Genomic DNA, 121896 nt, shown 5'->3' with positions numbered 1-121896 from the left:
GTTGGTGGTGGAGAGAGGAGATTTTGATTCCGGAGTGGTTGGTGCATCATGCGTGCTTTTGGGAGATGGCTGGCTGGCTGGCTGGCTGGCTGGCTGCTGCTCCGTCGAGGCACTAAATGATGATGATGAAACTCCATTGCAACATCAATGACTAGGAAAAGCTATGTATGTTTTTTTGTCTCCGTGTTGGTTTAATCGAAGAATAGTTGATGTTGAGTATGTATCTTAATGCGTACGAATGAGATGTGTAAGGCTACAGAGAAGAAAGGAAATCGATAATAAGAGGAAGGAAGGAAAAGAAAAAACAAAGACGAAAGCAAAGCGACAGTAGAAAAAGAAAAAAAAAGGAAGCGTGAGAGAGAGAGATGAGAGCGTCTGACAGCCACGATAGAGAGAGGAGGAATAAAGATGACAACTGTGGGATTGGAGTCTTATCGCACAGGAAACAATGGCTCAGGTTGGGTCACTGAAAGCTAACAACATCAAAACAAAAGAACAGCAAGCACATCCCATCTTATCCGAGCACGGGAGACGTCACCCTCTCAAACGCCACAATACTGTATGAGTTACACATCTCTAAATAATATTCTTCAAGAAACTAATTTATGCTTTGGCCTCTCTCTAATTTAGTTTAGACAGTCACATTCTACCTGTTCTATTTGGCCTAAACAATAGATGGGGATGATGTTGTTTTACTAAGACTTAAATGTAGGTTTGTCAGTTGACTGGTGGAGTTTTGAACACTTGTATTATTACTAATTAAAGTCCATAAGTGCACCGTCGAAAGACTAAGAAATAAATGAAAATACGATCATGCCAAAGAACCTGAAGAAATCTAATGATGTAGAATTAGACAAACAATGCAAGAACCTAACCAGCTTATAAAAAGGAATCCTGATCCTTTTTGTGTACAATAAGGGAGGGTGGGCAAATGAATGTTGTGATCATCAATGATTAAAGAAAAATCGGAATACTAGCACAAAGAAAATGATAAGAATACAATACCAAAGGGGGAATTAAGAACCTAAACCAACAAATAAAACATAGTTTATTTATGTACAGGCAGGAGCAGAAGCATCTTTATTTAATTACAGCTCATAACCATACAGTATATGGTTTATCGAATATCTTCTCTTGTCCATCACGCTTTTGCTGTTTTCCTTCTAGTTCCCTAGGATTCTCAGTTTCTAGGAGGGCAATACAAAGAATAGGTCCAAGACACGGATCTAAATTCTCTATTTGTCTTTGGGTAGCCTCATAGGTCCTATCATCTGCTTCTTTTTCTCCTTGTAATTCTGTAGCACTTCAATCCTCTGTGAAGGTGATGCCGAGAGTAACCACTTGCTAAATTCTAGCTCTGCCATGCCCATGTTGTGGGCGATGCTTCTGAATTCATTCCTCTTCCGCTGTTCAGAAGAAAGTCTACCCATATTATAGATTCTTTCCAAGCTATTGCCTCGTGTCTTTGATAAAGTCTTCCCGGTAAAGTTTTCATGTGTACCTGCTTCTTTCTGTCCCAAATTTCCAGGCCCCATGTTGACAACATTCTCATTACGGTGAGCATATACGATACCTGAAAAGAGGGGAGTGAAGTTCACTCGACATTCATTTCTAACACTAGTCATACACTGAAGTTGAATTTGATAAAGAAACAGTGAATGCCAATAGGTCCCAACAAGCTTTTGCATAAGAACAGAAGTGATCGATAGTGTGGAATAGACAGTATGATAACTTGTGACTAGAATATGCAAGTTTTCAAGATTCACTTCTAACTGTACTTCAAAATATTTTCACAATAAATCAACTTCAACAACCATGAAACTATAAATCATTTAGATGACACAATGGCTTGCTTTCCTAAAGAAAGCCAGAGAAATCTACAATGCATGATGATAGTAATATGTACTCACATTTTTTCTTCCTAAATTAGTCTAGTTCATTGCAAGGGAAACCGAATAGACAAGAAAATGACTCTCATTTTTAGTCCTACAAAACACAAGACATACACTGAGTTCTCATACATAAAAGCAAATGGACATGAAGCCCTTAGGGGTCTTGGAAAAAGTTGTATATGATCAACCATTGAGCACAAATATGACAGGCTACAGGGGTAGCTTGTGCACCGAGCGAATGCTCAAAAGTAACAAGTCTAGAGAAGTATGGGATTTAGGATTCTATGTTTCCTCTTGAACTCCTAAGGGACTCGCCACCAATGTCAACTGCCAAGTCTTAAGGTGCTCATGTCCCTCAGACAGGTAACTGACTCGAGAACCTCATTTAACCTCAAAAGACACATAATGGCAAGCCTAATATTATCTTACTATATCTGCATAGAGAACTGTTGGACTTTCATAATGTAAATAACAATAGATGTGCCTCAGAAACAAGGCCAATATATATAAAGAAGAAATTATTTACAAGGTGCATGTGCATAAATCATGGCACAATAGCATGTGCATAATTAGGTAGTGAAGAGTTCAATGGAAGAAATTGAAAATATGCTATAAGTTTTCTTTTTCTTTTCAGGCTGCATGATCAGGAATAATTGGTAATTGTATATAACCTTACCTAGCTCCTGAAGCTTCTTTTCATCTTCAAAAATTGCCGCCTCATTAGATTTACCATGAAATGATATTTCACTTGCTTCCATAGGAGTAATATAATTTTCACTTTCTGGATTAAGTGGATTCATCTGAGTAGATAAATACTTTCCTTTCTTCTCGTGCATTTCAATTATCTCACTTGTGAAAAGCTTGTCAGATAGGTCACGGAAAAGGTTGCAGATTCCAAATAGCTCACCCTGAAATTCCTTGCAATCCTGTAAGATGGAGGACATATGGCGATAAACCAAATTTTGATCAAATATTAATACTGAATCTGGAAAGAAAAAAAGTGAGATCATCTCAAAATCAATACCTGGACACCTTGGAAATAACGTTTTTCCATTTTTCCAGAAACAGCAATATTCGAAAGCTGCTGTTTATAAATTTGCCGAGAATAAACAAGTTCCTCAAGAGAACCAGCAGCAAGAAGACGAAAAACTATAACATGTCGTTTCTGCCCATAACGAAATGATCTGTCCTGGGCCTGCAAGTCTTGTGCAGGATTCCAGTTTGGATCAAAAATTACAACCCGATTAGCACTGACCAGATTCAGACCCAAACCGCCAGCACGAGTGGATATCAGGAATACCTATGTGAGGAAGGAAATATAAATATAAGTTGAAAGTGCACGTTTACTTGAACTATTTTATTTAAGAATTACCTGTTTACTTGGACTTTTGTTGAAGTCATCAACAAGTGATTGACGTATGCTCATTGGAGTTGAACCATCAAGCCTGGAAAAGCAGTAGCCTTTCCTTATAAGAAACTTCTCCAGTATGTCCAGCATCCTGCTTTCAGTAAAAACATCAGGTGCAGAGTATCCCAGAATCACAACAGAAAATCCAGAATGCTGATGATATGGAATTCAAGAAAAGAACAAAGTTTACAAACATAAAATATGAAAATTACAAATATAAAACTGTGAATGATTTTATTCAGTATCGATGTAGACCAGTTGTTGAATTAACTAGAGAGCCTGAGATTGTGACAAATGTATGCAGCCACTCAACGATATTGAAAGCTAAAATGCCTGAGCAGGTTAGTCTTTAAAGTGTTCTGTTTTTCCCACCTTAATCACAACCCCTTTAACTCTCCAAAAGTTAAGTATGATAACACCAGATAGTTCTGATCGTGGCAACCGTGAATTTGTTTATGGGGTGAAGAACTTGGAGCATTAGATAAATGAAACAGTGAGTCAAAAAATTGTCAACCATCCTTTAGTTCCCTTGATGGTTTTAAACAATGGATTTGGATAAGAGTTGTCTGAACCATGAGACTCCTGCCAATGAGGATTACCGAAAATTAATATATGCAATTTTACTCCTATGAGCAGAGAGGCTAGCTATTTCCATAACTAGAATCCTTGTTATGTAGGTCATAAAGGACAGTGTTGCCATTTAGTTTCAACTTTTTTTTCCAGTTTGCAAATTGACCGATTAATCAAATTGACATGTTACCACCATATATTACTGTACCAATTGCCAAATAAACAAAGAGGATGATTGGTGCATGTCAAACGAAAAGGCCATATCATTGGATTCAGCGTGAATTTGCATTCAAATACAAAGATAAAAAAAATATGGACTGTTGGAAATTGCAAATATATGACTATCATAATTAACAAAAATTTAGTTTAAACATTTTATGTCAAGCATTTTATACTAACATCCAATTAAGGATCTCTCAGCTGCCAATGCTTCTGAGCATTTGTGTTTTGCTTTTTAATGTGACTCAACAATGAAGAAAAATCAATTAAACCAATATCTACCATTCTTTTTGGAGAACATAGCATATTTTGGTAGACATTTTAGAAATTCCTTAAACATCAAAAATCCTTCTCAAATCTTAGCAAGGGTTGTTTTCTAATGAGCTGATTTTGTAATCAATCAAGTACCACTAAATGATTCCAGGTAAGTGTGGCTACCAGATTCTTGAATTTAAAGTAATTTCTATATTTTCCTAGGTCATGATATTATGAAGCTAAAAAAGAAATATGAGTGAACATGTCAATTTGGTATCTGCATACTACAAATGCTAAAAATAAAGTCTTCAATAAAAAAAAAGATTTATGATGGTTATCTTCACCAAATCATGACTATAAGTTTCTTCCAGACTTATTAGATTGTGATTATTGTATTTTTTTCTCCCTTGGGTCCTGAATCAATCAGAAAGTTTATCTGTTGGATTTAGGGAAAACCAGAACTCTATTCGACATGGAGCATGCTATTCGAACTATTTTTTAAAATCCCTTTTGCATATATTTCAGTTTCAGGAAACAATTCTCTCAAAATAGAACTTAATTTTGCAAGTTTGAGAAGATCTAAATATACAATGATGTGCATATTTAAGAAATGTTGAGGAAAAGTAGTAGTAAAAATGTCTTTGTTTTACTTGAGCTCAAAATTCTTAAAGCTGTTGATAAGTTGATACCATACATTAATTGTCACTGAACAGCACAAATGGTTTATCACACTTAAAAAATTATCTATTATCTATTCATAACACAAGGAACCAAATGGTTCATCCACAAATCCAAACAAGGCATGTCAATACCTTTTTGGTACAGTGTTGTGTGTTGTATTGACATGGCATAGTACAGTTTGGCATGTCATGTGACAACTCATACCAACTAGCACAACTGAAATGTTGTCCAATTTTATCCTAGTGACATTTCACCATTTTTCAACTTTTAGTTAATATGATTAGATATTTTCTATCTAATTGAAAAATTGCCCAAATTTCCACAACTATTGAAAATAAATATGTAAGAAAGAATTTTCACTCATAGCTTCACATATATCTGCAAAAATATTCATCTAAAAAGAATTTTGGTAATCTTTTTAATCCTACAACTACAAGTGCCTAATTTTTACCACTCTCCACACAAAAATGTTATAATGATGAAAAGAACACATTTGTGATGCCAAGGAACCTCTATCGGCCTGTATCAGATACAGGAGAATTGGATTCTCACCCTACATGTCCTTAGTCTTAATCTTGCATTAATGCTCAAGAAAAAATATCAAATTTGTACCACACACACTCTTGCATTTTCTTTCATCGTTACACTATGTCTGTTCACTGAGCAAAATGGGCAAGCAGTAAGAACTTAAAATGTCAAGGATCATATTAAATGACCAAACCATTTTTTATTGGAATGTCACCTGACAGAGTAGCTGAAAAGAAGAATCTTGTCACCGCCTGTAGTCCATGACAATAATAGCTTCTCCAATGCCCGCATTTTTCCACAATGTTCAACATCACTAAGCCCCATGAAACTTTCAGTTTGAGCATTGCCACCGATCAAGTCAACATCGGCACCAAGAACAGCAGATACTAGCTCAGCATCCTTCTTTTGCTTCTCGAGATCATCCTTTGGATTGGGCTTTATCAGCTCCAAATGATTGCTTATCTGTAAGACTCACATTTAACATTCTAACACACATTAAGAAGAACATTTAGCATGAAAATATTGTATGCTCGAAGTACCTGCTGAAGCTTGATAAGGCAAGGAAGAACTAGGCAGAAGGGGCATGATTCACAGCCTTCAGGATTGTCCCTGTGCAAATACGTCCATATGATACCATTTGGAACTATCTTCTTGCAACACTCAACCTGAGCTAAAGGGCTGCCACAGCTACAAAGAAGATCCTTATTTATTAGACATTGGACATCAGGCTGTTCCAACATCCTCTTGTAAACTCGCTTTTGCAACTCACTCATTCCACAAAAGACAACATTATCTTCTTTCCCTAACATAAGATGTCCTATAGTCTCTTCCTTGGTCCTTCTTAACAAGTACTTCTGCAAAACTGCAACAAGATGTTGTTTCCGCTCATCGGCAATTTGGACATATCTTTCTGGCGCACTTAACCTCTGACCATGTTTCAAAGGTTCATCATAGAAATCCCGAAAATGTTCCCAAGTCCCTAAGGACCCAGGGGCAACCCAATCAAACAGATTAAAAAGCTCCAATATCCTGTTCTGCATAATAGTTCCAGTGAGACCAAATCTTTTTCTGGTTTTTATTCCTAAACATGCTTTATATAACCGTGATTTTTCATTCTTCAAGCGATGTGCTTCATCAACAATTACAATTTCCCATGGAATTTCACATAAAATTTTATCGTGAACCCTGAAAGTGTCAAAGCTAGTAATAAGTATCTCTATACCATGAGATTCGAGTTTCTCAATAATCAAAGCACGATTTGGTCCATGATAAACAACAACCCTAAAGTCTCCCCATTCAGAAAACTCATTTTCCCAGTTGTGAATAACTGAAGTTGGACAGATGATCAGCGTGGGGCCCTTCTTAATGACATGTTCCATCTCATGAACTCCATGTTCACCATCTTTTCCAATAACAGCAGCAAGAAAAGCTATGGTCTGGATGGTTTTCCCAAGCCCCCTAGTTTAAGATGAAATAGAATGTTCAGCACAGACATGAGAAAAAGCACATATGATAGTAATTTGGAAGACTATTTAAGAACCATGATAAGTTGGGAAGGAGTAAAAGAGGAGATATATGAAATAAAACAGACTTTAAAAATATTTATATGAGATATAATCAATTCAATATAATAATAATTCAGCTAAGGTATATATAAAAGCACAAATGAAAGTGAATTTTGTTCCATTCTACATCTCTAGATTCAAGAGGCTAACTACTTGGTTGCATTTTACAATCCAGCTAAAAACGTTTTGATGACCACTTCAAAATTTCAAGAGGGCTGTGATTTAGAAAATTATGGGGAAAAATAGATAATTAGTTACTACAATTGCTAATCATTTTTCCTACATTTTTACAAGTACCATCATATTGGTCATTCTTTAAAGCACATGCCAAAATTTTTGCATAATATGGAACGGTATACAACCGTTACTGATGCCTAGCATGTCTTTTATATGTTTCCTTCATAAATCTATCAAGACCAATTGTCAATAGCATGTAGCAATGTACTACCCAATACAATATAATCAACATGATAGTGGTAATGATATGCAAGAAATTGCAAATTTATTAAAACAAAATAGGGTATTACAATAACTTCTCAAAGAAACTCTACCTATGCAGAAGGAAATAACAAAAACAAGATTTCTAGAAACCAAAGAAGAATGATTACATGTCATCTCCAAGTACACCACCATGGTTGTTCTTGTACAAATTGTATAAAAATCTAACACCATCACTTTGATGCTCAAGAAGCCTTGAATTAATCGATGCAGGAACCTGCAACAATGCAACAACGTGTTAGGACTTGTAACAAATGGTCCTGCCTATATGTATATAATTTTTCTTATGAAATTGCATCTACAAGTTACAGTCAATAAAGATTAAGACTCTCAAATCGACTTGAGAAACATGTCACGGTTACAAACAAGGCATCTACTGTGGAGTTAAAGGCAGGTTTAGAGGCTCCTTATCAAGTACATGAATATGTTCCACAAAACCATGCAACATAAATGTTAAGGTAAAGAAAGGAATATACCAACTTGTCTTGGCTGATAAGCAAAACAACATCATATAATTCAGTTAAGTGGGTAGAGTGTTCCGATTTTTTTCTTTTTGTAACAACACACAAACATAGAGAAGTTTAGTTTTTAAATTCAAGAATCACATATTGAATTATTGAATAATTCAACATTCATAAAAAAAAATCCAGCTAAAGCACCAACCAAGAAGGATCGCTAAGAATTTGAAAATTACCAGAAAGCTCACTAAGTATGAAAGGCAGACAGTTTAAAAAATATTACAAAGTGTATTGGAGGATGCGTGCATTTATATGTGTTGGATTGGAAGGAAAACCATGCGAAGTGAATGTCATCAAAGTTGCAGTTGTACTTGACCATCCCTCTATGAGCGACAGGTAAGATACACACACGTAGTTATTGTGGATCTAACGACGAGTAAGAAAGATAAACTTTAACATGTACGTATATAGTGCAAACAACAAAGCAACTTACGGAAGCAACAAAATTTCATGCCTTCCTCAAGAGAGTAGCAAGAGTTCCCACTGATGGTTCATAAAAGTGGAACAAATCTATGAACAGAACTAGAAATGTCGAAACAAAGAGCTTATGATAGTCAGCTTAACAAAAAGGCTAACCATTTGTGACTATGTTATACATGTTCAAAAGTATTTTTTTTTTACTAAAATGTCGCCCTTTTCGAGACTCCACAAATCAGAATCATCAATCTCTTCTGCCTCAAATGGGAATGACATGAAGCTCGCACAGCTGTTCACCAAGAATATTAGCAATGAGGACTAAGCATCCAAAAGCAGTTATTAACCAACGCCTACATGAAAACCTACAGGAAATAGAGACTTCAAACAAACATGGAAAGAGTTATAATGGACTCCAGGATGATGCACGATGCAGTCTAAGAAAAATCTTCCTGCAAAGTTGCTTGCATTGATCTGAAAAATGAGGTTTCTATCGAGCTAAAATTAGTTCAAATGACAAGAAAGCATTAAATTAAAACGAAATCCTCCAGAAATCAAAGACAATGTCGAAAGGCACCACACGCTGCCGCTTGTCTGTATATTCAACATTCAGAATTCATTGCAAAACCGATCCATTCCACCTCTTAAAGAAGCAAAGAGAAAAATACCTGAACAACAGGCGTTTCTCCGGGAGAAGAAAGAACCAAGGGCTCGTAGGGCCCTCGAGCCTCAAAAGCGACCGACTGGGGAAGGAACGCGTCACTGTTGAAGCGAGCAGTAGCTGCGACACCTCTACCCTCCTCCTCCTCCTCCTCCTCCTCATCCACATCTTTGTCCTCTTCTACTCGTCGTATTCTTGCGAGGTCGGGCTCACGGAATAGGAGGCCATCGGAGAGGGACTGGGGGTCGAGGCGTTGGAGCTGCTGCGACAGGGACGATTTGGGCGGCTTCCTCGAAAGAGGGAATTGTGTATAGGAGGACGAGGCGTGGGAGGCGCCAGCGGCGGTAGTGGTGGAGGAAGAGGCGGAGAAGTTGGAGCAGGGGCGGAGGGTTTCCTTCAAGCGATTAAACGACATGGTAGTCTTGCAAGGGCGGTTTCTTCTGCCATTTATCGTGCGTGTACACACAGAAACACACTCGTTGCATACCGCCCTTTTCTTATTTATATATAATGTCAAATAAAATATATCGTGGCATTTTCGGATGAGTGATTTATCTTAATTTTTATTTTTATTAGGAAAAATACCATCTTATCATAAATCCGAATAATATCTACTCGCGAAGATTGATCCAACATCATGTAAATGTGTTACAGACTTTGCATACAAAACTATTGTTTCCTTAGTGTGACCCCGTCTAAGAAGGTTAAGCGGATCGCTTAGGTTTTCTTGAGTGTGATTCGTCCGGTAAAAAAAGTTTAGAATTGTTTGGTGATGCTTCGCGTTGCCTCGAGGTATTCTTTAGACTTATCGGGGGGGGTACTGTAGAAAATAAAAAAGATTTAGCACAGCCAATGAGAGTTTTGGTTGAGTCCTCCCTTCCATTTGGTTTCGGGAGCTAGTTTTTATACCTGATTTCGATGGAGGGTGATCGGTTGCTCATCCCCCTCTTTAGCTTCTTATACTTGTCAATGATTTATTTGTGTCGATGATTTAATGAACATGTTTTCCTGTTACGTTCTAGAAGGATGATTGGAGGCACACCGCCTGTCAAAGTAGAGTCATATTTGAAACGCATAGGTTATGAGGATTGACGTCAGGTGTATGAAGAATTGGACTATGTTGTTAAGAATTAATGTTCCATACGATTAAACATACCATCTCTTCTGAAATTATGGTTGTGAACGATAGATCTCTGATGATCGAGAAAAAAAATTAAGAGGACGAGTTTGGTTACCGTGTAGTGATGGTCGACTTATGCAGCTTCTTCGGAGTTTGTGTTTCGATTGGACGACCACGTGCAGGAACGATATGAGCTCTTATAAAAAATTAATATTATAATATTTTTTTTTTCTATTACTGATTAAAAAATATTATAATTTGATCGATTCGATCGATCCATAAGAGGTTAAAGAAAAAAGAATGTTGTTCGAGACTATTAAAAATGGGAGGCGTTGGTTAGAATAAAAAAAGCTAAAAACAATATTTTTCTTTGGGAAGTCATCATTTTTAAATATACTTTTCTTATATATTTTATCTAGTCCTATCTAGTAATAGTATATAAAATAAATTAAGAGCATGCAAAGCAGATGAGACTTAATTGGTTTTTCTTGGTAACCTGCATGAATCAACCAAGTTAAATTAATTGGATTTTAGTTTTGTAATATAATTAAGGTCACATCAATATTCTTAACTTAAATATTTCTTTTTATTTTTTTTAATATAATCGACATCCCAGACTTAGAAAATGGTATGAATAGATTATTCAACGTTTGAGAGGTTGTTTCAACCTCACTCACTTAATTACCAAAGATCAAATTAACGATAACATTTTGCAAAATTTATACATATATATATATAATTAATTATAATAACATGAGAAATGTTGACAAGAAATGTATATTTGAATGCCTAATAGTTAGTTAGTGAGTCCAACGTTTTTTTTTTCTTTGAGATTCGGGATTGGTGATTCTTGTATTTATATTTATTGTTTTGTTAGGATATAAAAAATGTGCATGGCTAATCAAAAGACCAATAGATTTAATACAGTATTATTCTTAAGAGTATTATTCAAACTCAATTGGCAGAACCAAACGAAGACGAAAGACGAATTAATTAGGTCAAACAAAAGCAATATAGAATACAAAAAGCAATATCTCACACAATTATAAAGTATTTATTATATGCAATAATAGAGTAGAAAATTAAGAAGATGTGTGTGATCATTTTCATACGCTTTTGTTATATTTGTAGGTAGAAAAAAAAAATCATTTAATTAAATTATCAAAATATTAAATTGGTCAAATTTGACCGGATTAGATCAAATCACCAGTCATTATTTTATTTTCAATGAGAACCTCATCAAAACTTGCAACCCATCGTTCGATTAAAATTAAATATGCGTGGTGGTAATAGCAAGTCTTCGTGGGCCCATGTTATACCCCAATCACAGGGAAGGTAATGACGGGTGAGATATTTGCGGGTAAAAAGATGTTTCTCCCACTAATAAAAAGAAAAGAAAACGAAAAAGAGGGTGTGGAGATGATCGATCGATCGATCAGCCCCGGTCGGTCGGACCGCGAGCAAACGCTGCGTCTCGCTCTCTCGCTCCCTTTTCCTCCTCCTCCTCCTCTAAAGAAAGAAGAGCCACAGCTCGCCCTCTCCTCCTCCTCCTCCTCCTCCCTCTCTCTCTCTCTCTCTCTCTCTCTCTCTCTCTCTCTCTCTTCGTCTTACACCTCAAGCCTCTCGTCTCTTCTCCGGGGACAAGCGAAAAAGGAAAATAATAAGAGTAAATGCCTGCCCAAAAGCGCCCGCTTCCTCCTCCTACTCCTCCACCGGATCACCAACTCCCCCCCTCCGATGAGTCTCCGCCTGCTGACCCACCCCCGCCTCCCTCGTCTCTGCCGACACCGGCCGTTCAGCATGAGCAGGAGCAGGGGCGGGAGGAGGATGGTGGCGATGGCGGCGAAGGGGACGCGGAGAAAGAGCCGCCAGAGGTCCCTCAAGAACAGGATGGTATGGCCTCCCGGCGAGGCTCTCTCTCTATCTCTCTCTCGTTCCTCCTACTGAGTCTCGATCTCACTGCCATCTGCCGCTGGTTGTGCTTGATCTTTTTGTTCACAGCAGATTCTGATGGCCGAAATGCTGGCGGCCAATCGTCCGATGAAGAAGACGAGGACGACGATGAAGCCGTGAAACTAGAGTACGTCGCCCTTCCCACCTTCTTTCCTTCTCTGTCTCTCTATCCCTGTCTCTCGCCCACCACGACAGAGTCTCTCAGTTTTGTGTCTGGATTTGCGACTGCCTCTGCACGGCGTTGGATTTCTTGTTTGCTACGATGCTCTGTCAGATGCAGGGAGTCGTCTTTCGTGTCTCATGCACGCGGGTAATATGTGCATTTGGCAGATCGGGTGTCTTGCGTACCCTCGTCCGTCCTCCTGATGGGTGGGTCTTCTTGGTGGTGAGTTGGATGAGCTTCTCCGCCGCCGCCTTCCTTCACGTATGCATGACTGCTTATGTCTGCGATCAGGTTGAGGTGGCGGCAGACGCTACTAATAAGTCATAGGCCATGGAAGAAGCTTATTGAGAAGATGAAATGATAAAATCAACCTTCGAACAGCAACTTTATACATGCCATGTTTGTCATGATTACTATTGCTTGCATGCTTGTTGCTTCTGTGCCGGTGATCCTGATCCTTTTAAGTCTTGTTGTGCTTCCACTAAGGTTTTGGAGGTCATGTTTGGCTTCATTTTCCCATGTGGCCAATTTCTAATCTAGTCATCTGTTAAATCTTCTGGCTACTTGATTATTTTTTAATGTTTTCTTTTAAGTATATATTACCAACCTTTGTTGTTGCCCAGTGGTTTTTTCTATAAAGTTTCTTAAAGGTGGTACCTTAATAGGTTAGACCTTCTAGTATAATTTTTTTATTTTCCAATCCAGGGATTTTCTCTGCTCTTTTGTTCCCTGTAGTTTCAGTGATAACACTCAACATCATTTATGGTGCTATGATCTAGCTCAAGTGTCTTAGATTAAGTTTTATAAAACAATTCTGGGAGTTCTGATTCGTTTCCATCGATGTCTTGTATGGTAGGGCTTTGAATGTCAGCAAATTGCTCTCATCCTTACATTCAAAACTAAAGGATTCCAGTTAATCGCACTCTAGCTTGTTCCTTCTAAGCATATCTTGTACTTTTTCCACCTATGCATTTGCAGCATGCCAAAATCTTGCCACAAATACTTTCTCAAATGTTCTGCATTGTCTTTTTAGGTGCGACATGTTGTTTTCTTGGTGTTGACAAACCTCTCATGTATTCTGCTATTATAGCTGGAAGATGATTAAAAAGTTTGTTATGTTCTAAAACTAAAAAACCTGTTGTGTTCTTAAAAGCTAAAAAATGGGTACTATTCCCAGCAGTTAAGGATAATGTAAAATAAACATGTGTGGAATGGGTCATTACCTACTAAATATGATATTTTAGGATTCAAAATAGTGGTATCTCAAGTTCTTAACTATACGTAGGCATTGCATACTTGCTAGCATCCTTTGTTTGGGTTTTTCAAAGTATCAAGGCCCTTCTCCAATAATTCATCACTTTCTGTGCTGTTATGTATATCATGTGATTCTCCTTCAACCCTTTTCTGAAGTTCATTATTTAGATTCTATCTGATAAGAGCTAGGAAGTTCCCTGTGATAAGAGGTGCTACTTTTAGCTGATCTATGAAGTGAAACTAAGCTTTTAGTATTTGTCATAAATCATTATGCTTATGGTTGCCACTTAATGCACATCGTTCTGTGCAAATCCCTCAGTTGCTTCTTTCTTAATCCACAACCAAATTGTTACTTGCATTTGAGAGTGTCAATTGTTCTCTTGAAGTTGAAGAATCATTAATGTTCTTGCCTTTTGTCTTTATGGAGAAAGAACAGCCTTGTTTTTTGTACATCTTTTTCTATTTGTTCCTCCAGTTATACTGAAAATTTTCATTAATCTGCCAAAGCCTTCTTCATGTATTCACAGTAAATTTTTGTTCTTTGTTCATGAACCATATGCAGATAAATTTCCTTTCATGAGTAGGCCTTAATTTATTTGATTTCTTTAGGCAGGTAACTTACCTTGATATTCTGTCTATGGAGCCTGCATAGGTCTTATTATACCATGTGGTTGCTCTTTGCCAGTGTGGCTTTAGTTTGGCATGAATAGTGAACGAAACCTTCACCTACTGTTTCCTTATTTGGTATGGACAGTGAATAATTATCCTATCTGTATCAAGTTTATTCATGCTTAAATCTTTTTTCGTGCTCTACTTGATGAGCGACTATTGTCCTGCATAAATTGATAGAAGCTGCTGCTAGAGACTGCTAATGCATGAACAATTTAATATTCTACTCGCCTGTGCAACTGTATAATCATTGAGCAAATACTTAATGGTTGTTCTCACATGTGACCCACAATATGTTTGAGATAGCTGTGTAGATAAATTTTTCTTCACCTTAATACTTTATTGTGGTTGCAAGAACTATGCTTGTATGCAGTGGCCTTATTTTATTTACAAACTTTATGGTTCTGCACACCTAAAATCTCATCTTACTCTGGCTCATTCTTCACATTTTTTCAAATAATAAAATTAGCATAGTGCATACTACACAGAACTGATATTGATTTTTTGCTGGTTCACAGATTTGTCCCCGTGAAGCTGGCGGACATTCGAAAAGAAGTGCAATGCCCTATATGCTTGGGTACAAACATTTAAGACCTCTCCGAACACATTTGAACATATGCCCATCCCCATAAATTGATTACTGATAAACTTATTTAGATTTATTCTGGTTGCTATCTGTATTATGCCGTGTAATTTTTTGTTCATATTTATCCTAAACGATGTTAATTTAAGACCATCATATTCAGTTTAATTTATCATACTGTAGTTGGACGAGTGCATGGTTTACAATTGTACCCACAAATCTGAAACACAGGATTATTTAGGTCAATGGATCCAGGGTCCTAGGAATATCAGTATAACTTGGTTCGGTTAATTGTTGGTCGCATCAGCCACGAGTTGGTCGACCAAACCAATCCTGAAGATGCTGACCATTCTGAACTAATCCTAGCCTGTGGAGTCAAGTGTGAATCTTTGCTGTACTAAGAAGACAAAAAGCATTAGTCAGGGTAAGATGAAAATTGGAAGAATTGCAAAATAAGGCAGAATAATATTAGCATTTATGTTATATTCATAGGCTGGACAAAGACATCTTCCATTCATGTTTTATTGGCTTTGTAACACTCTTTAGTCTAAAATATTTTTTGGTTTATATTATTTATTATTTTGTGGATTTCTGAATATTTTAATTTTTGTCCAAAACACAGATTACCTAATCAGATTCAAATAATCTTTATTTATAACAGAACCTGTATTCAACTATTGATCTTTAATCATCCAAACCTTGGTTTAATATGCATGTTTGACCCCTTCTAAGATGATGCATGTAAAAGTTTTCCTAGTGTGTCAATAAGGTCTACTGTCTTTCACTTTTTTTTACTTAGAGTTGTTACATAATAAATGCAGTATGAGAAAGCATGACTTCTTGACTTTTGATCTCTTATATCTCTAATAATTTTCTTCACATAGTTATGCTTGTCTTTCTGCCCGTCAGCAGATCTTGTGCTTTACTGTAGCTAATTTTTTTTGTTAAATGCATAGAGCATCTGTTTTTTACTGTATGATCTATTTTTCTTTGACAAAATAAGTCAATGCTAAAATTTAAGCTAGCTACAGTTTCCGATAGGTGTAGATGATCTCTATTTTGAGTCTGTTGCTGGTTGATTCTTTTTTGTTTTGTGCTTTCAGTGGATTCACTTACCTATATCCACACTTCATGACTAATATAATTGTGAAATTTGTGGAAGTTCCACGTCCTCTCCTTTGTGTGTGTATATTATGGAGTTAATAACTACTCTTATTGCAAGCAGGTACCCAGAAATTGATGTATAAGCCCAGTCAGGATGTATACAAATTCATTTGTCTCTTCCCCAAATATTTTCTTTTACCACACTATCATATCAGATATTTTTGTTGTATATTTCAGAATCTGCTTGTAAGATATCAGAGTCAAAGTGCTTTCTTACCATTGAATGTTTCTGTGGAGCAATTAGATGTGCTTGAACTGACTGCTTCACAAGTGGGTTGATTGCAACTGAATTACTGTTTTGAGTCAGCAATAAGTGTCTGATGGTGGCAGGCAAAGAACTAGGCCATGAAATCTATTTTATATCGAAAAAGTGTGCAGAGGATCTACAGGCCAAGGGACAGTCTTATTTCAAGTTATTCTGTAGCTTGATGCTTATGATGGAACTATTCCTTTTTCAGTCTTTTTCTGGCATCATTTGTGCCTAAGCAGCAATCTGTAAACTACAATGTTCTTGTCACTGTCCAGCCCATATACCTCATAGCCTTTGAAGCATTCGTATTTCTATGTGCTACCAGTTATTCTGAAACAAAATTTCATGATAACTTCATGCCAGGGATAATTCGGAAGACAAGGACAGTAATGGAATGCCTGCATCGCTTTTGCCGGGAATGTATTGACAAATCAATGAGACTTGGGTATGTTGCAGAAGTGTTGTGCATATGCAAAATATTGTGCCTTCTTTTTAATGAGATTATTGAAAAGGAATAAATAAGTTAGTTTTACTTTATCCTACTGGCAAGAAAATTCATCCTCGTTCTAATTTTCCTGCAGAAATAATGAATGTCCTGCATGCCGTACTCATTGTGCCAGTCGGCGTTCTTTGAGAGATGATCCTAACTATGATGCTCTTATAGCAGCCCTATACCCGGATATTGATAAATACGAGGAAGAGGTATATCGGATTTGGTATTCCTGATGAACTTGCTAAATCTATTAATTCAATATTTTCTACTCATTTGTTCACTATTATTGTTGAGTCATCAGTTCCTAATTTTATTGTGTGGCTGCAGGAACTGGCTTTCCATGAAGAGGACAAATTCCGCAATAAGAAGGTAGCATCATCTAACTGAACAAGTATTATTGGTAGATCAATGTGTATAATTGATTGTTATTTTCCTCCAATCTCCTATCCAAAATAGATACAAGCATACATAGCTGAGACATTTCGACGACAATCGGAAGCTCTTGGTAGGAGAAGGTCTACATCTAAAGCTGCTACACCATTTGGAAGAAGATCACAAGGAAGTTACCGAAATCATCTGCGTGGGAGAGGTAGAAATATTGGTCGTGACATGGCAGTTGCAGGCTCTGATGATGATGAAGAAGAAGAAGCAAATGGTAATGATGGCACTAAAGATTCCTCTTCTGCTGATGAGCCCTCTCCTGACCGAAGACCAAAGAGATGCAAGAGATGGGGAGCACCACGATCTTCACCAGCTAGAACAGTGGGCAGTGTTGATGTTGGATCTGAGGAGAATGATGACTTTGAAGTCAACAAAGAGCCTCTTGGGACATCACCTCTGCGAGCAGGAAACAGAGATATGCTTGCTTGGGGTAAGAATGGCACGCGTAGTCAGACTAGACATGGTAATACTAGCGGTGCAAATGGAAGGTTGGTCAAAGGTGGGCGCATGGCCAAATTGGTGGACTACCTACGCAGTTTAGATGATGCTGATGATGAGGTACAGTAAGAGGATAGGGGAACCTTTTTCTTCTACTTACCTCATAATAACTTCTGTTCATACTTAGTGCTTTGTGATTTTTTCTACTTTTTCAGTTTGATGTACATTTGACCCTGGTTCCTCTGGATGATGGAAGTATGCCAAATTTGGAACAACCATATCTTAGCTGCCGGCCAACCTTGTCAATCGGACATCTTTGCCAAGTGAATACATTTGAGCTACAACTGCTTCTGAATTATGTTGCTTAGTGTTTGAAAATCTTAAGGTTCTGTTCCTTATTCGGAGTTTGTGGATGTATGCAGTTTATTGCTCTTCAGACATCTGTACAAGCTGAAGAGTTGGAGATATATGCAAGGAAGCCTCGGAGTGGCACTCTCGGGGGCGGGTCTTCCAGCTCGATGGATGATGCCCCTACTGTCCCTTGCATAGGCCTACAGATACTGGAGGGACATGAATCTCTTGCAACACTTATTGCTTCTTTCACTAGTGAACGAGGGGAGCTGGTGAGATTTCTCAACCAGTATATAGTTATTCACTTGATGTTCTTCTCTATAAGCTTAAGCTTTAAAGCGACAGGCATCCTTTTTTGGTCCCCAGGTGTTGGTGTACCGTCGAAAGGCACAGTACGGTGCTAGAGAAGTGCTCAACATCACTTAATATGATGTTTCCGCATGAGAACCCCAACATAAACCAGACACCTTTTTTTTTGTCTGTGCTCTATATGTATATGATATACATACAATACATATATATACATAAATCCAAATAAAAGGCTGGTTGAGCGATGGAACGATAGTGATTGAAATCACAGAGCACCATGTCTGGACAAGAAGGTCGGACCAAGATGCAGAGCGGAGAGAACTTCCATGCTAACTTCATCCAGCAGTGAAATTAAATTTTAATATCTCTTTAATTATGTCCCAACAAAGTAGGAAGTGACATGTCTTTGGTTTCTTTCAGTTTATACTTGTGTGTTTACTGTTGTTCACTTGAATCTAATTTCCCTTTCAGCTGCTCGTCATATAATCTATTGAAATGCGCTACCTCTCGGTTTATGACTTGTACTATCTTTCTTTCATATGACAAAGTCTAGTTCTTTGAAACTATTCAATTTATGTCCTTCGTGCTGAGGAAGTCGATAATGATGTTGGACATTGTGAGGTTGCTCCATCTCCTCCTGACTCATGCAACATTGTTCCACAGGGAGGATGCTCCTGATGATGACAGGTTAGTGTAATCTCTTGAGACAAATCTCGTACTTGTCGTCAATAGAATGCTCGTGGCCGAGTTGTCTAGTGTTTCTGGCTTCGTGACAGGAGGGAGTCTCAAATTGCCTTTCTGACGTTCTATCATCGATTGCCTTTTTGGAACCTGAGTTCGAAAATTAAACAATCCACCAAATGGCTTCATTGTGTTTTCTAACCTTTGTGTGCAGGGAAGAATCGAGTGAGCAAATGCTGCTGCGTTCCACGACTTAATCTACGACTTCGTGCCTTCGATCGCCCGCACCCCTATAAATAGGTAACAGTCGTCCAGTCATTTGGTTGTGCCAACTTCCCCCTGCCTCTTGTGGCGACGGTCGACAACTTTGGAATTCGCTGCGGGCTTCGCCATCGTCATTACCTTTCCATGCCTTCGACACCGTCGAGGTCCGTCTTCGTCTTCATTTATCTCTCCCAGTCTTTAATCCATCGTACTAATTCTTTAGGGTTTCTTTCTTCTTTTGTTTTGGTCGGTGGCTCCGATTCTATCCTTCGAATAACTGATTGTGTTATTTGAGTTTATTGGAGTGCTTTTCGGGTCCTGTAAAAATCCTGGAAACGGAAGAAAGAAAAGGAATTTAGTTGTTTGGTTGGCTGTGTTTGGGGCTTTGAAATTGATGTTTCTGGACCAAAAACAAGAATTCCAAAGGGTCCGAGGTCAGAAATGGAATTGGGGGGTCATTAACCCATGCAACGCTTTGACATGCCTGAAATCAATCCTTCTGCTCTATTGGCTTCTTTTCTAGTTGATTTAGGAAAAATGTTTTCGAGATGCCAAGGATTGACTATTAATCCCTTGAAGTTTATAATATTCATATTTTCCGTTCTAAATCCTAGTTTAACACGCATATGTATAACCCCTGATTCTTAAGGGTTGAAAGTCCAATTATTATTGGTATCCTTCAAAAATATGAATATGCATATATATGTATCCCTTCTTGCAGTATTATTTTCATATTTACCCCTCTAAATTTAAGTTTTGGAAATGAGTAGTTGAGCAATTGGTAAAAGTGTCAGTGGAATTCAAGTTATTTAAAATTTTAATTATTTTTTCCAAACTCATGGTTACATACATGGTGGTAAACTTTAGTTTATTAGATTGATGATAATGGGGCTGATATGTATGAAAAATTTAAATATCTATCTTAAGGGAATTTGAAAAAGTTTTATAGCATCATTGCAGTGTATGCCATATTGGAATTTGGAAACGAAGTATTCTTTATCCTTCAAAGATTTCAGATGTTAGAAACTTCAGTTAAGAACGTCGGTGCCCACATTGATTTGAAAAAGGAGATCCTGTAAATTAAAGACCTTCATAGTTTGTTGCTAAAACATAGTCAGCATGTTGTGAGAATTTAATGTTTATAATTTGCTCATGAACAGTGGGGTCTGCAAACACTGTGCACACAAAGAGGTGATTAACAAGAGTATTCTCGTCGTGAAATGATGAATCATTGCTTGTGCACCATCGGTTATTTTAGTGGAAATGATGAATCCAATCAGATAGAATTGTTCTTGATGTGATATGGTTTGATGGAAGCTTTTGTCAGAACAAAAATTGTTCTGATTGAAAATGATGCAAAATTATTGAAGTTCTGATAGTTTGAGGGGCTGACAGATTGAAGAGTTCATGCAAGTCTGATTGGAGTAGAAGCTTATCTGAATTTTCTTGATGTTTTTTAGTCAACCTTGTCATTAGTGAAGAACATCCAAAGCAATAGGTGCGATCAACTTCAATAAGCTGTTTCACGTATGAGTTCCATTTAAAATCATACAAGCTTTGGAAATAACTAATACATTATGCTGATAGTTTTAGTTAAACAACTTTTAGTTGCACTTTTTCGAATATGAGGATTTATGTACACACATGTTGCGATTTTTAATGAAACACAAGGCACAAATTTAGTCAATTTGAGGGATGAATGAAACTTTCCTATTAAGTTGTATCAGTAAGAAATTTGAGTATCTCATTGTATCTGTGACCACTTCATGGCATGCCTGATAATTACCAATCTCTTTTACAATTTAATTGTTTTTTCTCATTTATAGTTGGAAATCATATTCAGAACTTTCATGCTTCAACATAAACAGGTAGATGATTATAATAATGATCATGTGACAGGTCAAGTTGCAAGGTCACCACGCAAAAACACAAAAGTCAAGGAATAGGAGGAGGCTTTACAATGCACTAGTCGGATCTTTGATTACTCAAGGAGCATACTTTTAAGGTTAGTCTTTTTTTTTTTTTTTTCTATGGGATATATTAAGATTTTAAGATTATATACATATTTTTTGGCACGCTAAAAATGGTCAATTTTAGTGAGCTTGAACTGCTCCTAATAAGCGCAAACTGATCTTTAGCTTTCATATAACATCACAGTGTGCTGCACACTACACTGCTTATAGAATTAGAACAGTCCATCCTGGCCTGACTTGACTCCTCCTGCCCATCCAGCCTTTTGGGTCCTTGAAGTTCTACCAACTGCAGATTTAGGTACATCCAAAGTTCCCAGGCAGATGAGTTTTCAGGCAGATAAGTTAAAGACGAGCTTTTATTATCATTCTGGAGGGATGGGAAATAATATGGTGACATTGTAGCAGATGATACTTAATTCACGGGAAAGGAACATAAAAGAGGAGGCTCCAAACACCTCTCTCATACGCACGCACACAGTAGCAAGCTAGCTTATTAGGTAGGTAGGTTACCACGAAAACCAGCAAATCCCAAAAGACATTACTCTCTGGGGGTAATTATCTGGTCTTTTTGACCTTCTTCACTTGTCTATCTGTGAACAGCCAAGCTCAGATCAGATCAGCGGTGGGTGCTCTTGGTTTCACCACTATAAAGCCTGCACAAGAGAAACAATGCACGAGGCAGAAGAAACCATGACATGAAAAGGGTGTAATATAATGATGGATATGTATAATGATACGATACAATCTGATACCAGTCATAGACGGTGGGGGAGTTGGGCTTAGGCTTGTCGAACAAGTCAGCGCCGAGGGTCTTGGTGGCGGCGTTGCTGCCGGGGTTGAAGACGCTCCGCCACACGTCGTGGCGCGGGGTGTGGGCGTTGGCGGACGTCGGCGTCACCGGCGTGGTTGGCGTCTGTGGCATCGACATGGACCGCTGGTACATGCCGCCGCTACTCTCCCCTTCTGCGTGGAAACCAAAACGATGTCTTTAGGGAATGCTGCTAACATGAGAGATGGAGATGAGTTCTAATGGGGGTGAACCAGAGAGACCTTTGACGTTCAAGGGCTTGGTGGAGACCTTCCTCAGCTTGCCGAGGCCCCTTTCAGGCGGAGGCCCCGCGAGGACGTCGTCCCACATCTTATCAAGAAGAACCATTGTAGTTCTACCTTCTTCTTTTTTTCGCTTCTTCTCCTCTCTCTCTCTCTCTCTCTCTCTCTCTTGCTTGATGGGGTGATGAAAGGGGTGGGTGCATATTTATAGTATAGACAATCCTCATATGTGCAAGCCACCACTGGGTGATTTCGCCCTTCGCACGTTCCAATAGTGTGAACGGTAGAGGGTGGAGGGATAGGACAGCCACCGCAAAGCGGTTACGAGGTGAAGCCGTCGTCCTAATCCTTAGGTCCGAAAGAGATGGGTTCGGAAGATGTGAGAAGAGCGGAGGTCCGTCAAAATCAACAACATAAAATGCCTTCGCTCCTCCCAACTGTGGCTACCGATGGCGTCGGCTTTTTTATTTCGCTGGTCGACGCGCGTCATGACATGGGGCGAAGAAGGCCGGTGTTTTTGAGTTGGAATGGTGAGACGAGGGTGGTTCCGCTTAAGTTTTGCTTTGCTTGGTCAATTAGAGTTTCGCAAGAGAAACAATCAAGCTCTCAGTTGCACCGGTTCTTGTTAAGGTTGGGCTTGGCCCGGCCCGGCCCGTCCGGGTCCGGGTCCGGGTCCGGCTCAAGAAGGTAAACTAAATTGAAGTCTCGCCACTCCATTTTATCATACCCCTTTTATCATCGGAAACACATCAGATTGTGGGAACAAAGCCCAACAACATTAACATACAAAAGAAAATAAATAAATACATGACACAAAAATAAAATACGATCCTGACGTAGCCCTGCAAAATATTCCTGGATGGGAGAACAAGTGCCTCCGTTCACACACACCACACCACTGCATGTCGGGGTGTTTTCACACTCGCGTTCCTCACCACGCCCGCCCCACTCGCTGCTTGCTTGTGGGCCCGCGCCGCTCGCCACGGCCATTCACTGCAGCTCGCGATCACATCGCGTTCCTCCTCATAGCTCATCATCGCCTGCTCATGGGCCTACATTGCTCGTCGTAGTCGCCTGCCACAACCCATGATCACATCGCTCACTACGGTCCTAGTCGCTCGCGATGGGATTTTTGTGGACGTAGGAACGACGTTTGTGTTGTAATCCGAATCACATTAAATCGTTTGTATTTGTTTTATATTTTTTATTGTCTGATTTTTTTTGTTGATTCGATCTATATCTCGAGACCTCTTAACCTACTAATCCTCCCAACAAAACCTAACCCTACCTCTATACCTAACTTTTTTTTAAAAGGTGATAGACTTTAAACATTCATTAAAAATAAAAATAAAAAGGAGAAAAAATAAAGAGTGAGTTAATAAATAAAATATGTATTGATTTATTTAATATCTTGATATCTCACTCTTGATATGCTTTTCTCTCTCAATATTAGAATTAATAGGGGTCAATCCAAAAGTGAGACTTTAACTGAAATAAAGAATTCTAACTTTAGTAATCTCTTAAATGATTCATTTATCTAAAACTAAATTTTAATCTAATGTCCAACATCCTCCCCTAAATTACCAAATTAATATCGTGAAAGATTTTAAAGCCTATTGAAAATTGTTACGATGGATGACATGCAGTGGTATCGGAAAGTCTGTCCCATACTGTTTAGAATAACCTATCTACGAGTAATTCTGAAACTCTAATTTATCTCAGATTAATTTTGAGCCAATTTCCAAACACAAAATATCAAAATAATTGCATGAAAAAATGTGATTCATTTTAAGATCGTGAAGACACTAAGAGGAGGGAGAGGATGAATTAGTACTTTCGAAAAATTTTGATTTAAAAGTTTTGATCGAAGATAGTGAGAATTAAATCAGTTAGTAATAGCAATGAAAAGCATAAGAAAAAATATAAATCGGATTTATACTAGTTCGGTGGTCCCAATTGAACATCCATTCTCAGTTCCTCTTCTCTCGAGGAACTTCTTTTTAATGGGCGAAGATCAACTATTATTGTTACAATCTTTTTTTCTTTTCACAAGTTTAGGAGAGAATCTATTTTTCTTTGCACGCCTCTTTTACAAAAGATCACATATATCCTTTAGAAAGACTTCTAAACTCAAGGAGAAAGAGACTCAATATTTTTATTCTCAAGAATTCTTATTTCTTTCTTGCTACAATAAGCAAGCATGAGTATGAGTGAGGTATTTATTGGCCTCAAATGGTTTAAAAAATATAACTAAAATTTTAAATCTTTGGGTTTTCGAGGTACTAGCGGCACCACCGCCTGCACTGGGTAGTACCACTACTTGACATAGTCTATGAGATTGTGTTTTAGCGATACCACCACCTGATATTGGGTGGTACCATCGTTGAGTTTTTTCGAAAAAAAATATATTTTGTACTTTCTAACTTACAAGCGGTACCATCGCTTGGCCTGGCGATGCCACCGCCTGGTCCAACCTTAGGTTATTGAATTGGCTTTATAATAGGCCCAATTCAACTTTGATTCAGGCCCAATGAGCTCCCAATCAAGTTGACATGGTTACACTCAAAGCTAACTCAATTAGACACTTAAATTGCTTCGATCAAGACAACGATTACAATCATGAATCCTAGCCCAAACTGCTTGACATAGTTTGGGTTGTGTTCTGGCGATACCATCACCTGACATTGAGTGGTACCACCGCTGACCCTGACGGTACCATCAACGAGTTTTTTCAAAATAGTATATTTTATACTTTTTAGCTTACAAAGCGGTATCATCGTTTGGCCTGGCGATGCTACCGCCTGGCCCAACCTTAGGTGTCTTCCAATAGGCCTAATTCAACTTTTATTCAGGCCAATGAGCTCCTAATTAAGTTAGCATTGTTACACTCGTAGCCAACTCAATTAGATACTTAAACTGCTTCAATCAAGATACAATGATTACAATCATGAATCCTATGTTTTTCGGCATGTCATTAGTTCATCCGGCACTTTGTCTGAACTTTCGACGCATTATCCTTTTATTCGACGTATTGCTTGATCCATTGATATGTTGACGTAACATCTGATTTTCTTGGTACAATAATCAATTCTTTTAATTCGATGCCCGTGACATGATCCACCTTGACCAACGTTTGATTCTCGTGCTTCAATCGATTTATCTTTTCATGATCGAAGTTTATTCTGCGTCATTTTTCTCAAACACTCATTAGAATTATAGAGCTTGTTGTATGGAGTCTCTATATAAAATTTGGATCAAAATAGACAAAATTTAATCGTTGGATCGTCTAATAAAAATCTCAAAACCCTAGCTTCCTCTCTGCTCTCTGCTCTCTCAAAATTTAATCGCTGGATCGTCTAATAAAAATCTTTTTTCACCGTTTGTTCCCACGCCTCTCACGCCACCCACAGCTCTAATAAGTTTTTTTTTAATAGATAAGATTTGGGCTCAACTCGTTCCGTCGAAACCCACCTATAGGCTGGACCAACAAGATGAACCATGGCATGGGCAAGAGCCACCGGACCGACATCATTGTTGCCGTTGTTGACGATGCATGTCATTCGTGGAGACGACGACGACGACGACACAGCAACAGTGTGAACAAGAAAGCCACACCGACAGGGTGTTAAGAGCTGAGCATTTGTTGTGGCTCGAAGCCTTCACGTGCATGCGATGCCATCCTTGCACGATGACGAATTGAATACTCCTTTCCGGCCTCGCTTTTTTTTTTTTTTTTATGGCTGCTGCACATCCCAAGACCCCTCCTCGTTCTTTGTGGCCCTAAAGATCAAAAAAAAAAAGAAAAAGATTAAAGTTGTTTAGCTTTGGGGATCATAGACAAAGAGACTTCAAGGAGAAAAAGGAAATTAGAGCAGTTCTTCTGAAATGAAATCACATGCTAACCGAAAGATTTCTTCGATGTAAGCTTTCGCATGCCGATTGGTAGTTGGCAATGAGACTCCTTGTGCGGTGGTTCACTTTGGACGCTGCTCGATCGCCTTACTGCGATGCCGCGGCACAAAAAGGGCAGCGTGATCACTGGGCATGCTTCTGCTAACTTCAAATCTGATGATGGTAAGAAACAGAAGACGGATGCACTTTTATTGTTTCGGATTCAATGGATTCAGAGACCGACTTAAATGCACTTATAAAACGCCACCGCTGTGTCGGCGTCCGCCGTAGTGCAGTGTAGTGTAGTGTTGAGAAACGAGCATGAAGAGAAATGGACATGGAAAGCGTCCGTCAGTGGCGGGAACCTCTGTCTATTCTATATATTGTGTTGTGCGTACGGCCATCACAAGGGCGTCTAAAATTAAAGCCGGCTGGTGGAGGCTGGGGGGAATCGTGGAGACTCGCCCGTGACACTGCGTCCTCGTGGTGGCGCCCGTCTTCGCTCACCTCACCATGCCTGCCTGCTGAACCCTAGCAACGAGCTAGCTAGCTAGTACATACATAGTATATATATATAGATATACTATAGTATTATCATCAAATTTCTTGAAGAAGAATCATATAGTCTAAACATGGAAAGAAACCTCGAATATTTTGGTTTAATTATTTTATAACTATTGAAATCGATCCTCAGGATTTATTTATATGAGATTCAGTTAAATAGAGAAAAAGAGGTTTTACGTATTATTATTTTTTATTTAATCAAAAATCATGTGTCAGTGAGTTGTTGGATGTATGTTTTAGTATTAGTAAAATGTCTACAGTTGATGATGTTCTCGGGAATTGGACTGGACTCGCTCGTATCCATATCGTCTTCCCGGAATATCCGAACCACTGATCCATTTCTACTCGATCGGTGTCACTTTTCTCCTCGGTTGGGATTTCCTTGGAGAGATGGACAGGCCATTGAGGTGGATGCTTCGACCAAGGAATGGGGCTGGCCGTCCTCAGTTCTGTTGTTGCCATCTCTGTCATCCGCACATGCATGCAAGCTTGTAGATCTGGTGAAGCAGCAGCACATCAATTCACTTGATGCGGACAGACACCCACCCTGCACATGCTCTGCTTCTTCTTCTTCTTCTTCTTCTTCTTCTTCTTCTTCTTTCTGGTCATAGCAGCAACACACGAGTCATTTTCTATTGTGGGTGTTTGGAGCAATGCTGCAAACATCTATCGATGATCACTATCGGTGGGAATCCAACACCGAGCTTAAGATGTGAACTTGGTGCGACTCACTGTCCATCGCAGCTCGGGCAGGAGCGTACACAATGAAGTATTTATTCTTTGAGAAGAAGGGGGACTTCACAAAGCAGACAGCTTATCCAGCATCCCTACGTCAATTTGTAAAGGTATTGTTTTCTCTTTGAATTTTGACTGAGATGGGTAGTTTTCAACTCCGAGAGCTGTCAAATCATACTGTCGATGAGAATTTACTGGACTCATGTTTGAGGTCAAACAAAATATTTTTTGGCACATCCACCAAAATCCTCAACCGGGATTATATGTAGACTAGTAGCAAAATGTCCCAAACTTGGATCTCACAAATTATTGTTAACTGCCTTAGGTATGTGCATAGGTTTTTGTTGAGAGGATGGCATGGGCCAATACATCTGTTAATTGAAGAATCTTTGCCCGATAACACAAACCAATGTATGGAGAAATTATATTTGTATGTTAAGACTTCCTTACCAATACATACTATTTTATGTGCGGGAGCTTTTGTTTTTTGTTCTAGTTCCAGTGATTCTCTCTCTCTCTCTCTCTCTCTCTCTCTCTCTCTCTCTCTCTCTTCAAGCACTAAACAAAAGGAGACACAAACCACTCTACTACTACTACTACTACTACAAGTGCAAGTGCACATTGAGTATCCTCTCTACTGCTCTTTTAGTCTGTCTCCCACTTCTGTAATGTGGCCATAGATAGATCTCCGTTTCTCTTGCTGCCTTTCTCTTTTTTGCCTCCAGGGTTCCCCCCCCCCCTACTTTTTCCTACTGCCACTTAAGCCAGTGTTGAAGGATCCCATTCTTAGGAGCCAACAAGTCTTGAGAATGGGAAGGGCTAGCTCCTTGATTACTTTGTTCTTCTTTCTACATGTTGCTGCTTCTGGTGTTCTTGGGGATAGCCCTTACAGGTTCTTCACTTGGAACATCACCTATGGAGACATCTGGCCCATGGGTGTCAAGCAACAGGTCAGGTCACTCTTCTCTTTAGCTTTTGTTTTCCTTGGCCTCCTTGTAGTTTTTGATCCGGTCTCATACTGATCTCTGTCTGTGGTGGGAACCATGGCGCAGGGAATTCTGATCAACGGACAGTTCCCAGGGCCGCAGATCGAAGCTGTCACCAACGACAATGTCATCGTCAATGTGTTCAACAGCTTGCCTGAACCATTCCTCATCTCCTGGTCACTACTGCTTTCCCTAGCTTCGCTTCCTTCTTCTCCCTTTGCCATGCCCTCCCTCCTCTGTTAGCATGGATTTCTTCTGTATTCGTCTCCTACATTTCGTGCTGCAATCACGCCGACATCCCTAAAAGGAATTCACATCTCAACTCTTTTTGTAGTAAATTAACGGTGTCATGGGAAAAATTAAACCTAAGATTTATCGCAGTAAAAAGGCAAACGGTAGGTGGGCTTTGATGGCGCAGCGCAGGGTGGTGAGGCGGTTGGGTTACGGTCATATTTCCTTGCAAGAGTAATTTTGGTGAAATCAATTAATTGCGTTTCATGCAGCATGAGGTTTGATGTTCGATCATGATTCATTCGTTTCTTTTGGTTGGCTCTACGTTGGTCTCACTGATCTGGTTGAAAACCTCGTCGGTGGAGAAGAGAGAATGGCATCATCATCATCCATGGCTGGTAAAAATTAGTACCCGAGGAGGTGGTGATCTGTGAACGTTACAAATAGTAAAAACAGGTCATTGTAAGTTCAAGAAAGGTTTTCTGATAGGAGGAATGTGAGAGAGAGAGAGAGACAAAGAGAGCTTTTATTAGGTGGATCGAAAGCTTTAGCCTCTTCTCTTGAGAAAGATGAAATGCACGCATCATGCGTGCTCTGATGCTTCGCTCGACAGGCATTTATCCATGAACTCTTTCTTCTTCTCAGGAACGGGATACAGCAGAGGAAGAGCTCATGGCAGGATGGTGTTTACGGCACCAACTGCCCCATCCCACCCGGGAGGAACTTCACGTATGTCATGCAGTTCAAGGACCAGATCGGTAGCTACTTCTACTTCCCCTCCCTTGCATTCCACAAGGCCGCCGGTGGATTCGGTGGCATCAGAGTCCTCAGCCGGCCGTTGATCCCCGTGCCATTCCCTCCTCCTGCCGGAGATTTCACCCTGTTAATTGGCGATTGGTTCAAGGCCAACCACAGTGTAAGCACTCAAACTGCAAACAGTGTTTCATTGCGGCATACTCTTGTGGTAGCAGTACTAACCACGGCATCTTTCTTGTTTGTAGACCCTTAAGTACGTATTAGACAGCGGCAGAGATCTCCCTTTCCCGGATGGGGTTCTGATCAATGGTCGCGGATGGAACGGGAACACCTTCACCGTTCAACAAGGCCGAACGTATCGGTTTCGGATATCGAATGTTGGATTGACGGCATCGTTGAACATAAGAATTCAAGGCCACGCCATGAAATTGGTGGAGGTCGAAGGTTCCCACACTCTACAGAACACCTATTCCTCGCTGGATCTTCATCTCGGCCAGTCCTGCTCGGTTCTGGTCACAGCGGATCAGCCCGCGATGGACTACTACATCGTGGCCTCCACTCGATTCACCAGCAAAGTGCTCAGCACCACGGCCATCCTTCGCTACAGCAACTCCGGCGGAACAACTGCTGGTCCGCCACCAGGAGGACCGACCATTCAGATCGACTGGTCTCTCAATCAGGCGAGATCGATTCGGTATCGTCCTTGCTCATCACCCTCACTTGATTGGTTGCTACTGCAAAATTAATGTATCTGCATATATATATTTTTTTTTGATTGCGGAACGCAGTTGGAATCTGACGGCCAGCGGGCCGAGGCCGAATCCGCAAGGTTCGTACCACTACGGTCTCGTCAACACGACGAGGACGATTAGGCTCGCGAACTCTGCGCCGTTCATCAATGGCAAGCAGCGATACGCTGTCAACAGCGTCTCCTTCATCCCAGCTGATACGCCGCTGAAGGTGGCCGATTTCTACAAGATCCCTGGAGTGTTTTCGCTTGGGAGCATTTCCGACAACCCGACCTTCGGAGGCGGATACCTCCAGACGTCGGTCATGGCGGCTAATTTCCGAGACTACGTCGAGATCGTCTTCGAGAACTACGAGAACACCATGCAGTCATGGCATATCGACGGATACTCCTTCTGGATCGTCGGGTGCGAGAATGTGCATCAAAAGAAGCTTTGCTCTTGCGATTCTTTTCCTCCATCTAATTAATTAATGCCAACAATTACAGAATGGATGGAGGACAATGGTCAGCAGCGAGCAGGAAAAGCTACAATCTGAGAGATGCTGTTGCTCGTTGCACTGTTCAGGTGCGTGTCTCATCTCCCACTCTCGCTCGTTTGCTTTCTCTCCACTGAATCATACAAGGCAGGAGGCAATCCATTAATTATCAAAGGCTTTTTAGGTGGTGGAAGAGGGCATGATTGGTTCACTGTCATCTTTTCTTGTATCCTACTCCACTGCTTCCTCTAAGATCCATCAAGAGCAGTGTAAACATCTAATAACCATAACCGATAGTATGATCTGTGAATCTATCCGAGCGAGCAATAGTAACCTGACCTCCCTTGCCTGAGAAGCATAGCTAACGGCTAAATCTGTCTCACTAGAGCTTTGTTATTTGCAACAGATGACACAGTAAAGCACATCTCTCTCACGTTGCTGCCTGCTTTTGATTGCTTTCAGGTCTACCCCAAGTCTTGGTCTGCCATTTACATGCCTTTGGACAACGTAGGAATGTGGAACGTGAGATCAGAGAACTGGGCTCGTCAATACCTGGGCCAGCAGTTGTATCTCCGTGTGTATTCCCCTGCTAACTCATGGAGGGATGAGAACCCGATTCCGAGGAACGCCCTTCTCTGCGGCCGAGCATCCGGCCGCCGGACCAGGCCGCTGTGATCTCAGTTATTGTCATCGTCACGAGGGGGTGACCCATAGGCCTTGCTAGGAATGAGATCCAGAACAAGCTCTGTTTTCTCCATGTCGCTGATACATTTTGCAGCATTCGTGTTGCTCCGTCCAAATTGCAATCGCTGCTTACCTTTGTATAACTCCCATTTATGATTTAAAACGCTATGTTCAGCTGCTTCGGTGAAATCCAATGTGATCGTCGATAGGTGGCTCGAGATTCAATAAAAGAGAGTTATGCTACCTCTTTTTATGTGCTTGAGATTCAATAAAATTGCTGTAAATGAGCAATTTTTCCTTGATCATACCTACCCAAGAATGAAGATCCCCCTTCTAATGATAACATGGTGATTACAACCTGAGAGTTAACAGAGTACAGTGAAAGAAAAGAACCGTAGAAACATCACTTGCTCTCCGACATAGCCAGCCACTTGATACAAGTTCATACACAGTATGAGAGTCCAGAGCATTTAGTTACAGGTCTCGAAACCCAGTTCCCCGGAAACCCATACAACAGCTTCAAGTAACCTCACTACGAACGCAGATGCTCGTAAGGTCTTCAACATATTCTTGGCAAGTTGTTCCACGGCCATGAACTGATACTCCGGTCATACTCTGCGGGGGCGTCGGAGAGGGATGAAGCCAACCGTTGTATGTCCGTTCCGTCGCTCACCGTCGCTGCCGACTGCCCATTGGAGATCTCTGCGGCGTCGATATTGCACCAGCCAGGGATTTTTGACACCATGGGCTCCGGGATGTTAAGGAGTCCGGGTGTATCGTCTTCCACCGGAATGGCATCGCCCGGAAGTTCACTCTTTATCTTGTTTCCTGCTAAAAGGGCTAGTGATTAGTAACATAAAGATTTTGAGTTTGACCAGCCTAATAGGTAATAAGCAGACCAAAGAGAAGAGCAGAAATTACAGAGAAAATGCAAAGTAAAATTCGAATCCTGTTTTAGCTTTTTGAAATCAGCGTTCGAGATGGAGGAAGAGTAGATATAAAATGAAGAACAAAAATCAGGCAAGCATGGTGAGATATGCTTTGATTGGCGAAAACAAATACAGATTGCATGAGGAAGACTTCATAAATGAGGTTAGAAGAAAAAGGTATCACGACGAGAGACAAGTCGAAGCATTACTCTTCGAGTTTCATTTTTCTTGCACTGCGATTACCACGACATGCATAGATCGTGTTGATTAAACCAAGTGAGGAGATATGATGAAAACATTAGAACTTAGACGGCTTCCGTCTCCATCAACTATTTTCTTTCACTGCCGGCAACCACATGCAACAGAAACAGGGAGATTACTTCGATGGAACTCACCCATGTCACAGTGCAAACCCTCCAGTTTAGTGGCTGATCCCAGAAAGTAGCCTTGAGAAGTCTCCTCGACCACTTGGCCTTCGCCGTCGCCAAAGATTTGTTCCCATAACGCGCCTTGCTCATCGATAGTCGGCAGCGCCAAGAGCTCCCCTATGTTTATATCCTGGGTGACACGCTCGTCCTGCAGCAACGCCTCCAGAAGCTCGCGGCCGGTGGGGTCGTCGTCGCCTCCGACGAGATCCGGGAACAGTTGGCATGAAGGGAGCTCCATTTTCCCCTGAGGCGGCCATGGCAGGGGCGACAGCAGCTGTGGCGGAGTCGCTTGGGAATGCCCCAGCCTAAGTTGTTGCTTCGGAAACAGAGAAGTCGGATTAGGCGGCGGCGAGGGCGGGAATTTAAAGCCGAGGTGACCAGCGAACTCATTCCGCCGGAGAGGGGACAGAGTGATCCCTGACGGAGGACGAAAACTGTCGTGATTCAGCAATGGAACTGGCCAAAGAGAGGGGAGCTGAGCTTTGTGTTCTGCTGCAAACGACGGAGAAGGCAGCGGCGGCGGCGTCCAGAGCGACGTCGGAGCCTCATGCTTCAGCTGGTAGTGGTCGAATCCGACGCCGTCTTGTAGCTCCGGCGGGTAGATGGGCAGGCCGGCTCGCTGCCGGCGCTTGAGACGGGTGTTCCAGTAGTTCTTGATCTCGTTGTCGGTCCTCCCGGGGAGCTGACGGGATGGAAGAAAAGAAAGAGAGTGAGAGAGACAGAGAGAGAAAGAGATCAAGTTCATGCAGGTGAAGGACAGAGAGGAGAACAGAGAGGAAGGGCGTAGTATCGGAAGAGCAGTACGTGGGCAGCCATGCGCGCCCATTTGTTGCCGAGCTGGGAGTGGAGGCGGAGGATGAGGAGCTCCTCTTCGGGGGAGAAGGAGCCCTTCTTGAGGTTAGGGCGGAGATGGTTGGCCCAGCGGAGTCGGCAGCTCTTGCCGCAGCGAGCCAGGCCGCTGTGCCGCTGCACCGAGTTCCAGTTCCCCTCCCCGTGCCGCCGCACGTGCTCCATCAGGATAGCGTCCTCCGCGGGCGTCCACGGCCCTTTCTTCAGCGCTCCTCTTCCTCCTGCTCCCCCCGCCTTCTTCCCTCCTCCATCTCCTTCTTCGCCCTTCATGGCTTCTTATTCCCCCGCTTAATTCTCTCTGTACTCTGTCAACCTCGGCCTTGTACTCGTTTACATACGGAAAATCAAATATAATAAACTAAGCTAAAAAAGCGAAAGGAGAAGCAAAGCTTTGTATGGATGGGAACTGTAGGATCTCTTTGCAGGCCAAGAATTGCAACTCGTGGGCAAAAAGAAATCTCCTCGTGGAGCTTCTCGATCAATGTGGTGGTTCGCACAATCGAAATATATGGCCTGCTGATCTCCGATCCTTGTCGCGGGTCGGCGATCAGAGAGGTCAGGGTGGTGGCGCGCGGGGTGAGATGGAACGCGTCGAGGAGGTGGCGAGATTAAAAGGAGAAAGAATTGGGAAAAGGAAATAGGGAGGAGGTGGGGGGGGACTGGGGAGGGTGGTGGTGGGGCCCAGGGGAGCGAGAGTGTGTGGGCCCTCAGTCGATACGATTGTGCAGGGGTTAGGGGGTAAGAGACTTGCAAGTGCCAAAAAAAGCAAAAAAGGGATAGATTTTTATGGCCAATGGAAAAAGACTGGAGTTGTGGCATTAACATATTAGTTTAATTAGGGGATTAATAAGGAGGGAAAGGTTGGGCAAGGAGATCGGTGTGCGTACGCCCGGGTGGCCTCACACGTGGTGCTCCGCCTCCGCCTCCGCCGCCGCCTCGCCGCTGCCAGATGACACGCCTTCCTTTGCATCCTCCCTTTCCCCTCTTCGAGGACACCGCCACCGTTCTGTCTCTCTCTGTCCGTCTCTTAGAGATCATACATACTACGAGGATACTATCGACGATCGGCATCGACCGTAAGCTTCGGAAGGAGCTGCTGCCACTCTTCTTCTTCTTCTTCTTCTCCTCCTCGATCGATTCCTTTCATTTCATGATGAAGCGTCCCGATACGCTGACAGATGATGTTGGAACTCCCTACATTATCGCAATGTCTCTAAAAATTTCCTCGTACGACGTGATCGATGTTGTCCACCGTAACCATCATTAGAGAGAGCCGCTTCTCTTCTCTAACATTGGACACGCTTCGTGAGCATTCCTCCGTATTTAGAATATGTCGAGGCATTACGTGGAAGAACATAGAATTGCATGGGCGATTATTTGCGACTTTGGAGGCGCTTCCATGGAACTTTATGCTTTCTTCCGAGAACAGACGGCTCCCTCACCGACTTCCGCCGCCGCCGCCCTCCGGTTCTTAAGCTTGATATATGGTGATGTGTCCCCTTTTCAATATAAAAAATATCTAATTTTGATAATTAATTATCATAAAATTTTAAAAATAAAAATATAATAATAATAATCCTATAATAATAACAATAATAATAATAATAATAATAATAATAACAATAACAATAATAATAATAATAATAATAATAATAATAAATAAATAAATAAATAAATAATAAATAAATAATAATAATAATAATAATAATAATAATAATAATAATACAAGGCATTTATAACATAGTGATTATAACGGCCGTTGTAACCATCGTAATGGTCATTATTTCATTAAATGGTCACGATAGAACTCGTCACACTGTTTTGGTAAGCCACGTACGTAACCACCACGAAACCCAGCGTGGCCTCCGAGCCGAGACTCGAGCACTACTGGTCTTCGGAGCACTTCCGTCCCTCGTCAAGACGCAATTTTTATTGCGCTCTTGTTTCTTCCCTCTGCTCCCCTCCCCACCCACCTCTCTTGATAACTACGGTCCGCCGTCGAGAAAAAGGTCCCGCTTTTTTTTCTTCATCCTATTGGATCGATAATGCGCTGTTCTGGGCTCCGAGGTTTCCAAGTTGAAGGAGCCGGACATGGCTTCCACGTCCCTGGGGCCGGCGTCGGCTGGTCATGCCGGCTCCCGCCGCCGCCACATGTGCCGTCGAGAGCTCTTCCGGCTGTGGCCGCTCCGGATTGGAGGCGGGAAGGGGTGAGGGGTGGGAGATTGGGTTCTGTCGTTGTCCGTGTGAAACCCGTGGAAGATGAGAACTTGTCGCCGGCGGCGCCTTTGCAGTTGTCGGCGGACCGGGCGGTGGAGGAATCGAGGAAGTCGGGTCGGAATTCGAGCTCGCTTCCTGGTAGGTTCTTCATTCTTTGTTCAGCTGGAAAAATGACCCTTTTCCTTGTGTATCTGCTCCGTTACGGTGTTATACTTCTTTCTTTGTGTTGGTTTCCGCAATCACTGTTTTGCTTTAGTCATGAATTATAAGTCGTTGTGCTTACTAATTAATTTTTCATTGGCTAGTTTAATATGATCAAAGGTTACCATTTTTGGTGAGCCATGTAATTTTTCTGAAGCAGAATATTAATGAACTGATTAGATAGATACTTATAAGAACTTGGATTGATCTCTTGTACCGATACAAAGTTTTGATTTTATATTGCACCGTTGTCTTTCCCTGTATCTGAAAGAATTAGGGGAAAAAAGCACAACCTTTGATGTATGAATTCAGCTGCCAGTAAATTCAGATTAGTCATTTTGCAATATTCTACCACTGTAATACATGAACTTGATTTCTTTTGTTCTTCTCTTGAATCGACTTGTGGAGGATAGGTAGGGCTATGGGTTTTGTGTTTTATAGTCTTAGAATATCTCTAGGAAACAGTTTTCGTGTAGTAACTGGTTAACACAGAATGAAACGCTTTTATCTCTAATTTGTCGAACAAAGATGAGAGATTTTATTCTTTATATTGTCTTTCTTTGTCATAAGATCTCCATTCGTCCACATAAAAAATTGTGGAGGAGTAAACATAGTGCCACTTCTATTTGACCTTTTGGCATTAATGAGCAAGTTAGTAAGAGGTAGGGGAATCAGTTCATGGCCATATGAGATGGTCTTTTGCTCTTAACAAAGGAATTAATGATCCTACAAACACTTAATATGGATTCTGCAAGTGCTGTATATGTTTCCTTTAAGTATATATAATGACTAGATTTATAAGTAGAACTATGAAGAAGTAATAGTAACAATAGATATATATGTCTCTCATACATGCCTTCCCTAACTAGAAAAAGTCTCATAAGTGCTATTTTTCTTGGAAATCTCACATTCTGAAGAGAGTCAACAAGATTAGTATCCAGGATCTAGTTTCATGGTGACCTGAGCATTGGGCGGGCATGAGATGATGAGAATGTCTTTGATCTTGGATTAGCTAGCTGTTATTCAAATGTAATTCTTGCACCACTACCTGCAACTACATGCACAGAGAAGGAAAGAGGAAAAGAAAACATTGCATGACGGATGTTTGGTCTCTTGAAAGGAAAAAGCTATATGAAGGCATGACAGGCGACGTAGGTTAAATTTCCAAGCAATCTCTGCGTGCCAGCAAAGGTGCCACACAAGACAGAATTTTAAGTGGAGTTCGACGGAGATGAAAATGCTACAATTAGCTCGCTTTTGTGACAATGTCATATCACCCATGAGTGCAAAGAGATTGTTTTGGTGACTTGAACCACTGACATTTAGATTGGAGCAACCTCACCATGGTGCCAGAGCTCACCCTCTAACCTGGATAAAATGTCGTATGAGCTTTAATATGGTCTAAATTTATGGCAGTGTATTCTTGGTAGTAAACGATACCTTTTCAATATGCAGAACCATTGTCATTAACTGATCTCTCTGTTTCTGAGCATGGATCTAAAGTACGTGTAGGATATCAGGTATACCCCTTTGGATATAGAATTATATTCTGTTTTCATTCTGAGAATTACGGCTGCTATGATCATGCACAAAATTTATTGCTTTTTGTTTTTCTGAATAGGGTTCACCTGGTGTCTTCAGTGAGGACTCTGTCCTGAAAGCATACCCACAGGGTGAAGCTGTTCCATGTGAACAGTTTGAGGTTGCATTCAAGGTCAATGAGATATCATCTTAGTTGAGCCAAATCAGCCTAAACACCAAAGCATATGATTTTTGAGCATTTACAGGCAGTTGTACTTTCATTAGTTGATAAAGCAGTTCTGCCAATTGAGAATTCAATGGACGGAAGCTATCATCAGAATTATGACTTGCTTCTCTGCCATAATTTGCGCCTTGTTGGTGAGGTGCAGTTGTCCATTAACCACCGTCTTGTAGCTCTGCCAGGCGTGCACAAGCAGCAGTTGAGGCGTGTTTTAAGCCACCCACAGGTCGATTCACATTTCTGTATCCATCTAATTATGGACATTTTATTCTTTTGATTTTTTATCAGTAAGTTCACCTTCAGGCACTTAGCCAATGTGAGATTGCATCGAGCACGTTGGCTGTTGTTCGAGAAAGTGTCGATGACTCTGCTGGTGCCACTCAGGTAGTTCACAAAATTTGCATATCTTCCTTGCAAGCCTTAAAAGTCGATCTTTGACCTTTCAGAGCCTTTTCCACAGTTGATAGGGTTTAAGGGATGCAGGAGCAATTGCAAGTGCCCGGGCTGCAGATATCTATGGGCATAATGTGCTCGAGGAAACTATGCAGGCAATGAACTTTCTCCTATCACTGTTGGTGTGGTAGATCTTGTTTTCATGTGAAGGATGATTTTCTCTAAATTGCAATGCGGTTGTAGTCAGAATAGATTTTTTAATATCTTAATTATATCATTATCACATGAATTCTTTTTTATCCTTGTGTTTGATTGTGAGATTGGGAACATAATGAACCTTTTTTTTTTCCCATTTTGAGTTCCATTGTCACTGGAGCTGCATGCCCTTAGTAAATCATCAGATACCATTATTAAATGCATTAACAATATCTGTTATGTTATTTGCCCCGCTTGATTTGTTTAATGTCTTTTCTATCAAACAACTGCTCCAGTTAGTAATGGCTTCCATTTTCGACAGGATTCTCACGGGTCAGAAAACATGGTGGCTAATCAAATTATAAATAGTTCTGCACTGTGACATTGTTTACATTGATTAAAATGTGCAATGAATGTTTTTAGTAAAAATTACTGCCATATTGTTGAAAACTAGAACATATTTATTCTAATATTTGATGAAATATTTTCTGTAGTTTGCCAAAATACATAACTAAGATATCGTGGTAACTGACTGAATAGGAAGGAATCTCATAGCTTAATTTGGTTCATCTGACATGGTTATATTCCTTGGTAAGGCCTTCAGGTATATTGAATGGTGTACAAATTTTGAGGAAGATGGTGTGCGCATTCATATCAAGGCACACTACTTGTCCAACATATTTCTGTTTTTGACATGCATTGTATGTTCCAGCTCTTGTCGTTGTATCTTTGTAGTTTTTGTACTTTAGTGGAAGTTTAGAATTTTACTTCTTTTTTCTACCTCTTTTCAATACTATGTATTCAGATGTTATCATCTATTAATGACAGGATGTCCCCAAAAATGTTTTGAGATTTCTTGTCCTTGCTCGGGAACCTATAATTCCAAGGATCGATAGAGCCTTCAAGGTATTAAACTGACATGCTACTTTTATTTGGACTCAGTTCTATCAAGAAATGTAAAGGGATTATTGTCACTAATTGTTTCAGACTAGCATAGTATTCACTCTTGAAGAAGGTCCTTGGAGTATTATTCAAAGCACTGGGACTTCTTTCTCTGGGGAAGATAAAATTCACAAAGGTATCTAAATAAAGTTTTTCAGTGTTCAGCCTTTAGCTTAGCAACCATATCATTTCATCAAAATAATATATTTTTTTTTGTTGATGTACTGTAGATCGAGAGCAGGCCCCAAAGGAGTCGCCCTCTTAGGGTTGTTGAGACTCAGCAGACGCATTGCTATTCCTTCGACTATGGTCATAGAGAGAGAGAGAGAGGTTATTAGAACATCTCGGGGCTTTACATTCGTCAGTGTCAACCAATACCAAAATGTTTGTGTTCTTCGGATAGAGAGTGGAAGTGCAATAACTCGTTGATGTAGGACTTGCAAACTTTGATACGTTACTCGCTCTGTTCATCGTGCTCATGTTGAGTCATTATTTTTCAACTATAAACTTTGATACGTTGTTTACTCTCTAACCACTTCGGATAGAGAGAGGCAACCCGCTGTGCATCACCAAACCAAGAAAAAATTCACTTCGAATGCATTATTAGCACTCAGAAACTGTTCAGAGAGAGAGAGAGAGAGAGAGAGAGAGAGAGACTCTGTTGTGCTGCTATCATTCATCAGACTGATTTGAAGATCTCTATCTAATAATTAATTATCTGATCCGCTAACTGGATTGCCTATTTAATGCTTATCATGAATGGGAATCAGTTACATCTGTTTTGTTTTTGTTTTTGCATGTAAATCCTCCACGGCTAAATGTACCAGAAAAAATATTCATTTCATATATATACACAAAAAGAAAGAAAATTCTTGGATCAAGAACAGTTCATTCTTTGGAATACATATTTTCTTTTACAGCTAAAATGACGACTAGATCCTCCGGACAACTTGCTCCAACCCATACGTCACAAGATGCTCAATCAAATCTAAGATTTTTAGGTGGAGACAGCTTAGAAGGTGGCAACTAAAATAACAGAGGCCATGGAAGTCTCACAGCAACCAAAAGCAGAGAGGATGCAAGAGATAAGGACGAAGACACCCCATGTGGTGCCTCTCTCCCCTCCCACGCACGTGGAGGTGCAGGTCCTCTCTCTCTCTCTGTCTCTCTCTCTCTCAGACACACACTCGGCTATGGCTTGAAAGTAGTTTCCAAGGCAAGCAGATAAGTAACTCGTCGCGAGCCCGAGCACACAGAAAAAGAAGAGAAACTACTGTGCAAGTCTATCTATCAATGTTGACCTCCTTGGGATCGGCATCCACAGCTTCATTCACTGCACTCTGGAAGAGCATATCAGATTCGTTTGTTTCATCAAACTCGGAAGGTCTTTTGTTCCTCTGATCGCCAGTTCATGGTGAGCATGGAAGAAAGGCTGGTTCTTCTTCTTCTTCTTCTTCTTCTTCATGGGTGAGGTGGTTGAGAGGTCATCATCGGAAACATGGTCTTTTTGTTCTCGTCGGCAATATTATTTTGCCCTTCCATCACATCATCACATGATGAATCCCTGTTGGCTGGTGAATGATGTTGATGGGGTAACTGCCATGTGGTCGAAGGGCATTGCCAGGACCATGTCGGCTGGTGCTCAGTTGGTCTTGCATCATTAGAAATGGAGGCAACTTTGCTATTCAACACTTGGTTTCAACCACTCGTTGAACAAGAAGCATTAAGGTTTCCATGTTTGAACACTTTCTCTGTCCTTCTTTGCTGATGTATTCCTTAGAAAGAACACTTTTTAACTGTCATGGAGTAAAAGAAGTTGTATCTGATGGATGCTTTAGGCACGCATCATTGCTGTTGCTTCCAAGAAAACATCTGCCTTTGCTGTTGCACTTGCTGTATGTAGTTTACTCCACATGCAGATGAAGAAGAAGAAGAAGAACAAAAGTGAAGAACTAGACATGCATATGTTTGCCTGAATCAGCAATTCATGCTTCATTAATTCTGCACAACGATTACTTTAGGTGTAGGAAATGTGAAGCAAAATGGTTGACCCCAAAAGGTCATCGCATGTAAACATCCCAGAATTCACATGATCTTACTTTTTTCTTCATGTGACCGTCATGACCCTCTCTTCCTTTGCGTCACCCGGATGATCTCTGCCCCACCTGGGGGACAATTAGGCCAATCTGCACCAGTTCTTCCAAAAGCAATCCACCGAATAGCAATCTCATCAGGTTATTCTTTCTTCCTATGTTCTCTTTTCCCCTCACCTCTTCGGTTGGTGCGTCTCTTTTCCTTCCCCGACGGTGCACCACTAAGAGATACAGACTAAGAGTAGAGAGGAAGAGACTCTGCTGATAAAGAGCCAATTTTTTATCTCTTGTTTCCCTTGTGAAGCAAATTCGATCGCCTCCCCTGCCGAAGGCGTCCGTTGGCTGTTGTGATTTCCCCGATTCCTTCTGTTTCGTTCATATGCATCGTCCGCTGAGAAAGGTGGCATCTTTATCGTAATTCGAGATGGGCGGTGGTGATCGGAGGGATTTAGCAGCGCAATAAACAGGGGAGAAGAAGAGGCGAGCAGCCATGAGTTTCAAGAGAGGAAGTGGTGGGGGAGGAGAGTTGTGGGCAAGGGGAAAGGTGCCCAAAAAATGGACCTTTTTGCTTTGCCTTGGAAGCTTTTGTGCTGGTCTGCTCTTCGCTAACAGGTGCCGATTTCCTCTGTTTAGTTGCTTCACTCGGAGCCCTTTGCTTCCTGAATTCTGTATTCCTTGTTGTGACCTTTAAATTCCTTTATTTCATGAATCCTTATAATTTCATATTTTCGTTGTAAAAGCCGGATCGAGTCTGTATCGTGCTGCACTAGGTCCAATTAGTATTCAATCTCGATTAGATTCATACATCGAAGCAGATTAGAAAATTCGGTTCTGTCGATCGTTGTAGGAGGAGATGAGGGACTGCTGGAAAATATGGTGGTACAGAAAGTTGCTAAAATGAATTCTTTGACATCATTATAAGTTTTTTATATCAGTTCTGTAAGGATGGATGAGATGAAGAAGAATACGAGGCCAAGCATTCATAAGAAAATTGCAGAGTATCATGTCTTAGCTTCTGCAAAGTAGGGTAATTTTATGTTTTTTCTTTGTTAGATACTGAATGGTACTGAACAGATTTTCTTACATTTATATGTTTATTAGTATTACTATTACTATTATATATACAGCGGTTTAAGTTGTAGTATTTCTCAACATCATATTCTGTGCATCACCAAGTTCCAATCCTTTTGTTGTGCTTTGGATTTTTCAATGAACCTACCTGATTAAAATATGTTGATATAGAAGATAACTCTACTCTTTGGTCTCATTAGTTGATAGATAGCATCATCACATGCTTTCCTTTGAAAAACTTGTAGTTTTGAGTACGATCATGGTTTGGTACCAACTTTGATCATTTTAGACAATTAACTTGGTGCTTCGATCGTGATACTGAACAATGGTGACTGACAGTTGGAAGATGCCTGAAGCGAAGGACATCATCAGGACATCAGGAACAGAAGATAAACTGAATCTAGTTGCCAACGACTGTAATCCGAGAATAGTGAGTGCATTAACCTTACACCCAACTTTCCTTCATTTATCATTTCAATTTAATTTTTAGCAATGACAATTTGGTTAGGCACAAATTTGTTGCATTCTTTTGTACGAGGAAAGATGTTGTGTTCCATTTCTTTTCTTTTTTTTTTTTGTATCAGATTAATGAAAAACCAGAGCCAAAAGATATCCTCAACGGAGTTTCAAATGCACAGGAAGTTATACAGTAAGTCTGGGCATTGTTTTGGTGCAATCAGAAGAATTCTGGATGAGTTTCGATCGATAACCTCTAATCTGCTCGGTGATAAAAACCTTTTTTATGCAGGACACTGGATAAGACAATATCAGACTTAGAAATGGAATTAGCAGCTGCTAGAGCTACACAGGAGTCGATACTCAATGGTGCTCCATTGTCGGAGACTCTGAAGGCTGTCGAAGCCACTGGTCGAAGAAAATATCTGATGGTTGTAGGAATTAATACTGCATTCAGCAGTCGTAGGAGAAGAGACTCAGTTCGTGCTACTTGGATGCCTCAAGGTTTCATTGTTTTACTTACATTTGCTTCTTGTCGAATGATAGATTTCTTGGATCCGATGATCGATCAAATTATTTCTAAATAAAAATTAATAGGCGAAAAAAGAAAGAAATTGGAGGAAGAGAGAGGGATCATCATTCGCTTTGTCATTGGTCACAGGTGCGTAACTGCGGTACTATCATTGCAAAACAATTCTTGTAGATTCTTTCCTTTTTTACTCTTTCTGTGTTAGACTGTTTAGTGAGCATGTGTGTGTACATATGCAAGTTTATCAAGCAATGAAGTGAGATAAAGATTGTGTGCATTTTCTAGATTTTGCACATGACTATTGCATATAAACTTAATTTCCTCCTAGGCAAAGCTGTAGAATCTTTCAGGAGAATTAGAGATCTTCTTGATATATGGCAGACAACAAATTTTACCTCTACATCTTTAAACATTATTAGGTCGCAAATGTTACTACCGGGCGATCAAAGTGAAGAGAAATGACAATGTTACAAATAAGGGATTTAAGAGATAGTATTACAACTCTATTTGGTTTTCGAAGACATTCTCTGATAAGGTGTTCTATACTATAGTATATAGTATAGTATAGTATAGCATCAAAAAGAAAAGTTGACACTGAAACTAAACTGCCTTGAGATACTCTCACAGCGCTACATCTGGTGGAATTTTGGACAAGGCAATCGAAGCCGAACATAGAAAGCACGGGGACTTGATGAGGCTGGTTGGTTCGGTTTACTCTTTCTAATTTTCTTAGCACAATATGTGTTTTCTTTGTTGTATGTATGTAATCTTGATCTGATGTTTACAAATAAATGTTTTCAGGATCACATCGAAGGCTATCTCGAGTTATCAGCCAAAACAAAAAGTTATTTTGCAACTGCTGTCTCTATGTGGGATGCAGATTTCTACATCAAAGTAGATGATGATGTTCATGTAAATATTGGTACGTTAAGCGATTGTTCTTATTGCCTACATATTATGTCTTTTGTTCAGCAATATGAGGTTTTGGATCGAATCATCATCATCATCATCATCATCATCATCATCATCATCATCATCATCATCATCATCTACTTTTGAACATCACGTAGCAACTCTTGGAACGACTCTTGCTAAGCACCGGTCGAAGCCTCGGGTGTATATTGGATGTATGAAATCTGGTCCAGTCCTAGCTCAAAAGTAAGCATTTGTTTTACTGGATAATATGTATGTTTTAACGCTAGTCTTGATCTCAAACTGTTGTTACCGGACAGGGGGGTGAGATATCACGAGCCCGAGTATTGGAAGTTTGGAGAAGATGGAAATAAGTATTTCCGACATGCTACCGGTCAGCTATATGCAATTTCCAACGACTTGGCTGCTTACATATCCATGAATCAGTAAGCTACATCTTTTACATCCGTTTCTTCTACTGGATGATGATGATGATGATGATGCTTTTTTTTGCTGTCTACTTTTACTCTGAAAGCTGAATTATACTTTGCTTCTCTTGAAATCAGGCATGTGCTTCACAAGTATGCAAATGAGGATGTTTCACTGGGATCATGGTTTATCGGACTAGACGTCGAACACATCGATGACCGCAGACTATGTTGTGGTACCCCACCTGGTAAAGCTACTGATTCCAGCGTTTTTTGTTTGAATAGAGTCCACAGTCAGTCATGGCCGCTACTTTGTTTGCAGACTGCGAGTGGAAAGCACAGGCCGGCAACATCTGTGTTGCCTCGTTTGATTGGACCTGCAGTGGCATTTGCAATTCAGCTGAAAGGATCAATGAGGTTCATCGGCGATGCGGAGAAGGCGAAAAGATGGTGTGGGATGCAGTCTTCTGAAATAAGCAGAATCCCTTCCGATCTCCCATGGCAGCAAAAATGTGTCGTATCAATTCATATGTTTATTGATGTAGTGCGTATGTGCAGTGCATTTTTTTTGTTATGAGAGAAGATCCTCAAAGCAGTAAGGGGTATACAGAGAGAGAGAGAGAGAGAGAGAGAGAGATGCTTGATGGGCATGTAAAGAACACCATCTTCAGCTTTGAGTTCCTCAGAGATGGATGGCAGACATCGTCGCGGATGCAATGGCAAATTATGGGTGTAAAACGTAGCTCATTTGACCTGTGGGTGGAAGTGTGTTGTCGACAACAAATCAAATGAAAGATGGCCTTCTCTGCACTCAGTGTTTTTTTCCTCTTCCGAATAACAAACACATGCAAAATTGTCAGACTGTTGGATCTGCAAGCAAGTAAAGTAAAGTAAACTAAAATGTGTTCCACGTGTACGATAATATAGTCAAAATCAAGTCACAAGGAAATACAAATGATACTGATCATCACTCTAACCCAAAATAAAATTCTTCTCATGTATAATAACTGTGTATTCATGGTTGCTATGCTCTGCTGGACCAAACTTGGTTGTCGTGTGCAAAACAAGTCACAGGCTTACCTATATTATGCTGTGAATTCTATAACTTTAACGAGTGATACATATTGATTCGATGAAAGATTAATAAGTAGATAATCATATATCGGATAATTAATATTATATGATTTTATATCTCTCGATACGAGATATATTGAAATAAGTCTTTTAATCAAAACATTTTTCTTCGTTGTCTATATCTAGTTTGGTAGAAATGCTCATTGGTGTTTCAATGGCGTTAGCGCGATTCAAGTGAAACCATTTTAGTAGATTCAAAGTATATTTGACTAAAAAAATTATCAATTCACTCATTAAACTTATTTTAAATTATTAACTCATACTTTTGATAAATAATTAAATATTCATTCGTAGAATAAAAAATAATATCATCAACATAAATTTGAATGATAAAAAATTATTTTAAAATAATTTAATAAATAATATGGTATCGACCTTACCTTTCAAAAAATTATTTTGAATAAGAAAAGAACTAAACCTCTCATGCCAAACATCAGGGGCTTACTTCAACCCATATAGAACTTTAGATAACTTATAAACATGGTTTGGAAAAAGAACACTTTGAAAGTAGTTATTTAATATAAACTTCTTTGAAAATAAAACCACTAAGAAAAATACTTTTGACATCTATTTAAAATAACTTAAATTTTTTAAAACATGCGTAGGCAATGAATAACATCCTTATGACTTCAAGTCTTATCACAAGAGTGAAAGTTTCTTCATAATCTATATCTTCTTCTTGGTTGAAATCTTGGGCCACTGATCTAGCATTGTTTCGAACCACGATACCTTGTTCATCTTGCTTATTCCTAAAAACTCATTTAGTGTCAATCATAAGATGATCACTAGGTCTAGAAACAAGCATCCAAACCTTATTTCTTTCAAATTAATTTAATTCTTCCAAAAACTCATGAGTCATCTTTGAGAGCATCGTTAATGCATTTAGATATAATTTGAGACAAAAAAAATAGCATTTACATAAAAATTTTTAAACGAAGAATGAGTTTGAATACCTTTCCATGTATCTCCAATAATAAGCTTCTTATGATGTACATCTATATACTTCCATTCTTTCGGTAAGATTTCTGTGGAATAGATGTATCGAAGTTACTTTGAGAGGAGAATTCTTGTTTTAATTCAATTTATCAAATCCAAAAATTTTATCAAAATTATTTTCTTAGTTTAAAAAAATATATAAAAAATAACATAAATAGATTAATCAATGACTAAGGATCTCTTATTGAAAACTTGATAAGCTTTAGAGATAGAGTAATTTTCAAGAAAAATATATTTTTCTTACAAGTTCTTTAGTTTTAATTTGTGTGCTTGATTTCATACTAACATGTCCTAGCCTTCTATGCCAAAGTCATACATCATTGTTTAAAATCAAAAAATAAGTTTCATCATGACAATCATGAAGATTAATAATATAACTATTATTGCTCCTTAAAGCGATCTTAGATTTGTTTTTATGTGATATCTCTATGATGTAAGCATTATTATCACTTATCACATAATTGACTAATACTTAATAAGTTATATTTTAAATCATTTACTAATAAAATATCTTCGATCAAAAGATTTGATTTGTTGCTAATAATTCCAATGCTAATGATATTTCCTTTATTATTGTTGTTTCGGTTAGTGAGATTTGAAAAGTGTGTTGGAACTCCGGTCATATTCCTTGAGCATCCACTATCAAAAGATCATCTTTTGCTCCTAGCTCTTATTCGAAGACATTCTTATTATTGAAGGGTTATCAGAGATATTCTTATTATCAACAGTTATATAACTCATTAGTGTTTTAGTCTTTGTTAATATATATTGTTTCTATTTTCATCTTTAATCCATCTAGTTTTAGTCTTATCCTACCATTTAAGATATATATTTGTGTGTTCAAAATCTAAATATTTTATAAAAGGTAACTCAAGGTTTGAAATTACTTGACATAATAGTATCATCCACCGGGATTTCAATATCCTCTTCAAATCTCTTTTCCTATCACTAAACTTTGATAATATATATTGTTTCTATCTTCTTCTTTAGTCCATCTAATTTTAGTCTTATCCTACTATTTAAGAGATATTTGTCCATTCAACATCTGATTTTTTTTAAAAGGTAACTCAAGATTTGAAATTGCTCGACATAATATCATCCATGGAAACTTTTTTTTTTCTCTCTCTCTTAAAAGAATTTCATTATAGATGACCTAAATATTATTCTCTTCAAATCTCTTCATTATTCTGTTTCAATACCAAAATTCTTTCCTAACACTCTAAAAGATTAGTTTATGAAAGAGTGGAGGTTTATCCTCGCTCGGGTTGATACCTGATATCCTTAATAATATTTTTAATCTTAAAATATTTATTTCAAAAATTTGGAATAGATAAAAAGTGGAAATATTAAAGATAAAAGGGGAAGTATTAAAGGAGAATAGATAAAAAGAGAAGGCAAGTTCCAAAAGGGGGGGATGAATGAGCTGCAGGAGAAGAGGAGGGAGGGAGGCAAGTTCCAAGAACATCACTCCTACACATGTTGCTCGATGCCAAGACGTGACGTCGCCGCCTTTGAAATGGGAATGGGACCGCCGCCACCACCACCACCACCACCACCACCTGGTCCTTTTCCCATGAAATATGAGCTATGCGACCAATTACTATTGTCTCCCGACGTCCGCCATACCTCGCTGCCAACACTTCAATTATTCCCACCTCCCCTTGTCAAAGTCCACACACCCCCCCCACAGTAGTAACCCAATGAGGCAGTAGCAGTGTGCCACTTTGCCACGCCTCTTCCTCCCATTTCCGATCACGCTTTGTCTCTGTTATTGTCCTCGAATCATCAAACATGTGCTCTCCTGTTACTATTATCATGATTATTGAACGTCAAGCTCATTGCCAAACAAGCAGTGCTTCCCAATTTTTACACGGCCAAATCACACACACACACAAAGAATCTTCTTTTCCTTTTTTTTTTTTTTTACTTTTACATGGAGAGGGACGGAAACAGTCCTGTAAGATTCGGGCGCCGCCGTGGGTACGACCTTCAACCGAAGAAGCCCGTCTGGCTCCAGACCGCGTCGCGAACTCGGCTCATGTCTCGGCCCTTTAGCGTCCTCCCCGCGCCCTCCAGCACCGACGTCGCCATGCTCCTCCCGTGCGCCCTCGCCACGTACTCGTGCGGCGGCAGCCACTCGTCAGCGTCCTCCCCCTCCCCCGCCCCCTCCCCCTCCCGCTCCGGCGCCGGCCCGCCCGAGCCGGCACGAAGCGACCGAGGCCAGGCCGGCACGTCCACGGGCGCCGACGCTGCCAACGCCGGGTGCCTCACCTGCGGCCGTTGGGAGGGCGCCGCCCCCCGGTACGCGCCCTCGAAGGCCAGGGAGAGGCCGCCCACCTGTCGGTGCCCCCAGGGACGGGTGCTGGCGTGATCCGGGTCGTGGCGGCCGTCGGCGTCCTCCGCCTCGTGGGCGGGCGCGAGGAAGGAGGACCAGACCTCGGCTTCGGCGAGGTCAGGGAGGTCGTCGGCGCAGGCCACGTGGCCTTGGTCGCCGAAACGGGCGGGCGCAGCGAGGAGCCGCTCCGCCCAGTGCCTGCGTCCCGTGGCCATGATCACACGCTGACACAGAGCGATCGCGGGAGGGCGGGCGGTTCTTGTATTTATAGGGCAAGCGCTTCATTTCGCCGTATGTTTCATTTGGGGGTTAGTTTCATTTCGTCCACTATCTCATTTGACGCTGGGCCCCGCGCCGCTGCTACCGTGTCATAGCTGAGACCTGTGGGCCCACACGGCGTGGGTAGGAAGAGCGATTGATTGGTGGGACCGGGGTTTAACCCTATGCATGCATGGATGCATGCATGCCATGAGACAAAGGCTCCCGTTTCCTTGCACAAAGGATTCCAACTAAAATCATGTATCATATCATCATAAACCATCAAAACAGTTCATTACTATCGAGTACAATTTTGTATGGTAATGGGAGGTTGTGAAACAGTGAAGATTCCTGGGAGGCGGAGCAGAGACTCTTTTCTTTTATTATCAATTTTAGTGTTAATTTCTGAATCATAGGAATACTCTATGCCTATAGTTTATTCATGATATATATATATATATATATATATATATATATATATATATATATATATATATATATATATATATATATATATATATATATATATATATATATATATATATACAATGTATTGGATGGGACAAGAAAAAGTGACGGCTGTCGCGGCACATTGGATGGCTGAGGATGATGGAAGGAGGAGGCTTTCTTCAGGTAAACAAAACACTCCCTCCACCAAAACGAAAACACATACATACCCAGCGAGCGACGAGGATGGATGTGAGAAAGGATCGGTGGCTCAAACTTACTCCACTTTAATGTGTCTCCGTCAATGTGGCCTATAGGAAAAGGAGACCACTTCATGAACTTGCATTCTGATTTAGATGACTTAAGAAGCTAAACCTCTAATTCGTTTTTTTAATGAAAAAGATAAGATAGTAGTCAAAGAATAATTCCTCAAAATTAACATGTTAAGTGCATGGGTTGGTGAAGGACATCAATTATTTTTATATACCGGTGACACCCAACCGGAAGAGGAAGAAGAGAGTGAGTCTCTCTTTATCGGAAAAGAGGGACAATAATATATATATATATATATATATATGTATGAGAAATAATTTCACCATATATTGGAGGAATAGTGTACAGTGTGTCCGTCGCTGCGAGGGAGTGTAACAGTCTTTTTGGTGATTACGACCATTCAGGGATTCCACCGACGCACACCAGACTGCTCCCTCGTCTCGATGGAGCCATCGAACACAGGGAAAACTCATCTCATTGGTTGCAGGCCGTGGACCCCACTGATCGCTTCGTTTCCATCAGAGACTCGTGCGTCTGGTTGCTGGACCGATACATGAAGGATCTGCAAACCCATCAGGCCCTCACGATGTTTGGGGACGTCCATCGACGCCACCGGTCCTGAAAGAGGGGGCCCGCTCCCCGAATACCGTCAAGTTCTGAGCCCCACCTCACCTGGGTAGGGGCCAGCAGGAAGAAGCAGAGAGAGAAAACACACCTACCAACTCTCTCTCTCTTGGTGATACTGGAATCAACAACCTTGTTCCAGACACTAACAATTTGAACTTGTCAAAAAGGCTCTGCTCCTTGGAAGCATTACCCAAGAAGTGTCCCCCCAGCGGTGGCCTTTGGAACCTCTTCCATTCCTTGGGAGAAGGTGAGGGAGGTAGGGAGGGGAGGAGAGGTTGTGTACTCACAAAATGTGTTCGCGTTATCCTTCCATGTGGCGGTGAGACCGCTGAAATGGACATATGATTGGAAGTAGGAGTGTGCCCAAGTCTCCTTTCGCTGTAGCTGCTAAACATGGGGGAGTGGGGAAGAGAAGCAACAAGTGCAGTGAAGTGAAGTGAAGCTCCGGCAGTACAGCATAGCATTTCATCTTCCTCTTGGGGGGGTGGAAGGGCCTCGGAGTTTGTGACATGATTGTGCCTTGAAAGGTGAGCCTGTCATGTCCTCACGGGAGTCCCCATAATTTGCTCTCTCGCATAAAACTCAAGTTTGATTCGTTCAATTTCTGTTAAAATGGGACTATTTCTTAACTCATCATCATTTTAACTTACAGATGAGTATGATCACAGATAATACAAGGATTGTTCTGAGCTTATATGAATACGAGAGTACATGATGATCTTTGTCAGAGTCCATATCTTGTATCCAGTTTAATAATAATAATAATAATAATAATAATAATAATAATAATAATAATAATAATAATAATAGAAAGGGGGTGTTGACCAAACAGAGTGTCTGTACAGAAGCCTTTCACCTAAATCCAATCATTCGCCAAACAGAGTGTATGTACTCTGCAAGGAGGTGTTGCCCGTTGGTATCTGTGTGTTGCATCACTAGATGGCAATCGCACGATAATAGATACCCTACTAACCTTTGATGTTTGGACGTACGCACGTGTGAAGGCAAGGCATGTGAGGCCCGGTTTGGCAGCGTTGGGACTCGCCACCACCCCGTTTCGAAGGACACTCACCATGGCTTGTAATGGTCCTCCTCACTGCTCCAAGCACAACACAGGCAAGCAACTTGCAGGATCTGCAATCAAAACACACACACAAAAGCCACTTGATATGGGTTCTTTTGTTATGCAAGCTTTAACTGAAACAATGTCTGGAGCCATGACTCACTAGTCAAGTGAAGCTGCCAAATTATTCAGTTCATAACAAATTACACACATAAAAAGGAAAACAAAAAACCCCCTAAAAACTAGAGATACATGACTTATACTTGGCAAAATCACAAGTACAGTCTGTATGCATGAACAAATTTGACATGGCTACCGTCTGCAATAACTAAAATTGCTACTATAGAGCAGGTTTTCAGGAGACCAATCACCATCAGCACCAACTCCTTCAAATCGAAGATCCAAATGTCTTAATGCTCAAACACTTTGAAGGGTAACTCCATTATTATAGAATCTAGAAAATGTTATAGAAAAATTAAGAATGGTAAACGATGATGACAACAAGAGGCAAACGTGAAGCAACTACAGATTTGAGGAAATCAATCCATGTAAAGTTTTCTTTAAAAGCACTACAGAAAAAAAGAAAAGAAAAAGATCCAACATATTTCGCTTGTTGCTTGCTTCAAAGAATGATACGTGTATCATAAGGTAACAAAATATATACGATTACGAGAAAGATTATGATCATACAAAGAGAAGTCTCGTACAATATGCTCTAGGTTCTCGCTGTAGCTTGAAGGAGGCATCAAGGTACAAGTAGTTTCAACAACAGCAACTAATGCATTAAATGGCCCAAATGCATGCCCAATTCTTACCGACCCAGCTGCGTTCCGCCTTGGCGATAGTGATCATATAATAAATACATAGTCATGCTTTAGATCTGGCACCAGCACTACCATGAAACCAAAAAAACAGCCAGCTTGGTCGAATGGCACACATCTCTGATAGCAAAAAAAAATGTTCATGCTAAGACTTATGTTCAAGAACATGGCGCAACTGTACTTTCTGGTTCTCCATTCTCATCCCCAGGAGCTTTGTCTTCAAACTATGGTTCTTTGTGTCCCTTGACCATTCAACATATCCTTTTGTTCCTCTACCTACATGTGGGTTAATTGAATTAGAGGAGCTCCCCTGCTCCACGCTCGGTGAGCTTAGACCAGCTTCACTTGAAATCATATCAGGGGATAGAGCAGCATTCAACAACCCACCATTCAGTAGCTTTCCATTTGATATATCTAGTGGGGTTTTCTTGTTATAGCTGTTGCTTGTACAAGATGATCTCCAAAATTTACCTATATAAGGCACCTTCTTCCTAGATTGTTTAGTGGTTCCTGAACAAATTTCACTAGTTTCACTTTTTAAATTGCTAGCATCACTTTTCAGATTCCAATCAGTTCTGCTAACTGATGCATGGCTTTCTTCATGGATGCCATTTGCGGATGGATCACTCCCTTTTGGAGAATTGCAAGAACCCTGACCCTCGGTATGGCTCACGCAACTTTCCAGAAAGATATCAGTCTCAGGGCTAACAGTGTGTATCCTAGAGGCATGACTTTTGGGACTGTAGCCATAGCATTTTTCGATCCCCCTTTCATTAGCCTCGTCTCTTGACTTGAGTTCATCAGAGACAAGGAAATCCCCTGAAGCAGGAGGCTGATAAAGAAATTCAACATCCTGGAACTTCATCGAGCTGGCATCCACATTAAGCACCTCAGCTTCCTTCAGCGATGATGCATTTGCATTAGTGATGTCACAACTTTTGAGAAAAGAATCTAAATCAGATTGAAGTTTGATCAACTCTGCATATTTCTCTTCGAGCATGAGTTTTGCATCGACCAGCTTCATCTGTACCCTCTCTTCACGCCAAACCTCTGCCATCTGCAGCATCTTTCTCTCTTCATCCACTTCCTCCCGGATTTTTGTTGATTCCCTCTTCAAAGATTCTACTTTGGCCTTGTCGTCTCCAATCTCCTTTGCAAGTTCATCGCATACCTCCTCGATAAGCTCACGTGCCTTCCTCTCCTTCTCGTAGTTTTGCAAGTACTGCTTTGCTGATAACTTGGCCTCAGCAAGCTCATTTACCAGTTTGGAATTCAAAATCTCCATCCTCTTCCGGCTTTTTCTCTCTCTATTGAGGTCATCCTTGATGGATGTTATAATGTTCCGAACCTTCTCATGCTCATTGATCTGCCATGAAGCTTTTTCCTCTCCGAGTTTCTTCAAGAAGTGATCGAGCTTTTCCTTGGCAGACTCTCTCTCTTTTTCGAGCTCATTAATGTGGCAATGAGCCTGCTCGAGCTCTGCTTGGAGAACAGAAACGACAGAGGCAGTATTCAACCAATCTTTGAGAAGCTTCTGGTGACCAAAAGTATGGTAGATCCCTTCCGCAGATCCTGAGCACCCAGCCTCCCATTTTGTTGTCCTCTCCAATGCGAAATTGGTAAACATGCTAGAAAATTCATGCTGCTTTTTGGATAAAATCAATTAAAAGGATGCCGTATCAGATTGAATAATCAATACTCCTAATAGCATACCGACCGCAAAGATAAGATTACCTTCTTTATGGTAGTTTTGGACCTGCTGGTTGAACTAGGACTAGCAAACTCATTACTAATGCTAGTATGGAGGGCCGTCCTATCATGATCACAGACATTCGGGAAATTCACATGCCTTGGATCAGGCTGCAAATTTGCACAGATATGGTAAGATAATAAGCAAGAAGAAGAAGAAGGAAAAAAAAAGTACACAATGGGCATAAATACAGACACGATTTGCCACATGAAAGAAGCACCATATTAGGACCACTTCTTAGAGCTGATACAGGACCACAACAGAGGAATCTAATCTAACACAATGATGCCAACTAAAGAGATGAGAAATCTCATTAATATTAAGAATCAGTATCCCGATCAAATACAATGAGCAAAACGAATTCCTCTCTCTGAGTTGGTTTTTGTGATACTAAGAATCATAATCACTTGGAATTTCCAAAGATGTCCTCCGATTGAGGCGAGAGATAGATTGACACTTGACAACACACAACAACAACAACAACGACAACAACAACAAAGCCGAAAGATTTACACTTCAACAATTTTGAACAATCAATCTACTATGGATACAGGAGAACCTTCTTTCTGCATGGAAAAAAAAAAAAATACAACATTCGATCGCTTCCTCATTTCTTTCGATGGGAACTGTAGGGAAAAGAAAAAAGCCATATTTGGGACGATCAACCAAACCTTGCAACAAATTCGAGCAAAACTCCTCCATATAGTCCAAGAAGGAAAAAAAACAACGGGGCAAAAGATAAACAAATTGCCATTTCCATGACAACCGAGGTATCGTTCTTCCCAGTGCAAGGGTTCTTGAACGACGAGATCAAAGCATTCACCCACTATGGGGTATCATTACACGGAAATCACGGGTAAAGCAGCGAATTTTAGTCTAAGAACCGAATCAAAATTCAAGGTTTGCCATATATGTTACCCTAGAAAGCTTATAGTACGGTCCTACCTCGAATCCAAGCCGACCGCCGCTGCCTACTTCCACCACCTGCGAATGCCACAACGCCGCCGCGAGCGTCCTGGCAGAGAACGCGGCCGCCGACCCTCGGACGTCTTCGTCCTCCTCCTGGCGCCTCGAGAGGTCCGCATCTCCGAGCTTCCACGTCGGGAGGGGAGTGGCGGGGCGACTCCGCCTTCCGCCGGGGAAAGACGGGTTCTTGATGCGGCGTCGGCGGTGGACCCGTCGAGGGGTGGTGGTGGTTTTGGAGGGGCGGATGGCCCGAGCGGTGCTCTCCGGGAATTGCGTCCGGGCGGCGGATCGCCCCATTACGGTGTGGCAGAGAGAAAGGGATGACGCAAAGGAGATGGATCGTACCAGCAAGTAAAAGGGGGAGAATGACACTTGAGAAATAGAAAAAGTAGTGCGATTCACCCAAAATGATAGAGATTTCTGGCACACCAAATGTCAATGTTAACAGTAACGTACAGTTGATTGTAATCATTAACCATACTACCGGAATCAATCTAGCTGCTAAATCACAAGCTCGAATCCCAATCAGCGACTAGATTCCATCATGGTAGAAATAGCGCACAGCATCTGTATGTGTGTGTCAGCTTCCCAGCAAAGATAAAACTCGAGTGTCCTGTTCTGTTCCTGACCGCCAATACCACGCACACTGCCGCAGGCAGAGGTGAATTAGGAAGATGGTTGCAGTGGAGAGGGCAGGAGAGGGCCACACCCCCCCCTCTTCTTGCTTGAAATCTAGCGAAGACTGTGACGCTGACAACACATGGCAAGGCCAGTAACAAAAGACAAGATTCAATGGGACTCCAACCCCATCACCCGTATTAGGGAACAAAACGCTTCCGATAATGGATGAGCCCCCCATACTTCTGATGGTCGCCTCCTTTCTCTGGCGCTTCCACTGTGCTGCTGATTTAATTATACTTGCAACTTCCTGCACGATGTGATCGAAGAAACCAATTTGACTTGATGTTAAGCCATGACTGGATCCAGCTCAGCTCTTTGTGATCCTCGATCATCTGTGTACATCCATCCAGGACAGAGATTGGTAGATTCGAGGGTGTCAAATAGCAGGAATTCCGATGGGAAGGATCCTCGGTAGAATATGATCTCCGAGTACTGAAAGCACGGAGTATGTGGATTGAGACTTGGAGCATGCGCCATGAGATATGGGAGGAAGAACTCGAGGTGGAATTCTCATCCTAAACTGGTTGGTACATGCCATACACCAACAACAGTAAAGAATGTCGAGGGGACATGATCATATATATATATATATATATTCAATAATATCAATATAATTAGTGGATATTTTTTTTTTAAATCTACCAAAATAAATCTCTAGGAACCCAGGCTTTTTCTAAGTCAATAAAAGCAATATAAAAATATTTCTTTCTCCCTATATTTTTTTATTAATTATCTTAATAAATTAATTATCTTCCAAATATAAAACTAAATTAATTTTCATGTTTGTTTCAAGTATTATCCTACTTTAAGTAACTTTTTACTAAAGTTTTATAGTACGAATCATGATTTTAATTTCTTTATAATTTAAACAATTTTATGTATCATCCTTATTTTTTAAAAATTTATACTAAAAAACTCTTTCTCCATTCATCGTACATCCCTTCGAATCTCATGATTTTATTAAATAAATTAATTAACTAAGCTACTCTTTTGTCCCCTAAACTTTTTTAGATCTCAACGAGGATACCATCAAACTTAACTATTTTCATCTTCTTTAATGCGTCTTTAATTTCATTAACAAAAAATTTATAAACAAATCTATAATTATTAAATCCATCACTATTGTTCATCATTAAATCTAAATCATATGTGAAATATTTATTAAATAATTTATAAAAATAATTTTTTTTCATCTTTCCTTAATCTCGTTATCACAAGTATTACAAAAAAATTTATAATACTTGCATGTGAATGATAAATTCCAATATCATTCAGCAAATTTACAAACAATGATTACAAAAAACTTTTTAATAAAATGAGCATATAATGGCAAATCTTACAAATTCTTAAAATAAGGAAAGCAAAGATATCTTTAGCATTCAATTTCTTTGGGAAACTTTATCCGCAGATTTAGTGAAGCCAATAAGCAGTAAAGAAATATCATGTCTTTGGACCTCAACAAAGGAACACAAATTTATGTCAACTTAGAAAAAGAGAATATGTTTATTCTAATAGTGTTGCACCCTCATTACATTAGGGATTATTCAATTACATACATAAACAATCCATACAAGCATTCATCTAGATCAGCCAGTTTACATTCTTCATCTGCACTCTGTCCCTGCACAATTCTATCCAAGCGATAGCTATCATACAAGGATCATGCATAATGATGTGAATTTTACGCCTGATCTATCTAAGCTTCAGAGGAATTTCAAATGGGTTAAAATTTAACTAATTACAAGCACATTCTCTTCTTGAACTCATTTTTTACTGTACAAATATTTATTACATTGATTACAAGAATCAATCACGGAACCAAAAAGTATGGTCACTAAAATTCCTAACAGATGCAGAATATCGTTAAAGCTACAGGGATAGTGCCACCACTAAATGCTAACCTTTACTGATAAGAGGACCAGGATGAACATGCCTGGTGGCAGCATTCTTGATACATCATTACACTGGGAGCCCAAGTTGATTACAGTAGCATTATAAGTAGTAGTGATAAAGAAAAGACCATCGCAAGTTTCATATCAGCTCCAATTAGACCTGAAAAACAAAAAAACAGTATATAGGAACATATTAATGATTTCATATTTGAAAATCAAAGGGTGCTAATACCACGATCAGAGCTATTCAAAAACGAAGATCCTAAGAAACAGCTCGAACAAGAACTTGGACAAAAGCACAAAAGATAACCTCAAAAGTAGTGTGAACCATTGAGTTTAACTTCATGAGTATATCATTTGGGCATGTCTAAGCAAAGCTATGCTAACAAATTAACAGCTGTTAATTATATCATTTGTGCACGTAAGGATCATCATGATTATATGTACTGATCTTACCTAACTGTGAAGATGTTGCAGCGGGCAGTGATGGATAATTAACAGCTGCAAAAATCAAAAGACCATGTCAAATACATATTTCTAACAGAAGGGAAACGACAGAAGAGAACAGGATGGGGAGTGCGGTTTGAATTGATCAAAATCAGGAGAACAGCAGAACCAAATCTACATGAACAAAAATCTTCCAATTTCATTTACTGAACAAGATAAGAACACTGCTGGTTCAAATATTAGAAATTGCCTTTTTCAAATCAAGATAAACATGGGATATGCAAGTCAGAATGTGTCTGTTACTGCAAAATCTTCTGAATAGATGCAGTAATATATTGAAGACAGAAATATCATCTAAATAGACCTTTTAAAGTTGAGGTTGAACCACTGGAATATTCTCACAGACAAAGTGTATACCACTGTGTAATGAATAAGAACAAAGATTGTAAAGGAAAGAGACCACAAATAGTGGACAGATGGTATATTAAGTTACATACACTTATTGCAGGAAGAAGATGATGCTTGAGATGCAGATGGCCAAGGAGCTGCTATATTGTCATTCAGATCACATGTGAAGCTAATCCCTGAAGAAGGGTCAAAAGTCGCATCTGATGGCAAGCTTGGAAGAAGGCATCCAGACTCTGGAACAAAATCCATCTGCTTTCAACACAATATACTAATAGCAACTTAAATGCTGAAACAATATTCATTTCTGTGTTTGCACCCATTAATAGGACAAAATATAAACATGGAATCAATACATAGCTACTATATTAAACAACTTTGAAACATAAAGCATTAAAAGCAAAGAAAGCCAACTGGGATGATTCATCTCACCATTAACTAAATAAATGAATTTATAAAATCAGCTATTATCCACAATGACATAATGGAAGGCTATTGGCATCTGTTGCATGTGCTAGTGCCTGCTTTAGATCACTGTCTCCAATTTTAAACTGCTACAAGTTCCTAGGATGTCTTCTCAAGAATTTCAGATTTATATTGGGCACGAGCTTTGGACAATGGTGTTAAACAAGCATCAGCTTTGATACAGACAAGATAGGGATAAGCCTCAGACATATCATACATAAGGAACTGCTGACGAGTAAACAATGCATGCCTATTTACTCCTAGACCAAATTTAACAGGGTATCATTAGATGTTGGAAAGGTGAATCATCTAAAGAAAGTTTCGCTTTCAAACGCTACAAAAATCAAGAATAAAATTACCACACCTGAAGCTCATCAATCCAATCATCTAAACAAATTATAGCATCAAAAATAAATCAGCATGTCAACAACACAACTAGGACATTATCACTGAACAATAGATTTTACCTTGAGTTCCAACTGTTTTGCAATTCCAAAATTTGAACACAGCCCATACAAAGGTAAAAAAAAGAAAAAAAATTAGTGTCAGTATGATATTTAGCAATTGAAAAAATCAACAAAAAATGCTAAAAAAGTTTCAGATATTGGCCACCTCTCATACCAGTCGGAGTGTGAAAGATAATAGATTCTGATGTTATAGCTCAAAGCTATATACTACTAACCTTGGAGTGAAAAATCCTTGAGAGATATCTGGCACAAACTATAAATATTTGTGCTAACATTCATTTCTTGCAATTTCAGACCAAGCAAGGAGGCACAACCCAAGGATTGCAAATTGGTTATGAAGCTTTGTTTTTGCAAGTGAGATACATAATTTTCCATAGCATGGCAGCAGACAGTATCATTCTTGATCTCATTTCCACAATTTTTAGCGACACCCTTTGTATCCGGAAAATCTAGTGGACAAACTGTGCAAACAGAAGCGCAGGGGAAGTAAGAGGAAATCAACAGAGCGTTCACTTTGAAGTTAGGAAACAGCAGAAGCAATCAAGTATATAGAACAGACAATATATCATCTGGTTGAGAAGATATCTACTAATTGAGAGCATACACATCTGCAGAATCTTGGGAGATATAAAAGGAACAAACAAGGACACTGGATATCCCAGCCAAGCTTTTTGTAGGACCTGATGGTACATGCTGATGCCAAATCCTGAAGAAGCAGTTCATCAATGATGCAGTGTTTCTACTTCTACAACTAATTTTCATGCGTCTTGATGGTCCAGAAGCTTAATAGTTATAGTAGGAACTCAAACAGTATCATGAAGAGGTTCACGATGTACAGTTCTACTTTAGACATTTCTAGTTCAAGACTGAACATTTGTGTTCATGGTCTCTCCTCATTTAGCAAATTCTGAAATATTGATTGGTGGAGTATCAAGCAATTCAGTAGTTGCCACTCAACCTAGAATGACTCTTTGAGCAAGTTCTTGAACCAAAACACGTCAAAGATACATTTGATTGTTAAAGGTAAATTCTAATGTGACAGCAAAATAGTATATCTATATAGTCATAAAATCTCTTTGTTAGCTGGGGAAAGTAACAGCATAAGTTGTCTCTATATCATTTCTTTAAATCCTTAGTGATCCACTTTGATGATAAAACTTCAAGAACACTTGTTCCTCAAGTGTTTTTTTAAGTCAACTTCATTCTTCAAAGGTTTCATCTATAGGATCTTATCCTCATCTATTGGACAATCAATGTTCATGTTTCAGTCTCTCATCTATTGGGAATAAATTTAACAGTGGATTTGTTTCACTGGATCATATACTTCTCTCATTCTCAACTTGATGGCAACCTTAAACCTCTACTACTTCAGGAAAAGCTCTTAGATATCCTTTCAGTTGCTACAGATAATTTTGATAATTCTATAAATTGTCATTAAAAATACTGATTGGACAGTATGTACTAACCAGTGCCTAACAAGGTCAAACCAAGCACTGGCAGTGAAACATATAGCTCAGTATCACTTGGTATACCATTCATTATTATTATTATATTCCTTTGCTATGCCGGGAAGTCCAGATTGGTATAATGCTTAGTAATATCAGAAGCATACCAGTTCGAGAAAACTGATATTGGAACAGTACTCAAAATGAAGCTACATACGAATATTTTTTCAATCAAGCTTGCACCACTTCAGCAAAGAATTGGCTAGCTACCATTCTACTGTTTTTTTTTAATTGATGGTGGGTAATAGTAATGGGCCGAATCAGACTTGTAAAGAAAGAGAGACTTTGAAAGAAGTCTCATGCTACGAACAACTTTGAGGATCTTTACGGGTCATTTTACACCAGTCCAGGGGATCTCATAACCTTACACGAATTCCTCCATAATATGATAAACAAGCTGCTAGCTCCAAGTTGCATATTTTGTTTTATTTTTCTTTGACCAAAGTGAGTAACCCATTCTATGGGTTAGATCCAGGGGAAAAGGTAATCTGAAAAGGTAAAGCAGTTAACAAGAGAAGCATCTAACCATAGTTGGACAACAATAGAAATATAACAATTAAGCTATACAAAAACAACAAAAAAAGCAGTAAACCACAATATTCCAACATGATTGATAACCAAAATCATTAAAAAAAAAAATCACTTTAGATATGTATATACAAATTGGAGGTTAAAACAAAAGTCTCTAATGATGAATTTTATATATCAATTATAGTGGGATCCATGACATGAAGGAGAACTACAAATTTATGACATGAAATGTCACATAAAATAACAAAAATGGAGGTGTTTCCGATTCCTGCTTTACCATGTGATGGGAAAGGTTTCAAAATAAGGTGAAATACAGATTCGAAGATGCCTGAAAGGGCAAATGGCAGTGCCAAAAAACAATTCAAACAGTTGAACATATTTTTGTCATAAATATATCAAACAATAATTTTCCTTGGTATCAAGTGTAGTTTAAAATAATGATGAGGTAAAAGTCATTCACTAATCGTGTTTGATCTGTGATTAGTGCATTATCAGTTGGAGAACTTCGAGAAATCTAAAAACAACTTGACATCAATTGATCCATATTGTATTACCTTTCTAGCAGTAGTTTTATCTTAATCAACTAGGTCAAATCAACAAATCATTTCAGAAAAAATAAATTAATTTGGAAGGAATCGTAAATAAGCCAGCATATTGTGCATGCACATCAAGTGTCAACCCAAAAGAAAACAAATCAAGTGATTACTAATGAAGAATTTTGAAGCAGCATATTTAAAAGAGAAGAAAATGAAACTTGAAACTACCTCCATTGACATTGCAGTTGGACAGCCGTCTCAGCACTTGCTTTGCAGATGATGGATCGAGTCTACTAGACAGCCATCTAAGGACAATGTTTCTGCAACTATCAATTTTAGATGAGTGCTGAATCAAAGTATTATTTATAGCCATGCTTGTCGTCAATCCACCATCTCTCAAGGCAAGCTTCCTTGCAGCTTCAAGTATGGCATTCTGACAGATTTTACTGCAACATTCATTCACAGGATCCACCTTCCCACATGCAGTAAGGAGTTGAGAAGAGTCAACAACACTCTCAAACCCATCGATATCACTTACAGGGCAGGAGCCTTCAGAGAGGTTAGATGGGTGGACTGAGCAAATTTCTTGAAGGTCACTATTGGCACCTTGACTTCCAAGAATTTGTTGAATATCTGATAGGCAATAGTTTGCATGAGTGGAATCTAAAGCAAGCAACCCTGTTTCTTTACTTGATTGCCCTATTAGAATGATAAGGGTGGCCTGAAACTGGGGACAACAAATTACGTTGGCCAAGAAAGGAGCAAAAGAGGTCCAGCAATCAACAGCAGTTGTACTTATTAAACTGTCAACTGCAGAAAAGTTTAATATGCACTGCCCTACAAAAGCAAAGTAACAATAAGTGCAACTCATATGGCTTATAGTTACTCCTGAGCTTCATTATAGTCAATTTATCATAAAGCTATCAGGACCTGATAGTTTTGGAATACTGCTGTTGAAAAATGGTGTTGCCATTGGGGAAGGAGCCAGAACAGGAAGAAAAGGTTGTGGTGCACTACTTGGAGAAATGTCAGGCATTAGGGCGTTCTCCTTTTCTTCTGTTATCTGATCCACCATTGCAAAGCTATGGACAATTATATTGTCGAACTTGTAGAAGTCTTGCAGACCTGAACATCAGTTACGTAGTAAGGTTGGTCATAAGTCACAACACGACATGATTTACAATAACAATGAAGTGCCTAGCCTGAATAAGAAAAAGGTCTGCTCTAAAAGCATAGTGAAAAATTCTTGGGATTTCAAATGAAGTGAAGTTATATAAACAATCCATGGCATGAGATTTTTTTGTGGCTAGCCTGAACAGGAAAAAGTCTGCTAGAATAAAGCACAGTAAAAATTCTTGGGATTTCATATGAAAGTGAAATTATATAAACAATCCTTTGTCTGTGATACTTTTGAGGTTCATTGTTGTTGCATCTGTTACCAATGAAACAAAGCCAAATCGTAAATGTGTGCACTGTAGAGATAAGTACAAGTTCTCATGAGATTTAATAAGAGTGTCAAAGAAAATCCACAATTCTATGGAAGAAAGAACTAGCATTAAAAGGACAATAACAATCAATATACCTTGACCAACGTAATTATTATCGGTCAAGTTACAAGACCAAATTATGCGTTGGAAACTTATCAATCTAGAGTAGAATGAAGGCTTTTGGTGCTTTATTTTTTCAGTAATTTCACCAACTAAAGAAAATTAAAGGCAGCAGAACAGTTTGTGGCATGTGTTAGATGTTTGCCTAAATAAGATGATAGATAAAAAAAATTAGAGGTTCAATATACAAGTTCATCTAACAGACAAAATTCTTTTTTGTTAAGTGTTTTTCTTGTTTATAACTAGTAAATGAAATAGGTGTTCTTTCTCTATTCAATACATATACACAATTGTCTGAAGTATTATGAAAATAGATATGACCAAAAGTTGGTAAAAATATCAAAGAGTGAGAAATGAGCATACTAGGAAAAGAATTAGGATCCAATCACCAACCTGACTTGAACTCTGTAAAGCTAGTGAAAATCACATCCGAAAGCAAATTCAAGAAAAACAAGTACTGTCAGTAACCTATTTTCTTAGTTGCAGCTTGATCTCTTGATGCCAAGTGGCCACCACTATAATTCCTCTAGAAGTGAAATATTCTAAACTAATGGGAAATTGATCAGTCCACTGGAGCAACCTTCGTCACAAGCCTATCGAAATGTAGTTCCAAGTGATGCTATCCCAGAGAGTTAGCCAACGGCATATGTCTAGAGGCCATGAAGAACTATAAAACTAATGCGGAACTTGAAATTCAATTTTGATGAGCCGTTTATCACTTTAATCGAAGTGAATTTCCAATTTCTTTCATCAACTAGGCATACCCTTTCGGTCACCTAAAAGATGGTGAAACCAGTAAGCAATGCCGTCAGAGTAGAGGGTACTCCATCCTTGACTGTTTCTTTTCCTAGTAGGTAAATAAATTTGCAATTGGCCAGATGCAATAGGCAAAATCATATCTTGTCTCTGGAGGAACCAACACGAGTGGTGAACTACAACCACTTTGTAGTGAAATTTATGCCACAAGGGCAGGTAACATCACAAAGTTTGGCTGAAGGAAGCTAGATCTTCTTACAAATATGTGCAGTCACAAAGCCAGCGCTCTACGCAAGAACATCATGGTTTCAGTAGGAACACAGGGATCATATTCTTAAATCGGATTACAACCTCGGACCACAGACATTTCCCCCGCATTGCTCGTTGAAAGCACAGAAAAGGCATCTTTAAGACACTAAACCCTAAACATAATGAGAGGTTCATCAAGGGAGGACTCATGAGTAAAAAAGCTCACCTTTTACAACCCCTAGCATCTAAATAATAAAAATAAAAATAAAAAAAAGGGTCCCAGTGCGGTTTCAGCCGGTTTTTCGGTGAAGAAAAACCCCAAGAAACCATGAGCTTACCAGGAGAGCGTAAAGCGAACCCAATAAACACCAAATTTACCAAGTAAAATTCGTAAAAGGACTACTAGTGCTAAATACGAGTAGATCGTCACGAGAACTCTTTCCTTGACCAAAAATCAAACAGAAAGGAGCCATGTTTAATAACATCAAAGATCAACAAGATAAGGCCACCAAACCAGCAAGCAATCTCACAATGCCAAGCCGAAGCCTCAAAACCCAGGTCGGAATGACAAATCGAGGTAAATTAAGAGAAAGGGAACGGATCCTAGAACGGGCAAAGGAGGGAAGAGAAGTAAGGATCAGAACGGCAGAGGCAAAGATGGACTCACAGAGGAGGAAGAGAAGGAGGGCGAGGAGCTCGCAAGGGAAAGAGAGCAGCGGAGGGCCTCTCATATCTCTTCCCCTCCGTCTCCCTCTCCGCTTGAAGTAGAAAGGGCGAGGGAAGAGGGAGGAGGAGGCAGTCTCTTTTATTGGTGATGATGAAGTGGTGGTGGTGGTGGTGGTGATGGTGGTGGCAGTCAGTGGGGGGAAGCGGGCGGCATTAACAACAGCATATTAATAACCGCCGTTCATGTCATATGACCCCTCTCTCTCTCTCTCTCCCTCTCTTTCTTGTCTGTGTCTCTTACTGAGGTCCCGAAAACAAGAAGAAGACCCGAATAGTCTTTATTTCTCACCCTTTTTTTTCTTTTATTATTATTATTATTACATTGCTTTCATAAGATATTTTTACAAGAGCTGAAATATTAAGATTTATGAAACTGTATAGTAATATTTATTACAAGAACTGAAATATAAGATTTTATGTTGATGAGTATAATTCTACTGACATATTAGTATCATTATAATTTTCGAATAATCATATCTTAAAGTGTTTTTTTAATGTAATAACATAATTATTTTTTAATGCTAACAACAAAGGGTTCCAAATCCAAAAATTCTTCTTCTAATTGGTAAAGAAAGATATTAATGGTTATAGTAACACCATGTAATTGGATCCTACTACTTACTTCATCACATACATGCCTTTCGTGGTAGTTTTTAAGTTGAAGGCAACTAAATACCATATTATTATTATTATTATTATTATTATTATTATTATTATTATTATTATTATAGTCATGTTGATGTGGTGTGAATCAGGTTGAGGACTGACAGTGTTTCTGAGGAAATAGAGTACCAGTGGAGGTAAAATGGAAGAGAGAGAGTGTGTGTTTATGAGGAGGAGTCCATTCCAAGCTGTAGCCAGCAATGCCATTATCTCAATTAAAGCCTCAACCGCAGTGGTCCATCCATACTGGGGGTGGGTGGGCCCACATCATCATCGTCATCATCCAACCAAATCAAATCCAAATTAGGCTCCACGGTGGGAACCTATCTACTACTAATTCAATGAGCCGGATTTGTTCTGCCAAATTTCCAGCTCTTTTCTTCTTTTTTTTTTTTTGGTGTGTGTTTTCCTTTTATCGTAAGGAGTTATGATTCACTATTTGGCAGCTCAAAACCTTCACAGTCTCATGAATGCAAGATTGATTAATAATGCTCCATGCAGTTTGCAACCTTCAAAATCTCACAGTACTCTTTATTAACATTAATTCTTTTTTTATCTGATAATCATAGTATATCATAATGCATACAATTACAAACTTATAGAGAAAAAAATTATTCTAATATATCATAAAATATCATCACACAATTGAGTCTTATCATATCAAATCTTAAGATAAAATTTTACAATCATAAAACTTAATTAGTGACCTATAAAATCAACTTCTATCGTTAACAATACAATCATATATTATTTTATATTTTTTTCTATAAATTATCCCTCAAATTTCAACTCATAAGATATAGATATAAATTGTAAGGTGCAATTCCTATTATCAAAATAATTTACAAAATCAACATCCGAAAATATCATCATTTCAAATTGATCTAATTTCACATAAATAATTTAAGTATATGAAAATATCATTATTTCAAATTGAACTAAATAAAATTATTATATACGTATATTTTTTTTTTAAATAAAATTTAATTAAATAAAATTATTTTTATCATAGGAACGAAGTATTCATCCGAAGATTTATTGGTTTCTAGCTGCAGACCATTACATCGTACAAATCAGTGGTTGAAGCAATGAAGGAACAAAATGAGCACTCGACAGTGGGAAAAGAGGGAAGAATTACAGCGTCGCTCACTCCGATCAACCCAGCCAGCGAGCGGCTAATCATTACAACACCTTTCACCATCGCTATGAAGGAAAGCGGGATGTTCCCCACAGCCACCGGCTTCTGATTCACGGGTGAAGGGACGACTCATGGACCTGCTGCTGCTGGTGATGGCGCGCGTCCAAGCACAGGGCTCAGCGGCTTCCCGCGACCCATGGCGAACCCGCGCGTGCCGTCGGGCATTCTTGGCCCCTGCGGACTCTGCTTGCTCGAGGCTTCTCCATGGCCGAGGGCGCCGCCTGAGTGTGGCGAGTGGGGCAGTAAGCCACTCTCACTGTGACTCTGAAGCAGTAGTCCATGCGACTTGGCTCGCCCCCTTCCCCGTCCTTTTCTGGAACCGCTTTGGTTGTCTTCCGTCTGTCAAGACATGCAACAGAGATTCAAGAACGCCGATTAGAGATGGGCATCATCGGGTGGCGACTTACGCTGTGGTCAAGTAGGTGTTCGATGCGAGGAGAGCCTAATGTTGGAGAGGAAGGTGATTGATCGTCCTCGGCGTACAGATCGAAGTGATCGAAGTCTAATTTCTTGCTTCTTATCACGGATTTTGGCTAGAAAGGGAGTAAAAGCGAGCTCAGCATGTATAGAATAAGATGTATGTACGTGGTTAGCCGATGAATCCTAGAGAAGAGAAGAGATTAAAAAGTACCGAGCATCTTAGCATAGTTCGAACTCGAAGGCCTTTTCTCCAGTTCCTTTCGTCGTTTAGCTTCTCAACCTGCACAATGGCTTTCGCTGTAAATGAGACGAAGTTTAGCACGGATCACAAAATGCCAAATCTACCACAATTCCTCGTCAACTTACTGCCTTCTCAGCTTGCTCGGTACTCTCATACTCCACGAGTGCATGCAGCTTCAATCAAATCATACCTTGTTATAATTCTACTTACGACTTGGGACTGGGAAAGTGCGCAATCGATTCTACTCAACTCCCATCATATATATCTGCCGAGAGAAACATACCTTGTTATTGATTAGCACATCGCTTTTAGAACTCGTGGCAGAATTGGGTTCTTGAGGATGGCATATCCGGATGTTCTTCACGCTGTCCAGGAAAACGAGAAACTCTTTTTCTTTTTAAAGCTAATTCACACCTCTGCTATAATACTATATATAAATATATATATTCGGTCGATCGATAGGAGTGAAAATACAAGTATATTTAACCTCCCAACAACGCTGAAAAGCTTTCCAAGGTTCTGACGTGAGTAATCCTCGGGCAAGTTCTCTACCACAACAGTGCGAGACTAGAGCAGAGAGACGAAACAATGCCATGAGTCACACACAAGGAAGACGTGTAACTTGTTCCTTGATTCGTGATGCGCTTCCTACTTTACTTTACCTGCAGTTCCTCTTTGTCTCGCTCCGTGAAGAGTTGTTTACGCCGAATCTTCTTGCCGTCCTCGCTAAGAGCCTGCAGAGTGGAATGTGAATGCTCGATGCCAAACATGATAGCCGAAGCAGTTGTTGTCATGACATGCGGTGGAGCGAGCATGGAGAAAGCAGGAAGCACTCACGAGCTTGGTTGAGGTCCCAAGTGCTTTGATGAGCATGTGATGGTTTGCACCCAGAGATTTTATCTTCTTCCAAGATGCGACAACCGACATCGGAACTGGGACCAGAAGGACACAAAAAAAAAAAAGTATGGATTAGCTGCTTCAGAGGAATCGAGTATACTCGTCTGAAACAGGATCGATCTCCCTACTGAATCAACCGTCAATGGCATCATCATCTACTCACCGAAGCCTTGTGGATCTTTGTTCATGATCTTCATTAGGAAGTCGTTCGCGACCAGATTAGTATCACTGAATTGGTACTCCACCTACATCACATGCAATGCACGCAATATGATAGCAACAATTGACGGTAGAGGAAAACGGAGGACGAATTGCGTGAGTGAGACCTGCTTTACGATCTTCTGGATCACATCGTTGCTGTCCTTCGAATGTCCTGCAACCTTTCCATGGAAATCCGGGATGAAGTGAATGGGTTCTTGCTCCGCAAAGTAGAACCACCCCGGCCCCAGCGCCGAGCCGCCGCATCCATTCTCGAAGAAAGGGAGGTAAGGGTAGAAGCAGCCCGACAAGGGCGGCACGGCTTGCAACTGTGACCTGGGTACGAACTCCGGCGCGTGGACGTTAAGTTTGAAACCCGCACTCCCCTCTGCTGCGTCCTCCTCATCCCCTCTCTTGATCGATGATCCATTGACCTCCTCTGCCTGTTCTCCTCTGCTTACTTGCGCCATCGGTTTCCCTGCTTCTCCTCTTTCTCTCCCTCTATCTGTCTGGTTCCTCTCTCTCCTACGATCTCTCGAACTTATTCTACGCCTTGATCGAACTGCCCCAATCTTCCCACATCCTCTCCACTTCTTTCTCTTCCGTTTCGTGGTGGGAGTGCATCCTGCGACTGTTTCCTCCGTTGCTGCCACTTTTGACTCCACCTTTCCCGTAAAGAACCGCTCCCGCCTCACTAAATTCGACCGTTAAAACGGTCTCTCTAGGCCCAAAGGGCAGCTTCGTCTTTTCATACCGAGAAACCGGGTGGCGCGCATTTCGGGATGAGGGCATTCCTGGAAGGACGGACACCGTTGGGTGTGTAGAAGACACACAGCCACAAGGAAGACGATATCGGTTCATAAAATTAGATGAATTTGCCATCATTAATTTTTTATATAAGCATATATTAGATCGTGTGATTCTAGATTGAATCATCATTATGTATGTTTTCTAATGTGTTCTTTCTCATGCGAATTGAGCACGGCAATGCGTGACACCCCCTACTCCAAAAGGAAGAAGAACCAAACCTGCTTTTGGGAGATTTAACATGAAGGAAAAAATGAAAAAAATAAATTTTTAATCGGCTCATGTCGGGGAGTGAGTCATAGTCTTAGTTCGTTCACTCCTTAACTTGTACTCCTTGATAATTTTATACATAGATATGTTGTAAAACTTTCAATATATCATTGATATAGATAACTCTGTAAAATTTTGAGCTATGAGTCGAATTGGATAAAATCTAGAGCCTTTGATGGATTGATGAATGAGGGAGACAAACTCCATGATGCGAAGCATCGAATGAGTTCTTTGGTCCAACCCCATAAATACTTTAAAGAAAAAGAAGTGAAGTGACAATATGCATCCACTCCTTGCTATCGATTCGAGATTTATCACTCCATGTTTGAAACATGCTTAGTTTAGAAGCCTTGTGGATGATGCCATTGCTGGATCAGATGAACTAGTCTTCATTAATGACTTATTACAAGGAGGCCAATAGCATAAGGTCAGAATCCTCATCGGTTAGCCTCCTTTAAGAAAACTAAGATTTTTCTACCCAAGGGTGGCGTCCTTCTTGGCACGGAGGCCGTTCTATTGATATAACAAAGAAAGAAAAAGCAATAATTCTCACAAAATATTAATCATTCGATTAGATTGTTCTAACGTGCAAACAGTTATGGATCACTGTTCATAACAACTATGGATCGTTGAAGGGGGGCTCTCTACACACTAACTCAATCATATAGTTTACACTGTTATCTCCTTTCCTTTGCTAACTTAAGTATCAGAAGGACTGTGTCGGCGTATCATGCAGGATCATCGGTTACTCGAAGAAACCCAGACGATCAACCCCTACGGAAGAACTTTGCAACCAGGAAGATCCCAATCTGTCTACCTGGCCATCTCGAACTAGGACCTCACTAACAGAACAAATGCTGCATAATAAACACAGGGTGCTTCATCCCCACCATCATGAACAACATGTTAAGGTCAACAACAAGAAGAATAACAGTGGAAGAAGATTGCTCGGATTAGAAAAATATCCTCAACTCATGCTGAAAATGAAAAAGGACTGTTCCGGTTGTTAACATACATACGGTAACCATCTAATTATCATTATCATGGACTACTGTTCTGAAAACCAAAGGACGACCGCATGGCTTGAAGAGTGGAAAATGCATCTTTGATCTTTGAAGTCCCAGTCCCAGTCCCAGTGGTTCTCCTCCTGCAAGGTGAAGGGAAAATGAATCGAGTTAGAGAGCAAGCAAGCATTCAAAAAACGATTCCAGAATCATAGACCTGAAACATCAATTCCATTCAGTTCTTGATTATTAAAGCCAATCAGAAATCTCTGATGATGATGATGATGATGATTTGATCTTCCTAGTATCGGAGGCAGGCAAACTTCCACTTCGGAAGGAAGATCGACTTACGATGAAGGATCCTCTTTTTCCTCCTGCGTCAGCGAACACTGTTGCCCGATAGAATGGTTCTGATTCTGTCACAGGTGCAGGATAGAAGACCGTCGACTGTCGCTATAAACCCACGGGATATCTTGGAACCGGGACCCGAGAATACTAGGATCTGAAAAGCCACGGTCAGAAGGGAACCCCCCCCCAAGTCAGTCTCCCCATCATGGTCGACCGCGGAAGAAGGCCTATCGGGGAGTATGGCGAAGCCCGAAGGCAGCAGCGCTACGTGGTTGGGGTCTCCACCACTGAGGACCGCAGCGATGGCAGCAGCATCGACAGGAGCATAAATCACGTACGAGCAAGTTGGGTCGGAGCAGCTCTCTTGAAGTATCATCATGTTGGTGGTCTCTTCTTCAGGGAGCTACCATTCATTCATTGATCAGCATGCATTTTTATCAGCTCAAGAAGGCATTCGAGTAGAAAATGTAGAAAGAGTAAAAAAGGAACAACAAAAGACTTACTCCGACGGTGTATATGGAGACACAATTGCCTCCTTGTTGGCCATTGGCTATACAAGCTGCTTCATGAATCATGCCTCCTTTCAATAGAATATCCCACTGTTTCATACGACAATAAAACGCAAGAAAAATTACAAATATCTATCTATGTGATTGATGTACACATCTTCTATCCAACCACCTACTGGATGCCAGCATGTCATGCATGAGAGAGAGAGAGAGAGAGAGAGAGAGATCAATTGATCTTGAATGTAATTATGTATGGGTACACTACAGAATCGAAATCAGAACGACCGGATGAAGGGGTACATCTTCTTCCAAACAAGTTTGTGTTGTCAGAAATAGTTTAAGAAACTAAGTTGGCTTTGCATCAGAAAGAAAGAAATCTCATGGTAATTTGCTAACGTCTAACATATACGTCACTGCTAATGCTGTCGTCCCTTGGAATAGCAAGTCATGTCATCGTGAACTGGCTCAGATTCTAACATGTAAATATAAAAAAGAGTTTGGAATGGCTGGCTATAACCACATGAAAACATAATCCAAGTGATTGATGTGTAGTTCAAAGGAAGAACAAAAGTAATTAATTCTTTTGGGGGGTGAGAATGAAAGAACGCACTATTTCTGGAACCCTGAATACCTCATTGCGTAAGGACTCACTCCGCAGGAGCTCAAAGACTCTCTTCGGGGTAATTGGCAACCAGATGGACGTGCTTGCATTCAGAACAACTCCGGGAGGCCTCCCTGGATCTCCATCGTTGTTTCTGCTTCTGATCCTAACATGATCTGCGACGGTCCCGGATATATTTGTCCAGTGGTGAGCCACAGACCCACTTACACCACTGCAAAAGCTCACCACCATCCTCTCAGCTAACTTGAGTATGTTCCTCGTTCCATCAGGATTTGCTACAAAAAAGAGAGATGTGAAAATAGAAAGCTGAACAAGGCGACGTATGAATTGACAGGGAAAGGAAAGGGTCATCACCGGCTATATCAGCACTGGAGCTGTTCGTGGCTAAGAGGCAAGCTAACCTCTCACATTGCCTCGTCATTGTTGATACCCATCTTTTAGCTCCGAATGCTAGACAGGAGTTCACCATCGACTTGAACATGTCATGAACACCACTGTCATCCACTTCGACATGTTCGATCCATACCACCTACATCGTAGTAGCGAGCATGACACATGAGATCAGATCTGGAAGAGAAAGAGTTTAACGGAACTTGCAAGGTGGAGATCGATGTTTTGTCGGCTCATTTACCTTGGAGTAATCATTTGGCAGTTGTTGTATTACGCAGCCCGACGGTCTTCTTCGGTACCGAGCCATCGGGTTGAGACGTACTTCCATAGAAACATCAACCACCACCCAGAGTCCGTCATGGCGTTTGCAGTATCTTAGAAACAAGCTCTCTCTGAGAGGAACGAGAGGGGTTGGAACTTGTAGTTCAGCAGCCATCTGAGAATGCACATAGCCAATGAACAAAATGGTGATGAAAATAGTAATGCTAAGAAGCGAACAATAGGGTTCTGCTATGTCAAATTTCTCGATAAAAGATCCTATTAATCAAATCAAATTCACCATTTATCAATGTATGTGAACTGACAACACCTGAACTAAGCTCGGAGCTCCCAGTGCCAATTAACTAGGTTAGCAGAGTGGTCTCTGTTGTAACAGGGCTATACCGATCGCAGAGACATATAGATGCACTCTACAGCGAGATCATGTAACGGAGCTATACCAATTGCAGAGTGCCGTCGTAGCCGCCCTCTCCTACTCCAGTCGCAAACATTTCCACGGTGGTCGCTCTTGTGACGATGCTGGAGAAGAACACACTCCATTTACTCTGCAGATCATCAAGAGGAACACAATCCACAATCCGGTCAATTCATGCAACTGCTGTAGAATTCCATGCAACTCGTAAGAGTTTCAGAAGAAGAACAACAACAACATCATCATCATCATCATCATCATCATGTGTTGCGTACCACATCCATTAGGATGTCAACTAATCTCCCGGTGTGCATGCGAACGACTGCGGTCTCGCGGCTTGCTTCGGTTCTCAAGCCTTCCATCTTTGGCCCGAGCCCTCCGGGAAATGCCCGAGCGTACTCTTCCTGGTTCAAGGTTTCACGGAAACCGTCGTAGCCCCAAGTCCATATAGGCTCGCCCAGCTGAGATATTGCGAGAAGCTCCTCCGCAGCGACTTGTGCTAATGCTAATGCCGTCCGTCTTCCCATCTCGGTTCGCCGATCGTGAGGCCTGAAAACAACCTCTCCGCCTCTGGAGCTGTCATTTAGTGTCATGTCTGGTTCTGGTTGGGCCCTAAAGCCTCCAACCATGGAAGACGAAGGCGTTTGGAAGGTCATCAGCTGCTGACCAGCGTACTTTGCGACTATCGCCGAGATCCTTCCGATCTGTTGCACCAAGAAGAAGGGCACGGAGTTATAGCAGCAGCCTTTCATCCTTGACGAGTAAGCCAAGTGCGTACCTCGTCCTGTAAACGAGCATTCTCGGCCTGCAGCTCTTGCTCGTCGATCGACATCTCACCGAGATGAGGAGGGCCACCGCAGTTGGGACAGCAGGCACCGGTCAGAGCCTCTTTGAGCCTTAAGTTCTCGGATAGCAGCCGGTCGTTCTCATCCTTGAGCCTTTGGTTTTCCTCCCGCTCACTCTGGTTCTGCATGCATGATGTGACAGAGTGTGTATGAATGAACAGAGGAAGCGATGTACGATGATATCTTATGTATGGCTTTCACATCAAAAGTCTTTTAGTAGGTGGGCACGCGCGGTAAGAGCAAGGCGAGGCAGACCTTTATTTGAGTTCTCTTGTTCTGGAACCAAAACTTCACTTGGAGAGGCTCCAATCCCAGCTCTCGGCCGAGCTCATTCCTCTGCCTGTCATCAGGGTGCGGGCACTCCTTGAAGAACCTAATGAATAGCAGAGCGTCCGTGTGGCGAACCATGTTAAAGCTCTCCGAAGGAACAGAAATAAAACAAAAAAGGTCGGGGGAGGAAGCAGATCGTTCTTACGCCTCCAGCCGTTGAATTTGATCCGGAGTATGCCTGTGGTGCCGCTTCCTCTTACCGCGGCTTCCATGATCTTGCAGCTCGTCCTCGGAAGCTCCCTCCGTGGGCTCACTTCCTGGCGTGTTAGCGAAGTCTTCATCGACGTCGGGAATCAGCTGATCCATCATCTGATCATCCAGGAGATCATCTTGCTCTTGATCCTCTAACATGAACTGCCACAAACAACAAACCTTAATCTTTGCTTAAAATTCTAGTATGCATGCATGCATGCATGCATGTCGATATGTAATTTTTCTTGATTTAGAGAGAAACTAAGAGGCAAATGGATCCCAAGGTTAACAGTGGATAAGAAGGAGAAATTAGTCAGAAGAGCATTACGAACAAATTAAGATCCTGCGACTAACATTAAGTTTTAGGGCAGGTCTCACCGATATCGTTTTCTCAATATAAATGTCAAAGAGACTAAGAACTGCCTTGCTACATGAACATTAGCAATATGGCTGAGAAACCGTAGCACACGGATGAAGAGGAATGAGTCGTTGTCTCTCACATCAGAACATGGACAGAGAATGGTATGGATGGAGAGAGAGACAGAGAGACAGGGAATGTAATCTTAATCGAGCATAAGATAAACATCTGCGAAGAAAGAGCGAAAAGAAAATGTAAGAGCTCAACCTTGTTCCATTTCCCTAAACTCCACAGCCTCTAGCTAGCGAAACTCTCTCAAACCCCTCATAACCAACCAGTAGCCACTCGCTACGGCCGCCATTGCTGGCTGCTATATAGGCTGCAAAGATCAACCCTCAAAGATAACAAGCTGCAATGCGATGGAGAGCGCGAATCAGAGGGGCAGGTAGCTTTGCGAAGCGGGTGCATGCACCCACGACTTTGTTCTCACTCGATGCCACCTTCTCTCAGAACATGTACCCTCATGGCATCGTTGCACTAAAGTCCAAAGAAAGATAGAGAAAAATATAACGGCTTATCTTTGAGTATCTAGTGTAGCTTACAGACCTGACCAAGTGCCAAAGCTGGGAAGGCACCCTCATACCCTCTCCTAGAAACCGGTGATGATTCCATCTGGTTGCCGGGATCATTATTCTTTCTCAGCATATTGTTCCGATCGAAACCTAGCTTGGATGCTGCAGGGAGAAGTCGCGAGACAAAAATTCCATCCGTTTAAGAATGCATCAGTGGCGGCTTCCAAGTGTTTCTGAGGAGAGGGGAGAGCGCTCCTAAATCTCTCTATCTCTCATTTCTTGACTCGTGCAGTATTGTTTGGAAACGGAAACTGGAATCTTAAGAGGAGGGAGACTGCCGCGAGGAGGAAGGAGGAAGGAGGAAGGGGAGGAAAAAGGGAGCGGTGGGCGGAGGAGTTATTGCGGAAGGTATAGCGGGTGCAATTGCATTTATTGATAGCCTACTCGCTGCTGCTGTTGCTGCTGCTGCTGCTGCTGCTGTTCGAGTGGAAGAAGAGAAGCTTGTCGACACTGGTCAAGCCATAAATGAAATGGACCGGCCAAGATCACAAAATCCCATAAAAAATATATATATGTAATATAAAATTAAACTCGGTACCTTAGGAGAATATATCATCAAAGCCTTGTTGCAAGTCCAATGAATACAAAGATATGCTGAAAACATTATTATTTATTTATTAAATAAGTTATCAAAAGACATATAATTTGCATGATGCAATCAATAGTAAGATGATGAAAGAAGTTGGATGGAGGAGGCAGGCAAAATATTCTAAATATCTAAATTCCATTTATCAAACGTCGGAGACTCGAGAGATGATGACATTACAAAATTCCTGAGCGATGGACGTTGGTACTACAGGGGAAAGAAAATAATCGAATCCAGTTTCAGTTGAATGAAGATCCAGAAAAGGAATTCTCCCAAAACAAAAAGAGAGAGAGAGAGAGAGAGAGAGAGAGAGAGAGACGGTGTCGGATCCCCCATAGCATTTACTGCATGAGGCACACATCACATGCAGCACTGGCACAATGCCTGGTCTGTGCATGTTTATGGTACAACCACTCCTACAAAATGTGCAATCTTGAATGATACCATCCTCAGAGAAAATGCCGCAAAAAAAAAGAAAAAAGAAAAAAAAATCATCAGCTGAAGAAGCTCAATCTCATGGTGTGTTGTTGTTCTTCACTTGCCTCGCTCGCCTTCGCTCATCGATCCACTCTTTCCTCATTAATCACCGATAGCATGCGATTGCCACGTCGTCGTGTCCCTCTTGGCCATTACTGCATTCCCTTCTCTCTTCCTTCTTCTGTTCCCATATTTGAGGGGAATTTAATTCGGACACATCGACCAAAGGATCGGTTTGTCCATACAACAACAACAACAACAACAACAACAACAAACTTGGTAGGAGGATGCTCGTATAACTTCAAGCATTCAGCGTATGTTCCCATATAAATTCGCTTACTTGTTTAATTTAATTACCTTGTGAAACTCGATCCTCCTCTGTAATTTGTATTGAAATTTCCTCTTTGACATCCATAATTGGGTCTATCCTTTTGCTAATTATTATTTTGTCTCCATATTCCAATACATTCCTACAAACTATCGTATATCTACTCGACCTCTATTTGTCAGCGGGCACGACGTGTCATCATCCGAAGCGTCCAATTCCACCACCATTCGATGGAGACCATCGATCGCAACATGCATCATCCAAAGCTCCAACACGCCCACGTAGAGAGGCATATGAGAGAGAAATAATAATAATAATAATAATAATAATAATAATAATAATAATAATAATAATAATAATAATAATAATAATAATAATAATAATAATAGTAATGCTATAAAGGGAGCAAGACTCGGCAAGCCGGGGACGACACCAGGGACCGAGTCGGGCGGCGTGGGAACTGCTCGGTCCTGCCGGCCTCCCTCTCTCTCTCTCTGTCTTAATCCCTTCCAAATCCTTATATTTAGCTTCTTAATCACTTAAATTAGCCCCAGTCTCTTCGCCGAGCCATCTACGAGTCTGACTGCCCCCGCCCCGCCCCGCCCCCACCCTCCCTCCAAAGGCCAGGGAGGTGTTGCCCTCTCCGTATCAATCTCTTTCTTTCTTCCCACCGCTCGACCTGGGTCCATTCGTCCCTGCGGTGAGTAGAGTTTGATCGGGTGGGGGGATCGAGGGGGTTCAGCTCGAGTGTGGTGGGCGGGGGTCACCGGTTCTTACCCAAGGATTTGTAGGTCTTTTGGGGGATTCGGTGTTTGAATTCGTTGGGGAAAGATGATGATGTGGAAAGATAGCGGCGTTCCGGCGGATTCTTTCTACGAGGCTCGGTCCGAGTCCGCCGAGGGACCCAAGAGCAAGTTCAAGATTAAGGTCAGTTTTGGCCCTTCTTTCCTTTGGGTCTCTTTGATTTTAATTCTTGCTCAGATCCTCTTCGTCTATCTTTTCTGGGGTCGCCTGTCCCCAACGGAATCACGATGTTTTGGCGTCTCCAGAGGGCAATTATATTTAGCAACGCACGTCTGCATGCTTAAGTGCTCCATGTCTTTGTAATTAAAGAAAGACATTTGGACAGTCGGTTCATCCGCGTCCGTAGGCGTTGATGAAATATGTGTGAAACACAGTCTGGAGATTTTACTTTGGCCTAGTAAATACTTAACTTCACTCCATCATGAAAATTTTATATACTAAGCCATGTCGAAGACACAAAAAAAGTTCTGGTGTTCTCAGAACTTGGTAAGGGAAATCATTTTGGCCTTCTTTCTAATTTTCTCTTCGCAAACCAGGAGGGCAGGGCTCTCGAAGCGTGTCTCCTTTTAATAAGTCATCTTAGTCTGGCGGGAAGGTAATGTGCGAATCATATCGGCAGCAGAATGCAGTTGTCTGAGAAATGATTTCGCATGGGCTTTGTTTTTCAAATAAAATGCAGCTTGTTATCATGAATAGCCATTCGAGTTTCATTAGGATTATCCTAACTCTCCATGTCAAAAGTGTCCCACATATTTTCCTCCCAGAAAGTTTGTTCTCATCTGTTCATGGAGTCTGCAAACAAATGTTACACATATTTCCCTCAAGAAAAGTTTGTTTTGATTTGTTCATGTAGGCTGGAAAGACTCTGAGCGCACGAAGATGGCATGCTGCATTTAGTCCGGATGGTCACTTGGACATTGCTTCAGTTCTCAGTCGGATACAGCGAGGGGTACTCTAACATTTAACAACTTCTTTTGCCTGTATATATACATTCATACTATGGTGCTCCAGTGTTAGTGTGAAGCATAAGGAATAAGAAAAATTATCTTCTTCTTTCTTATTTCAAGCATTGATGCCTTCTTCATGACCGTTTTGCCATGCCATCACAGTACATGCTCTTGTAACCCGCTATACTTTAAGGATCATTCATCCCACGTTATGTTGTTAAGTGAAACTTCAGCACATTAGATGCGGGCACTTTTGATTTTATTACTCAGCTGGTAATGGTAGAGTATGCCTTCTGGAGAATGATACTGTTTGGTGTCTAGTATTGATAACCATCTGAGAGCAATATTGGATGTCTTCGGTAACTTAGATATGGTACAGGATGCAATCTCAAAGTTATTCAAGATTTATAAAGAATATGATTTCTGCAATATCAATATATATTTTGTTTTTGCAGTGGTTTACTAGTGTCATAGCCATAGCCTTTCTGATGCTGATAACAAAAGCATATTATTGAAAATTTGCATATTCTGAGGTCTGCAAGTGATTATAGGATCTTACTTTATGAGAGAAATGACTGAGCAACCTGCTCTTTTAATCAAGTAAATGATTCTTCCAAAAAAAAATATATATATTGTCATCTACGATCACATAGTACCTATCTTTTGAATGATAAGTACAAGTGTTATTCCTTTGAGATAACACCTTTGATACGTTTGAGATAGCCTTGAAGTTGATGCACAGTAAATTTATGAGGATTGGGAGGGGATGGCACGCAAAGAGATTATCTAGGAGACATGTTACGTTAACAGTACAATTTTTCAGCTGGTTAGGATGGTTGCATCAGGCACCTGAGCAACAACTGTCATGTATGATTAACATACCACTATTCTGAAAATACAGGTGGCACAAACAGTGAGGAAAAGAGAGGAGAAAGGTGAGAAGAAGAGGATATTATTGTATCCTTAGAACTACTAAGAGGCCCATCTTATTATTGTGTTCCTTCAACATTTCCTAAATCGAACTAACCCCACATGACAGATATGCTAATGGTTTGAATGGCTTTGAATTTTGAAAAGTTTATTTGTAGTCTACGTTAATGCTTCCAGCTTACAGGGTTATATAATTTCATTTTTTCTTATTGATCTTTTAATTGGTATAATAAGATAAATCACTTGCCTCTCTTCTGTTACCGAAGACCGTGTTGCTAGCATGCACCAACCAGTCTACTGACTCCCAAAAGCCAAACTGCAATACACAACCAGTTTAAAACCAGCTTGATATTTGGCTAAGTCACCCGAAATAGAAGCCAGTATGTCTGCCCTGGTCTTCATGATCAACTTGACCTTGCATTGATAATATTTATCTTGCCATTATTTACACTTCAACATGAAGACGTCCTCTAATAAAAAAATGGTGCAATCAAATCATGAAGTTAATTTAGTTGGATAATATGGTTTTGTCTTTGACTTGTACTTATCTGTTTTGTTGATATCTGGGATCAATTTGCATGATCACTCTAACTAAAATTGATGATATTTTGTGATACAAATACTTTAGTATCATTGGTATTGCTGAATTTTAATACCTCTGTTTAAAAATCTTCCTGAATTAGGGTGTTCATCCTTCAATACGTGGAGAGGTCTGGGAGTTTTTACTTGGGTGCTTTGATCCTAAAAGCACCTTTGAGGAGCGAGAGCAGCAGAGAGAACATCGGAGGTAGTACCAGTACTTAACTATAACTAATTAGTAACAGAAGATAGGGACAATCTGTTTTATTATACATGTGGCATATTACACATATTTTACAGGTTCTTTAGTTGAGCTAGCATTCTTTTTAATATTTGGACGTCCATTTTTCCCATAAATATCTACTAAGGCTTATTTATTATTTCTTATTGCAATTTGTTTTACAGACAATGGTTTATGCCTCAACTTATCTTGTTAAGCATAGAATAACATCAATAGACTATGAACTGCCATTTCTTGGTTTCATTGACTATATAGACTTCACCTCTGCACTGTTTGAACTAATATTACAAAATTGGCATTATTCTGGATAAATTATGTCATCAGATCATTATTCTAGCACCTGACAATCAATTATGTACATTGCAAGCATTTTTAAGTGGTCACTTACTTTACTCATACCTCATTGATTAGTGGAACCATTTATCGTCTTTCTCATTGATTAGTGGAACAATTTATCGTCTTGATGTTTGTAGACATTGAAACATTTCGAATAGCAAGTGGTGCCAAAAAATGATATATGTCCACCATATGTTTGTAATATTGTATGGTTTCCGCTCGTGTTCAGGCTTCTCCTTGGCTTGAGCACTACTAAGGATTAAAATGCTCATCTTAATTATTTCAATTGTTGCTCATCTTAAAAATGACACTTTTTCATGCTTGAAATGGCAGCAGCCTAGTCCAATGGGGTAAGGGCATCAACCTTGATTTTGTGATTTGATGGTTTGTCCAAAATTCTTAAACAAGTCTTGTTTCTGTTTTGGACCCTGTGAAAGTTTTTCATGGTGAACTTTCTGGCTTTTCTTTTTGTAAGGACATAACACTTGTAAATTGTAGTACAGAAACTTTTTGTTATGTGGCTAAAGAAATGCTTAAAAATCAGTAACCAGAAGCAAGAACATAATAGCTGCAGCTTGCCTGCATTCTGATAAATGGCTAGTACATTCCATTGGTTGAATGCCAACTCCATGCTGACATGTTGGTGTTCATTGCACTAAATTCCAATTTAAATTTAGTTTGGCTTAATATATTTCATTCGTCATGCAGGGTGCAATATGCAAGATGGAAGGATTTGTGTCAGGCGTTGGATTCTCATGTTGGCAGTGGAAGAATCATTACAGCTCCAGTAATAACCGAGGATGGTCAACCTATTCAAGACCCTTTAGTCCTCCTGGAAGCCAATCCGGATCAATCCAAAGGACAAGCTAATGGTGGTTCTGAAGCAGAGCCTTACCTGGATAAGCAAGTGATCGAATGGAAGCTCACACTACACCAAATTGGTATGCACCTATATTTGGTTTGCCACTGTTTTGTATTTTAGATTTTATGTCATGTTTTATATCATGCTATATAATTCTTTACACAAAATTGGTGCCATCGTATCTTCCTTTCTTGGGCCTGTTACACCTTTTACGATGTTGGTTTACTGTACACCTCACCGCTGGCTATTGCACTGGTATGTTATAATCTCATCTTGAAACAATGTTGATAGAAATCCAGGTGTGCTTCCTTCTCTAGACATTATCTATTGATCAATTGATCTTTCTGCCGCCCCCCACCAAACCCCCCCCCCCAAAAAAAAAACAGAACAAACAAAAAAGAAGGGCCTATAGAATTTAACCAAACCTCTGATAAGATGTTCTACATATTATTTAAGAAATTTATTCTAGAACCATTTCATCAATGAAACTATAAAAACTTCTGTTTAATTGACCTTTTAATCATAAACCAACATGATGGCCATAAATTTCTACTTGTTACAGGTCTTGATGTGCTTCGGACAGACAGAACTCTGGTCTTCTATGAGAAGAAAGAAAATCTTTCAAAGCTCTGGGATATCCTAGCTGTTTATGCCTGGATTGACAAAGACGTTGGCTATTGTCAAGGTGATAACACATTTAAGATTTAACAACATAATTTTTTAATACTGTGCACATCCGCCAACGTAACTTGCAAACTTAATATCAGGAATGAGTGATCTTTGCTCCCCACTGATAATTCTTCTTGAAGATGAAGCAGATGCATTTTGGTGCTTTGAACGTTTGATGCGCAAACTGGTATAATTTTTGTTGCCACCTTGCTTTTAATTTATCAGTTTTTGAATAATGCTTCAGTTTTTTGGAGCATTGTTGGTGAACGCATGTATCTCCCAAGTATTATTGCACTGGCCTTGAAGGATATATTATAGTATCTAGATCCTGTTGTCTCTCTTTGTAAAATATGCTCAAGTGCAAGATTGGAAGTTAGATGAACAGATATCTAGATTGAAATACATTTACTGGGAATAGGTGCTGTTTCTGAAACACCATTGTTTTTTCTTTGTATATGATACATGTTAAGTATAATGACTCGTCTTAGGTTGTGACTTGTAAACACACAAGTTCTTGTGTCTATCATGATTCTTTTCTAATTCCTCAAGTTTAAAACTCTGTGTCTTTAAGCATTAATGGATTTTTTGCATGTGGTTTTCTGTCTTTACACTCCATCTGTTCCAGGACTTTTCCATGTCCTTCCTCTATCAGATGCTTATATAGAATTCTTCCAGTTGACTTTTTATTATATGGTTCTAAGCATGCTTTCATGCCATAGAAGCAATTTATTCTTCAGGTTTTTTGCAACAAATCTAGATGTCTGAAAGTCCCAATAACTTTTTAACACATTGCAAATGTACTAGTGATATGATGAATCAATTTCTATAGATATATTTACAAATCTGCCTCGTTTTACTTTTTAGAGTTTAGTGATCTAAGTGGCTTATTTGCAATTCCTAAGCTTCTAATTTTTGCACATTAGTACCTTTATTGTACTGTAAGGCATACTGATCTTGGCAGATTTCTCTTTCTAAAGTTCACAATGGTTCTTCAGCATGGCTGTCATTAGAATTTTACACCCATGTTCTTGTACTGAAGGTTCGTGTTATTTGCAAGTTGACCAACAAGTTAGAACTCCAGCTTCCAAACAAAACAAAGTACTATATATACTGAATGTTAAGAAGGAATCGTATCTCTTAAAGAATTTTTGTTCACTTTTCATCTTCAGTATCTTTATTGTTGACGACAATTAAATAAAAGCATAATTGAACTCTGTCTGGCCTCTAGGCCTATTAACTGAATGACTTGTAGGCCTACAACCAGGTGACTAAAGAACGGTTAAGCCAGTAGTAGAGCCATCTAACTCTATAGACCAGCACAAGTGTCTGTTACTTCCAAGTGGATCTATTGAAAATGTCACATGGACTATCTTCCACCATAACTAGCAATTATTTATGAATATCGCAAGGAAAAGGTAAAGCCTCAAGATAATATGATGGTACAATTGCCATAAATTGGTACAAATTGCAATATCCATTCCAAGAAATTTAAAAGGATCTAAAGCATTTGTCATGCTAACTTTCTTCAATGTTGTGATGTTGAGTTCAAATAAAATGATTCATTCTGCGATCAACAGGATGTCCACACTATAAATATATGCCAGTTGGTGCACTTGGAACTCATCAGATGATAACATAGTGATCCTTTTTAGATATAATATTTGACTTGGAAAAGGTTTAACATTAGGTGTTTATGTTTGATAACACTGCACTTTAGGCTTTAGAAAGCAAGTAACCACTCCAACAATTGATCACAAATAAATTCATAGATTGTCAGATTTTTTATACAGTAAATCCTTTTCTCGCCATTTTATGGTTTTGAAGGTCCTAGACTATGTTATCTTTTTAGTGGTGTGTAACTCTCTGCCTTCATTTATTTTCTTCTAGATGTATCTAGCTTATGGTCATTACCACATAAAAGGATCTGCTGCATATTTGAGTTGAAATATTCTAGAACTAAACTACTTTTGTACTAAATTAAAATGCTTCTGATAGGAGTTTTCTTTGATAATATTGTTAACTTGTCTTTTAATCACTTTGTCATGTGAAATTTTAAAGCGAGGAAATTTCAGATGCACTGAGAGATCTGTTGGTGTGGAGAATCAACTACAAAGTCTAGCATCAATAACACAAGTTCTGGACCCAAAGCTTCATCAACACCTAGGTATATGACATGAGATAAACTAGTGCACAGTTACATTCAGAATATATCATGTGTCTCAAAGATACAAATATAAAAGTATATATTTGCCATTTCTTTTATAGATTCTCTCATCTAAGTATCTTATCATCATAAGCAGTAAATGTTTTTTCATATGTTGTATGTTCGACAATATCAATGAGGAAGTGTTTGATAAACAATTGTCCAGAAAATTTGAAATGTTAATGTGAAATATTAAACCAAAGGCGGTGTTTGTTTAATTTATAAACAGTTGACACTAAAATGACATCATTGGAGTGTACATTTCTTTTTCTTTTTCGTCTCTAAGGATGATTTTTGTCAATTGTATGGTTGATCCTATAGATATAGTGTTTTAATTGTCTCACTATCACTACTCTTTCCTCATCAATAGAGGTGCTAATGCTGTTTCCGTGTATTTTCTGAACAGAAACACTTGGTGGAGGTGATTACCTCTTTGCGGTTCGCATGTTTATGGTATTGTTCCGCCGAGAATTATCCTTTGGAGATTCTTTGTATCTTTGGGAGGTACTGAACATTATAAATAAACATCAATGAACAGTATTCTCATGTGGGCCTATATGGTTCATAATTCCAATCATTGTTGCCAAAATGCTTTTTATACTCCTTGTGTTTCATAAATGGTACAAGTCAAGCTCATTCGATTAAAACACATCTGTGTGTACATGGAGCATCTTTGTCTTTTATCTAGAAGCAAAAGTCAATCTCTCTGCTAGATTCTACTTCATTTTAGTTCTTATCCAATTGTATTCCCATGTTAAGCAACTATTGCATAGTTAAGAGGTACCTATATTTGGAGCAGTTACACAGTTATTTATTTATAAAATTTTGTTGACCGATGAACACTGATTTTTCACCATTTTGTAACTTCCATTGAGATGCTTTCCTTATGCTACATGATTGTTTTATGTGAACAAACATATTACAAAGAATGAATTATCCTAAACCAATAAATTTTAATGGGATGATCTACTCAACAAGTCTGAAATTTTCAGATCAAAGTTACTAATAGTAGCTTCTCAAGTTTATATATAAAGTTCCTTGTGATAGTCTTCCATCACCCTTGTTGTTCATACCTCAGTAGTTATATTGCCTTCATTAATACCTTTGACATCAATTAACCATAGAACATTACGTTGCACAGAGAATACTATATAATTACTGTGATACAATGTTGTGACTATCAATAAACTTAAGAAAAAGGTGGCCCAATGCACAAGGTTCCTGACTTAAAGAAATGACAGCCTAGTGCATGAGACACCCACCGATTGTGGGGTTTGGTGAAGATTAATGTACAGTCTTACCCCTATGCATATAGAGGGATGGAGTTTGGGGAGAGTTTAGCATTACTCTTATAAATGAAGAAGTTATTAGATAAGTCAAATTTAATTGATTAAGTCATAGAGGAATAACCTCACTGTTCCACCAAGCCGCACATTATTGCTATCTAGATAAACTACTAATCTGGTAACTTGCATGGAACATATTTGCCACATAGTTTAAAGCATATGCTCAAGTTATTAGGAATAGTCATCAAGGAGATATGTTTACTTTCTTGTTATTCTCTTTTTCCCATGTAGGACTGTTGGGGTATCACACATTTGTTACATGTTTTATGGTATCTATGTGTTGTGCAGTCTCATAACTTATATGTAAATTTTTATACAGATGATGTGGGCTCTAGAATATTACCCTGATATGTTCGCCATGTATGAAGAGCCAGAGCTTCTCACTGAAAAGAATGATGTGTCTAAAGGGAAAGTTAAGTCAATACGCCAATTTGGGAAATTTGAAAGGGAGAATCTCAAGAACGGAACTAAAACTTCTGAAGCCCCTTTGCCAATCACAGTTTTTCTTGTTGCCAGTGTTCTCAAAGAAAAAAGTGCAAGGCTAATTCAGGAAGCACGTGGTTTGGATGATGTCGTTAAGGTAAGGAATTACCTATTTCTCTTTATATCCGTTAGTTGTTTAGAATTAATGATCACATCTAAGCGTTATCCAAATTATTTATCTGGATAGCAAAACCATGCAATTCTTCCCTAGTTTCAAAAGTAAATCACAACCTTTTTGTCTAATCTGCAGTCTGCAAAAAGATATGCTTTTAAATATTTCAAATAGGCTATCTTTTCCCAATTATCCAAACAGTTTCAGTATTCACATTCATTAATGAACTTATATTTAACTAAATTTAGTTAGACATTGCAACCACCCATTCTTTGATAACAACAGATATATACATGGGTGAAGCTATTTTAGTATGTGTATACTTAGTACATAGGTTTCTCTTTAGTGGTTGCCATATACTTCCAAAATTACAGAAAATTGCAATGCGAATATCTGCAAGTGTAAATCGAGGACACGGAATGTTATGAAACTAAATCCATAACTAAGTAAATTGATCAATAACTAGTGATCTTGAATATGGTGCATAACTTTGAGTTGAATACCAAATTAGATGAAGAGATGGAAATGTGGAAGATAGAAGACAAAATACTGTAAATTGGAAAATCCATAACAACTCCTATGAACATAAAAAATGGGATATGAATGAGGGATTGATATAGTAACTAACAACTAGATCAAATTAAGTACTATGTCTTGTTCATTAAGGTGCTCCATACATTTTAGGTGTTGCAAGCCCATTCAATTGTTAGGAGAGAAAAGTTTGTCACATCAGTTTACATTTAGCACTCTCTAAATGATGTTTGTTTGATCAGATTTTAAACGAGACAAATGGAGATTTAGATGCAAAAAAAACGTGCAGTCATGCAATTAGGCTTCACAAGAAATATTTGAAAATGGTACGCATCTCTTTCAAAAAGATTATATTGTGTTTATTTGGTCTTCTTAAATTTATTTGTTCATTTTTTTGTTTAATAGTGATAGTAGATTGCGGAATATTCCCAAGAAGCATGTTCCACCTTATATTGATTTCTCATGTAATATACGCTAGACCTGGCAATAACAATCAAATGCTGGTCTAGAACCTAAGAGTGAAAAATTAAGCGGGTTAATACTTTAGATGACTGGTAATTGTAAAAATATAAAGATAACACTATCAGCAATTTTTTGGGGGGAAGATAGAATTACTACTTATGATGATATTCTTTTGATGTTATTCAGTATGGTTCACAATAGCTAATATTCGCTACATCCAGCATGATTTCATCTGATAATTTGGCAGCCTCCACTGATTATTTTTATAGGATTGATGCTTTTCAACATCATCGTTCTCTATAATATTTATCCTGTAATGTTCTATACTTGTTAGGTGTTTGTTTTGTTTTATTTCCGGTTAATAATGATGAATAGATTTTTCCATAATAAAATATTTTTTAACCTTTTTAAGAAATTTTTTTTATCTTTGTATTGGATATTTCTTGTTTTATCTGAGTACTTTGGACAAACTTGTGCATTATGTATCTTTGCAAATTATGCCCAAAGTAGAAAAATAAGTCCAACCAAGCTAAAGGCAACATCTTTGTGCTGCCACATTCTGGTTAATGAACACATAAAAGACTCACTAAGATTATCTAAAGTATCAGTTTTTCTACTTCAACTAATAATAATAATAATGATAATGATATACCTCCTCTCATTTATGTAAATATGTGTTGATTATATATGTTCCCATCAAAGGCATATTGTCATGTGGACCTACATGAGCTCTTAACGGAACCATCCTGGGTCAGGATTTGATTATGTTTGAGGTGCTGATCCCAAAATGACTGATCCTGAAATGATACGAAAGGTTTCTTGCAAATGTTAGTCTTGTATGGTCATTTGTTGTTATTCAGGAATCTTTGCTTTCGACCCCACACCTAGCACTCTTTTGAAATCCTTCTTCCTTTTCTATGATTTACCTTTATGAGTCCTAATCTTACAACCACTAGGGTATTTCTGCCATTTACTTGGAATCTAGAATATTCTTATAGGTGATATGCAATAACTTGAAATATTTCTGGATATCAGCTTGTTGGAGAGGCCAATATAAGCAAACTAAACAATGACATTCATTTCAAAATTTTCTAGATTTTTTTGATACCTCATCATTTTTGAAGTACAATTACTCCTCTTTGATACATTTAGCTATTATTATGAGTTTTAAACTGAGAATGCTTTAAGAATTAATTTACACATGGGTGTATCAAGCCTGAAGTACCAGCCTATAAAATTCCCCATTGTGATGCCTTGCCAGACTCCTCTCCTGAAAACTTGGGTTTTGATGAGATCCTTCATTTCTTTGGTTGATATTTCCATGGCAATAATACTTTTGCTATCTTTGATTTGTTATCGAGTTAGATTGCAAATAGTTCTGCAATTTTCTTTTTACTTGTTAGCTTGGAAGTACAACTTCAAGTAGTGGCCTCCATGAAGTTCTAGTGTTGCTTTTATGAGTTGATGTGTATAAGATTGAGGTCTAGTGCAAGGTTATCATAATTAAGTAAATTTTCACAAATGCAGGCCAAGAAATAATAGCTTCTGATGTATATAATGTTCCATGGAGTGAGTTGATTCCTGGTGGCGGAATAATACAGCGTTTACTTGTTGAAGGATCTGCAAAGGGAGATACTTTCACTACTTGTCAAATTCTCTAAAGCCCTAGCTCATTGTTTTTCTATGAGCAGGTTCTCCTCCAGTATGTTGTAAGACTACTACTACTACATGTAAATCCTATTCATGCCTCATGTGCTCTTCATTGAAGCAAACCATTGCAACTGTATTATTTCTCAGCTGTTATTGCTTCAAAACCAGGAAATGATTGAGGATTGGTTCATTGTTACAAAGTCTATAAATAATTATAAATAAGTGATTCATGGCTGCATTTCTACATATATATATATATATCATCTTCGTTGTTAAGAGTAGTTGTTGTTGTTGTATTGGGGAGATTTTCTTTATATTGTGTGGTTGGAAACTTTGTTTTTTTGTCTTTCCACGATCATGTTGCTGATCGTTAATGATCTGTTGTTTGTTGCAAACTTTCTACAAGCAAAAGTCGGAAACTTGCTTTCTGAAAGAGATCATAAACCACAAATCCTTGAAGGATGTTAATCAGAACCTGGTAGAGATACAGGATTTTGATTCTTTCTTCCATCAATTGTGGGTTTGTGGACATGTATCAAGAACCTGGGATTTCTCTTGTCAGCTTCTCATCAGCATATAGAAATCCATGGAGTCGGCTTTGCACAGTTATCAGGCACGTCATTTGCTTTTGAGTCTCCAAATTAAATTGGCAATTTGCAATTAGCAGCATATCCAAAGATACAATTCATCATACTGCCCCCTTTGCTTAATTTGACATTATTAGAAATTGAGCTTCTAAATATCAGTAGTACACTTTTATAACCACAAACGTTCTTTTATAGCATCCAATATATAAAATTTCTTTGTTGAGCCATTCGAGTGCATTATTATTGCACAAAGTGATATGTTCAAAGTTCGAATGCATGTGTCATATTTTAGTAATAGAATTTTCTTTCATTTTTTTTAAATATTTTTATTGAGATCGATGTGGCTGTGCTCCTCAATTACAATTGCACTATTATAATGGTTCGGTTTAGCGGGGGTTGAGCTCAATCCCACCACACTTGGCTCAAAGGATGGATCTATTAGTGTTGCTGTGCGATCGCTGCGCCAACCTCACGCTCGACCGTGTGCCTCTGATTCCGTAAAACCCTAAAAAAAGGGGAGAAATAATAATAATAATAATAATAATAATAATAATAATAATAATACAGACAGAGAGAGAGAGAGAGAGAGAGAGAACATAGATCCGCGCCACGTAAGCGCGAACCCCGTGGGACCAAAGAACGATCGCAGCCGTCCGTATCGCGATAAGACCACGGTCGCACACCACCAGATCTCAAGTATTTGCTCACGCGATTCTTGTGCCATGGCGTTGCGTTACACCAGCATCGTCCATTTTGCTTTATGTTTCGTGAAGTCGTTGATGCCGAGGCCACCGTGGCGTCGAAAACATACGGTCGTCGACGAGGAGGCGGCGGCTCCCCCACCCCCACCCCCCTTCTCATCTTTATATTGTACCGTCGACTTCGGCTACTCTTTCGATATATAATAAAGGGGAGTGGTTTCAACACTCTTTTGTTCTGCTTTTGCGTGTGATCTCCGCGAGAGTCGTATTCCAGTCCGCTGCTGCAAGGTAAGAACACGAAAAAGGTCTGTTCTTTCTTCTTTCTTTTCTGGGTCAACACAAAAATTCTCCTCTTTCGTGCGTTTGATCGGTGATATGGGGGCATGAATTCGTGGCTTTCGTTTGGTGGTTTTACTTCTCTTTTGTTGATTTGTTCTGGTATTTCCTTTCTTGAATCTGCTGCCTGATAGGTGGAAATATATTGCTCGGGAATTTAGATTGTTCTGGGAAAACTGGCGGATTGTCCCAAGTAATTCTTTTCCCATGTGGATTATGACGGGCGTAGAAAGATCCAAGGACAAAGAGAAAGAGCTCGCGTTGACGCGAAATAGCCTGCTTTGTTTACTTCTTTAGATCATGTTTGGACTTGAATGGGGACGCCGAATGTTTAGATTTAGGAATGCTTCACGATTTAGAGTATCCGAGGGTTGACTTGAGGACAAAGCTATAGTTGTTACTTGGTTCTAAAACAGTAACAAGAAAGAGGAGAATACTTGCCCTGCCGTCTGTGGCACTTTAGATCTGGTATCGTCAATGCGGATGAAATGTGGATTGCAGAACTATGAAGAATATTTTTCTTATGCCTCCCTTTTTGTTATTTCTGGGCACTATTTTGCATCACTTCGAGCTTCAAAAAAAATTCTCCCTTTTAACTTGCTTCTGAAGTTCTTGAAAATTCAACCAAGATTGAGTGAGGCAATTGCAAAGTCTCTTCTTAATTGTATGCTGTCGATCGTTTCTTGATTGTGCACACACCAGAACTATATGCAAAGCGTCACTCTTAAGAACTTCCCTTGAGGAATTTGCACTAATTTTATCGCTGCCGTTGATTGACTTGTATATTGACTTGTTGATGTGTTCTATATCAAGATGCACATGGCTTATTGCCATGACCACAAAATCAAAGCAATTAGACTTGTAGTTGATGTCCTCTTTTGGCCGATATATGAAGTGGTGTTGTTTGTAGCGAAGTATCCATAGTGTTTTACAGCTTGTTCTCACTTGTACCAATGTGCCTTTGTACCGATAGCTGACCGAACAGTCTTTTTCTAAGGAAATGCAGTATTGCATTATTGTATCAAATTTGGACTGAATGTTGACAGTATCCGTATTTGCGTGGTTTTCAGATCTGGTCGTGGCTCTCGAAGCAAGTTAGCTTTTGTTTCGACGTTCCCTTCAACAGTTGCAGTGTTCATGTCTGATCTAGAAGCACAGATCCCATCTGCTTTTGGTATGTTCAGGAAGTTGTGTTATTGACAATTTGCACAACTATCCTCGGTTATGTGTCTGGAAGTTTTTCTACACCATAACTGCATGTGTAAATGAATGGATCCGTCTTGCAATGTGTCATCTTGGTTATTCCCTTTCTTTTTCTGTAGATCCTTTTGCTGATGCAAATGCTGATGACTCTGGTGCCGGCACAAAGGATTATGTGCATATCCGCATACAGCAGCGGAATGGCAGGAAGAGTCTGACCACAGTGCAAGGACTCAAGAAAGAGTTTAGCTATAACAAGATCTTGAAGGATCTGAAAAAGGAATTCTGCTGTAATGGTACTGTGGTTCAGGACCCAGAGCTGGGCCAGGTTATTGTTTTGCCGCCTTTGCTTGATGTGTCATAAGGCGGAAAGCTTATCGTCTAATCAGATATGCACTCATTGCTAGCAACCTCGATGGCCAATGCATTTATCTTTTTGTCGTTTTTATAGGTCATTCAACTTCAAGGTGATCAACGAAAGAATGCTTCAAATTTCTTAGTTCAGGTAATAGCCTTTTCCACGGTTCCTTAGTGTAGTCTTGGCCGTGATCGATAGATATCTAGGGGTGAACCTGAGTTAATTATGTTCCATTATATGTGGTGAATGACGATGCTGTCTTTACGGTGCAGGCTGGAATTGTGAAGAAGGAGCACATTAAAATTCATGGTTTCTAAGCAGTTGCGTATCGGGCTCAAGTAATTTAGCAGTAAGACATATATCATCTAGCTTGCCTCTGGTTGCATGGTTCCAGACACTTTGCTGTGGCTGTAGGAGAGCCCATTGCCGGATGGATACTCTCTTTAAACATATATTTATACAAAGGACATAGTGTGTGTTTAAATATCTTTGCCGTAACCTTGTTTCGATATCTTGGGAGTGATGTCGTTCAGTGTGGTTAGCACCTTTGCTTTGCATCTTGTTCCAGTCTGGCATAGTCCAAATGGTCTACGGAGCATGTTCTTATTGCTTAATTGTGTTGTGTCTCATCAGAACAATGCCTTGTGTGGGGGGATTGTTGACAGACAGCATAGTTATGAGAAGTAGAGAAAATTCTTTTCGTATTATTTATTTAAAGAGGAAATCCATTTCGGATTTAGGATTAAGATGAGGAAGAAAGAAAATGGACCGTTTCTCTCTTTGGTCGGTCGCCCTCTCAACGTAGTTGTTTAAATAATAACTATGATGCTATTGATTCCCTGATATGATTGATTGTAAACAGAGTTAAATATTTTATTATACGTTGGGGTGGGGGGCGTAGAAGAAGACATATTGCCCGATAGATAGTATCGGGGTGTGTGCATGGCTACAAGATGAGGAAGGAGTAGCGACGGGAATATGCCGTCGTCGTCGTCGTCGTCGGGCTCCCACTTGACTTGTTGATGATGGAGGGAGGGAGAATGGACCATCCACATTTGCTTGCTGCCTTGTTGTATCAGCAGATATTTTCTTCTCCGCTGCGTGCAATTTATATTCCATCACGATAGCAACTCCCCAACTAGTAATTTAATTTATTTAAGATAGATGAACGATTAAGAGGCAATTAATATTATTCCACGTTTCCAAGTAAAGGGAATCCTTAAATCGAATAGAATGTTGAAGAGCTCTTTCTTCTTCTTCTTCTTCGGTGTGCATCCACGCCCTCTCAGGACGGACGATAATAGCACAGAGGAGATCACCACCAGAATTATTTGGACTTTATGTGATCACAACCCCATTCAATGCGGTAATTACAATAAATTAAATTAATATTATACTTTATTCCATTAACTTAGTGGCGGTAGTCTCACCACACCACCAAAAACCAAACCAAACCAAAGAAGGCCACCTGCGCCTTCTTCCCACTCCCCATCAAAATATCTTCGCCTTCCTTCGTAAAGACGAAAATGACACCCAAAAGCTAACTTAGATATTTTCACTCCCGAATATCCGCTATTTATACCCCCCCCCCTTCGATTACACCCCATCCATCCACTCTCATCCTCCTCCTCCTCCTCCTCCTCCGGCCTCTCCCCCAACTCCAAACGTACACCTTTCGCCACCCTCCTGCAATGGCAGCCTCCGTGGCCACCTCCTCCCTCCTCTCCAACCCCAAGTCCCTCATCTCCGACAACCACCACCGCTCGTCCTTCAGCGGCTTCCGCCTCCCGGCCACCGCCCTCCGCTCCCTCCCCGGCCGCGGCAGACCTTCCTTGTCCGTCACCGCCGCCTCCGCCGCCCCCAGGTACGACCTCGATTCCTTCCGCTTCGAGCCCATCAAGGAGTCGGTCGTTTCCCGCGAGATGACCCGCCGCTACATGACCGACATGATCACCTACGCCGACACTGACGTGGTGGTCATCGGCGCCGGCTCCGCCGGGCTGTCCTGCGCGTATGAGATATCCAAGGATCCGTCGGTGCGCGTGGCCATCGTGGAGCAGTCCGTCTCCCCCGGCGGCGGTGCGTGGCTCGGCGGCCAGCTCTTCTCGGCCATGGTCGTCCGCAAGCCCGCCCACCTCTTCCTGGACGAGCTCGGCGTGGCTTATGACGAAGCCGACAGCTACGTCGTGATCCACCACGCCGCGCTCTTCACCTCCACCATCATGAGCCGCCTCCTCGCCCGCCCCAATGTCAAGCTCTTCAACGCAGTCGCCGCCGAGGACCTCATCGTCAAGGAAGGCCGCGTTGCCGGCGTGGTGACCAACTGGGCGCTGGTGTCAATGAACCACGACACACAGTCCTGCATGGACCCCAACGTGATGGAGGCCAGGGTGGTGGTCAGCTCCTGCGGCCACGACGGGCCGTTCGGCGCCACCGGAGTGAAGCGGCTCAAGGGCATCGGGATGATCGATTCCGTGCCGGGGATGAAAGCCCTCGACATGAACGCGGCGGAGGACGCGATCGTCCGCCTCACCAGGGAGGTCGTGCCCGGGATGATCGTTACCGGCATGGAGGTCGCCGAGATTGACGGTGCTCCAAGAATGGTATCAAAATATCATCTTTCTTCATTCTTTGGCTGCAAACTTTGTTCTTTCGGTAAAGATTTAAGGGGTTGCGTCGCAAAGGTTCCTTTCATCACATTTGTTTTCCGAGAGAAACAGAGCTCTCAGGGAAGGTCTTCCTAATTTTGATTTGGTTGCAGGGAAACAAACATAGACAGAGCATAGTGTTCTTCTCCTAAAATTTGTTGATTTCGTGGCAAAAGATTTGATCTTCTTCGTCATGTGAATTTCTTGAGAGACAAACGAAGAAGGTTTGTTCCTTACGAGGAATTCACGGTGGTGTTTGGTTTGGTTGCAGGGGCCGACCTTCGGGGCGATGATGATCTCAGGGCAGAAGGCGGCACACCTGGCGCTCAAGGCATTGGGGCGGCCCAACGCTATCGACGGCACCATCGGAGCGGAGGCGGTGCAGCCGGAGCTGGTACTGGCCTCGTCGGACGCCGGGGAGATCGTCGACGCCTAAGACTGCAGCCACCAGCAGCTTTTCCTGGAAATAAAAGATGGTAAGGAGGCAGGGGAGGGGTGGATGGTGATGGACTTTTGTTCTTGGTGGGTTGGAACAATAAGACGCAGAGGGGGAGGAGTGACCGAGAGAGATTCGAGACATCTTCTTCTTCTTCTTCTTCTTCTTCTTCTTGGGTTCTCTTTAAATGCTATGCTGCTCTCTTGTTGTTAAGAAAGTATCATCCTATTATCTTCTCTCTCCGTGTGGCTGCTGTTCGTTCGTTTCTCTGTGCCATACATATATGGCCTCGCAGTTTGCTGCCAAATTTAGTGCTGCTAAAGATTAGTATCTTAACCCAACAACATTTACATTTATATTTACATTTGAATGTGTAATTATATATATATATATATATAATCTTTTATAATTAATTAGTTTTAATATTTTAATTATTATATTTTTAAAAAATTATATTGAGGTTTTTATATTTATGAAAGTAAAACATTAAGATTTTTATAAGAATTAAAAAATAAATTTATAAGATTAAAAATTTAAAAAATATTAAAATAATAATATTAAATATTTTATTTTCATAATAATAACGTTCTCTTTGAGATGGAAATATTAAAGATAATTAATTTTGAAAAATAATCTATAATTAATTCATAAAATATAGAGATCTAAAAGTTAAAAGATAATTAATTAAAAAATAATATGTAATTAGTCCATAACGTCAAGTTTCATGAAACGAATGAATACTTTCATCGATAAATAATATCATAATTAGTCTTTGACAAAATCTTATTTTATTTTTTAAAAAATAATAAAAAATATTATATCGAATGAGTTAAAGTGGATAATGTCAAAGATCGAGCATCGGACCGGAAGAATCAAGCATTATGCCAAGATCGAATGTTGTAGGAGGTCAACGTCCCGATAGATCGTGTAATGCGCCAAAGGAAATGATGACGCGATGGAAGTTCGGACGGTTGAATCTCAGATTTTGATGATTAAGTCAATTATCATTTGTTATCTAATCCATATGTTGAGATAAGTGTGCAGGATTAACTACGATGGAAGAAAGACATGCAGTAGGAGTTGCGCCGGAGTCAAGACTATAATCACGTTAGGAGTTCTAGAGTTCGACGGAAGTCCGGACGGTCGTCGAAAGTTCTGCGGGAACAAATCCGAGAAGTCCAAAAGCTTGTCAAAGAAGCTCGTCGGAACTCGCCAAGTGGATCATCGTAAGTCCAGGAGTTTGCCGGAAGTCCGCAGGAGCATCACCGAGGGTTCATCGGATGATCGACGGAAGTTCACTGGAAGAAGCGATTGACGCACCGGAGCAAGTTGCAGTAAATGTCTTAAGAATTGTCGTAGTTAGCATGTAGATTAAGTTAGGAATGAGAGGTGATCCCATTAACTTAATCTGGGGGCAATTGGGCCCTTGACATACCCAAATTGGGCCGAATGGATCAACCCATTCGGACCTGAATTCCTGTTAGGCGGTGGCACCACCCAGGAGATGGTCTCCCAAGAAAGCTGGGCGGTGCAACCGCCTCAGGCAAGCGGTGGCACCGCCTGAGCTCGATCTCTGAGCGAGATTGGGCAGTGCAATCGCCCTTGACAGGCGGTGGAACCGCCTGAGCTCGGTCTCCGAGCTCTACCAGGTGGTGGCACCGCCTAGAGGCTCAGTCTCCGAGCTCTACCAAGCGGTGCAACCGCCCTTGACAAGTGGTGGCATCGCCTAGAGGCTCAGTCTCCGAGCTCTGCCAAGCGGTGCAACCGTCAGACCCCGGAATTTCGGGAGATGACAATTTTGAGCTTGGAATTCAAACTGGTTTGGGGCCTATAAATACCCCACCCTTTCAGCAATGAAAGGGTAACCCAAAAGCACCGAAAACTTAATCTTACTATGTGATTTTAGAGCTCAAAAGTATTGTAAAGTCTAGAAGTTCTCCTCCATCTTTTCTTCCAAGTTTTGATCTTTCAAGAGAGGAGAGAAAAGTTTGTAAGGGTTGTCTCTAAGCCCGTTAAAAGGAGTGAAACTGTAAAAGGGTGGTTGGCCTTCGCCTATTGAAGGAAGGCCTCTAGTGGACGTCGATGACCTCGTTGGTGGAGGAAGTCAAAAGTGGATGTAAGTCAAGATTGACCGAACCACTCTAAATCTCGGTTTGCATTTACTTTGAGCATCTTATCTTTACTGCATACCTCCTCAGTAGCTTACTGCCTTTTGCTCATTTATGAACGTGTTTCATAGTTAAGTATTTTTCCGAATCGGCGTTAAGACGAAAATCGGTTTTATCGTACGAACGCAGTTTTTAATCGTCGAAAGTTTTCCGCTGCACTAATTCACCCCCCTCCCCCCCTCTTAGTGCACTTGATCCTAACGCGGATGAAGTGCTGGATGAACCAATAACATGCTAGACAACATAGGATTTATGTTTGTAATTATTTGTGTTTTGATCGAAATAGTTTAGGTTCTAATTGAGTTGGTTTTGAGTGTAACAATGCCAACTTGATCATGGTCCCATTTGGCCTAAATCAAGAATGAATTGAACATATTGAAAGCCCAATTTAGTGACTTGAAGTTGGGTTAGGTAACGACATCGCTAAATTAGACGGTGGAATTGCCCGTGAGCTAGAAAGTATGCTGTGTATGTTTTTGGAAAACCCAACGATGGTATCGTGTAAATTAGTAGTAGTACCGTTAGAATACAATCTTATAGGCTGTGTCAAGCGATGGTACCACTTAGGTAGGAGGTGGTATAGCTAATGCTCAGTGTGACAAGCGGTGGTATCGCCCAGCACTGGTGGTAGTACTGTCAGTACCCCAAAAACTTAGAGATGAATGATCCATTTTTGAAGCTACTTACGGTCTATAAATACCTTATTCATTCTTGCTTAGGATGGCAAGAAAAGAGCATGAAAAACTTGTAATTCCAAGTGTATAAACTCTATTGAAAGTATTAAGTTCTTTCTTTCTCGAGGTTCTAAGCGTAAGGTGTGAGGATTATTTATAAAATAGAGTTATAAGGATTCTCACGTGAAAATAAGAAAAGAGTTATAAGAAAGATAATTGATCTTTGCTTATTGAAAAAAAGATCATTAGCGAAAGTCGATGGTCTCAACGAAAGAGACATCCAGAGTAGTAGACGTAGGTCACGACGACCGAATCACTATAAATTCGATGTGTATTTCCTTTCATGCTCTTCGTTATTATTACTTATTGATTTAATTACTTACTATACTTACTCATATTTTAAGATAAACATATTTAATTTTAGTAATTAAAATTTGGAACTAATTCGTGATTTTGCAAAATTACAATCTTCTTCCAAAAGCGACCTTCTGATCTGAACAGGAATTTGCATAATAATAAAAAATTAAAATTTATCTCCGTATAGCATATGCTGTGGCATCACACAATCAATCAGAAACGAAGAAAAATAAGATCACCAATCGGATCGTTGTGGCTGACAGAAAATAAAAGAACCTCACTCGAACGTTTTCAGATGATATGGCAAGAGAATTCCGGCAAAACAAATTACATAATTGATGAATTATCAACTTCGATAAAGATCGTTATATTATTGAAAAATCACTAAATTATATTGTTGGACATCAAATTAAATTATAGAAGCAGAAGCAGAAGAAGGGATCAAATTTGTCGACTTGTCAACTCTATAATTTTGGGGATGGTTTTATCATACAATTCGGGAGTTAAAACTCGATATGATGGATTGATGGTCCAGCTAAGCTCGATCATCCCCTTATTATGTGTATATATATATATATATATATATATATATATATATATATATATATATATATATATATATATTCACGGAAAGCACAGCAAAAAATGGTAACCATTTTCCCTGAGATCTCTCGTCCCCTCCGCATAAATTACTTGTCATTTTGACCCATTAAAAGTTGGAATCACGTACATGAATGATGGATGAATCCATCGTTGCTTCCCATATTTCCACTTGTTTCCATTTGCTAAGGGAACGGACCGACGCATGCATGCCCCCTAATCACCACCACGTCTCACTTTCTTCCTTGTAAAGCATCGCCTCGCTGCCCAAATCCATTGACATCTTTATCCTGCATCTCCACCTTCCCTTCTGTAATCCTCTGGTCACCATGCCCTACCTTGTTGGAGGCCAAACCTGTCAAGAAATTGGTGCGGCAACCTCGTTAACATCTCATCTCATATGCTCCCAAAACACACTCTGAGAGAGAGAGAGAGAGATGGAGTTGGTTGTGGAGATCCTGACAGGGAGGTTCTTCCATGTTGAGGTGGAGGACGACGCAACCGTGGGGAGTCTGAAGAAAGCCATCGCGAGCAAGGAGATGTTTCAGGAGCAGAGGCTGGTGCTGATGCTGAGCAATGGCCGGCTGCTGCGGGATGATCAGTGCGCCCTTGCCGAGTGTGGCGTCGTTGATGGCTCCATCATCTACCTCTTCTTTACGTCGGTTGGGAACCCTAACTGGCTCACCTTCTTCGAGGACTTCGTGACCTTCTTTGTAAGGGATTGTTGACGGCTTTGGCACTTCATGTGCCCCGATCTTTCTTCTATCTATCTCATATACTCTGCCTCTTCTGATCTAGAATTTCCACTCCGACTGGGAATCTAAGAAACATGTAGAGAGTAACAGGGAAATCATGATCTTATGACCAAATCCTGCTCCACATTCTTACTGCTTGCACCATGTACGTGGTCAACCCCATATTGGAATTCCTTCCTTCCTTCCTTCCTTCCCATGAACAACGGGCAAATCGAAGACGGCTTGACTTGCTCATCTTGCAGGTGGATATGCTTCGTTCGACACGACCAGATTAGCATGGAATTCTATTTTGATAGGGTTGCACTCTGGACTTGCAACCTATGTTTCTTATGCATATGTTATGATTTATGGCTGTTAATTAGAATGTTGCTCCGAGATCTGATTTCTAAAATATGCCCCCCCTTGAAGTCAGCTTTAAGATGTTCAGAGGTTTGTGCTTTCGATCGGACAGAGCATCGTAACAAATTTCTCCTGCACGGAGGGAGGCATATGTTTCATGTAAAGATATAAATGATAATAAAATTAGCATTTCGACTTCAAAATTCTAAATCTTATCAGAAACCCTTACGATAACAGTGGTGTTCACCATCAATGATTTAGTTACCTGTCTTTTTTCTTTTTTTTTTATGGCTACAATAATTGGAACGTTTCATAAGATTCCAAGTGACAAAAATTCTTTATCTCACGAGACATAGTTTGATCATTCGCAAGTGTGAAGAGTCTACAATACGTATTGGTTCACCGGAGATCTATGTAGGAGTTCTGAATCCCCTCACAGCATCGCTGGAATCAAACTAGCTAGTTGTGACCACAAGGATTGGCTCTCTTGTTCCTCTTGCTGTTGCTCCCTTTGCTTCTCAGGCTCTGCAGAAGCGCAAGGCCCGAGTGTTGGGTTCTACAACAAGACGTGTACCAACGCGGAAGCGATTGTGTTTGGTGTGAGATGACCAAAGTCATCAAAAGCGCCGCCGAGTCTCTCTCTTTGGCGCTCTGTTGAGGATGCATTTCCCTGATTGTTTTGTGAGGGCGAGTTCCTAATTTAAATGTGAACATATCTCTACCTATTCATCTACACCGCTCGAGCGAGGCTTGCTTGCTTGCTTGCTTGCTTGTGGATGCATGCATGCAGGGATGCGCCGCTTCAGTTCTATTATATTCTGCCAACGGAAATGAAACTGAGAAGGATGCAGATCCAAATAAAACTCCCAGAGGGTTTGGCTTGATCGATAGGGTGAAGGAGGATAAGGCCTGCCGGTGGACCGTCCTGGCTCTGGTTGCCAGGGACGTCGTAGTTCTGGTAAGAGAAACACCTAAATATAGTCTCTCTCTACGTATCAGAACACATAATGAATCGCCCTAGAGAAAGAGAGATCATACCTTGATATCAGAGCAAAGGCCCTTCATGGGCTGTACCGACTGGCCGAAGAGATGGCACTGTATCAATCAGAAACGAGAGTGCCTCGCAACTTCCACCACCATTTCCCGGAATTTCTATGTTGATCGACATGTTTAAAGCCGAGGGATTAATCCTGCAGGACCTTGTAGTTCTATCAGGTGAGCTTGGTTGTAGATTTGACGCTTCTTTCTGGATCTCATTCGAAGCTATTCCAATTAAGTTAATGCTCTTAATTTGCTGACCTGTTCCTCACTTTCCAGCTCTGATCCTGCCAACGACGCAGCGAGGTTCGTCGTTCCTGAAGATGGATCCCGGGAGCTTCACTACGTTCGACACAGGCTAATTACTACAAGCAAGTGTAGAAGCGAGGGGCGCTGTTCATCTCTGACGCGGCTCTTCTGCAGGACTCACAGGCGAGAGCTCATGTGCTACGCCATGCGGGTGGATTTGCTTCCGAGTTCTTCGACGACTTCGTGGACGCCACGGTCAAGTTGGGGAACATTCATGTCCTCACGGGTGCGGTGAAACATGTTATGGTGTTAGCTAGATCGACTAGTATGTCAGTCGGTGTTCGGAGGCATATATTATATGCTGCTTTCCTCGTCTTTTTGTTGTTGGCACCCAAAGAGTCGTGATGCTTTGTTTTATTTTGAGAATAATGGTGGAGCTCCACAAACCACTGTATTGAAGAATAAAGTTCAATCTTTTTTATCTTTCTCATCTCTCCACTCCTTTTGAACTGGGCCTCTGCTCTGGTCTGCTCCATCAACATTTGCCTGAAGGATCATAGACTTGTAGCTCTATCAAGCGATTCAAGATTGATCAGATTCCCACTACAACTCAAAAATCAATTTCTCCGTATCCATACATACATACATACATATATACATACGTATATTCTCAAAACAAGTAATTCGTTAGCATCAGTGTAAGAAGAAATGCCAATGCTTTTACTGCAATGAGATGAATTATAATTTCACCTTTACAACCACCAGAACATAATATAAACAGTGCCAAAATCACCCTACCAAAGATGAACATACAGGATTTGTTCAATTTAGGGCAGAAGCAGAAGAGGACACATCTACCGGACCAATCAATTGTAGGAGCATCAGGCCAATCCCCACCAAACACCAATTTCTGCCAATATGATCTGCAAAATATTCAAAGTTCAAACACTTGCAGACTTCAGTGAGGAACAAGCCAAAAATTCGACAAGAAGATCAAAGTCAATCGGAAAAAAACCAAGCGTTTTGTTAAGGTACGAAGCATCACTCTAATCTAATATGCTCAGAAAGTGGAGGTGGAGAAGAAATGGGGAAATGCGTCAAGCCATTCGAGGACCACGAAGCCTATGGCCAAGACTGCAATGCATTGAACCAAGCAACAGTCGATCGACATCGAGTGCATTCCAACTCTTGATAAACAATAAAAGTAATTTGCAAAACAGAGAAACCTTTCAAGACGTGTAATGATGACCGAGAGAAACCACTTCATCCTATGAATCATACGCCTACTTGCAAAAGTTAGTGAACTGACTTTTAGGACATGTTAAATGTGAAGTTAGACAAACTCATGTTCTTTAAATGCACCAATGTAATGACCTCTCATTAGCAGACCACAGGATTAGCCACAAAGTAAAATATAACAAATTGAAATTCTGTGCAAGATTACTCAACATAATTTGCATCGGTAGAAACTACACCATACAGAAAACTACAGATCACCTTGGATGTCCAATGCCATTGTCCCAATTCCGGTGGCCTTGATGGGATTTGGTCCTCGATACATGGCTGGTTGAAGATGCCTGGTGCTGAGAAATCCTGCATTAAAAGGGAAAGAAGAACTCAATCAAAACGTGTAATATCTTAAACACAAATCATGGATGAAATTATTCAGGTAAATGGAGGGGCAGTTTTCACTTGTTACACAATAAAGTAAAAAACATTCCAATGCAACATACCAATGCTTTTTATGAGAACACATTATACCAAATCTTTGTATATGGTACTTTTAAAACATAACAACATTGTAGCCCAAGAAACTCAAACTTCTTGCAACTGCAAGTCGCAGAACCATATAGGTAATCAAATTTCACCAAAATTTTCTTTAAGTTTCTCTTCAACAGTTACCCTGTCTTCAGATATTGTCCCAACTAGGCCGCAACTATGTACAATAGAATCCATGTATAGTTCAGATTCCCTTTAGAACATTTTGTATGCAGCAGGAGCGTAAGCATTTGCAGCTTGCTAAAACATACACATAGAAGGTGCCTTTTTTGTGCTCGTATCAGCACTAATATCAACCTGAAGCTCCGCTCCGCATGTCTTCTCTCAAATAATATTCTCTCATAACTCCCAAACAAGTTTGGTAAATCAACATGATGCTTAAAGAGAATATTTGCTCATTAAACTAGCAGTTATAAAACTATATTTTGCAAAACAATCTCTTCAGTGAACTAATATTGAGCTCCTTGTGAGCTTTTTACCCTCGCAACAACGGAATATACGCACGCCCGACTTAATCTTTTGTAAGAAGAGATTGAAACGGGATATGTATAAGCAGAAACAAACATTTTTTTTATCCATAAAAGAAATTCTCAGTCATCGAATCATGACTTCTATGTCGCATCGTCTTAATAAAAACTTCTTCCCCTCTCCCAACAACATTGTCTCGCAGATCAACTTTGCCACTTCAGATTGAAAACCAAAATTGACCTTATCATCTTCCATTAACAACAGCGATAACAACAGTAGAGCGATCAAAAAACCCAAGCTCCTGTTAACGATCAGCACGTCCATACAAGTCCACGACAAGAATAAGAACCCTGCCACCCAGAAAGAGGGCAAATGGAAATGGATCTATTCACAGAGGATATCAAGATACCTCGAGAGAGAAGCAAACGGAGGAGGAAGCGGCGGCGCGTCGCCGGTACCGGTGTTGGCGAGGTGAGAGGGGAGGAGGGGCCTCCTATTGGGGTTTGGTTGGGGACAGAGTTCGGTTAGAGGACGGTGTTGGAAGCGGGCTGGCGGGTTTGGGTATAAATTTGGCTGTTTCCAACACGGGTCGGATTCATCTAGGATCCCATGCTTCATCCGGATCCAAGCTAAAAAAGGGCCAAAAAGTAATATTATATAGGCTCGGCCCATCTCTAGCCGTACACTTGGACACGAAGCCCATCCACGTCCAATTTTATCTATGTCTATCTTCTTTCCACCCATCCACCGACCTCAGTGTCCCCATCATCCGTCGTCCATCATATGACCACCAAGAAAGGAAGAGCAGCAAAACAAAAAAGACACACCACCCTCGCTCGCTCTTTCTTCTCGTGTGTATCGCAAGGAATCCAAGGCAGAAGGAGAGGAGGGAGCGAGAGAGGGAGGGAGACGGAAGGGTGGAGATGTCGAAGAAGAAGTCTTCTTTCAGCGGATCGACAACGATGACGCTTAAGGACTTCCATGGCGGCTCCATCCCTTCCCAGCTCCCCCTCCCCTCCGCCCCCAGTGCCAGCGCCAGCGCGTACTCCACTACTTTCTTTACTGTCCTCTTTTCTTCAGTTTGATTTCAACGCTAATCTTTCTTCGTTCATTCATTCTTTCTTCTTCTTCTTCCCTTTTGTTTCTGCAGCTCCGCCAGGCAGTCCGATCGACCCGGCGCCTGGGGTACCATCACCGCCGTTGCCTCCGGCAGGTCCGACTACCACCACCATCTTCTCCGTCCACGACCCGGATCCGCGGGCGCCGCCTCTTCATCCGCTCGAGGCCTCGACGAGAGGCCCCCCGCCCTCCTCCCCCATTCGACCCCCAACGGCGGGCACTTTGACGAGGACGAGCGCAAGCCCTTCGACGCCTCGTCTGCACCTCGCCGCTCCCCTGCCGCCCCTGACAACACTCTCCGCACCCCTCCGCCCACCAGATCTGACACTAAGCGACCCATCTCTAGCCAAGTGGTCTCGTCTCCTGCCACCGTTCCTGTCCCTGTCTCCGCGTTTTCTCCCCCCTCCGGCAACCCGGGCTCCGCTTCATCTGCTTGGGGCCAGAGGAAGGAGGTAGGAACTGAACCGCCACGTCCGTTGCCAACTCAACCCAAAGCCACGATGTGGTCCGCTTCAAGGCTTGCGCAGGCCAGCGCAGTTGAGAAGGTGTCATCGGGCAGGTGGCAACCGAGGCCTCCCGAAGGCGAGGCCATCAGATCACAGGAATCCGAAGGTTTGGATCGGAGGATTGGAGAGGCGAATCGGGTTATGGATGACGTCTATCGGGATCGTCAGACGGAGAGGCCGAGATCAGTCTCGTCGCTTGTGGCCTACGCAGAAGTCAAGGAGACGACTTTACCAGGATATCATACGGATAGGGAAAGCGATCAGGAGAGGGCAAGATCTCCAGTGTATCCTGAGATGGAGAAGAATGTAGTGGGCTTCTCTAGCGAAGGGATTTCTCGGCCAGCTTCCAGTGATGGGAGATTTGGTGGGTCAAACTTATATCAGCAAGGCGTGATGGAGGTATTGGAGCGTCCGAAACTTACCCTTCTTCCAAGGAGGAAACCGCTGGAATCTCCAGACATTCACGCTAGAGGTTTTGATAGCAAGCAGGTATACTGATCTTCTTCGTCTTGAATTTTTAGCATTTTCTATCCATCGTCCTGTTGCTGGGTATTTTCCAGCTCTTTGGCTGTACCTTGTGGCTTACATTTGGGCACTCTTGTAGGTGTATCAGACATCTGTTAGCTTGGTGCAAGTTAAGAATGTCCATGAAATGCATGGAAGTACAAATCTGCTGCGACCAGGGCCTGCTTGTGCAGAAGAGGGGAGTCGAGCAGCTGAGCGTCCCAGATTGAACCTAAGGCCTCGTACTCAGCCTATTGAGCAGTCAGATGGGAATGCTGATAGGGGGAGGTCAGAAATCTCATTAATTGCCAATCTTCTGACCCTTTAATTTCTCTATTAGGATGATTTACTACTAAATAATGAATAATCTTTTTGGGAATTCAGTATTCGGGTCATATTGTCGTTCTATATTTGGCTTGTAACCCTGTCCTATCAATATCTGGTTTATTTACACATCTTCAGGGAGCTTTGGTCGGTTTCTTTTTCAATTGCTATTTATTTGAACAAATCTAGATTACTTTCCTTTTGGATGTTTTTACTCAGCTGGTAACCTTCGTGCAATTCATGTGATGGATCAGTTGATAAATACATTTATATGAATGGGGGAAAGCTGAACAGATTACGACAGTAGATGTAGGGGCATTGGATATTAGGTTTTCCAAAAGGTGAAATAATTAATACAACAGTGGTTATTCGAAGAGTTTATGGAGTTGTTCTGTTTTTTGATGTTCCATGACTTGGCATAGCCAAACACATTGTTCCCTTGTATTGAGAGACAAGATCTCAAAACATCAATATTGTATGGAGATGGAGCACCTTTTTTATATTTGCTCATGCATTCATATCAATTAAGTACATTATTTGAGGATATATATATGTTGATTCCGTACTAGTTTCATAATCATTTTAACATCCATTCAACTCATAATTCCTTTTTTTCTTTGTATCTACCATTTAATTATTGCTGTCTGGTGTTCCTTTTGTTTTTTCATCTACATTATCTACAATTACATTAATATGTGTTGTGAAGCCAAGTTTCTCTACCCAGTTTCATGAGATTTATCCAACTTCTAAGTGAAAATAAATATATTTGATCACAATTATTATCCCACTTTAACTAATTACATGTTTGTCTCTTCTTAAAAAATATGTAATAGCAATTATAGGACAAGAAAATATGGCAAAATGCTAGATAACACCTCCTATTTTTTATCTTTATCATATCTATAATCTTACATAACCTTTATTTTTTTGGGCCTATGTGATTGCTTGTCACCTATTATAAATTTTACTTCAATTATATTGAATTTTTATTTAAATTTTTTTATCCTAGCTCCTTGTCCCTAAAACTACTTTTGATTCACTTAATGTTGCTGTTTGTCAGTTACAGTTTGTATCTCACTCTATTTTCTGTCCATCTTATTCTAAATTTTATGTTTGCTTATTGATCTTCCCATAGTTACAATAATCATGAGCCGAATTGGTTGAGCGGGATTGGGATCAACCCCTGATCATCCAAATTATCCTCTTTCCTTGGGCATCTTGAAAGATTGGTGAAAAATTGATCGGTGCTAATCAATATTGGGGAAAAGAATGATGATTCAAGTTGATTCCGGTTTGCAATTTGACATGAATTCCATTTGGAAGAATAAAAAATACGAAGAAGAAAAGGAAGATAAGAGAGAGAGAGAGAGAAGAAGAAGAGATCAGAGGAATTGCATTGGTTTTCTAGTTATCATTCATTGCTGTTATCATTGTTCATCTTTGTTGTCTCAACAATTGCTACCACTAGTAGCTCCAATGAATTACCCTCTGCAGCTCTGCCCTCTTGGTGAGGGCGTTGAAGGGATAGATAAGAATTAGAAAGATTTTTTTTATCTTTTCTTCTTGTAATTTATTTATATAATTTTTAATTATAAATTAGAATTAATATATGATATATTAATTTGTATTATTATAAATTATTAACTTATAAAGTATCACTTGAGTATAATTTGCACTAAATATATAATATATAAATATTATGTAAAAAACTTTAAAGGCAAACTTAGTGCACGATTAGTGCACGAGGTTGCCATCAATAGAGGAGTAATGCAACCTTTCTTCTCGTGACTTAAACCTTGATCTCTCATATCACAAAAGAGCAATGTACCGAGGCTTGTTATTTTAAATTATAATAAAATTTAATATTTATAACACAAACATTTAGAAACTTATAATCTGTATATTAATCTTTAAGTTATAACTACTTATCTGTATATATAATTAAGTATCAAAATGTTAGAGAAATGTTATAATTAAAATTTTAAGAAAATATTAATAAATTAAAACGCATTAGATAAGATATGTTAGCAACTCTGTTAATTTTTCTTTCTTTCTTATTTTAATGTGTTGTATCCTTTTTTGAATTTTAAATTCTTTTCTTTGCTGATTCAATTCCTGATAAGACGTGGCCAGTATAGCCACACGTATCACCTTGGCCCAATTCTAATCTTGATTTTGATTTGCAAACTATGGATTTCATATGGGGTAATGTAGACTCTAAATTTTCACATCATTTTAGAAGTTCTTGGTGACTGAATTTAGAAGACTGAGAATTCTAAATGTGGAAGCCAAGTGAATTTTTTAAGAAGTCTTACCAAAGATGAGCTTCATTGTAAAATGTTTGCAATAGTTCTCATTATTATAGAGATTATTTTATATCAGCTTAAAATTTGGTGCATATTGTGCTGACATTTGTGTAATAGTTGACTTCTCATTTTCGTGATCTCTCGATGTTTTTTTCCTAATATACTGTGGATTATGTTTATTGGGGCTAGGAACTTTTCCCTGAGAAAATTCCACCTCATGAAATTTCAGAAAAAAAACCTGATTGTGCTTCACTATTTGAGCAGAGCTGTCACTTCATCTTTGTCTATTCCCATGCATCCATTGTTCTTAGTCCTTTTTAACCATACCTGATTCCTCTACTTCAATAGATTTTTTTTCCACAAGGACTAGTGGGGATATGAGTCTTCTTTTTCCAACTCAAATCCAATTGTATCTCTTCTTGGCTTGGTTTGCTTTGATAAATCACATCATCCTTTTCCAAATAAAGGGTGGTCTGATGCTGGAGGCTTCCACAGGTACAGGGTTAGCAGAAGGCCATTTGCTAAACGAAAAAATCATGTTGTTCAAATTACTAAAGTTTTAGCAGCTGGGAGCATTTATTTAGTCCTAGTGCCTTGAAGAACAGCTTTTTTACTGATCTAATTACTCATACGTACATGTCTGACTCCGGTCTGAACTCTGCTTCATATATCCAGATAAGTTCTATGACTCATGTATTTGGTCTTACCGAACTCTTGTTGTGTTCTCCTTTTTTAGGTTATGCTTGTATATTTGTACATGCATATATTTCTCTTTTATGTCACTACTCTTAAGATTTTTGTTATTCTCAAATTAGTTTCCAAAGACATACTGATGTTCTATATTTCCTAATTGCTCCATGCATCATTGCTCTTTAGGTACTGCATCTTTTGTTTTGTTGATTGGGTTATATGTACTAGTTGTTAGGTAAAACAGATAAGCAAAGGCAAAGTTTTGTTATAGCTTTACAATTATATAATATATGCCTTTTTATTTATTTCTCATTGAATTTTTTAATCCATTGCTACCCCTTGATGCAGAGGAAAAATATTGCTGTAGCTATACACTCAAGAAAATGTGCCCTTTTATTTCCCATTCATTGCACACTTAAACATTTTAACTGCTGTACTTTATGATTTTTCTCCAAACAATATGGTTGGTGGTGATATTTGCTTAAGAACCATGCATTTTTCTGTTGTAGGCAAACTGTGTTTGGCGGAGCTCGGCCACGAGAACTGGTAAGTGATTATCCTCATAAAGCCCTTCTTAAGCCCAGTGCATGGGTAATTCCTTGTTGCTGGCAACATTGGATTTTGCTTTTGGGTGTATAGCTGATATTGATAATCTTGCAGATCTTGAAGGAGCGTGGAATAGATGTCGCATCTAATGATCTTGAGATGACCACACCACCCAACAGGTAGCAGTTGTTTCTGATGAATTTTTCCTTGTTGCTTGTTTCGCCAAATTTAATGTAGATGTACTGACTTGTTCAGAGAATAGACTACAATTTTAATCAACTTATGATGACTCTTAGTTTCTGGGACACCATATCGGTGGGACTTTTGTTATAAGCTAAGAAACAAAACATTTTTATGAAGAATCAGGCAGGTTGATAAGCTCAACTTTATTTTTAATCATCTTCTCCAATCTCTTTCCTGATATTGATTTTTCATGTGTCACTGATTAGTCTTGTAAGTTGGAACTTGCTTGTATGGAATCAGGCAAGATCAAGAAATTGTCAATATCAGAGTTTGCTATGTCATAGCACAGAAACTCTTAAGTATAGCTACATGAACGAAAACCATTCTTCTGCTTTGATTGTTTATGGAGACAATAAAATATCAAAAGTAAGCTTCATAATCTTGAAAAATAGCTGCCATTCTGTTGGAATTTATCAACGGTTAATATTTCTAATTTGTCATTTTATGTCTTGGTTACTTCAGATGGTGGCTGCATAGGAACTATAATTTCATCTCAATAAATTTATAATATTCTTTTAAGTGGTTCCATGGTCCTTTATTTTGTATTTTCTATCATTTATTTTCTTTAGATAGTATATTTTAAAATGAGATCATAGCCCAAGTTTTTTTGATTGTTTTGCAATATGTATTTTTTTGTTCATTTTATTAATTTAATTTTCCCATTATTTTGACTGAATATAAGGTGGTGACCTGGAAGTGAGTAGTGCAGCTACTATACGAGTTTAGAAAGTTAAGACACCTTTCTGGAGTTACTTATCTTGTGTTCTACTGTCTTGTGTAAGGGCTAGGGATGACACTCCAAAGAATGATTCAAAGATTGAACCCAATGCAACCACCCAGTCTAGAGAAAGATCTGAGAGGCTTCCGCTCCCTGCTGGACAAAGGACCGAGAAGGATCTTGAGAGGAGAGGCTATCGGCCAGATTCTGAGAAAGTAGATCCACATAAGGGTTCATGGAGAAATGATAACCGGAAGAATAGTGGAGGGAATGAGAAACCACTTGAACAACCTCGCTCGGACACTCACACCTGGCGCAAACCTGTTGAGCAACCGAAACCTGATATCCAGGCACTTCGATCTGGGAAAGCAGCCTCTGCAATGGAGCTTGCACAAGCATTTTCAAGGTCTGTGTCTGATGCCAAGCTGGAGAACGACTTTACTACCCTGAGGAGCACTCCTGGTCAGACTCAGCCTCCATTTTCACGCCTAACAAATACCAGGGAGCTGTACTCAGGGCCAGCTCAGAGGCAGATCAATGGTTACTGATCAATTCATCAACTCGAATTGGTACTAGAGAAGTTTAACCTTTTGGAATGGTTGCAGTTTGGTTAACTGTGGTCTCTGCACTCACATTGTCTTCAATGCGTCTTTTTCATTTTGCTGCGGCAATCTGGTGGCGTCATCTGATGAGAAGGTAGATATTATCTGCAACGTCCCAGTGACCAGAAAAGGTTCTTTGAAATATAGTGAGTGATGGTTAAGAAGTCATCCTGCGGGGATCTTCTATTTATTTATTTCTGTTTAATGACTAGCATATTTTTAGGAGTAACAATCGGGAAACTGCAGTTGTTCCAAGGTGGAAGTTTATACATTCCTTTGAAGTTGATTTCAGGTTGAAGTAATAATATATTTGCCAGGTGCACTTGTAACCTTAAAACTGTAAAATGATAGATTACTTGCTCTGGTGCTGGATGCCAATTTATGGAAGTCCACCATTAGTGATCCCAAATTCCTTTGAAGACGCATGATGTTGTGTTTCCAGCTAATTTTTTTGCTTCATCATCCGTGGGATACATGACGACGTTGTCTTTTGTTCTGGAGGTATGCTATTGTTGCTGCTATTTTATTGCTGGAATCGTCAGTTTTGACTGCAAATTTGTTGGCCTTCGTCTTCCTCTCAGTGACTTGGATTGTAGTATTATCGATACTTGATCCATGTATATGTAGTTTGGTCGGCCAATTAAAGCAGCTCGATATTATTTTAGGTTGAACATTTGAAAGTCTAAAACGTGTGCAATTAAGAGGTAGGCATTGGGAATTATGGTGGAATTGCATTTAGCAAGTGGGTTATACCAAACTAATGGGTTCAAAATGTTTTTGAAGTTATATGCAATGTTAATCGATTGTTTTAACTCACCATATCAAACTCATTTCCTGCAGCCCACTCTGTCCCTCGATTGTTTGAACTCTTCGATTATGTGTGACAATCACACGAGAAGCCGTATGGGCACTTTTCTTTTACATCAAAGTTCATGCGGCACGACTTCCATGGAGCAGAAGCGATGCAATGCAAATGGCAAATAACTCTGTTCGACATGCTGCTTTTTACATCAAGCTCATGCAGCACGAGTTGCGCTGCATCTATCTATAGACTTACCTTTGAATACCACGTCTATTATATGTATGATAGGTCCAACTCTACGTTGTTAGCTTCTGATTCCTCCCCGATTAGTTTAATCATCAGAAGTTGCCCTTGTTTATATCGGTGCTCCCTACTCTACTTTTCATCATAGTGTCAGCATAAACCCTTCGCTAATCTTTCCTTGAGTTCTTCTCGGGTTAGTCTTCGAGTGTTAGGGTTTCGACTGAGAATAGATGGGACGGGTGGCTTGTTGATCATCTGTTTGTTGTCATTTCTGTTTCGTCGATTTTCTCTGCTGATTTTTTCCTCATGCAAACGTGCAAATGAGATTGCAGCTGTCATAGTGCGGAGTTGGCGAGTTTTGACTTCACACTGTATATCTGGATTAAGTCTTTCAATAAATGTTCCCACCAGTTGTCGTTCGGACCAATCTCTGACCTGATTTGACAATCGTTCAAATCTGCTCTGATATTCTAACACTATAGAAATCTAACGAATTTTAGCGAGCTACCTATCAACATTCTCATATTCAGATGGTCCAAAGCGAACGAGAATCCCTCTCTTGAATTGCTCCCACGAGGGAACTCCATGGTAAGTTTTGTACCAATCATACTATTGTATTACATCTTCATCTAGTTGGATTGAAGCTATTTCTACCTTGGATTCTTCTGGAGTTCTGTGAAAATGAAAAAAAAAATTTCTACTTTAGATATCTAACTGGTCGGATCTCCATCTTCCCATCTTGAGAATTCCACCATTATGCGTGGGTAACTTATGTCCTGTCCTTGGTTCCTTTTTCCTATATCTCTAGATTGGTTCAATATAAGACTTGAACTTTAATCTTGTTGAAATTTGCTAAAGCTCTCCAATATACTCTTTTTAAAATCATTAAGGGTTTCTTATAACCGGTTCTCGATTCTGGTTTACAAGATTTCTAATTGGGCTTTTATTGAGTTGTCGGCAGCCATTGCATAAGACTACAGATCTATAATCTCCAACTCATATTTTTGGTGTCGGGTCAAGGGCATCAGTACTACACTATTCGGTGCGGCTGCTGTGAAGTTTGGTCCGAGGAAGCATTGAGGGCGTAAAGGAATGCGAAACTACCGAGGAAGTGGACGCCAAGGGCAACGTAGAGGCTTGTTGTGGTCGCTGCAAGGAGGAAAGGTTGCTACCCTATTTTTGTCGCTACGTGGGGTGAGAGCGCCGAGGGATCACGAGCGATTGGGGCCTGAGGCTGTGGGGGCTGGAAGGTGGTGGTGTCGGCGTGGGGAGCAACTGAGGGTAGCTGCGTGTGTGGTTGCGATTGCTGCAACCCAAGGGGAGTGATCGTCGAGCGATCGGGGTTGAGGCTACGAGGGTCGGAAGGCGACGATGTCGACGTGGGGAGCGATTGAGGGCGGTTGCGCATGTGACTACGGTTGCTGGACCCAAGGGGAGCGATCGTCGAGTGGTCGGGGTTAAGGCTACGAGGAATAGAAGGTGGCAGCATCGGCGTGAGGAGCGATTGAGGGGGTTGCAAATGTCGATCGCACACGACCGTTGTGTGCGCGGTCGAAGGGCGACTATGGTGGAAGGTTTGCTGTTGATGTCGGTAGCAAAAAGGAGAGGAAATAGTAGTGACCGATGGCTGTGGCAAAAGATGTAGAGTTCTCCTATTTCAATCGTCGCGAGGAGGGAAGGTTGCTGCCGAGGTCAAGAGGCAATAATGGTGGCATGGCTAGGAGCAGCATCACCAAGGGCTGGGAGCAACCAAGGATTATTGAGGCTAGGAGCGACGAGAGGGGTGGTCTGCTAGCCGAGAATAGCAACGACGACCCTTTCTCGCTCGAGCAAGATGGGGCGTGGCTGTCGGCTTCACCCCCTTTTTTCATTTTTGAGGTGATGATAGCTATGGCAAAGTGTTATGAGAAATTACAACGAGAACTTCGAGGATCATTACTCTGATACCAAATGATAAAACCCCTAGAGTTTTATCGTATAAGAAGAGGGAGAAAAGGAATGATCACTTTGAAGGGAAAAGAAACATATACATCCTTATTTATAGAGTTCCACCCAGAGTTCATTAGGACTTGGACTTTTAATAAATAAATAAATAAATATCAAATAAACCTATATCCGACTCTTATTGAACTAGACAAACTCAATAAAATATTATTCAGATCTCATAAACTAAAAGAATCCTAACAGTATATTTATTGTGTCAATCAAGCAAGAACAGAGTTTTATTGTGCCAATCAAGCAAGAACAGAGATTTTATTTATATTTGTCAGCTTTTGAAGTTTCCATTTGTACTCATCTATCTCCAAGGCTGTATCACAAGCTGGTTTGTTAACAGTCGTTTTCCAGTATTACATGTTTAAGCATCGAACAAATAATAGTAATCGGTTACTTTTACAAATGGTTCCTTGTTTTGGTGTTCGATGACTAAAAGTTTATTTCTGATTTATTCTGAATTGAGAGAGACAAATCTAATTAAAAAATTAAGCATCACATTTGTAGGCTTGGGGACCAGATGGAAGCAAAAAATCTTGACAAACAAGGAAAAATTAATATGGAATGTAAAAAATGTGGTGGTGAAACAAACATTTCCTTTAAAAGAGTGCTTTGGATAAATGTTTGCAATTAATTTACAAAAATAAAATGCTTTAGATTTCATTTCTTTTAATTAAGTAATGCTTATAGATCACAGATATTGTGTTTCCACAGGAAAATAATAATAATTTTTTATTTGTAACTAAGCATTTAAGGGACAAAACCAAAAAACGAAAGGAGGGAGGCAGGTAGAAATCACAAGACCTAGCTAGGAACTACTGATGATAGAAAGGGAAATAGTTTTTACCTGCAAGGCAAACTGCTGTGGAAGCAGAAATCCCTAAGATGCAGGAGGAAAATATAATTTGTCTAAATGACATAGGTTAAGATGTTGTCATGTATGTAGGTATTCACACATAGAAGTAGCAATGACCTTTACTTCTTCAGTATTGAATCTGAAGCTCAAAGAAGTAAGCAATAACGGTGGTGGTGGTGTCATTAGAGGCAAAATATGTAGATGCAACATCTTTGGCAAAATATGTAGAGATCATCATTAAAAAAAAAAAAAGAGGAGTACAATGATAAAGAATCCAACCTTCCATGAAAGAAGGAAAAATATTGAGAAATGCTATCATTTCATCTGGGGTAAGTGGAGTTACAATTCTATAGTATTGCAGTAGGGATGAGTGTCAAACAGTCTCACCAAATTACATGGATATTTATTTCAAATTGTAACCTGGTATATTGTAATTGTGAATCAAGGGGAGGGTTGCAAAGTGATTCACAATTGCTAATCACCTTAATGATGTTAGTGGCCCTAATTTCCCTCCTTATATGGTTAAAATGTGGTCAAGTGTCATGCTTATGTTTCTTGTTGTTAGTGAAGGCACTATTTGGCTTTGGTGGCCTATTAACTGGGTGTAGTTAGAGTAGTGCTTCAGGATGCTAATTTAGTTGAAGCACTAAAGCGCAGTGCCTAGAATTACTCCTACCACTAATGAAGTAGATGGCAAGTTATTTGAGTTGCAAGACCTGTAAACAGGTACCTTGAATCAAGTACTAAGAGTTTTGTTTTGAAGTTAATTTCCTCTTGTATGAATACTACTAGTCTTGTTTTCTTGCTTTCAATTTCGATTAGTAGTAATCTGGTTTTTTGTGCTTCATTGCTACTCCACCCCCAACAATTCCATTTCATGCTCTCCAAGCAGGGAAAAACCCAAGAGGAAGATGTGCCATTTTTCCATTTCCAAGGTTGCATCAAAAAGCTGGGTTGCCAATGGTATGTATGTATATGGAATCTCACAAGTCTTAGGCAATATCATAAACCAAAAATAATTCAAATAAAGGTTTCACAATTATGCCTTGGTGGCCAATTTGTTGTGGGGGTTTGATCACTGAACACTATAATTAATAACCATTGTCAATCCTCTGAATCATGTTATCTTTTATTTTTATTTTTTTCTTTTCTGTTACTGTGGTGGGTCACAAACGACTAACAAAATAAGCACCATTGGAATGACCATTTCATTTCTTTCAAAGAATGAATTAAGTCAAAAGAAAGAATGCTGTTGATTTTTTCTAATCCAAGAAATCCCAAATCTAACTATGCTGTTATATTGAAAAAATACGATACGAGTAAAAAAAATTCTTTCGATTCAAAAAAACTGATGTAGTATTTAAAACAAGATTGACATAGAACACTTACAAGATATTCTAAGTGTATTCTCCCTTCTCTATTGCTTCATGAACTACGGTCTTATTTATATTTATAGGACCTAGTGGTAACTACCCATACGACCCTATCACTCATGATTGAGATAGTTATTGAAACTATCCGATAACATCTAGATCATGGTAACTACTTAGATAACTACTACTATGAATCAATTATCAATGATAAGAACATAAACATCAATAATTAAAGACATAGGATGGATGATCCGTTGTAGATCAAGAGAAAAGAGCATTAATAGCTGCTAAATCAACAACTAATGCAGAATGAATGCAACGTTGGGGTGGAAAAAAAAGCCACACTCGTAAAAGGGAAGAGAAAACACGAACATAGATCGGCATGCAGAGAGGGGAAATACCTCTTTCATCTCCTCCAACATCCCATTTTGGCGACGCACCTCGTTCGACAAGTCTCGTCCTTATCAACAACAAGACCTGCCGCCTCGATGTGGGATCTCGAAGCTCCTCCGATCCGGGCCGATTTGCTCTTCTTGGCCATCCGAAGCCCAAATCTGTTCGGCAGCAAAGGACGGCTTCGTCTCGCAGGAACCGAAGGGGATAAATCAGGTGACTTCGGGGAGATATTCTGGAGCTCAGCGATCTGAGGATGCCCTCGTCGTAAGCGACGCGGCGGCGGCGGACGGAGACCTGGTGGATGTGACAGCAGGAGCCACAGGAGTTCGTTTCCCGCGTGTTGCTTGAGGACGGCCTTTCGTTCGACGATTCCTGCAGCGATCGTTGTGCGTCGGTGGTATGGAACGAAGAAGACGCCGTCGTCGCGCATTCGGCGTCTTCAACTAGACACGGCCCGGATATCCAAGCAGGGCATCACCACGGATCCCCTCCTTCCGTAATCGTAGGAATGGTATGGTCCAACTGCGGCTCGCGCCTTTGTTCTGCGATGAGAACGCGGTTGGGCCCCACAGGTGGCGGGTGGGTCCCGCATCACTTCGGCCTTGATGTCGGCATTTGGACGGTTTTGGTTGAGAGGAATCCACCGACCAGCCTCGACCTCCTCGTCTCGTCTCGTCTGTTGCCCTCTTTCGCCTCCGATGGAGAGGAGAGAGATGGAAATGGAAATGGAAATGGAAATGGAAGTGGTAATGGAAAAGAAAGTGGAGCGGCTGCTGAACCGGGTGTCATTGGTCTTCGCCGCCATCGCCACCCTCGCCCTCCTCCACCTCTTCTCCCACTCCTCTCTCTCCTGCGCCCCCGCCCCTCTCCCCACCGCCCACCGCGCCCACGGCCGCAGCCAACCCCAGAACCCAAAACCAGCCCGTTCCCCCCCCCGCTCGTCCTGCGACGCCGCCTCCCGTGAGGTCCTCACCCCCGATAAGCGCTTCGCCAAGCTCCGCTCCTCCCGCTCCTGGCGCCGACGCGCCGACGCCTATGCCACCCTCTTCTCTAGCCTTCGCTCCCCCACCCTCCTCTCCAACGCCTCCCACGTCCTCTGTGTCTCCGCCGGCGCCGGCCACGAGGTCGCCGCCCTCCAGGAGTCCGGCGTATCGGACGTCACCGGCGTCGACCTCGTCGACTTCCCCCCGCTGGTTCGCCGCGCCGACCCGCACAACCTGCCCTTCTTTGATGACGTCTTCGATATCGCCTTCAGCGCTGGCCTAGCCGGAGCGTTGTTCCCCACCCGCTTCGTGGCCGAACTGGAGCGCACCGTCCGCCGGGGCGGGGCCGTCGTCCTTGCCGTGGACCGCCCGTCCTCCGCCCAGGAGGCGGAGGGGATCAAGGCCTTATTCAGAAGATCAACCCTTTTGGAGGCTAGGAATACAACCATGCTTGGATCTGAAATGACGCTGTTCATAATGAAAAATAATGGTAAAAAACGCTCGACTTGACGGTGGTTCGCTTTTATGCAACTGCATACTCTTTCATTGATTTAGATATATTAACGATGAAAGAGATTAGATCTGTAGATGTTTGTTTCTGTTGTATATAATGCATGCAAATCACTAACATGAGTGATTTGTTCATTTGAAAGAGAAAAGAGAAAGCTGCTTTTTATGCAAATTATGCTCAACTAGCTTACAATTTATTTATCATTCATATTCATTCACATTGTGTTTTGAATTAGTTTAACAAATTTCGAAACCTTGAAGTTGTAACAAGGATAAAGGCTTGTTGTCCTGTTGTAGCTGTGCTCTATTCTTTGATGCCTTCAAATGGCTAAGTTCTTGTATCTTTGACCCTTCATGATACTGAATAGCATAACCTAGAGTCTATTAACTAATGCATTCCATGACAACTGATGGGTATTGCTGGCACTGGACTAACAGATTTCTTGTTGAATGCAAGAACTTCCATATTTAGTTATTACCTCAAAACAGGATTTTGACAAAGAATCATTACATAATTGTCCCCTTTTTCTTGGCATGATTTCCAATATTCGACTTAATTAAGGCATTGTACAGGTTGTATATGGGACTTGCTCATGAGGACAACCACTCAAAATGGTACCAAACTCGCAAAAATTATATGATACTCAAAGTTCTAGATCCTAGCTAGGTTGGTTGTAGGGGGCATCGTTTACAGTTTCTATATATGGATGTATCTGGATGTCTTTTCCCTTGTTATTTTTGCTTTGTTTGTGTGTTCATGCTGGTTTGTTCTGGTTTAATTAGTATGATCTCTGTTGCACTGCTGATTTCTTGCTTAATTTCAAGTAGGATGGGCTGGTTGAGGCTGGCATCATTGTTCCTCCAAATAAGGATACTCTGTTTTTTTATTATAACTTTAGAATATAACTTTTAATGGCTCACAAAATGAGCATAATTTCTTAGATAATCAATCATATTTCTGAATAAGACTAGTTTCGGTATCCAGTTCTGGGATTTAGTATTGTTTCTGGACCAGACTGGTTGGATCAGATTGCCAAATTGGCATTTCAAGTAAAAAAAGGTTCAGTTCAAAATAATTCTAAAATGAAAATGAAAACATAATAAGAATGTTATACAACAACAACAACAACAACAAGGACACAAGTCCCAACTATTTGGGATTGGCCATGTGGATCTCTTATCGCCATTGAAATCTGACAAAAGTTATATGTTTAGTTAAGTTAAGAGAATTTAAGTCTTTATCTATAGTTTATAAAAAATGTTTTTAGGTCTTTGCTCTATCTTTTCTTGTACCACTAATAGTAATTATTTCATTTCTTCAAACTACTACATCCGTAGGTCTCCTAAGAACATTTTCATACCATCTTATCTCATTGTCTTTTATTTTATCCTTTATCAAAGTAATATCTAATTATTCATAAATATAAATATTTTTTTTTATTTTTTGGTAACTCCACATATTCACCTCAACACTCTCACCACAGCAACACGCTTTTTGTATGTGTTGGTTCTTAACTAGTTTAACACAATCAATAAAGCATTATTGGTCTAACAGCAGTTTTATAAATTTTTTTTTTTAATCTCAAAGAAATCAGATGATCACACAAGACCTTGGATGTCTTCGTCATTTGGTTATTCTGTTTTTTACTTTATGAATAATTTATTCATCAATCTCTTTATCTTGTTGAATAATTGATCCAAGATATCTTAAATTTTTATTTAAGATAACTTTTTGCCCATCCAATTTAACTATATTCTCTTGTCTATTTCTAGTATTATTAAATTTAGTTCTACTTAATATAAAATCTTTAGCTTCTATGGATTGCTTTCACAACTTAAGTTTAGAGTTATTTCATCTAGATTCTCATAAGCTAAAACAATATTATCGGCAAATAATATGTACCAGAGAGGTCAATCTTGTAAATGATTAGCCACCTATGCTTTTGAGAATATATACAGTTCATGAAATTCAGTTGTAAGGCCATAACATAGTTGATAGAACAACAATACTTAGTTAATTTCATCCAACATATAATGGAGTTGCAATGGATTTGGACTTCGTTTGCATGAGGAACGTAACAAATATTTCTTAATTCACCTATGCTTTTGAGAAGCTGTTGCAAAAGATGATTTTAGCAACATTCTTCCCTTTCCTCTTTATGCCTCCATGCTTCCCGAAGAATAGAATCTCAATCTCTATTAAGCACTCTCCCCGTTGGGACACTGGCATTAATGACTCTTTTCTTTCTGGGGACTTTCTTCAAAAGTCAAAAGCCAGCTTCTTTGTTGGAGAGATGATCGCCCTTGCATTGAGTTTTTAATATTTGACTATCAATGTGAAAGTGTGACATGAATCAGGTTGGACCAGTTAATATGGACTAAAATTGGCTAGGATTGATTGATCCTTATCAATAAATATAGGAATCTATTAGCTGTCATATGATAGAATAAATTACAAACTACTTGTAAATTTAGGTTATCCTCCGTTGTCTGTGCATCATGAAAATTGAGAAAATAAAAGAGTAAAGCAGGCTTCATTCTTCATAAGTAC

The 121896-nt window shown here is 40.2% G+C and overlaps 18 protein-coding genes and 2 long non-coding RNA genes across 28 annotated transcripts; 11 read left to right on the top strand and 9 right to left on the bottom strand.

Moving 5' to 3' along the window:
• Positions 1–1025: 1025 nt before the first annotated feature.
• LOC135642778 (switch 2-like) lies at positions 1026–9677 on the bottom strand. Its single transcript, XM_065159197.1, has 8 exons — positions 9217–9677; positions 7727–7833; positions 6093–7011; positions 5768–6015; positions 3265–3391; positions 2917–3192; positions 2569–2818; positions 1026–1573 (listed from the first exon to the last, which is right to left on the bottom strand). Exons 1-8 carry the CDS (start codon positions 9622–9624, stop codon positions 1236–1238), a joined length of 2673 nt encoding a protein of 890 aa, XP_065015269.1. The 5' UTR covers positions 9625–9677; the 3' UTR covers positions 1026–1235.
• A 2079-nt stretch (positions 9678–11756) lies between these two features.
• On the top strand, positions 11757–18912 carry LOC135642001 (putative E3 ubiquitin-protein ligase RING1b). 2 transcript variants are annotated; one of them, XM_065157742.1, is made up of 10 exons: positions 11757–12222; positions 12334–12409; positions 14887–14945; positions 16729–16810; positions 16947–17067; positions 17186–17227; positions 17315–17857; positions 17953–18060; positions 18160–18360; positions 18455–18912. In XM_065157742.1, exons 1-10 carry the CDS (start codon positions 12000–12002, stop codon positions 18512–18514), a joined length of 1515 nt encoding a protein of 504 aa, XP_065013814.1. In that variant the 5' UTR covers positions 11757–11999; the 3' UTR covers positions 18515–18912. The 2 variants fall into 2 exon arrangements, with proteins under 2 accessions (XP_065013814.1, XP_065013813.1); XM_065157741.1 differs by having other exon boundaries at positions 12331–12409.
• Positions 18913–19096: 184 nt separating this feature from the next.
• LOC135642003 (uncharacterized) lies at positions 19097–22081 on the top strand. Its single transcript, XR_010497846.1, has 3 exons — positions 19097–19506; positions 21242–21347; positions 21916–22081. It is a non-coding gene; the product is annotated as an uncharacterized LOC135642003 (long non-coding RNA).
• Positions 21664–22533, bottom strand: LOC135642002 (dormancy-associated protein 1-like). Its single transcript, XM_065157743.1, has 3 exons — positions 22366–22533; positions 22068–22278; positions 21664–21968 (listed from the first exon to the last, which is right to left on the bottom strand). The coding sequence occupies exons 1-3, from the start codon at positions 22469–22471 to the stop codon at positions 21932–21934; spliced, it is 354 nt and encodes a 117-aa protein (XP_065013815.1). The 5' UTR covers positions 22472–22533; the 3' UTR covers positions 21664–21931.
• Positions 22534–28038: 5505 nt separating this feature from the next.
• LOC103991024 (L-ascorbate oxidase homolog) lies at positions 28039–31683 on the top strand. The gene is made up of 7 exons (XM_009410379.3): positions 28039–28505; positions 28608–28717; positions 29418–29688; positions 29774–30222; positions 30317–30682; positions 30763–30841; positions 31215–31683. The coding sequence occupies exons 1-7, from the start codon at positions 28365–28367 to the stop codon at positions 31425–31427; spliced, it is 1629 nt and encodes a 542-aa protein (XP_009408654.1). The 5' UTR covers positions 28039–28364; the 3' UTR covers positions 31428–31683.
• A 148-nt stretch (positions 31684–31831) lies between these two features.
• On the bottom strand, positions 31832–34157 carry LOC135642646 (transcription factor MYB120-like). Of its 2 annotated transcripts, none has more exons than XM_065158943.1 (3): positions 33598–34157; positions 32761–33475; positions 31832–32267 (listed from the first exon to the last, which is right to left on the bottom strand). In XM_065158943.1, exons 1-3 carry the CDS (start codon positions 33910–33912, stop codon positions 31996–31998), a joined length of 1302 nt encoding a protein of 433 aa, XP_065015015.1. In that variant the 5' UTR covers positions 33913–34157; the 3' UTR covers positions 31832–31995. The 2 variants fall into 2 exon arrangements, with proteins under 2 accessions (XP_065015015.1, XP_065015016.1); XM_065158944.1 differs by having other exon boundaries at positions 31832–32264.
• A 1328-nt stretch (positions 34158–35485) lies between these two features.
• LOC108951154 (arogenate dehydratase 5, chloroplastic-like) lies at positions 35486–40044 on the top strand. 2 transcript variants are annotated; one of them, XM_065158173.1, is made up of 8 exons: positions 35486–35997; positions 37516–37580; positions 37682–38048; positions 38126–38206; positions 38283–38370; positions 39239–39316; positions 39398–39488; positions 39583–40044. In XM_065158173.1, exons 1-3 carry the CDS (start codon positions 35688–35690, stop codon positions 37793–37795), a joined length of 489 nt encoding a protein of 162 aa, XP_065014245.1. In that variant the 5' UTR covers positions 35486–35687; the 3' UTR covers positions 37796–38048; positions 38126–38206; positions 38283–38370; positions 39239–39316; positions 39398–39488; positions 39583–40044. The 2 variants fall into 2 exon arrangements, with proteins under 2 accessions (XP_065014245.1, XP_065014246.1); XM_065158174.1 differs by having other exon boundaries at positions 38283–39111.
• A 1577-nt stretch (positions 40045–41621) lies between these two features.
• Positions 41622–45651, top strand: LOC135643744 (probable beta-1,3-galactosyltransferase 2). The gene is made up of 11 exons (XM_065161080.1): positions 41622–42057; positions 42856–42946; positions 43101–43165; positions 43265–43476; positions 43570–43633; positions 44129–44201; positions 44303–44423; positions 44572–44659; positions 44734–44859; positions 44980–45089; positions 45164–45651. The coding sequence occupies exons 1-11, from the start codon at positions 41936–41938 to the stop codon at positions 45310–45312; spliced, it is 1221 nt and encodes a 406-aa protein (XP_065017152.1). The 5' UTR covers positions 41622–41935; the 3' UTR covers positions 45313–45651.
• Positions 45652–48763: 3112 nt separating this feature from the next.
• Positions 48764–49536, bottom strand: LOC135642302 (protein S40-5-like). The gene has a single exon (XM_065158322.1). It carries the CDS (start codon positions 49519–49521, stop codon positions 48961–48963), a length of 561 nt encoding a protein of 186 aa, XP_065014394.1. The 5' UTR covers positions 49522–49536; the 3' UTR covers positions 48764–48960.
• Positions 49537–52543: 3007 nt separating this feature from the next.
• LOC103991026 (uncharacterized) lies at positions 52544–56740 on the bottom strand. 2 transcript variants are annotated; one of them, XM_018828575.2, is made up of 3 exons: positions 55491–56740; positions 54530–54655; positions 52544–54440 (listed from the first exon to the last, which is right to left on the bottom strand). In XM_018828575.2, exons 1-3 carry the CDS (start codon positions 55806–55808, stop codon positions 52941–52943), a joined length of 1944 nt encoding a protein of 647 aa, XP_018684120.2. In that variant the 5' UTR covers positions 55809–56740; the 3' UTR covers positions 52544–52940. The 2 variants fall into 2 exon arrangements, with proteins under 2 accessions (XP_018684120.2, XP_009408656.2); XM_009410381.3 differs by having other exon boundaries at positions 52546–54437; positions 55491–56739.
• A 925-nt stretch (positions 56741–57665) lies between these two features.
• LOC103991027 (uncharacterized GPI-anchored protein At1g61900) lies at positions 57666–66017 on the bottom strand. 2 transcript variants are annotated; one of them, XM_009410383.3, is made up of 8 exons: positions 65720–66017; positions 63371–63565; positions 62669–63277; positions 60084–60329; positions 59869–59880; positions 59029–59172; positions 58541–58585; positions 57666–58244 (listed from the first exon to the last, which is right to left on the bottom strand). In XM_009410383.3, the coding sequence occupies exons 1-8, from the start codon at positions 65781–65783 to the stop codon at positions 58174–58176; spliced, it is 1386 nt and encodes a 461-aa protein (XP_009408658.2). In that variant the 5' UTR covers positions 65784–66017; the 3' UTR covers positions 57666–58173. The 2 variants fall into 2 exon arrangements, with proteins under 2 accessions (XP_009408658.2, XP_065014547.1); XM_065158475.1 differs by lacking the exon at positions 65720–66017 and adding an exon at positions 65583–65710.
• A 1557-nt stretch (positions 66018–67574) lies between these two features.
• LOC135643186 (la-related protein 6C-like) lies at positions 67575–69867 on the bottom strand. Its single transcript, XM_065159864.1, has 10 exons — positions 69524–69867; positions 69361–69442; positions 69138–69232; positions 68963–69034; positions 68788–68867; positions 68584–68665; positions 68426–68473; positions 68271–68339; positions 68047–68172; positions 67575–67978 (listed from the first exon to the last, which is right to left on the bottom strand). The coding sequence occupies exons 1-10, from the start codon at positions 69863–69865 to the stop codon at positions 67709–67711; spliced, it is 1266 nt and encodes a 421-aa protein (XP_065015936.1). The 5' UTR covers positions 69866–69867; the 3' UTR covers positions 67575–67708.
• A 1533-nt stretch (positions 69868–71400) lies between these two features.
• On the bottom strand, positions 71401–76600 carry LOC135643185 (homeobox-leucine zipper protein ROC2-like). The gene is made up of 12 exons (XM_065159863.1): positions 76368–76600; positions 75357–75565; positions 75137–75254; positions 74815–75003; positions 74312–74740; positions 74065–74169; positions 73587–73781; positions 73310–73484; positions 72965–73230; positions 72328–72423; positions 71828–72227; positions 71401–71619 (listed from the first exon to the last, which is right to left on the bottom strand). The coding sequence occupies exons 1-11, from the start codon at positions 76464–76466 to the stop codon at positions 71856–71858; spliced, it is 2253 nt and encodes a 750-aa protein (XP_065015935.1). The 5' UTR covers positions 76467–76600; the 3' UTR covers positions 71401–71619; positions 71828–71855.
• Positions 76601–78371: 1771 nt separating this feature from the next.
• LOC135642227 (rab GTPase-activating protein 22-like) lies at positions 78372–90185 on the top strand. 2 transcript variants are annotated; one of them, XM_065158196.1, is made up of 11 exons: positions 78372–78711; positions 79442–79537; positions 81149–81252; positions 82330–82562; positions 83046–83168; positions 83251–83339; positions 85211–85316; positions 85762–85859; positions 87021–87281; positions 88070–88153; positions 89817–90185. In XM_065158196.1, the coding sequence occupies exons 1-11, from the start codon at positions 78616–78618 to the stop codon at positions 89826–89828; spliced, it is 1302 nt and encodes a 433-aa protein (XP_065014268.1). In that variant the 5' UTR covers positions 78372–78615; the 3' UTR covers positions 89829–90185. The 2 variants fall into 2 exon arrangements, with proteins under 2 accessions (XP_065014268.1, XP_065014269.1); XM_065158197.1 differs by lacking the exon at positions 88070–88153.
• Positions 90186–91380: 1195 nt separating this feature from the next.
• Positions 91381–93607, top strand: LOC135643062 (protein translation factor SUI1 homolog). Of its 2 annotated transcripts, none has more exons than XM_065159609.1 (5): positions 91381–91515; positions 92634–92737; positions 92886–93091; positions 93215–93268; positions 93394–93607. In XM_065159609.1, exons 2-5 carry the CDS (start codon positions 92701–92703, stop codon positions 93436–93438), a joined length of 342 nt encoding a protein of 113 aa, XP_065015681.1. In that variant the 5' UTR covers positions 91381–91515; positions 92634–92700; the 3' UTR covers positions 93439–93607. The 2 variants fall into 2 exon arrangements, with proteins under 2 accessions (XP_065015681.1, XP_065015682.1); XM_065159610.1 differs by having other exon boundaries at positions 91394–91532.
• Positions 93608–94726: 1119 nt separating this feature from the next.
• Positions 94727–96441, top strand: LOC135643061 (thiamine thiazole synthase, chloroplastic-like). Its single transcript, XM_065159608.1, has 2 exons — positions 94727–95724; positions 96041–96441. Exons 1-2 carry the CDS (start codon positions 94813–94815, stop codon positions 96203–96205), a joined length of 1077 nt encoding a protein of 358 aa, XP_065015680.1. The 5' UTR covers positions 94727–94812; the 3' UTR covers positions 96206–96441.
• Positions 96442–100441: 4000 nt separating this feature from the next.
• On the top strand, positions 100442–102498 carry LOC103991175 (peroxidase 1-like). The gene is made up of 4 exons (XM_018828974.2): positions 100442–100717; positions 101889–102056; positions 102148–102313; positions 102416–102498. Exons 1-4 carry the CDS (start codon positions 100442–100444, stop codon positions 102496–102498), a joined length of 693 nt encoding a protein of 230 aa, XP_018684519.2.
• A 586-nt stretch (positions 102499–103084) lies between these two features.
• LOC103991176 (uncharacterized) lies at positions 103085–105250 on the bottom strand. The gene is made up of 3 exons (XR_010497995.1): positions 105042–105250; positions 103883–103978; positions 103085–103308 (listed from the first exon to the last, which is right to left on the bottom strand). It is a non-coding gene; the product is annotated as an uncharacterized LOC103991176 (long non-coding RNA).
• Positions 105251–105436: 186 nt separating this feature from the next.
• LOC135643285 (uncharacterized) lies at positions 105437–112609 on the top strand. Of its 2 annotated transcripts, none has more exons than XM_065160060.1 (6): positions 105437–105674; positions 105783–106746; positions 106862–107049; positions 110591–110627; positions 110742–110806; positions 111659–112609. In XM_065160060.1, exons 1-6 carry the CDS (start codon positions 105556–105558, stop codon positions 112134–112136), a joined length of 1851 nt encoding a protein of 616 aa, XP_065016132.1. In that variant the 5' UTR covers positions 105437–105555; the 3' UTR covers positions 112137–112609. The 2 variants fall into 2 exon arrangements, with proteins under 2 accessions (XP_065016132.1, XP_065016131.1); XM_065160059.1 differs by having other exon boundaries at positions 111653–112609.
• A 5584-nt stretch (positions 112610–118193) lies between these two features.
• Positions 118194–119622, top strand: LOC103991033 (uncharacterized). The gene has a single exon (XM_009410392.3). The coding sequence runs from the start codon at positions 118458–118460 to the stop codon at positions 119343–119345; it is 888 nt and encodes a 295-aa protein (XP_009408667.2). The 5' UTR covers positions 118194–118457; the 3' UTR covers positions 119346–119622.
• Positions 119623–121896: the final 2274 nt, after the last annotated feature.

The sequence above is a fragment of the Musa acuminata genome, chromosome BXJ3-7, assembly GCF_036884655.1.
Source record: "Musa acuminata AAA Group cultivar baxijiao chromosome BXJ3-7, Cavendish_Baxijiao_AAA, whole genome shotgun sequence".
Taxonomy (NCBI): domain Eukaryota; kingdom Viridiplantae; phylum Streptophyta; class Magnoliopsida; order Zingiberales; family Musaceae; genus Musa; species Musa acuminata.
This window is presented reverse-complemented; position numbering and strand designations above follow the sequence as displayed.

Coding starts and splice junctions, on each gene's coding strand:
- LOC135642778 (XM_065159197.1), bottom strand. CDS start 9,624: ATGTCGTTTAATCGCTTGAAGGAAACCCTCCGCCCCTGCTCCAACTTC. Junction 7,834..9,216: donor GAGAAACGCCTGTTGTTCAG/GTATTTTTCTCT, acceptor GCATTGTTGCAG/GTTCCTGCATCGATTAATTC. Junction 7,012..7,726: donor GGTGTACTTGGAGATGACAT/GTAATCATTCTT, acceptor ATCTTAAACTAG/GGGGCTTGGGAAAACCATCC.
- LOC135642001 (XM_065157741.1), top strand. CDS start 12,000: ATGCCTGCCCAAAAGCGCCCGCTTCCTCCTCCTACTCCTCCACCGGAT. Junction 12,223..12,330: donor GGTCCCTCAAGAACAGGATG/GTATGGCCTCCC, acceptor TTTTGTTCACAG/CAGATTCTGATGGCCGAAAT. Junction 18,361..18,454: donor CTAGTGAACGAGGGGAGCTG/GTGAGATTTCTC, acceptor TTTGGTCCCCAG/GTGTTGGTGTACCGTCGAAA.
- LOC135642002 (XM_065157743.1), bottom strand. CDS start 22,471: ATGGTTCTTCTTGATAAGATGTGGGACGACGTCCTCGCGGGGCCTCCG. Junction 22,279..22,365: donor CAAGCCCTTGAACGTCAAAG/GTCTCTCTGGTT, acceptor GTTTCCACGCAG/AAGGGGAGAGTAGCGGCGGC. Junction 21,969..22,067: donor TCCCCCACCGTCTATGACTG/GTATCAGATTGT, acceptor TCTCTTGTGCAG/GCTTTATAGTGGTGAAACCA.
- LOC103991024 (XM_009410379.3), top strand. CDS start 28,365: ATGGGAAGGGCTAGCTCCTTGATTACTTTGTTCTTCTTTCTACATGTT. Junction 28,718..29,417: donor GAACCATTCCTCATCTCCTG/GTCACTACTGCT, acceptor TCTTCTTCTCAG/GAACGGGATACAGCAGAGGA. Junction 30,842..31,214: donor TTGCTCGTTGCACTGTTCAG/GTGCGTGTCTCA, acceptor GATTGCTTTCAG/GTCTACCCCAAGTCTTGGTC.
- LOC135642646 (XM_065158943.1), bottom strand. CDS start 33,912: ATGAAGGGCGAAGAAGGAGATGGAGGAGGGAAGAAGGCGGGGGGAGCA. Junction 33,476..33,597: donor GGGCGCGCATGGCTGCCCAC/GTACTGCTCTTC, acceptor CCATCCCGTCAG/CTCCCCGGGAGGACCGACAA. Junction 32,268..32,760: donor GGGTTTGCACTGTGACATGG/GTGAGTTCCATC, acceptor TAGCCCTTTTAG/CAGGAAACAAGATAAAGAGT.
- LOC108951154 (XM_065158173.1), top strand. CDS start 35,688: ATGCGCTGTTCTGGGCTCCGAGGTTTCCAAGTTGAAGGAGCCGGACAT. Junction 35,998..37,515: donor GAATTCGAGCTCGCTTCCTG/GTAGGTTCTTCA, acceptor TTCAATATGCAG/AACCATTGTCATTAACTGAT. Junction 37,581..37,681: donor AAGTACGTGTAGGATATCAG/GTATACCCCTTT, acceptor TTTTCTGAATAG/GGTTCACCTGGTGTCTTCAG.
- LOC135643744 (XM_065161080.1), top strand. CDS start 41,936: ATGAGTTTCAAGAGAGGAAGTGGTGGGGGAGGAGAGTTGTGGGCAAGG. Junction 42,058..42,855: donor GGTCTGCTCTTCGCTAACAG/GTGCCGATTTCC, acceptor GGTGACTGACAG/TTGGAAGATGCCTGAAGCGA. Junction 43,166..43,264: donor AATGCACAGGAAGTTATACA/GTAAGTCTGGGC, acceptor TTTTTTATGCAG/GACACTGGATAAGACAATAT.
- LOC135642302 (XM_065158322.1), bottom strand. CDS start 49,521: ATGGCCACGGGACGCAGGCACTGGGCGGAGCGGCTCCTCGCTGCGCCC.
- LOC103991026 (XM_018828575.2), bottom strand. CDS start 55,808: ATGGGGCGATCCGCCGCCCGGACGCAATTCCCGGAGAGCACCGCTCGG. Junction 54,656..55,490: donor GCGGTCGGCTTGGATTCGAG/GTAGGACCGTAC, acceptor GCAAATTTGCAG/CCTGATCCAAGGCATGTGAA. Junction 54,441..54,529: donor CCAAAACTACCATAAAGAAG/GTAATCTTATCT, acceptor TTATCCAAAAAG/CAGCATGAATTTTCTAGCAT.
- LOC103991027 (XM_009410383.3), bottom strand. CDS start 65,783: ATGAGAGGCCCTCCGCTGCTCTCTTTCCCTTGCGAGCTCCTCGCCCTC. Junction 63,566..65,719: donor CCTCCTTCTCTTCCTCCTCT/GTGAGTCCATCT, acceptor ACTGATGTTCAG/GTCTGCAAGACTTCTACAAG. Junction 60,330..62,668: donor CAACTGCAATGTCAATGGAG/GTAGTTTCAAGT, acceptor CTGTTTGCACAG/TTTGTCCACTAGATTTTCCG.
- LOC135643186 (XM_065159864.1), bottom strand. CDS start 69,865: ATGGCGCAAGTAAGCAGAGGAGAACAGGCAGAGGAGGTCAATGGATCA. Junction 68,474..68,583: donor ATGTGCTAATCAATAACAAG/GTATGTTTCTCT, acceptor ATTTGATTGAAG/CTGCATGCACTCGTGGAGTA. Junction 68,340..68,425: donor CCGAGCAAGCTGAGAAGGCA/GTAAGTTGACGA, acceptor GCCATTGTGCAG/GTTGAGAAGCTAAACGACGA.
- LOC135643185 (XM_065159863.1), bottom strand. CDS start 76,466: ATGCTGAGAAAGAATAATGATCCCGGCAACCAGATGGAATCATCACCG. Junction 73,231..73,309: donor CTCCAGTGCTGATATAGCCG/GTGATGACCCTT, acceptor TCTTTTTTGTAG/CAAATCCTGATGGAACGAGG. Junction 72,228..72,327: donor TCTCCATATACACCGTCGGA/GTAAGTCTTTTG, acceptor AATGAATGGTAG/CTCCCTGAAGAAGAGACCAC.
- LOC135642227 (XM_065158196.1), top strand. CDS start 78,616: ATGATGATGTGGAAAGATAGCGGCGTTCCGGCGGATTCTTTCTACGAG. Junction 81,253..82,329: donor CAGCAGAGAGAACATCGGAG/GTAGTACCAGTA, acceptor TTCGTCATGCAG/GGTGCAATATGCAAGATGGA. Junction 85,860..87,020: donor ATTCTTTGTATCTTTGGGAG/GTACTGAACATT, acceptor ATTTTTATACAG/ATGATGTGGGCTCTAGAATA.
- LOC135643062 (XM_065159609.1), top strand. CDS start 92,701: ATGTCTGATCTAGAAGCACAGATCCCATCTGCTTTTG. Junction 93,092..93,214: donor AGGACCCAGAGCTGGGCCAG/GTTATTGTTTTG, acceptor TCGTTTTTATAG/GTCATTCAACTTCAAGGTGA. Junction 93,269..93,393: donor CTTCAAATTTCTTAGTTCAG/GTAATAGCCTTT, acceptor TTTACGGTGCAG/GCTGGAATTGTGAAGAAGGA.
- LOC135643061 (XM_065159608.1), top strand. CDS start 94,813: ATGGCAGCCTCCGTGGCCACCTCCTCCCTCCTCTCCAACCCCAAGTCC. Junction 95,725..96,040: donor TTGACGGTGCTCCAAGAATG/GTATCAAAATAT, acceptor GTTTGGTTGCAG/GGGCCGACCTTCGGGGCGAT.
- LOC103991175 (XM_018828974.2), top strand. CDS start 100,442: ATGGAGTTGGTTGTGGAGATCCTGACAGGGAGGTTCTTCCATGTTGAG. Junction 100,718..101,888: donor AGGACTTCGTGACCTTCTTT/GTAAGGGATTGT, acceptor GCATGCATGCAG/GGATGCGCCGCTTCAGTTCT. Junction 102,314..102,415: donor GGACCTTGTAGTTCTATCAG/GTGAGCTTGGTT, acceptor CTCACTTTCCAG/CTCTGATCCTGCCAACGACG.
- LOC135643285 (XM_065160059.1), top strand. CDS start 105,556: ATGTCGAAGAAGAAGTCTTCTTTCAGCGGATCGACAACGATGACGCTT. Junction 107,050..110,590: donor GGGAATGCTGATAGGGGGAG/GTCAGAAATCTC, acceptor TTTCTGTTGTAG/GCAAACTGTGTTTGGCGGAG. Junction 110,628..110,741: donor GAGCTCGGCCACGAGAACTG/GTAAGTGATTAT, acceptor ATAATCTTGCAG/ATCTTGAAGGAGCGTGGAAT.
- LOC103991033 (XM_009410392.3), top strand. CDS start 118,458: ATGTCGGCATTTGGACGGTTTTGGTTGAGAGGAATCCACCGACCAGCC.